Below are 144,179 nucleotides of genomic sequence, written 5' to 3'. Positions count from 1 at the left end.
TTGGTACCTTGTAGGGTCCCTAGGTATCAACATGAATAAGATGAAAAATTAAACTTGTGTTGATATTGCCTGAATGAAAAGGTAATTTTGTCTGCCTAGCTTGAGAACATATATCACAAGGAACATTAAACTTGGTTAGAGAAGGAAACTGAAAACTGGATATATTTTGCATACTAGATAGAGGCATATGCCCCAACCTTTTGTGCCATAGGCTTACATTAGAACTGACTCTAGCAGAACAAGAAACTAAATGAGAGACAAAATCTTTCCTAAGGTTATTACAAGCTGGATAAGACTGAAAAACTGACAGGCTTCTATAAGCTAGTCCAGAACTTAGAGAAGCTGGATTAAGTAGATATAGGCCTTCCTTCACTTCACCAATTACCACTGGCCTCTTCAGTGAAGGGCCCTACAAGAATGTACCAAAAGAGGAGAAAAGCAAGGTACATATGAGTTGTTGAGTGAGTTTGTGAACTGAAATTAGATTAAATTTGAAATCTGGAACATATAACACATTGTGTAGGGTTAAATCTGGCAGAACATGCATACTACCAACTTGACTGACCTTAACTTTGTATGAATTTGGGAGATTAACATACAGAGATTTGGTTAGAGATTTCACATTGAATAAAATGGAATATTCAAAAGTCATATATTCTGAAGCCCCTGAATCTTTTATCCAGGAGGTAGAATTCATGTAAGGGAAACAGGAAAGACAATATAGGTTAGGAGCCGTGATTGTTTTACCAGCACAATTGGCACTAGCATTTGCATCAGAAATGTGCTCACCCTGTTGGCCAACCTTCACATGTTGAAGAAGTTGGTAGATCTGATTTAGCTGCTCTTGAGTGTTGACTTTGTCTACTGCATGCCCCTCCAATATGTTGACTGATTGGGTTGTGTTTTCTTTATTCATGATTACTGCATTGCTGTGAGGACCTGCTTGATACCTTTTGGATTTGGTGAACTTAAAAGTTGAGGGAAAACCAATGATTCTATAGCATTTGTCAATGGAATGTCCAGGTTTCTTGCAATAGTTACATATCAGGTTATGCTTCTTTCCTTCAAGAGTTGTTTTGAACTTTCCTTCTCCAGAAGCATATTTCTGAAAAGTGGTTTGCTGATTTTGTACCAGGAAAATAGTCTCGACTGGGTGTTGTGCAACATGAATTCCCTTTACTTTTCATCTTTAATGAGAAGAGAGTAGGGTTGATTGACACTAGGAAGAGGAGTAATCATCAGAATGTTACTCCTCACAGCTGAGTAGGCATCGTTAAGCCCCATGAGAAATTGGATGAGCCTACCATCTTGAAGGGATTTGAAAGTTCTGGACTTGCCTCCACAATCACACTCACAGGTGCAGTGCACACAAGTATTCAAGGTATCTAACTCATCCCAAATCCTTTTTACCTTTGTATAATATCCTGCCACATCAGAGGTGCCTTGCACTAGATCACTCAACTCCTTTTGTAACTGGTAAAGTTGAGCACCGTTGCATTGTCCAAATCTGACCTCAAGCTCTTTCCAAATGTCATTTGCAGTTTTAGAATAAAGGACACTTTTAGCTATGTCCTTAGACAGAGAGTTCAAAAGCCATGATATAACCATATCATTGCAACGATTCCACTGCTTGAAGTCAGTGGAAGAGGCATCAAGTACAAAATAAATTCCTTCGATAAAACTAAGTTTATTCTTGGCAGAGAGTGCAATGACTATGGCTCTACGCCATCCTCCATATCCCTTTCCATCAAAAGGTGAGTTGACAAGAACCATGCCTGGTGAGTCAGAGGGATGAAGATAGTAGGGATGAGAGGAATCGATAAGCACAGCAGTATGCTGAGAGACTGTGTGAGCTGCAGAAATATTAGAAGAGTCATCTGTGGAATTTGTTGCCATTTGAAAAGAGAAAGAAAAAAATGGTAACTGGAAAAAAATACAGATTAAGATTTCAGATAGCTACTGCTCTGATACGATGTAGGAATTAGAAGAAAGTTAGAATGATTCTTTCTTCTTGATATTACTAATGTTATGTACAATGTGTATGTTTATACAAGTATTTGAAAGACAAGAAAGAACAACTACAACTATATTTAAATAGAAGTCCCTAATTCTTATATGTTTGCCCATAATCACATGTATTTGCCCATAACTCTAGTTGTAACTTGCATTTGGATAACAAAGTTCTGGAAGGTTTGAGTATCTTTCAGCTATATCCAATATGCTATATTGAAATGGACCGGATTTGGGCTGCAGTAATAGGCCCAGTTCTTTATTTGTGTTGGGCTGCTGATTTATGTTTTGTGTGTTTGGCCCAAATGTGTGTTGTGTCTGATAGGCCCATGTATGATAGGGTATAATCTTTTATTTTCTAGATCATTCGACAGACTACTTGGTGCTTTCTCTTTCTTCGTCTTCGACTGTATCGCTTCCTTCTTCCCCACTTCGGAGTTTAGGTTGTGTGAAGAAGATTCTGGTCCAACAATATCTTTTTCATCTCAAAATCTGAAAACACAAAAAATATTAGGCGGTAGTTTAATTTAGTGGAATAATCGTGAGGTTCGCCGATGTTAATTAGGACATTTCTATTATATAGATACAAAAGAAACTTAGCTAGAGTGATTAGAAACCTATTGAAGTTACATCTTATGATACAATGTTTACAATGCAACTAAAAGCGCGAATAATCTTCTGTGATCTAATGTAATGTGGACGAGTCGAGTAATAGGCGATTATATCAGAATTATATTTGTGCCGAAAGCTCAGGTTCAAATCTTATCAAATGTCTTTTTTTCCAAGGGGAGAATATGGCACAAGCATTGAGTTCCCTACATTCTAATTCTTTTTTTGCAGGCTAAAAAAAAGTGACACGCCTTCACGCGTGTGTAATGATATCTGAATCATTTTGAAATCTTGAAGTTCTGCCTTTGGATTATTAATCGTTGGTGCTAATAGTTGATTTGTCTTTGTACCTGCCTGTTTATTCTACCCAAAATTTCTGATTAAATCCTTAAGTTTCTTAAACATACATTGATTTGGACTTTGCAGCAACTACGCTTAGCAACAGCACAAGGTTCTTGATCTTTTGAACAAACTAATCGTCATTTTGTCGTTAGTGTTTGGGATGTAAAAGCTGTTCATAAAAGATGAAAGCTCTAAATATGAAAACTATAAATAACGGGAATAGAAATAGGTGTGCCAAGCTGGGATACAAGTTCATTTTATGGTCTGGTCAACAATGAAATTACCAGAATACATCAAATCTGTACCATCTTATAATGAATATTTTTGCAGAGTATTAGGAATTCAAGGTAATCTGGAGATTAGTTGATGAGATGATTGAGAAAATATAGCCTACAACTGCAAGGACATTTAATTTAATTTGTGGATATGTACTTGTGGAGAGAAAGGTTTGGCTAGAAAATTAGTAGATACGTTTATTAAATCAAAGTTATTCAATTATAGATTTTAGGCATTCATTTACTGCAATTTTACATTCCCTTCTGGGTGTCATGAATGGCTGTATTAGCCAATGTTGGTTTAACATCATCTTGCTGATATTTTTTCCACTTCTATTAGTTAGCTGATTTGTATGTTTTATGGTTTACAGACTTTATTTGTCCTGCTACTATCAGAGGGGATGCTTTTGGAAAAGAAAAGGCAACACAACCTTTAACATACATAACAAATCGTCAAAATTTCACACGATTACATTATACACCTTTAAAGAGTTGTGGACACGCTTTATCGTTTCAATCTCAGGCACGATATCCAAATTTACCTCAAGAGAAACATTTGCAATTTGGTTTGTCAACTTCAAATGTGCCGAGAAATTATCTTCTACCGGATTTAAATGAGCTACCCCTATTGCAAAGTTCTTATTATAAATAAATTTATTTATATAACATGAATAGTTTATATATACTAACGGCTTTTTATTATAACTTATTATTAGAACTTGAGGATGTCAATATTGATGGTGATGTACCAGGTATGTTTTTAATGAATAAAAGTTTTAGCTATTAAATTACACAAATAAACTACATTTATTTTAATATTCAAAATAATGGCAGTTTGATTAAATACTTAACGTAATAATACGTGAAAACAATCGCAGAAAATAATGATGCAACTGAAGATGAAGACGAGTATGAAGGTATGTCTATCTTAACACAAACAATGATTCATTCATGCGTCCACTTTTTCAATTTATATGGCTAATTTAATATGATTTTAATGTTATACTATTTAGAGCCTGATGTTGGATATGCAATTATTGACAATAAAGGTATGGATATTTATTATTTCTATATGTATATACAACAAGTAGGCATAGCATAACATAACACCTTGACATTAATCTTACATTTGCTTCTTTTATTCATAGAGTACTGGGACATAGGCGATCCTACATATGAATATGAACAATGTGGTGCTTAAGAAAGAATCAACAAGAAACTCAAAGTTAAAAAACCAGAGTTCTCTTTGTGTTGTAATCATGGAAAGATACACCTACCAAAGCCAACAGAACCTCCCACAATTTTAAAATACTTATTATTTGGATCAGGTAACAAGAAAATTTATTTTTACCATACTTAAATAATATCGTCAATATATGAATAAATAATGATTCACCAACAAATATTTTTATCTAGGTCCAAAAAGTAACCATTTCAGAGATAATATTAGAAGTTATAACTCAATGTTTTCATTTACATCAATGGGAGGAAAAGTTGATGCTTCTCTCAACGAAACAAAGGGGCCAAGAACATTCAAATTATCTGGACAAAACTATCATCAAATCGGGAGTTTATTGCCTCCCGAAGGATCCACCCCCAAGTTTGCACAATTATATATATACGACACAGAAAACGAAGTTCAAAATAGAATTCATGCACTAGGGTTAGTATTCAATTATTCTTAATTTATATATGCATGAATAATCTAACAAAAACAAACTTAGATCAATTTTATAAAACCTATTTTTATGCAGTCGTGGTGAAAGCATAAAACAACTTCATGCTGAAATTGTTCAAGATCTGAAACAAATGCTTGATGAACAGAATGTTTTGACAAAGTCATTTAGAATGGTCAGAGACAAATTTCAAGAAGATACTCACTCCAATTATAGACTCAGATTGATAGGGAAACGGAACTATGATGGAAGAAGATACAACTTATCAATGGTTTCAGAGGTAGCTGCTTTGGTAGTTGGAGATTTTGATATCTAGATGTGACCTGGACATCATTGTTGAAACCCAATTGGACATCTACAAAGGATAAATGAGTTGAATGCTGCCTATTTAGGTCTTCAGTATCCTTTATTGTTTCCATTTGGTGAAGATGGTTATAGGGAAGATATTCCTTTAAATGGAAATGACGAATCGAGTGGAGTAAGGCATTTTGTTAGCATGCATGCGTGAATATTTCGCATACAAAATTCCATAAAGGAATGGTGAAGTACCAACAATTGTGAACTCAAGAAGATTATTTCAACAATTCTTAGTTGATGGATTTACAATGGTTGAATCGTCTAGGTTGAAGTATATCAGAACTTATCAAAAACAATTGCGAGCTCACATGTATAAAGGATTAGAAGATGCAGTTTTACTTGGAGAGATAAATCCTTCTTCCCAAGGTAAAAGAGTAATTCTTTCATCCAGCTTCAGAGGGGTGCAAGATACATGATTCAAAATTATCAAGATGCTATGGCAATCTGCAAATAGGCTGGATATCCATATCTCTTCATCACATTTACTTGCAACCTAAAATGGCCTGAGATTAGTATATTTGTAAAGAGTAGGGGCTTACAACCAGAAAATCGCCCAGACATTTTATCTAGGGTGTTCAAAATCAAATTGGATCGTTTAATAAAGGATTTGAAAGAGAAATAAATTTTTGGAGCAGTTAAATCAGGTATAGAATTCATGTTTTATAATAAATTATTATCACATTTACAATCTGATTTAATAAGGCATTTTGTTTTACATATAAATTAAAACCACTTACCCCAATCATAAATTATTATTTTTTGCAGTGATATATACTATAGAATTTCAAAAGCGAGGGTTGCATCATGCACACATATTGCTCTTTTTTCATAATAAATATCCAAATGTTGGAGACATAGATCAAATAATTTCAGCATAAATACCAGATGAATTGGTCGATCTGTATTATTATAAGGCCGTGAAGAAATTCATGATGCATGGCCCGTGTGGCTCTACTAGAAAATCGTCTCCTTACATGCGTAATGGTAGATGTACAAAACACTTTCCAAAGAAGTTTGTAGAAAATACCACAATAGATGAAGATGGATATCCTATTTATAAAAGAAGGGACACTGGTAGAACTATCCAGAAAGAAGGTATTGAGTTGGATAACAGGTATGTGGTGCCACATAATAGATTTTTATTGTTGAAGTATAGTGCACATATAAATATTGAATGGTGCAATCAATCTCGATCAATCAAGTACTTATTTAAATACGTTAATAAGGGTCATGATCGTGTGACAACATCTTTTTCTCAAAGTGTGCATGAGGAAGACTCATTGGTTGTTGATGAAATAAAAATGTATTATGATTGTCGATATATATCACCATGTGAAGCTGCTTGGAGAATTTTTAAATTTTCAATTCACCATAGAGAACCTTCGGTAGAAAGACTTTCCTTTCATCTACCAAATGAACAAACAGTTATTTTCTCTGATGATGATCCAATTGATGATGTTGCCAATAGACCAAGTGTAAAGGAATCATAGTTTTTAAGCTGGTTTGAGGCAAATAAGACATATGAAGAAGCAAGAGAATTAACTTATGCAGAATTTCCTCTTAAGTTTGTGTGGAATAAAAAACAAAAAAAATGAGAAAAAAGAAGAAATTCTGCATTTTCAATAGGGAGAATATTCTTTGTACCAACTGGAAGTGGAGAGCAATATTACCTTCGAATGTTGTTGAATGTCATTAAAGGACCTAAGTGTTATAATGATTTACGCAAAATCAATAATCACGAACATCTAACTTTTAGAGATGCATGCTAAGCACTGGATTTATTAGATGATGACAAAGAATATGTGAATGTCATAAAGGAGGCAAGTAACTGGGGAATACCATCATATCTTAGACAGTTATTTGCTATGTTACTATTATCAAATTTAATGTCACGACCAGAATGTGTTTGGGAGGCAATATGGATTTTATTATCAGATGATATCCTACATGAAGAAAGAAGAATATTGGATAATCCAAGTACACAGTTCGACCTTCTATTTCAAATTTTAATATTATATATTTGTTAAAATAGTTTTTGCATTATTGGTATATACAAATTAAATCTTAGTCTACTGTACGATGCTAGATTTAAGCTTGCAAAGTATGAGTGATTAATTATTTATATATTTTTTTGGAGAGATACTCGATGTAGCCTTCCAATGTAGTAAAGTAACATTAATTTGCTTTTACAATTTCTGAAGAAAGTTATTTTACTCTTATCTTTATATGATTCATGACAACTTTATAATTTTATGATTAATTATTTAATTATATATTTTTGTTATTTCAGAGGTTGAGCTAACAAACGATGAACTAAAGAATCGTTCTCTACAAAAGTTGGAAAATTTATTAAAAGGTTGCGGAACAACGTTTCATGATTTTCCGACTATGCCAACACCGGTTTTCAATGAAGAGGAAGTTGACAACACCAATAGACTCATTTGTGATGAATTGCATTATAATAGGCGTTGTTTGTCTAAGGAACATGAAGAATTATTGGTTAAATTGACAGTGGAGCAAAAGTTAGTTTATGATAGAATTATCACAGCAGTGCATGAGGACAAAGGTGGATTCTTCTTCTTATATGGTCATAGAGGAACTGGGAAGACATTTATTTGGAGGACTTTATCTTCGGCCATAAGATCTAAAGGAGATATTGTGTTAACAGTTGCGTCCAGCGGAATTGCATCTCTTTTGTTACCAGGAGGATGAACAGCTCATTCGAGATTTGCAATCCCACTCAATGCAACTGAAGATTCAACATGTAATATAAAATAGGTATTTCTCTATCAAAATTGATTGTCAAGACAAAGTTAATTATTTGGGATGAAGCACCAATGATGCATAGATATTGTTCTGAAGCTCTAGATAGAACTCTAAGAGATATTCTTAGATTTAAAGATGCATCCAATTTGGATCGACCATTTGGAAGAAAAATAGTTGTTCTTGGTGGTGACTTCAGATAAATGCTTCCTGTCATTCCAAATGGTACGAGACAAGATATTGTTAATGTTGCTCTTAATTATTCATATTTGTGGAATCACTGTCATGTCTTAAAGCTAGCAAAAAATATGAGGTTCGAAGGACATCAGGTGGATTCACATTTGAATGATCTAAGATAATTTTCTGATTGGATTTTAGCAATTGGTGATAGTATGATTGGAAATTTAGTCGATGGTATTGAAAATGTTCATATCCGTAATGATCTTATCATAAATAATTGTGGTGATCTAATTTCTGCAATTATGGAAAGTACATATCCAAATTTTTTAAGACATTGCAGTAATATAACATACCTACAACAAAGAGAAATTCTTGCTCCCACTCTCGACATGGTTGAATCAATCAACGAATACATGGTTTCACTAAACCAAAGTCAACCAAAAATATTTTTTGAGTTCCGATACAATTTGCATGTCAGACGATACTTTTACAGGTTTGGAACACATACATATATCTGAATTCTTAAACACTATTAAGTGTTTTGAAATTTTAAATCATGTTGTCACTTTGAAAGTGGGTGTCCCAGTGATGTTATTGAGAAATATAAACCAATCTTCAGGGTTATGTAACGGAACAAGATTAATCATCACTAGACTTGAAAATCGGGTTATCGAAGCAAAAGTTTTATCGAGAAATATGGCTGGATAAAAGGTGTTCATTCCAAGAATATAATTGACTCCATCTGATGGAAGAATACCTTTTAAGTTTCAACGAAGGCAATTTTCAATAGTTGTATCTTTTGCCATGACTATAAACAAAAGTCAAGGACAATCTTTATCTCATGTTGTGTTATATTTGAAGAAATCGGTCTTCACACATGGGCAACTTTATGTTGCTCTATCACGGGTTTCAAACAGAAAGGAATTAAAAATTTTAGTTTATGACGATGATGGAGAAATTTTAAATGAAGCAACAAATGTAGTTTACAAAGAAGTTTTCCGTAATTTACTTTGAGAATGAAAGCAAATCTGATCTGAAAGTTCATAACTTATGTGCTTCTTGTAACGACTCGGCCGGTCGTTTTGACTATTGCAATCCCGTTACCCCATTTACTGCTCAAATTATTATTTACGGTTGTTATTTGGATTGCCAAGGTAATTAGTTCGGGTCCGGTGAGATTTTAGAATGATTTGGAACACTTAGTTTCAAGATTAAGAATTTAAGTTGAAAAGGTTGACCGGATGTTGACGTATGTGTAGTGACCCCGGAGAATTTTTTCTAAGGAAATTAAGGTTTTGTGGTACCGAGGTAGATCAATTAGTACAAAGATTATAAAAAAATTTCTGACGCAGTTATGCGATCGCATAACAGGTAGGCGATCCGCATATCGGTCGCATAATTTGGCCTCCAAAACTGGGTGTGACTGACCCGGTCTGCGGTCATTATACGGCCCGCATACCTATTCTGTAGTCGCATAATGCACCGTAGAACAGCTATGCGGTCGCATAACGCACCACAGATTTTTCTCAAATCTTGCCCCTCTCCTGATCCACTCTGCGATCATTATGTGGTCCGCAGAGTGAGTTTGCGATCGCATAGTGGTTGGCTAGAATTTATATTTATGAGATTGTTCACCTACACGGTGTGCCATTGTCCATCATTTCAGATCGGGGTACACAGTTTACATCACAGTTTTGGAGAGCAGTGCAACGAGAATTGGGCACACAGGTTCAGTTTAGTACAATATTTCACCCTCAGACGGACGGACAATCCGAGCGCACTTTTTAGATATTGGAGGATATGCTACGCGCTTGTGTCATTGATTTTGGGGGTTCTTGGGGATCAATTTCTGCCACTCGCAGATTTTTCTTACAATAATAGCTGCCAGTCAAGCATCCAGATAGCTCCGTATGAAGCTTTATATGGGAGACGGTGCCGGTCTTCGGTGGGTTGGTTTGAGCCGGGTGAGGTTAGAATATTGGGTACTGACTTAGTTCAGGATGCTTTAGAGAAGGTCAAAGTGATACAAGAACGGCTTCGCACGGCGTAGTCTAGACAAAAGAGTTATGCCGATAGGAAGGTTCGTGATGTTAATTACATGGTTGGGGAGAAAGTTTTGCTCAAGATTTCACCCATGAAGGGTGTGTTGAGGTTCGGGAAGAAAGGCAAGTTGAGCCCTAGGCATATTGGGCCTTTTGAGATACTTAAAAAAATTGGAGAGGTGGTTTATGAACTTGCTTTGCCACCTAGTCTATCAGGTGTTCATCCAGTGTTTCATGTATCCATGCTCCGAAAGTATGTCGGGGATCTGTCTCATATTCTGGATTTCAGTACAGTACAACTGAACGGTAATTTGACTTATGATATAGAGCCGGTGGCTATTTTAGACCGGCAGGTTCGAAAGCTGAGGTCAAAGAACATAGCATCAGTGAAGGTACATGGGAGAGGTCAGCCATCCGGAGAAGCTACTTGGGAGATTGAGCAGGAGATGCGGAGTAAATATCCACACTTATTTGAGACTCCAGGTATTGCTCTAAACCCGTTCGAGGATGAACGTTTGTTTAAGAGGGGGAGAATGTAACGACCCGGCCGGTCGTTTTGAGTATTATAACCCTGTTCCCCCATTTACTACTCAAATTGTGACTTACGGTTGTTATTTGGATTGCCGGGGTAATTAGTTCGGGTCCGGTAAGGTTTTGGAATGATTTAGAATACTTAGTTCAAATGTTTATAATTTAAGTTGAAAAGGTTGACTAGATGTTGACGTATGTGTAGTAACCCCGAACTTTTTTGGGTTGAACAATGTACCGATGTATAAAGGAAAATTTTGCCGAAAAAAGGGTCATTTCTGCGACCACTATGCGGTCGCAGAATCACTCTACGGACCACATAATGGTCGCAGAGTGGATCGGGAGAGGGGCATGATTTGAGGAAACTCTGCGGTGCGTTATGCGACCGCAAACCTGTTCTGCAGTGCATTATGCGATCGCAGAATAGGTATGCGGGCCGCATAATGACCGCAGACTGGGTCAGTCACTCTCAGTTTTGGAGGCAAAATTATACGGCCGATATGCGGAACGCATACCTGTTATGCGATCGCATAACTGCGTCGGAGCTTCCATTCTTTCTAATTTTTGACCCGACCTAACTTCGATTTATAGCCCTTGAAACTCATTTTTTAGCCAAAATTTGACATTTTAGAGAGAGGTGAGAGCATTTTAGAGAGAGAAAGTGAAGACTTAGTCATTTATCCATTAATTCTTGTTCAAGGTGTGAAGATTTCACAGGATCTTGCTAGGGATTTAAAGAGGTAAGATTTTCTTTCCCCAATTCTTCAATTTCGGGTTGGAGTAAAGATGGGTAATTAAAAGTATGGTTCTTGAGTGTTAGAGTATTATTTATACATACACATACCAATAAGGTTTATGGAAAGATTATTGAGTTCAAATGGGTAAATATTGGGTTGAAAATGGTAGAAATCTTCAAAGACTTTAATTAAAGATTTGAGGGTCGAGTTGATGTCGGAATTTGGTGAAATTTGTATGGTTGGACTCGTAGTTGGATGGACGTTCATATTTACAAATTTTGTCGTGTTGCGAGACATGGGCCCTACAGGCGATTTTTGAGTGAATTTCGGTTTTTTATTAGAAAATTAGTATTTCCTTATGGAATTAATTACAATAATTGGTATTGACTGAATGGAATTAATTGTGGCTAGATACGAGGCTTTCGGAGGCCAATTCTCAGGGAAAGGGCATAGCGGAATAAAGAATTACACGGTTTGAGGTAAGTAATAGTTCTAAATTTGGTCCTGAGGGTATGAAACCTCGGATTATGTGTTATGTGATTGGTTTTGAGGTGACACACATGCTAGGTGACGGGCGTGTGGGCGTGCACCGTAGGAATTGTGACTTGGTCAAATTCTATGGGACTGTATAGTTGAATAATCTGTTGATATCTGTACATTCTCTACGTGTTAGAGAAAATTGAGCTGAGACTCATATTAAAAATTATGCTTTGGCATATGCTGTTATTGTTGGTACCCATTGGGGTCATTTTTATGGTTGAATAATATGTTCAATTTGTAATTTTTCACTCAGTCATGTTTATTCTTTTTATATCATACCTCAGTCTCTCTTATTTATTATTTGATGCATCATATCACTATTTTTGGGCTGCTTATCATGATTTCTGAGAACCCGAGAGACTGGAGAGGTTGATGACTGAGTAAGGCCGATGGCCTAATTGTGAGGATATTTATGGAACGGGCTGCATGCCACAGCATGTTTATTGATTTATGCCACGATTGGCTTGATATAGCGCTTGAGCTGAAGGAACCCCTCCGGAGTCTGTACACACCCCTAGTGAGCGCAGGTACCTACTGAGTGCGAGTGCCGAGTGATGAGTGACTGTGAGGAATGAATGACTGTGAGGAAAGAGTGACTGTGAGGTTAGAGTGAATGGGAGGACTGAATGACTGTTACTCTGAGAGGATGCATTGATTTTCTATTTTGGTCAAACTTGATATGAAATTTCAGTGAAAATCTTAAATGTTGAACATGAGAGGATGACTACTCGTTTATATTGGAAAGTATTGTATTTGGACTTATCTGAGAAGCTCATCACTACTTTCAGTTCTTTATTTATTATTGTTACTTACTGAGTTAGTTGTACTCATACTACACCCTACACTTCGTGTGCAGATCCACGTGATCCCGGATACAGTGGGTGTTAATTCTTTCACACAGTCGATTTTTTGGAGATTCAGAGGTAGCTGCCATGTTTCGCAGACCTTGTCTCTCCTTCCCTATCATTTTGTTTATTGTATTTGGTCTCAGATTATTATAGCCTGTATTCTCCAGACTTGTAATATATAGATGCTCCATGCACTCAATGGGAGTGTTGTATCGAAATTTGCTAGATTTTTGGTATTGTATTAAACTTTATGTTTTCAAACTTAAAGGAAATCGTGGGTTATTGATGTTGTCGGCTTGCCTAGTACTGAGATAGGCGCCATCACGACAGGTTAGGATTTTGGATCATGACAAGTTGGTATCAGAGCCTAGGTTACATAGGTCTTACGAGTCATGAGCAGGTTTAGTAGAGTCTTGCGGATCGGTACAGAGATGTCTGTACTTATCTTCGAGAGGCTACCGAACCCTTAGGAAAATATCTCTTTCTTGTATTCTATCGTGCGAACTTGTTGATTCCGGAAAACTAAAAATTCTGTTATTCTATTCTCTCACAGATGGTGAGTACACTTACTACCAGATCGGATGATCAACCACCAGTTAGGGCAATGAGAGGCCGGGGCCGAGGTTGAGGTCGAGGTGTCGCTCGTACAGCAGTTGGAGCAGCACCTGTAGCACCACTAGTTGCTCCAGCTCAGGAGCAGATTCCGGATGTAGTCGAGCCGGCGGGACTAGCTCAGGCACCAGCTATGCCCATTGAGATTCCAGGCCTACGGGAGGCTTTGACTCAGATATTGACAGTTTGCACTGGCCTTGCTCAGTTTGCTTCGGCTCAGGCCGCACCAGTCACTTCTCAGGCAGGGGGAGGTACTCATACCCTGTTGCCCGTGCTCCAGAGCAGGTAGTATAGGGACTTCCGGTACCGGGGGCACTACCAGCCCAACCGGCTGCAGCTGCTCAAGCCGCAGTAGTACCCGTTATGGCAGATGATGAGAAGGGGAGACTTGAGAGGTTTGGGAGGCTACGACCTCCATCATTTAGCGGTGCTGAGTCAGAGGATGCTCAGGGTTTTCTAGATAAGTGCCAGCGGATGCTTCAGATAGCGGGTATTTTGGAGACTAGTGGGGTCTCGTTCACTACTTTTCAGTTTTCTGGAGCTGCCTTCAGCTGGTGGGAAACTTATGAGAGGCGTAGGACGGTCGATGCAGTACCACTTACATGGCAGGAGTTCTCTGTTCTCTTTTTGGAGAAGTTCGTGCCACAGTCTCGTAGGGAGAAGCTGCGTAGACAGTTTGAGCAGCTTCGATAGGATGGCATGTCTGTGACCCAGTACGAGATGAGGTTTTTGGAGTTGGCTCGTCACGCAGTTTGGTTGGTTCCCACTGATAGGAAGAGGATTAGGAGGTTCATTGATGGCCTCACATACCAGTTACAGTTACTTATGACTCGAGAGAGAGTATCTGGTGCTACTTTTGATGAGGTAGTTGACATTGCTCGGTATATAGAGATGGTACGTAGCCAAAAGCGTGGAGAGAGGAAGGCTTAGAGGCTTCGTGGTCTAGGTGATTTTAGCGGTGTTCCTTTCGGGGGTCAGTTTTACCGCGGTAGGGGTCGTCCTTCCAGACAAACTCAGACGAGTCATCTAGTTCACCTTGGTGCATCATCCAGCCAGGGTTCATATAGTTCTCATTAGGGTCAGCCATCCCTCGGCGCCCTTCCAGCCCAGAGTTCGTCCCGTGCCCCTTCGATTCAAGGTTCGTTTGCATCGGGTGCTTCTAGCAGTTATACTTTAGCACCAGTTGCTTCACCACCCACCCAGCCAGTATGGGATGGGGGTCAATCAGCTAGGGGTTGCCCAAGAGGGGGAGGTCGATCAGGTGGCGGTCAGGCCCGATTCTATGCTTTTCCTACCAGGCCAGATGATGTTGTCTCAGATACAGTGATCACATGTATTGTCTCAGTGTGCCATAGTGAGGCTTCTATATTATTTGACCCTAGTTCTACTTATTCGTATGTATCATCGTACGTTACTCATTATTTGGATATGCCCTGTGAGTCCTTAGTTTCACCTCTTCGTGTATCTACGCCGGTGGGCGATACTATTATTGTGAACTGTGTGTATCGGTCATGTGTGATAACTATTGGGAGATTGGAGACTAGAGTTGATCTTTTATTGCTCAATATAGTTGATTGCGATGTAATTCTGAGTATGGATTGGTTGTCTCCATGTCATACTATTCTGGACTGTCACGCAAAAACCGTGATATTGACAATATCGGGGTTGCCAAAGGTTGAATGGAGAGGTTCTCTAGATTATGTTCCTAGCAGGGTAATTTCTTATTTGAAATCCCAGCGTATGGTTGGGAAGGGGTGTTTGTCATACTTGGCTTTTGTGAGAGATGTTGATGCAGATACTCCTACTATTGATTCAGTATCGGTAGTGAGAGACTTTCCTAGTGTATTTCCTACAGACCTGCCGGGTATGCCGCCCGACAGGGATATTGATTTCGGTATTGACTTGGTGCAGGGCACTCATCCTATTTCTATTCCTCTGTATCGTATGGTACCAGCTGAGTTAAAGGAATTGAAAGAGCAACTTCAGGAATTTCTTGATAAGGGGTTTATTAGGCCTAGTGTGTTGCTTTGGGGTGCACCGGTTCTGTTTGTGAAAAAGAAAGATGGTACTATGCAGATGTGTATCGATTACAAGCAGTTGAACAAAGTTACAATCAAGAATAAGTATCCTTTGCTCCGTATTGATGATTTATTTGACCAACTTCAGGGAGCGAGGGTATTCTCCAAAATTGATTTGAGATCTGCGTACCACCAGTTGAAAACTCGGGATTCGGATATTCTAAAGACAGCATTCAGGACTTGTTATGGTCACTATGAATTTCTTGTGATGTCATTTGGGCTAACAAATGCCCCAACAACATTCATGCACTTGATGAATAGTGTATTCTAACCATATCTTAACTCATTTGTCGTAACATTTATTGATGATATCCGGGTGTACTCACGTAGCCAGGAGGAGCATGCACGACACTTGAGTATTGTACTACAGAGGCTGAGAGAGGAGAAACTTTATGCCAAATTCTCTAAGTGTGAGTTCTGGCTTAGTTCAGCAGCATTTTTGGGACACATAGTGTCCAGTGAAGGGATTAAAGTGGATCCGAAGAAAAGAGAGGCAGTTCAGAGTTGGCCCAAGCCATCTTCAGTTACTGAAATTCGAAGTTTTCTCGGATTGGCCGATTATTAACGTCGTTTCGTGGAGGGTTTCTCATTTATTGCATCGCCTATGATTAAATTGACCCAGAAAGGTTCTCCGTTCAGGTGGTCGGATGAATGTGAAGAGAGCTTTCAGAAGCTCAAGACAGCTTTGACTACAGCTCCAGTATTGGTGTTGCCTACGGGTTCAGGGTCTTATACTGTTTATTGTGACGCATCGCATATTGGTCCCGGCACAGTGCTTATGCAAGATGGTAGAGTGATTGCCTATGTATCCAGAAAGTTAAAGGTACACGAGAAGAGTTATCCGGTCCACAATCTTGAGTTAGCAGCTATTGTTCATGCCTTGAAAATTTGGCGACATTATTTGTACGGGTTCCATTGTGAGATTTACACTGATCATCGGAGTCTACAGAATTTGTTTAAACAGAAGGATCTCAATTTGCGGCAGAGAAGGTGGTTGGAGTTGCTTAAGGATTATGATATCACAATTCTCTATCATCCAAGAAAGGCCAATGTGGTGGCCGATGCCTTGAGTCGTAAAGAGGATAGTTTGGGTAGCTTAGCATATTTACTGATAGCAGAGAGGCCTTTAGTCTTGGATGTTCTTGCCTTGGCTAACTAGTTTGTTAGATTGAATGTTTCGAAGCCGAGTCAAGTTTTGGCTTGTGTGGTTTCTCGGCCTTCTTTATATGTTCGCATTAGGGAGGGCCAGTATGATGATCCCCATCTTCTCGTCCTTAAGGACACGGTTCAGCACGGTGATGCCAGGGAGGTCACTATTAGGGATGACGGTGCATTACGGATGCAGGGCATGCTATGTGTGCCTGACTTAGATGGTTTGCGTGAGTTGATTCTCCAGGAAGCTCACAGTTTGTGGTACTCTATTCATCCAGGTGCCGCGAAGATGTATCAGGATTTGAGGCAGCACTATTGGTGGAGGCGAATGAAGAAATATATAGTTGGGTTTGTAGCTCGGTATTTAAATTGTCAATAGGTAAAGTACGAGCATCACATACCGGGAGGATTACTTCAGAGACTTGAAATTCCAGAGTGGAAATGGGAGCGTATTACCATGGATTTCGTAGTTGGACTTCCACGGACTTTGAGGAAGGTTGATGTTGTTTGGGTGATTGTGGATCGGTTAACTAAGTCCGCACATTTTATTCCAGTGGGTACTACTTATTCTTCGGAACGGTTGGCTGAAATTTATATCCGTGAGACTGTTCGCCTACACGGTGTGCCGGTGTCCATCATTTTAGATCGAGGCACGCAGTTTACATCATAGTTTTGGAGAGCAGTGCAACGAGAATTAGGCACACAGGTTCAGTTGAGTACATCATTTCACCCTCAGACAGACGGGCAGTCCGAGCGCACTATTCAGATATTGGAGGATATGCTACGCGCTTGTGTCATTGATTTTGGAGGTTCTTTTGATACATTTCTGCCACTTGCGGAGTTTGCTTACAATAATAGCTACCAGTGGAGTATTCAGATGGCTACGTATGAGGCATTATATGGGAGATGGCTTTGGTTGGTTGGTATGAGCCGGGTGAGGCTAGGCTAGGCTATTAGGTACTGACTTGGTTTAGGATGCTCTAGAGAAGGTTAAAGTGATTCAGGATCGGTTTCACACGGCGCAGTTTGGACAGAAGAGTTATGCCGATAGGAAGGTCCGTGATGTTACTTACATGGTTGGGGAGAAGGTTCTGCTCAAAGATTCACCAATGAAGGGTGTGTTGAGATTCGGGAAGAAGGGCAAGTTGAGCCCTCGGCATATTAGGCCTTTTGAGATACATAAGAAAATTGGAGAAGTGGCTTATGAACTTCGTTTGCCACCCAGTCTACTAGGTGTTCATCCAATATTCCATGTATCCATGCTCCGAAAGTATGTCGGGGATCCGTCTCATATTTTGGATTTCAGTACAGTATAGCTGGATGGTAATTTGACTTATGATGTGGAGCCGATGGCCATTTTAGACCGGCAGGTTCGAAAGTTGAGATCAAAGAACATAGCTTCAGTGAAGGTGCAGTAGAGAGGCTAGCCAGTCAGAGAAGCTACTTGGGAGATTGAGCAGGAGATGCAGAGCAAAGATCCACACCTATTTGAGACTCCAGGTATGATTCTAATCCCGTTCAAGGACGAACGTTTGTTTAAGAGGGGGAGAATATAACGACCCGGCCGGTCGTTTTGACTATTGCAATTCCGTTCCCCAATTTACTGCTCAAATTATGATTTACGATTGTTATTTGTATTGCCGGGGTAATTGGTTCCGGTCCGGTGAGGTTTTGAAATGATTTGGAACACTTAGTTCCAAGGTTTAGAATTTAAGTTGAAAAGGTTGACCAGATGTTGATGTATGTGTAGTGACCCCGGAGAATTTTTTCTAAGGAAATTAAGGTTTTGTAGTGCCGAAATAGATCAATTAGAACAAAGATTATAGAAATTTCTCCAACGCAGTTATGCGATTGCATAACAGGTATGTGGTCCGCATATCGGCCGCATAATTTGGCCTCCAAAACTGGGCATGACTGACCCGGTCGGCGGCCATTATGTGGCCCGCATACCTATTTTGCGGTCGCATAATGCACCGCAAAACAGGTCTGCGGTTGCATAACGCACCGCAGATTTTCCTCAAATCTTGCCCCTCTCCTGATCCATTCTGCGACCATTATGCGGTCCGTAGAGTGATTCTGCGACCGCATAGTGGTCGCAGAAATGACCCTTTTTCCGGCAAAATTTTCCTTTACACATCGGTTCATTGTTCAACCCAAAATTCTCCGGGGTCACTACACATACATCAACATCTGGTCAACCTTTTCAACTTAAATTCTAAACCTTGGAACTAAGTGTTCCAAATCATTTCAAAACCTCACCGGACCGGAACCAATTACCCCGGCAATCCAAATAACAACCGTAAATCATAATTTGAGCAGTAAATGGGAGAACGGGGCTATAATACTCAAAACGACCAGTCGGTCGTTATATTCTCCCCTTCTTAAACAAATGTTCATCCTCGAACGGGTTTAGAGCAATACCTGGAGTCTCAAATAAGTGTGGATATTTGCTCTGCATCTCCTGCTCAATCTACCAAGTAGCTTCTCCGGATGGCTGACCTCTCCACTGTACCTTCACTGATGCTATGTTCTTTGACCTCAGCTTTTGAACCTGTCGGTCTAAAATACCCACCGACTCCACATCATAAGTCAAATTACCGTTCAGCTGTACTGTACTGAAATCCAAAATATGAGACGAATCCCCGACATACTTTCGGAGCATGAATACATGGAACACTGGATGAACACCTGATAGACTAGGTGGCAAAGAAAGTTCATAAGCCACCTCTCCAATTTTCTTAAGTATCTCAAAAGGCCCAATATACCGAGGGCTCAACTTGCCTTTCTTTCCGAACCTCAACACACCCTTCATGGGTAAAATCTTGAGTAGAACCTTCTCCCCAACCATGTAAGTAACATCACGGACCTTCCTGTCGACATAACTCTTCTGTCTAGACTGCGCCATGCGAAGCCGTTCCTGAATCACTTTGACCTTCTTTAAAGCATCCTGAACCAAGTCAGTACCCAATATTCTAACCTCACCCGGCTCAAACCAACCCACAGGAGACCGACACCGTCTCCCATATAAAGCTTCATACGGAGCCATCTGGATGCTTGACCGATAGCTATTATTGTAAGCAAACTCATTGATCCCAAGAACCCCCAAAATCAATGACACAAGCGTGTAGCATATCCTCCAATATTTGAATAGTACGCTCAGACTATCCGTCCGTCTGAGGGTGAAATGTTGTACTCAATTGAACCTGTGTGCCAAATTCTCACTGCATTGTTCTCCAAAACTGTGATGTAAACTGTGTATCCCGATCTGAAATAGTGGACAATGGCACACCGTGTAGGCGAACAATCTTGTAAATATAAATCCCAGCCAACCGCTCCAAAAAATAATTAGTACCAACTGGAATAAAATGTGCAGATTTTGTCAACCGATCTACTATCACCCAAACAACATCAAACTTTCTCAAAGTCTATGGAAGCCCAACTACGAAATCCAGGGTAATACGCTCCCATTTCCACTCCGGAATTTCAAGTCTCTGAATCAATCCTCCCGGCCTCCGATGTTCATACTTTACCTGTTGACAATTTAGACACTGAGCTACAAACCCAACTATATCTTTCTTCATCCGCCTCCACCAATAGTGCTGCCTCAAATCCTGATACTTCTTCGCGGCACCTGGATGAATGGAGTACCGTGAACTGTGAGCTTCCTGGAGAATCAGCTCACGCAAATCATCTACATTAGGCATACATAACCTGTCCTGCATCCGTAATACACCGTCATCTCCAATAATGACTTCCTTGGCATCACCGTGTTGAACCGTGTCCTTAAGGACAAGAAGATGTGGATCATCATACTGGCGCTCTCTGATACGATCATATAAAGAAGACCAAGAAACCACATAAGCCAAAACTCGATACGGCTCGGAAACATCCAATCTAACAAACTGGTTGGCCAAGGCCTGAACATCCAAGGCTAACGGCCTCTCCGTTACCGATAAGTATGCTAAGCTGCCCAAACTTTCTGCCTTATGCATCAAGGCATCGGCCACTACATTGGCCTTTCCGGGATGATAGAGAATGGTGATATGTTAATCCTTAAGACACTCTAACCACCTTCGCTGCCGCAAATTAAGATCCTTCTGTTTAAACAAATATTGTAGACTCCGATGATCGGTATATACCTCACACTGGACACCGTACAAGTAATGCCGCCAAATTTTCAAGGCATGAAGAATAACTGCTAACTCAAGATTGTGGACTGGATAATTCTTCTCGTGTACTTTTAACTGCCTGGATGCATAGGCAATAACCCTACCGTCTTGCATCAGCACTGCGCCGAGACCAATACGCGATGTGTCATAATACACAGTATAAGACTCTGAACCTGTAGGTAACACTAATACTGGAGTTGTAGTCAAAGCTGTCTTGAGCTTCTGAAAGCTCTCTTCACATTCATCCGACCACATGAACGGAGCACCTTTCTGGGTCAATTTAGATATAGGCAATGCAATAGACGAGAAACCCTCCACGAAGCAACGATAATAACCGGCCAAGCGGAGAAAACTCCGAATCTCTGTAACTGAAGATGGTCTGGGCCAACTCTGAACTGCCTCTATTTTCTTCGGATCCACCTTAATTCCTTCACTGGACACTATATGTCCCAAGAATGCCACTGAACTAAGCCAGAACTCACACTTAGAGAATTTGGTATAAAGTCTCTCCTCTCTCAGCCTCTATAATACAATTTCCAAGTGTTGTGCATGCTCTTCCTGGCTACGTAACTACACCAGAATATCATCAATAAATACTACGACAAATAAATCAAGATATTGCTGGAACAAACTGTTCATCAAATGCATAAATGTTGTTGGGGCATTGGTTAGCCCAAAAGACATCACAAGAAATTCATAGTGTCCATAACGAGTTCTGAATGCCGTCTTAAGAATATCCGAATCCCAAATTTTCAAATATCCGAATCCCAAATCAATTTTGGAAAACACCCTCGCTCCCTGAAGCTGGTCACATAAGTCATCAATACGCGATAAATGATATTTATTCTTGATAGTCACTTTGTTTAACTGCCAATAATCAATGCGCATCCGCATCCGTATCTGCATAGTACCATCTTTCTTTTTCACAAACAGAATCGGTGCACCCCAAGGTGACACACTAGGCCTAATAAACCCCTTTTTAAGGAGTTCCTGAAGTTGTTCTTTCAATTATTTTAACTCAGCTGGTGCCATACGATACGGAGGAATAGAAATGGGCTGAATGTCCTACACCAAGTCAATACCGAAATCAATATCCCTGTCGGGTGGCATACCCGGCAGGTCTGCAGGAAATACATCTGAAAATTCTCGCACGACCGGTACTGAATCAATAATAAGAGTATCAGCATCAACATCTCTCACAAAGGCCAAATATGACAGACATCCCTTTTTAACCATACGTTGGTCCTTTAAATAAGAAATCACCCTGCTAGGAACAAAACCTAAAGAACCTCTAAATTCAACCTTTGGCAGCCCCGGCATCGTCAACGTCACAATTTTTTGCATGACAGTCCAGAATAGCATAACATGGAGACAACCAATCCATACCCTGGATTATATCGAAATCAACCATACCGAGTAATAAGAGATCAACTCTAGTCTCCAGTACTCCAATAGTTACCACACACGACCTATACACATGGTCCACAGTAATAATATCACCCACCGGAGTAGATACACAAACAGGTAAAACTAAGGACGCACAGGGCATATCCAGATAATGAGCAAAATACGATGATACATATGAATTAAGTGGAACCAGGGTCAAATAATAAAGAAGCTTCCCTGTGGCATACTGAAAGAATACCTGTGATCATTGCATCTGAAGCAACAGTATCTAGCCTAGCAGGAAAAGCATAGAATCGGGCCTGATCGCCACCTGATCGGCCTCCCCCTCTTGGGCAACCCCTAGCTGCCTGACCCCCACCCCGAGCTGGCTGGGCGGGTGGTGTAACTGTTGGTCCTGGTGCCATCAGTCGATAACTCTACTGTAGAGCCCCATTCAATAGCCCAGGACAATCTCTCTTGAAATGACGCAATTCTCCGCACTCGAAACAACCCCTCCTCTGACGGAACTGCTGCTCCTGATAACCCGAAGAATCACCTGTAGAAGACTGAGCGGAAGAGGGATGATGAGAACTCTGCGCTGGTAGTGCACTGAATGAAGACTGGCCTGAGTGAGCACTGTAAGAACCGTGGCTAGCTGATGCACCACGATGAGCTGGACGACCCGCCAGAGCATGTCTGTAAGATCGACCCCTACCGTGGTAAAACTGACCCCCTGAAGGAACACCGCTGAAATAACCTAAACCACGAGGCCTCTTAGCCTCCCTCTGAACCCGCTCCTAGCTGCGAACCATCTCAATATGGCGAGCAATATCGACAACCTCGTCGAAAGTAGCACCAGACACTCTCTCTAGTCATGAGTAATCGCAGCTGAAAAGTGAGGCCATCTATGAACCTCCTGATCCTCTCCTAGTCTGTGGGAATCAACCAGATAGCATGATGGGCCAATTCTGAAAATCTCATCTCACACTGTGTCATAGACATATCACCTTGACAAAGCTGCTCAAACTGCATGCGCAGCTCCTCTCTGCGGGACTGAGGCACGAACTTCTCCAGGAATAGACTGGAGAACTACTGCCAGGTAATGGGTGCTGCACCGACTGGCCTACACCTCTCGTAAGCCTCCCACCATCTGAAGGCAACCCCAGAAAACTGAAAAGTAGTGAATGAGACCCCACTGGTCTCTAAAATACCCGTTGTCTGAAGCATCCGTTGACACTTATCCAGAAAACTTTGAGCATCCTCTGACTCAGCACCGCTAAAAGGTGGAGGTCGAAGCCTCTCAAATCTCTCAAGTCTCCTCTGCTCATTATCTGCTATAACAGGAACTATCGGGGCCTAAGCAACTACAGCCGGCTGGGCTGGTAGTGGCCCTGGTATCTGAAGTCCCTGTACTACCTGGTCTGGAGTACGGGCAACAGGGGTATGAGTACCTCCCCCGTCCTGAGAAGTGGCAGGTGCGGCGTGAGCTGAAACCACCTGAGCCAGACCAGTGCAAGCTGCCAATATCTGGGCCAAAGTCTCCTGAAGGCCTGGAATCTCAATAGGCACAGCTGGTGCCTGAGCTGATCCTGTCGGCTCAGCTATATTTGGAATCTGCTCCTAAGCTGGAGCAACTGGTGGTACTACAGGTGCTGGTCCAACTGTGGTACGAGCTACACCTCGACCTCTACCTCGACCCTGGCCTCTATCACGGCCCCGGTGTCTCGCGTCCCTAACTGGTGGCTGACTGTCCGATCCGGTAATACGTGTCCTCACCATCTGTGAGAGAATAGAATAACAGAAATTTAGTTTTCGGAATCAACAAATGTGCACGACAGAATACAAGAAAGTGAAGTTTTCCTAAGGGTTCTGCAGCCTCTCGAAGATAAGTACAGACGTCTCCGTACTGATGCACAAGACTCTACTAAAGCTGCTCATGACTCGTGAGACCTATGCAACCTAGGCTCTGATACGTACTTGTCACGACTCAAAAATTTCAACCGTCGTGATGGCGCCTATTTCAATACTAGGCAAGCCGACAATCTCAATAAAACTCCCATATATTTTAAGTTTAAAAACATAATGATTAAATTCAGCGGAAGAAAATTCACAAATACATATATAAACGCTCCCAAAACTCGGTGTCACTGAGTAAATGAGCATCTAATATGAATACAAATCTGGAAAATATGGTCCATAATAGTTTGAGACCAAATGCAGTAAATAAGAAGATAGGGAAGGAGAGGCAAGGTCTGCGAAACACGGCAGTTACCTCAGAATCTCCGAAAAATCAACTGCGTGAAAGAATCAACACCCGCTATGTCCGGAAATACCTGGAACTGCACACGAAGTACAGGGTGTAGTATGAGTACAACCAGCTCAGTAAGTAACAATAATAAATAAGGAACTGAAGATAATGACGAGCTACACAGTTATAGTTCATTTTCAGTAATTCTAACAGAGAGTAAACATGCTTTCAAATCCAGCAGTTTAAGTCAAATTAATTTATACAGTTCAAGTTCATGTAATTCGGATATAAAATCTTTTAGAGAATTTCACAACAATGACAAATAGCAATTAAGTGCAACAAAAATAAAAAGCAAGTACAGCCTCTCAGGGCAACAGTCACTCCACTCGTCACAGCAACTCAACCACTCGGCTCTCAGCCCTCAGCACTCACACTCAATGGGTACCCGAGCTCACTGGGGGTGTACAGACTCCGGAGGGGCTCCTACAGCCCAAGCTCCATAATCTGCACGGACAACTCATATGCTGCACAGACAACTCACGTGCTGCAAGGACAACTCACATGCCATAATATACTTACCTCACTGACAGTCCGTCGGCCTTACTCAATCCTCAACCTCTCTAGTCTCTCGGGCTTTTAGAAATCACAAAGATCAGCCCAAACAAAGATAACATAGTTTATCAACAAATATCAGAAAGACTAAGGTATAATACGCAAGAAAAATCATGACGGAGTACAAGACAACAATTAGCAAATAATTCAACAAGTACGCGACCTCTGCAGGTCCTAACAGTACTATAACATAGCCTAAGCATGATTTACAGTCAAATTTCATCAACACACAGAGAGCATATAACTAACAATAAATTATTCAACTATATAGTTTCCACGGGACGGACCAAGTCACAATTCCCTTGGTGCACGCCCACACGCCCGTCACCTAGCATGTGCGTCACCTCCAAAATAATCACATGACACAAAATTTTGGGGTTTCATATCCTTAGGACCAGATTTAAAACTGTTACTTACATCAAGCCATGAAATTCCTATTCTGCAAAGTCCTTTCCTCGTGAATTGTCCTCCAAACACCTCGAATCTATGCATAAATAATTTGTTTCAGTCAATAAAATTCATTGGAATTAATTCCATAAGAAAATGCTAATTTTCCATAAAAATCCAAAATTTAGCTAAAAAATCGCCCGTGGGGCTCACATCTCGGAACCCGACAAAAGTTAAAAAATCCGGAAGCCCATTCAACCACGAGTCTAGCTATGCCAATTTTATCAAAATCCGACCCCAACTCGACCCTTAAATCTTCAATTTAAATCAAGAGGGTTTTCAAACTTTTCTAACTTAATTCACCAATTAAATGATAAAAGCAACCATGGATTCAGGTAATTTAACTAATATTGAAGTAAGAATACTTACCTCGTTGCTTTCCTTGAAAAACTCCCGAAAATCGCCTCTTCCTGAGCTCCAATCCGTCAAAATCTGAAAATGGGATGAAGTCCCATTTTCAGAACTTAAACTCTCTGCCCAGACATTTGCTCTACGCGATCGCGGACTTTCCCATGCGATCGCGATGTACAATATCACAGACCTACGCGATCGCATCCCTAACCACGCGATCGCGAAGCACAAATGCGTGATTTCCATTTCTACCCCATTTCCTCTACGCGAACGCAACCTTCTTCACGCGTTCGCGAATAACAAACTCACATAGTTACGTGATCGCGTCCCGCTTCACGCGAACGCGAAGCACAAAATATCACTGCCTCAAATTAACCCTATATGATCGCAGATATCCCCAAGCGATCGCGTAGAACAAAAACCTCCAGTGACCAACTAAGCCTACGCGATCGCAGACACATTCACGCGATCGCATAGAAGGAAAATAGCATCAGATATCAGAAAATTCCAGCAGTTGTTCAAGTCTAAATTTTTGATCCGTTAACCATCCAAAACTCACCCGAGCCCCTCGGGACCTCAACCAAATATACCAACAAGTCCTAAAACATCATACGAACTTAGTCGAACCCTCAAATCACCTCAAACAACACTAAAACCATGAATTACACCCCAATTCAAGCCTAATAAACTTTGAAATTTCTAATTTCTACAAATGGCTCCGGAACCTATCAAATCACGTCCGATTGACCTCAAATTTTGCACATAAGTCATAAATGACATAACGGAGGTATTTCAATTTTCAGAATCGGATTTCGAATCCGATATCAAAAAGTCAACCCCCTGGTCAAACTTCCCAAAAATTAAACTTTCGGCATTTCAAACTTAATTCCACTACAGACCTCCAAATAATTTTTCGGATACGCTTCTAAGTCCAGAATCACCATACATAACTGTTGGAATTATCAGAATTCAAATCTGAGGTCTTTTACACATAGGTCCACATTCGGTCAACTTTTCTAACTTAAATTTTTAATTATAAGACTAAGTATCTCATTTCATTCCGAATTTCTTCCTGACCCGAACCAACTAACCCGATAAGTCATAAAATAACTATAAAGTATAGATTAAGAAGTAAATAGGCGAACGGGGTTATAATACTCAAAATGACCGGTCGTGTCGTTATAATATACAAGGATGTTTTGGTTTGCAGAATCACTTTACTACAATCAAGCATGGCATTTTATTGTAGCTACTTCGGAAACACTTGTGTATAGTACAATCCTTGATCTGGATAGGTACCAAAAATATTACCTTTTCATTCTGAAATTATGTTACTTCTAGACTACATTGCAAATTGCGGTCTTATATTATTTGTCCTTTAATCACGTTTTTTGTTGTTCACAAATTGCAGAGTATTTCTTGCAAACAAGTACTATTCTTTTAGAGTTAGTCGATATCCTTGATGAAGAATGGATCGGAAAGACAGTTGTAAATGTTGATGATTTACTGGAATTCATCTTCTCGAGTAAATCACATATATTCTTTGACGTTGGATAGGCTCCATATGCTACTAGCAGCTTTTGTGGTACAAGATTCTAAATAGACTATAGCCTTCAATAGAGCAGACTATAGTGAAATAGTTCTAATCCAATTTAACCCCTAATAATTGAGGTACTTAAAAATTTTATTGATGGTAATTCAAGTAAGTTCATCGATTTATGTGATCAACGAATGTAGAAGCATACTTTAAGTCCTTGTGGATTAGTAGGAGTATTTTTTTAGTCTATCTTTAATTTTTTTTGGTTGTCAGGTAATTTATTAAATGAAAAAGGGTCATTAATGTCCCTAACGTATTGAAAATGGCTCAAAAATGCCCCCAGTTAACCTTTGGGACTAGAAATACCCTCAATATTTTTTTGGGGTTCAAGTCTGCCTATGAGATTTAACAGATTAATCATGCTCAAATTTACACTTTAAATTTTTACGTGGCACGTTATAAGTATGCCACATGTATTAAACAATAAACAAAATTAAAAATCTTCTTAACAAAGATACTCGACCCGACCCGCTGACCCATTTAACTAAAACCTAAAAACAAGCAGTAAGTCAGGATAAACACACATACACATTCCTTCTTCCTGAAAAGTCGAATCAGATTCAACTTGGACATTAGAGTTGGATCAGATTCACACCCAATCTTGTCAACATCATAAAATTGCGTGTTAGCTTCATACTGAAAAGTCGAATCAGATTCAAGTTGACTTGAGTGACTAGAAGACTAATTAGAAGACATATTTAATCGAGGAACCGGAATATTTTGCTGAAGAATAGTCGCTTGTTTTTAGGTTTTAGTTAAATGGGTTATATGTATTATGGGTCAGCGGGTCGGGTCGGGTATCTTTTTAAAGAATTTTGTTTATTGTTTAATACACGTGGCACACTTATAATGTGCCACGTGGAAATTTAAAGTGTAAATTTGAGTATGACTGGTCTGTTAAATTTCATGGGCAGACTTGAGCCCAAAAAAAATGTTGAGGGTATTTTTGATCCCAAAAGTTAACTAATGGCATTTTTCAGCTATTTTCCATACGTTAGGGGCATTGATTGCCATTTTTCATTTATTAAAAGGAAGTGGCAAGCCGTGGATATATTAGCAAACCTAAATGAGTTAGTTAGTTTTTCGCCTAATCAAGAAATTAAAATTTTTGAGGTTAATTTTTCTCCTTCTTCTTCTTCTTCTTCTTCTTCTTCTTCTTCTTCTTCTTCTTCTTCTTCTTCTCCTCCTCCTCTTGGTGCTAAGTTTTTAACTCATAATGAGGAACAAATTTTTTACCGATCAACAAGAAGACCAAATATTTCATGGTCAGACACTTTTTTAACAAGTCACTTGGGATTGGTAGTCCTTGGCAACAATAATCAGAGACAACCTGATGAAATTTTTCACTTTATTTTTTGTTTTAATTGTTTTGATTGCGATCGATAAATTTAATCTGTAATATACATATGTTTTTATTATCTCTCTCCGCTCTTTTTTTCTTTGAATCGATCCGCGAATCGCGCGGGTACGTATACTAGTACCATTAATAAATTGAGACGAAGGGAATCAGGGGCGGAGCTACAGTAGTGGGTGCGAGTTCGGGCGAACCCAATGACTTTTTCCGGAACCCTATATTTGTATTGAAATATTTACTAAATCTATATAAATGTATACTGTCGAACCTAGTAACAAAAGGGGTCTTGGTTCAACGGTAAGAGTTGTGAGTTCGCCGAAAAAGATAGAGGTTCGATTTATACTGAAAGCAATATTTTATTTTAAAATTTAGAACTCACACATTTTAATTCCTAGCTCCGCTAGGGAATAGTACTATTTTGGTCACAACATAGTCAAATGCATGGATATACTCCTAGTAGCCTTGAAAGTAGTTTAGCTGCAGAAACCATATAAACGTTCTTCTCCGTTTCCCTCACAAATCACAATTAGGAATTGTCACGCTCTATGGGCTTCAGCGTATCATAAAACCCCTCTAACTTCTCTTCCCAAATATGTATCAGTTCGACGCCGTAAACAACCGCAGCTCCACCGTCTACAACCATAGTACCACCACCGTCTACAAGCGTAAGCTTGATCAAATAGTTTCCTCTGAATACTTGGCCCCTTCCCCTATCAGAATGCGAAAAGACCAAACTCTCCCTCCCTCTCCTCCTACTCCGATTCAGTTCTTCGTCCGTTTGTTTCCCGGAGTCAAAACGCTAGTTATCCGAGCGCATTCTACGGACACTATGGAATTCATCCCCTATAAAATCATGACGATCACAGGTATCCCCGCAGTCGAGCAACGGCTAATTTACAGGGGAAACATTGGCGGGCTGTGGTATCCAAAAGGACGAGAGCATGCAGTTCGTTGGTCGATTGCGGAGCGTAGATAATCCTCAGGCGCGGCAGCTCATCAATGGCTTAATTTCATTTTAATCTTTGATATTTTGTAAAGCAAAAATCCTTCGATTCCTCCGGACTCGGATCGTATAATAAGGATGCTTATAGGGTTTTTAACAATGACTCCGAAGGATACTATTGAAAAAGCCGGCGAACATATCAAAATATTCATCTCCTCGTCGGCTCCTACAGCTCTGGTAATGCTTTATATGTCTCCTAGTGCTAACAAATTTACTGCTGATAAATCTGTTCGTTCATTTATCAGTTCATTTAAGAGTATGTTGCCTAAGCGCATATACGTTTTATGTACTCCTATAGTGTTGCAATTTTGTAAGCTTCTCAGAGGGGCTGCTGGACTAGATGATTCTTTGTATAAATTTTGTCGGAGTAGTTTAGGGGATATAGTTGAGTCCAGTGGTATCTTGAGGCGCAAGGCTACTACGGGGTTATTAGCATTGAAGGACGAAATTGTTTCCTCTGAATCCTTAGTCCCTTCCCCTGTTAGGATGCTAAAAGACCTAACTCGAGTTCAGTTTTTTGTACGTTTATTTCCCGGAGGCAAAACGTTAGTTATCCAAGCTCATTAATTCTACGGACCTTGTGGAATTCATTCACTATAAAATCATGAGGATCACTGGTATACCCACAGCAGACCAACGGCTAATTTACAAGGGAAAGCAGCTCCACTCAGAGCAAACATTGGCGAACTGTGGTATCCAAAAGGACGAGAGCATGCAACTCGTTGGTCGAATGCGAAGCACAGATCATCCTCAGGCGTGGCAGCTCATCAATGACTTAGTTTCACTAATCTTCGATATTTTGAAAAGCAATTATCCTTCGGTTCCTTCAGATTCGGATCATATAATTAGGACGCTTATACAGTTTTTAACTATGACTCCCGGGGATAATATTGAAAAGGCCTATGAACATATCAAAATATTCGTCTCCTCGTGGGCTCCTGCAGCTCTGGTAATGCTTTATATGTCTCCAGATAATGCTAACAAGTTTACTGCTGATGAATCTGTTCGTTCATTTGTTAATTCATTTACGAGTATGCTGCCTAAGCACATATGTGTTGGATGTGCTCGAATAGTGTTAGAGTTTTGTAAACTACTGAGAAGGGCTGCCGGACTTGATGACCGTTTGTATAATTTTTGTCGGAATAGTTTAGGGGCTATAGTAGACTCCATTGGGATCGCAAGGCACACTAAGGAGTTATTAGCATTGAAGGATGTTTTTATGTTTGTATGTGAGGTAGTAGTACCTGAGTTATCCCATGCTTTAGAATTGAGTAAGGGATCAATTGAGTCTACAGGGGGGTTAGCAGTGAGCATTGTGCGTGATTTTACTGAGTATATGCTTGCACTAAAGAAAGTAATACGGTCGCAAATATTATTTGGCACCAGTGAAGCAGTGTGTGTCAGAGAATGTATTAAATATTTGCATCGTATTTTATATGATTTGCTAGACAAAATGGAGTTGTGTTTAAAGAAATTAGAAGACCAGTTGGGATTGAAAGAGATAGGAAAAGGCAAGCCTATTGTACCCTGGTGGTCTCAGTATCTTGTAATTCTGAAGGAGTTAAATAGCATTTCAAAGCTGTTTAAGGGCTTTGGAGAAGGTCTTTTGGCAGAAGATGAGGCAAAGAAAGGTTTCACTGTGTTTTTTGATAGTGGCATCTGCAAAAAGATCTAACGATTATCGGTGGGTTCTTGAACACAAGGAGGCAACCAATTTTGAGGTAAGGAGACATTTCGCAATGATGATGCTTCTAGAAGTTATCTATGGAAACCAGGCGCTGCATGAGATGCTTATTGGCAGGTCCCAGTTGTTGGAAGAATCATTTGAGTACATTAGACATGCAGATCCTGCATTGCTGCGGGGTAGTCTTTGTCACCGCCCAAAATTACACCACAGACGTCATGATAACACTTAATCTCTTAAAACTAGGTAAGCCGATTATAATAACAATTCAAGCCATTTTTTAAAATAGATAATCGAATTCACATGTCGAAACCAATAGCGGAAATATTCAAACAATCTCCTAAGACTGATAATACTAAGTCACGAACTCTAACGGAATACATGGAATGTCCTCGAGGACCGGATGTACAATATTGTTCGAATAAAAAATTAACAGTACAATAAAAATGGAAAGACTCCAAGGGACTGCGACGCCCAAGCAGCTCTACCTTGAATACTTGCGATTACACTTTAACTCTACCCGAGTCCGATATCTCCAATACCTCGCTCTGCACAAAATAAAAGTGCAGAAGTGTAGTATGAGTATACCACAGTCGGTACCCAGTAAGTATCAAGACTAACCTCAGTGGAGTAGTGACGAGGTACAGTCAAGACACTCACTAGTCTAATAACTTGTACAATATAGTATTCAAAATATAATACTACCTTCGTTCTAATTTATATGAACCTGTTTGACTGGACACGGAGTTACAGTCAAGACACTCACTAGTCCTAAACAAGTTAAAAAGGGTCCCAGAGTATTTGTGTGGTTATAAAAGTTTCTCATTAAGGGTAGAATTATAAGTTTAAGCAAAATTATTTCCAAATTTAGAAAAGGGTCATTCTTTTTGGAACAGACCAAAAAGAAAATAGGTTCACATAAACTGGAAGGGAGTGAGTAGGAAACAAATAACAATGATGACAACACTAATCAACTAGTGATATACACAGCAGGACAACAAGAACACCATTAATATTGCTCAACAAATAATGAATACAAGTACAACAGATTAATCAATTCCTTCAAATATAAATCTTTCGCATATATGCTTTTCAAATTATACTTTCCAATAAATATATCTCGAATATACTCCCTTCAAATAAATATCTTTCAAATATAACTCCTTCAAATAAATCTCTTTCAAATATAATTCCTTCAAATAAATATCTTCGAATATAATTTTTTCAAATAAATCTCTTTCAAATATAATTCCTTCAAATAAATATGTTCAAATATATTTCTTTCAAATAAATCTCTTTCAAATATAATTCCTTCAAATAAATATCTTCAAATATAATTTTTTTCAAATAAATCTCTTTCAAATATAATTCCTTCAAATAAATATCTTCAAATATAATTCTTTCAAATAAAAGTCACCATTTGACACCTCATTTAACTTTCCTGGTGTGAGAAATATATTCAATATATCACATCAAATGGCACGGCAATACCTTCGTGCACTTATCTCATTCTTACCCAATGTATATATGAAGATCAAATCAATTGGCACGGCAACACCCTTCGTGCATTTGTCTCTTTCTCACAGTGCATACATATAACAATACCAACTAGGTGAGAGAAATGGCAATAGCAACAAAAGAAATAAAATGGGAGGCACACATGAAGCAACAACGACTACAAGTCACATAGAAAACGTAGGTGCACAATAACATCTCAAGATAAACGCCTAAATAAATATACAACAAAAAGATATCACAATATAATGTATGTCTCTTATCCTCGCCTACACGGAAACACCCTTCGTGCCATGAACATATGATAATATAAAAATAATAGCACAGCACCACCCTCCGTGCATTACACTCTCAATGGCACGGCATCACCCTTCGTACTTTACACTCTCAAATGGCACAGCATCACCCTTCGTGCTTTACACTCTCAAATGGCACGACATCACCATTCGTGCTTTACACTCCCCCTCACATGATAATATAATTCAAATGGCACGGCATCACCCTTTGTACTTTACGCTCTTAAATGGCACGGCATCACCCTTCGTGCTTTACACTCTTCCTTACCAAGCACATGTATATCGTTAACAAACAAGGTAGGAAGCATAAATAACATCAAGGAGAATGTTTAAACCACAACACAATACAATAATTCATATCACAATTTTCCACTGAACACAACCAAATTCCAAATATGCAGCAGAATCAATAAATTTCTCAACAAATAGCCTAAGGCTCCACACATGTCTCGACTCGAAATTTCCAACGGACGGGACCGTGATGGCGCCTAACATTTCACTTGCTAGGCAAGCCAACGTTATAGAATCATTAACCAATTCCTTATTTTCATTCAGTAATTAATAATAAATAACAAAGATAAAATGTAATAAGTACGGAATATTATAAATCTGTATAAACTACTACCACCCGGATCTGGAGTCGCAATTCATGAGCATTCTAGAATTTACTATAAGTAATAGTCAGAAAGAAATATAACTGTCTGAATGAAAGAAACAGTAGAACAGAAAAGATAGATGGGGACTTCAAGGTCTGTGAACGCCGACAGATCTACCTTGAGTCTCAGAACAGCGGACCAATGGCAGAATCTCGATCAAACTGAGCCGCTATCAAAATCTGCACAGAAAGTGCAGAGTGCAGTATCAATACAACCGACCCCATGTACTTGGTAAGTGTCGAGCCTAACCTCGACGAAGTAGTGACGAGGCTAAGGCAAGGCACCTACAAATTAACATGTACAATTTAACAGTGTATATACAAATAACAGAAATGAAGAACTAAACAGGAAATGTCGGGAGGGGAACATACTGAGGGGAATACAAGATAAAGAACTACAACATAATAATCACCGGAGCAGTCAATATACCATGAATCAACAGGAATAGTGAATACAGTAAGGAAAAATGCACGGCATCACCCTTCATGCTTTTACTCTCAATCTCACCATAAAAATCAATAGAAACGGTATGACTTCACCCTTCGTGCATTAGCATTCATAATATGGCACGGCATCATCCTGCGTGCATTACACTCTTCCTTACCAAGCACATGTATATCGTTAACAAGCAAGGTAGGAAGCATAAATAACATCAAGGAGAGTGTTTAAACCACAACACAATACAATAATTCATATCACAATTTGCCACTGAACACAACCAAATTCCAAATATGTAGTAGAATCAATAAATTTCTCAACAAATAGCCCAAGGCTCCACACATGTCTCGACCCGAAATTTCTCACCGACGGGATCATGATGGCGCCTCACATTTCACTTGCTAGGCAAGTCAACATTAGAGAATCATTAACCAATTCCATATTTCCATTCAGTAATTAGCAATAAATAACTAAGATAAAATATAATAAGTGCGGAATATCATAAATCTATATTAACTACTACCACCCGGATCTGGAGTCGCAATTCATGAGCATTCTAGAATTTACTATAAGTAATAGTCAGAAAGAAATACAACTGTCTGAATGAAAGAAATAGTAGAACAGAAAAGATAGACGGGGACTTCAAGGTCTGTAAACGCCGACAGATCTACCTTGAGTCTCCGAACAGCGGACCAATGGCAGAATCTCGATCAACCTGAGCCGGTATCAAAATCTGCACAGAAAGTGCAGAGTGCAGTATCAATACAACCGACCCCATGTACTGGTAAGTATCGAGCCTAACCTCGATGAAGTAGTGACGAGGCTAAGGCAAGGCACCTACAAATTAATTTGTACAATTTAACAGTGTATATACAAATAACAGAAATGAAGAACAAAACAGGAAATGTTGGGAGGGGAACATACTGAGGGGAATACAAGATAAAGAACTACAACAGAATGATCACCGGAGCAGTCAATATACCATGAATCAACAGGAATAGTGAATACAGTAAGGGAAAATGCACGGCATCACCCTTCATCCTTTTACTCTCAATCTCACCATAAAAATCAATAGAAACGGTACGACTTCACCCTTCGTGCATTAACATTCACAATATGGCACGGCATCACCCTTCGTGCATTACACTCTTCCTTACCAAGCACATGTATATCGTTAACAAGCAAGGTAGGAAGCATAAATAACATCAAGGAGAGTGTTTAAACCACAACACAATATAATAATTCATATCACAATTTGCCACTGAACACAACCAAATTCCAAATATGTAGCAGAATCAATAAATTTCTCAACAAATAGCCCAAGGCTCCACACATGTCTCGACCCGAAATTTCTCACCGACGGGATCATGATGGTGCCTAACATTTCACTTGCTAGGCAAGCCAACGTTAGAGAATCATTAACCAATTCCTTACTTTCATTCAGTAATTAACAAGAAATAACAAAGATAAAATGTAATAAGTGCGGAATATCATAAATCTGTATTAACTACTACCACCCGGATCTGGAGTCGCAATTCATGAGCATTCTAGAATTTACTATAAGTAATAGTCAGAAAGAAATACAACTGTCTGAATGAAAGAAACAGTAGAACAGAAAAGATAGACGGGGACTTCAAGGTCTGTGAACGCCGACAGATCTACCTTGAGTCTCCGAACAGCGGACCAATGGCAGAATCTCGATCAACCTGAGCCGCTATCAAAATCTGCACAGAAAGTGCAGAGTGCAGTATCAATACAACCGACCCCATGTACTTGGTAAGTGTCGAGCCTAACCTCGACGAAGTAGTGACGAGGCTAAGGCAAGGCACCTACAAATTAACCTGTACAATTTAACAGTGTATATACAAATAATAGAAATGAAGAACTAAACAGGAAATGTCGGGAGGGGAACATACTGAGGGGAATACAAGATAAAGAACTACAACATAATAATCACCGGAGCAGTCAATATACCATGAATCAACAGGAATAGTGAATACAGTAAGGGAAAATGCACGGCATCACCCTTCGTGCTTTTACTCTCAATCTCACCATAAAAATCAATAGAAACGGTACGACTTCACCCTTCGTGCATTTACATTCACAATATGGCACGGCATCACCCTTCGTGCATTACACTCTTCCTTACCAAGCACATGTATATCGTTAACAAGCAAGGTAGGAAGCATAAATAACATCAAGGAGAGTGTTTAAACCACAACACAATACAATAATTCATATCACAATTTGCCACTGAACACAACCAAATTCCAAATATGTAGTAGAATCAATAAATTTCTCAACAAATAGCCCAAGGCTCCACACATGTCTCGACCCGAAATTTCTCACCGACGGGATCGTGATGGCGCCTAACATTTCACTTGCTAGGCAAGCCAACATTAGAGAATCATTAACCAATTCCTTATTTTCATTCAGTAATTAACAATAAATAATTAAGATGAAATATAATAAGTGCGGAATATCATAAATCTGTATTAACTACTACCACCCGGATCTGGAGTCGCAATTCATGAGCATTCTAGAATTTACTATAAGTAATAGTCAGAAAGAAATACAACTATCTGAATGAAAGAAACAGTAGAACAGAAAAGATAGACGGGGACTTCAAGGTCTGTGAACGCCGACAGATCTACCTTGAGTCTCAGAACAGCGGACCAATGGCAGAATCTCGATCAACCTGAGCCGGTATCAAAATCTGCACAGAAAGTACAGAGTGCAGTATCAATACAACCGACCCCATGTACTGGTAAGTGTCGAGCCTAACCTCGACGAAGTAGTGACGAGGCTAAGGCAAGGCACCTACAAATTAATTTGTACAATTTAACAGTGTATATACAAATAACAGAAATGAAGAACAAAACAGGAAATGTTGGGAGGGGAACATACTGAGGGGAATACAAGATAAAGAACTACAACAGAATGATCACCGGAGCAGTCAATATACCATGAATCAACAGGAATAGTGAATACAGTAAGGGAAAATGCACGGCATCACCCTTCATCCTTTTACTCTCAATCTCACCATAAAAATCAATAGAAACGGTACGACTTCACCCTTCGTGCATTAACATTCACAATATGGCACGGCATCACCCTTCGTGCATTACACTCTTCCTTACCAAGCACATGTATATCGTTAACAAGCAAGGTAGGAAGCATAAATAACATCACGGAGAGTGTTTAAACCACAACACAATATAATAATTCATATCACAATTTGCCACTGAACACAACCAAATTCCAAATATGTAGCAGAATCAATAAATTTCTCAACAAATAGCCCAAGGCTCCACATATGTCCCGACCCGAAATTTCTCACCGACGGGATCGTGATGGCGCCTAACATTTCACTTGCTAGGCAAGCCAACGTTAGAGAATCATTAACCAATTCCTTATTTTCATTCAGTAATTAACAAGAAATAACAAAGATAAAATGTAATAAGTGCGGAATATCATAAATCTGTATTAACTACTACCACCCGGATCTGGAGTCGCAATTCATGAGCATTCTAGAATTTACTATAAGTAATAGTCAGAAAGAAATACAACTGTCTGAATGAAAGAAACAGTAGAACGGAAAAGATAGACGGGGACTTCAAGGTCTCTGAACGCCGATAGATCTACCTTGAGTCTCCGAACAGCGGACCAATGGCAGAATCTCGATCAACCTGAGCCGCTATCAAAATCTGCACAGAAAGTGCAGATTGCAGTATCAATACAACCGACCCCATGTACTTGGTAAGTGTCGAGCCTAACCTCGACGAAGTAGTGACGAGGCTAAGGCAAGGCACCTACAAATTAACCTGTACAATTTAACAGTGTATATACAAATAATAGAAATGAAGAACTAAACAGGAAATGTCGGGAGGGGAACATACTGAGGGGAATACAAGATAAAGAACTACAACATAATAATCACCGGAGCAGTCAATACGCCATGAATCAACAGGAATAGTGAATACAGTAAGGGAAAATGCACGGCATCACCCTTCGTGCTTTTACTCTCAATCTCACCATAAAAATCAATAGAAACGGTACGACTTCACCCTTCGTGCATTAACATTCACAATATGGCACGGCATCACCCTTCGTGCATTACACTCTTCCTTACCAAGCACATGTATATCGTTAACAAGCAAGGTAGGAAGCATAAATAACATCAAGGAGAGTGTTTAAACCACAACACAATACAATAATTCATATCACAATTTGCCACTGAACACAACCAAATTCCAAATATGTAGTAGAATCAATAAATTTCTCAACAAATAGCCCAAGGCTCCACACATGTCTCGACCCGAAATTTCTCACCGACGGGATCGTGATGGCGCCTCACATTTCACTTGCTAGGCAAGTCAACATTAGAGAATCATTAACCAATTCCTTATTTCCATTCAGTAATTAGCAATAAATAACTAAGATAAAATATACTAAGTGCGGAATATCATAAATCTGTATTAACTACTACCACCCGGATCTGGAGTCGCAATTCATGAGCATTCTAGAATTTACTATAAGTAATAGTCAAAAAGAAATACAACTGTCTGAATGAAAGAAACAGTAGAACAGAAAAGATAGACGGGGACTTCAAGGTCTGTGAATGCCGACAGATCTACCTTGAGTCTCCGAACAGCGAACCAATGGCAGAATCTCGATCAACCTGAGCCGGTATCAAAATCTGCACAGAAAGTGCAGAGTGCAGTATCAATACAACCGACCCCATGTACTGGTAAGTGTCGAGCCTAACTTCGACGAAGTAATGACGAGGCTAAGGCAAGGCACCTACAAATTAACCTATACAATTTAACAGTGTATATACAAATAATAGAAATGAAGAACTAAACAGGAAATGTCGGGAGGGGAACATACTGAGGGGAATACAAGATAAAGAACTACAACATAATAATCACCGGAGCAGTCAATACGCCATGAATCAACAGGAATAGTGAATACAGTAAGGGAAAATGCACGGCATCACCCTTCGTGCTTTTACTCTCAATCTCACCATAAAAATCAATAGAAACGGTACGACTTCACCCTTCGTGCATTAACATTCACAATATGGCACGGCATCACCCTTCGTGCATTACACTCTTCCTTACCAAGCACATGTATATCGTTAACAAGCAAGGTAAGAAGCATAAATTACATCAAGGAGAGTGTTTAAACCACAACACAATACAATAATTCATATCACAATTTGCCACTGAACACAACCAAATTCCAAATATGTAGTAGAATCAATAAATTTCTCAACAAATAGCCCAAGGCTCCACACATGTCTCGACCCGAAATTTCTCACCGACGGGATCGTGATGGCGCCTAACATTTCACTTGCTAGGCAAGCCAACATTAGAGAATCATTAACCAATTCCTTATTTTCATTCAGTAATTAATAATAAATAATTAAGATGAAATATAATAAGTGCGGAATATCATAAATCTGTATTAACTACTACCACCCGGATCTGGAGTCGCAATTCATGAGCATTCTAGAATTTACTATAAGTAATAGTCAGAAAGAAATACAACTATCTGAATGAAAGAAACAGTAGAACAGAAAAGATAGACGGGGACTTCAAGGTCTGTGAACGCCGACAGATCTACCTTGAGTCTCCGAACAGCGGACCAATGGCAGAATCTCGATCAACCTGAGCCGGTATCAAAATTTGCACAGAAAGTACAGAGTGCAGTATCAATACAACCGACCCCATGTACTGGTAAGTGTCGAGCCTAACCTCGACGAAGTAGTGACGAGGCTAAGGCAAGGCACCTACAAATTAACCTGTACAATTTAACAGTGTATATACAAATAAAAGAAATAAAGAACTAAACAAGAAATGTCGGGAGGGGAACATACTGAGAGGAATACAAGGTAAAGAACTACAACAGAATGATCACCGGAGCAGTCAATATACCATGAATCAACAGGAATAGTGAATATAGTAAGGAAAAATGCACGGCATCACCCTTCGTGCTTTTACTCTCAATCTCACCATAAAAATCAATAGAAACGGCACGACTTCACCCTTGGTGCATTAACATTCACAATATGGCACGACATCACCCTTCGTGCATTAACATTCACAATATGGCACGACATCACCCTTCGTGCATTAACATTCACAATATGGCACGACATCACCCTTCGTGCATTAACACTCACAATATGGCACGGCATCACCCTTCGTGCATTAACACTCACAATATGACACGGCATCACCCTTCGTGCATTAACGCTCTCCCTTACCATAATGCAATGCATAAATATCAATAGGGAGATAGAATAACAAGTACAAACCTTACATCAACATTTGGTTCCATAACATCAATCTTAACTTTGAAATAATTTTTTTTTTAATTATTACCAGAAAATCCGTAAACATGATAAGAACGATAAATTGAACAACATTAGTATAACACATCGCAATTAGGCATAGGAATGAGACAATATAAGAAAAACTGAGAAACATGGAAAATAGGTAAATTGGCGGCGCATAAGTACTCGTCACCTCACATATACGCCGCTCACATGAATTTCACTTAGCAAGTAATCTAAGGTTCCTAATTCCCTCAAGTCAGAGTTAGACACAACACTTACCTCGCTCCGAAGACCACTAAATTCTCATTCACAGCTTTTCCTCTAGAATTCACCTCCAAACCACTCGTATATATTCAAAAATAACACAATAATATCAAATATTGCTAAAGGAATCAATTACATTGCATAAATTTAGATTTTTCAAATTTTCCTCCAAAAGGTCAAAAATCAACCCCGGGCCCGCTTGGTCAAAACCCGAGGTTCGGACCAAAATCCATTTACCCATTCACCCCCGAGCCCGAATATATAATTGGTTTTGGAATCCGACCTCAAACTGAGGTCTAAATCCCCAAATTTTTGAAATCCCTAGTTTCTACCCAAAATCCCTAATTCTACCATGAAAACTTTAGATTTTTTGTTGAAATCTTGTAAAATATAGTGAAAGATTGAAAGAAACCAGTTTAAATCACTTACCTATGATTTGGCGAAGAGATGGTCTTTGAAAAATTACCTCTTGTGTTTTAGGTCTTGAAAACTTGAGAAATAAATGATAATTCCCGTCCAAAAGTCATTTTGTTCAGCTGCAGACGTCGCATTTGCGACCTGAGTTTCGCAAATACGAAGCTCGCAATTGCGAAGGGGCTATCGCAATTGCGAAGCCTTCACAATCCTGCTGCCCTTTGCAAATACGAGGAAAGTGCCGCAATTGCGATCACTGACCTCGCAAATGCGGACAAAAGATCGCATTTGCGATCCATACCCCTCCCAGACTCCCTTCGCAAATGCGAAGAAAAGTTCGCATTTGCGAACACAGGCTGGCGCAGCTTCTCTTTGCATTTGCGATGAGAAGTTCGCAAATGCGACTTCAACAGTGATCGCAAATGCCAACCCTGACCTCGCATTTGCGAGGTCTGAGGCCTGCAACACAGCTGAAGCATACAAGCTATTTTTCTAAGTCCAAATCACTCCGTAGCCTATCTAAAACTCACTCGAGCCCTCGGGCTCCAAACCAAACATGCACACAAGTCTAAAAATATCATACAAACTTGCTCGCACGATCAAATCACCAAAATAACACCTAGAACTACGAATTTAGTACCAAATCAAATGAAATTCTCAAGAACACTTTAAAATTTCTATTTTCTCAACTGGACGTCCGAATCACGTCAAATCAACTCCGTTTCTCACCAAATTTCACAGACAAGTCTTAAATATCATAATAAACCTGTACCAGGCTCCAAAACCAAAATACGGACCCGATACTGACAATGCCAATTATCAATCAATTCTTAAAAACAAATAAAGTCCAAACTTTTAATTTTCATCAAAAAATCATAACTCAAGCTAGGGACCTCCGAATTCAATTCCGGGCATACGCCCAGGTCCCATAATTCGACCTGGAATCCAACTTTTGTAACCACAAGGATGAGAAAATAACTCATCACAGGACAACGCCTTCTGTAATCCAACTTTTTGATAAATATATAAACTCCTAAATTTAAACTTATTTAATTAATTATTTGCTGATAAAAAATTCATAATGTGATTATTTCCAAGAAATATCAAATCAACAACACACGGAATTCACATAAAAATCCAAGCGACAATAAGACCAAATTATCATATAAATACAAATTCGACAAACGAGGAATGAGACATGACAAATCAAGAATTTATTAAGTTCCAACGATTTTCCAATTTAATACATAAGGGCGTCTACGAATTTCAACCGATATAATTTGCACATCTAAACCAAGTACGTACTCGTCACTTCGCGTACATGGTTTTCAATTACATAATTTTCACATAAGACTCAATGCCTAAGGGGTAATTACCTCACTCAAGGTTAGGAAAGATACTTACCTTTTTGACGTTAGGCCGATATTCTAAAATAGCTTTCTCACGTGAATTGACCTCTAGACAACTCCAATCTTTCTTGAGCCTTCCTTACATTACTACGAGGTTCCGAAAATCCTAGTAACTTCAATCTATTTAGAAACATAACAAAAGTGAACCATAATTAGGAATATTTTTATGGTTTCAGCTCATTTGAGCATTTTATCAAACACTAGGTGTGCAAATTTGGTTATAAGGTTCTTCTACAAGATTTTCTTCACTCCACAACCAAATCCTTATTTATTTGAGCTCAACAATCTCCCCACAAACCTTATTGGTACAAGCATATATACATAATACTCTTACACCCAAGAATTATACTCCCAATCACCCATCTTTTGCCACAAACTCGAAATTGAAGACTAGGGGTTTGAATTTTACCTCTTAGATGAAGATCTTGAGAGATTTCCTTATTGGATTTCAAAGCTTGGACAAGATCGTGATGAATAAAATACTTCATCTACTTTCTCTCTCTAGAACACTCTCACTTCTCTCTAAAAAACCTCAGATAATTGCCCCAAAATAAGCCCCAAAGCCTATTTATCAAAATGGGGTCGGGTTATGAAAATAGAAAAATTAACCCTCCGAAATCAGGTATGTGGTCGCATAATGTACCGCAGAATGGGTATGCGGGCCGTACAATTGATCGCAAAATCGATGCCTAGAACTAGGCTGTTCTGGTCCATTCTGCGACTAGTTTGCGGTCGCAGAAGCAGTTTCGCGATCGCATAACTATTCTGGGATCGCAGAATTGGTCGCAGAATTCTATTTTTCCAGCCTTTGGTAATTTGGTCATAACTTCTTATAGGAATGTCCAAATGACAAACAGTTTGAAGCGTTAGAAACTAGACTCAAAGATCTTTCATGTGATAGGTAATACACTATATAACACTTTGTATCATGAGAGTTATGCTCATTTGAAGTTAGGTCTTGTGCGAACTCACTTGAAACTTTAGTTTATTATGAAATTTCCAACTTGACTTGGACTTAATTAGGGCTCTCCTTAGACCATAAACCATTCTTTGTGCACCTCATACATATATTATCATGATCAATTGACATCATTCACATAATAGTCTTTGTCTGCACCCAAAATAATATAATTAACGCACATCAACTTTCTTAATAGCGCTTAAGTACTTCGAAATTTTTTCGGGGTGTTACAGTCTTTTTATGGAATTCAAACATGAAGAAGCTACTGGGCCGGGTGTGTTGAGGGAGTGGTTTTTCTTGGTATGTCGAGCGATCTTCAATTCTCAGAATGCTCTCTTTGTAGCTTGCCCAAATGACCGTAGAAGGTTTTTCCCAAATCCAGGTAAGCTTTTATTGCCTTTTTGCACATGCTTATGTGACCTTTTGTGCTCACTTGAAATCATATTTCTCCAGATTTTACTCTGCACTAGATCTGGCAACAACATCTTACTCCTTACTCTTCTAAGTAATTAGATTATCTCCAATCATAACATCGTATTTAGAAGTATATCGTATATCTGAGGGAGAATCTGTCCTGTCTGCATCAGCATATTCAACAATTTATGGATGACCCTTGTCCTTTTTATATACACTAGAGTGCGGATTACTGCATCCCAAAGGCCAATGCATGGAGCTTGAAGAATCTAACGGATCACAGTCACTACAAATGAAATATCAATAATTTAATTTGGTATTCATATCTGTCAGGATCTCCCTGTGGCTCCTTGTCTTGGAACAAATTTGATGTTTGGATCCATAGGAGTATTCGATGTTGCTTGGATACAGGTGCAAATGTGTATGTCTTGTCAGTGGCGGATCCAGAATTTTCATCAAGGGGTGTCAAAATATAAATAATTAGATATATCGAAAAATCAAAAAGAGTCGACGTATAGTAAATATACATAAAATAAAAAAAATTACCAAGCAAAATAGTGTAATTTTCCGGCGAAGGGGTGTCGCTTGACACCCCTTGCTTCAATGTGGCTTCGCCACTGGATATAAGTGCGGATCTGGATGTTGGATTTGTCATCACATAAATTTTAGGATTCAAGGGTGCGGCTGATATATATATATATATATATATATATATATATATATATATATATATATATATATTATCTCTATACTATATTAAAAGCACAAAGGCCCTTAGCGAAATGTCTTTCGCATTTTTTACCCCTTTAAAATATAATTCACATTACAAAATAGTCATTTGATTATCCTAACATTTAGGACCTAAAATTCATTGAAATTTGGTTATTAAATCTTTACTTATTTAAACTAGGTACCTAAAATATAGGACTTTAAAATTGATTAAAATTCTATCTTAAATAAATAATTAAGAAGTCAATTATTTGGATCATTAATATAAAATTTGTAGCCGTTCTTTTGAAGTAATTTTTATATGGCAATTGGAAAATGACGGTACTTTATCATGATGAACAAAATAGTTTTTTTAACATCAACGAGTAATTTTTTAGAAGAATTGTTTTTACTCCACTTAGTATTTGCAACAAAGCATATTAATTTATAGTAATTACGTGGTAAATAAAAATTAAAAACTCTTAAATATATAGGAAAATAACGTTTCACTTAATTTTGTCTTCTTCAATCAATCCATACTATTATAAAAGTACGAAACTTAAATGCAAAATTGGTCGGCCTTTTTATCATATAAAATAAATTTTACATTGGATAAAATTAATGTTTAATTAATATTTTTAATATTTGGGACGTTAAAATTAACTAAAATTTTGATTATTAATTTTTTTCTTATTTGAACTATATAAGAACTCCTAATAATTAGGAATGTAATCCCAATAAAATTACTTATATAAGTTGATTAAGTTAATTTTCATAAGAATAGATAAGGAATTGTTATTTCACCTGGAATAACAATAATTAAGGTTACATTATAAGTTTTTCACTTCAAGATACCATGAGATGAAAACTTAAAGCAAAACTCAGGAGCTCACAATTATTTTCAAATTAGCTAAAATTTTAAAGATTTAAGGTGAATAATGTTAAAAATGTTAGCTTTTCAAAATATTCTTTTTAAAAAAATGTTAATAAAACACTTTCCAAAAGTGTTGTCATAGAGTTTCATAATTTTTCATAGTGCTGATAAGTCTATCAGTTGATAGATATTGCATGTAATCACAAATAAATATCAAATTAGGGCTCGTGGCTAACTGATATACCCATCTTTATTGACCTAAGGGAAGTAACGATATTTATTAGCATGTATAATCTCTTTATCATGATAATGATTGAATCAATCTCTTTATTAGGATAAATCTATCCCTAAAAAAAGTTCAAATAATAGGGTATTTTGTAGAGCAGAGATGTTCTTTTATTGAGTTAGATAAATGTGATTAATGTTCATCATTTTTTCATCGATTTGAACTTTTTAAATTTTTATTTAATAATTCAGACACTTTTGTAAACAATATCTATGTAATTTTTATAAAATTTGTATTTATTGATATAAAATACACGCGCAACACGCGTACTCTAAGACTAGAAACAGAGTTGTGGTCAAGGCAGACTTGAGCTTCTAAAAGCTCTCCTCACACTCATCATACCACCTGAATGGGGAACCCTTCTGGGTCAATCTAGTCAAATGTGCAACAATGGACGAGAAACCCTCCACAAAACGGCGATAGCATCCGGCCAAGCGAAGAAAAATCCGAATCTCAGTAGCTGAAAACGGTCTGGGCCAACTTTTAACTGCCTCAATCTTCTTCGGATCTACCTTGATCCCCTCACTGGACACCACGTGCCCCAAGAACGCCACGGAATCGAGCCAAAACTCATACCTGTTATTGAACGTTCGCCTTTTTTACCCTTTAAAACATGTAGTTCGCCTTGGGCAACATAGTAATTTGAGTATTTCATTAATATTTAGGTATAGTAATTTAATTAATTCCCCGAAGCTTTCACTACACGCTAGGAAAGTTTGTCTTTCTAATTCCATTTATATTTTGGAGTACTAAATTACTCCATTCTCCTTCTTAGGTTTAGGAAACTTCTTTTTGTAGTTAATAAAATTTTGCTTACTATATCTATCTATATATTATTATAAAAGCATGAATAATTTATGCTAAATGTTGAACGACTAAAATATTCTCGAAATGTTGATAGACTTTTATAACCTAAAATATTTATATAACTTGAGGATACAATTGTAAATCACCAAAGGCTGAAATTCTTTTCCCATTTAAATTACACTTCACAAGCCTACAAAGTAGCTTTTGGGTCAAACTAACCTGGAATTTATTTGAATATGTGCTTCAACGTGGATATTGAGCACAATTATGGAAGAATAAGAAAAACTGAACATAAATTGAGAATTCACTATTATGACCACTTTGAGAATATTCTGGTCACGAATATTCAAGTGTTGCTGGCTACCCTTTTTTTAAAATTGTTATTAAATTTTATACATAGTGAGTAACAATTTAGAATATCTATTCAACTGAAATTTTATAACTTTCGATACGTACTTCGTAATATTTCACACCTCTTCACTTTAATTTTCTTTTATGTCAATGGAATTTAACAACTCATACATATATACATATGTGGAATCGTCTTGCGCCATATGTAATGAGATTGTTCGGGAGACATGGTCTAAGCCCGGTGAAAAAAAAGGGCTCGGGTCGATAGTAGCCGTGGTAATAATGCCCCGGTCGAGAGGGCACCTAAAAATAGCTTTAGAAGACAGATTAGGAAAGTCGGATGATACCGAGAACCGAAAGATGTCTATCAAAGAGCGAGAGAGACCTTTTGTGGTGGATCGACGAGAGTGCGCCTAGCCAGGAGTGTGGTTGGTGTCACCTCCCGTGCGCTAGCTCTTCCTTTGCCGCTTAACTCCTTGTTCCGTAAACCGGTCACTTTCACAAAACATGTTCCACAGGACATCTGTTCAATAAATCAGGACAAAGCGATTGACACAGTTGTAATTTCGATCTAAACCCGGAAACCCTAATCTCTAAGATATTTCATAAAACTCTATCTGGATCCTCAATCACCAATCCTTATTCCATTTCTTCTGCGTCTGTTGATGATGCTGAAGTGGATTTCAATCCTTACTCTTTATCCCCATCTTCGCCCAGGCTAACGGGGCCTTACTTATTCAGGGGGGAGCCTCGAAAAGCACTGTTGAGAAGAGGATCCTTGGCCCCTCTTCATTATCTACAGGGTTCCAAACCTTTCTTCAACATAGGTGACAACGAGCCAGGCAGAGATGAAAAAGATCAAACACGGGAATAAGAAGCAACGGGTACTGGTAGATTTTCACTAGCACATCGGCACTTCTGGATAGGTGGATTAATGAATGACTGCTTTAGCTCTGTCGACAGAGGCCCGGTGGGAAGGATGCAGCCCTAGCCTCTGTCCGGCCGATCATTCTGCTGGCATCTCGCATTCACGCCCCCATTTGACTACCGCTCGGGGACTTTTTTTTAACTCGAATTGTGGTACACTGCCTCCTTTTACTAGAAAGAGGGAACGCCTCTTGTAGGGTCTTCCATGTCTGAATGGTATGTCTTTAGACACCCCACATGGGAGCCTGGGAGCAGCTCAAACAAATAAGAGTCTGGTCTGGTCTGAATTCAAGCACGTCATTGACTGATAGTTTATCTTCCGAACCGGTTAAATACCTATAACAAAAAAAGGCCAAAGCACGCTGAAGCACTGCTCAAACCTTTATGATTTCGTGCTGAACCTGGTCTCCATCTTCGAACTTCTCGTTCGATGAGACCCCAGGTCTCGCTGTTTCCGTTTTCTAGGTCACGCCTTAACCTCGTTAGAAAGCAAAAGAATATTATATTGAAACATATTTCAGTGAAGATAACGATTTCTTAATATCAGATTTCAAAAAACGAAGTGAACGTATGATGCTCGACTCTCTGTGAAGGAGTGGGCGAATAAAGATCCGGCAAAGGCAGAGCTAGCGCACGGGAGGTGACGAGGAAGGTGTTAGTGCTTTATCATTGGGTCAATAATGCTAATCCCTCTTTTCTGCTACTCCTAGGGCAGAAATAATTAGTTTCAGAGTCCACAAGCTCTCTAGAAAGTCGATTTTCAACTTGAATGTTTACACAAGAATCTCTATACAAACCAAAAGAAAACACCAAGAAATAAAAAAAAAACGTAAAAAATCTCCCTCTCTATCTAGAGTTGTTTGCCTACTTAATGTTTCTTGGACAACAAATGCTTCGTACAATAGCCTTTTTCTTGGATGACAATATGCTTCGTCCAGTTATTCTTTCCCAATTTGTGTGAGATTTAAATTCATTAGTTATAAAAAAAAAAGGTTAGAGATTCTTGGAACGTTAGAGTCACAAAGTCATAGTTTACTTGAAATCCTCATTATCAGTTAATCATCATTTCATCCAAATTAAAATATTTTTTAAAGGTTTAAAGAGTTGATCAATATCTCAATACAATTACACTTGATTTTTAATTATGTGAATTACTCATATAAAAGAAACTAAATTAAAAAAAATCCGCAGTTGCTACCATTATAAAAAAAATAGCGATACACATAAAAAAAGTTAAAATATAAAGTTGTGTTCTTAGTACCTAACTAAGAGAAGATGAGAGGAATAGTATGAGCAACTAGATAGTTGTTATATAATCATTTATAATGAGATCGAAAAATTATGAGATCTCATCTTTGATGAGTATAATTCTTTTCCTTTATAATTTATGTGGAACTTGATGGACCAATAAGTTATCACGCGTGCCTTTTCTCATCAAAAGTTACTTCTCAAGCCAAAAAATGACTAGTAGTTTTAAAATTATATTTATTAAATATTTTCAATATGTTTATATTTATAATGAAAATCAATAAATTATGTGATCGATCAATCCTAATGTTAAATTATTTGTCATGATATACTTTTCCAAATGGGTAGGAAGAATAAAGAAATATACCAAGTCATCACCTTTGAAGAGGTATTAACTATTAAGTGGTTGTGATCTAATAACATTTTTGTACCTCAAAAAATAAATTTAATGAAATTAAAAATAATATACATAATATCGTTGTTTGTGATGATTGTCTAAGAATAACGTGCAAAGCACGTTCATAGAGACTAGTTATATTAAAAGCACGAAGGTTGTAATGACCCAATCGGTCATTTTGAATTTTAGAACCTCGTTCCCTAAAATAAAACTTTCTGTATGTGTTTTTAATGATTTATAACTTGCGGGGATGGTTGGTTCGGGATTTGAAAGTGTTTGGGTTGAAATCGGAACACTTGGTTCCTTAAGTTGGCTTTAAAAGGCCAAGTTTGACTTCGGTCAACATTTTGAGAAAACGAATCCGGAATAGAATTTTGACGATTCCAACAGCTCCGTATGGTGATTTTGAACTTAGGAGTGTGTTCGAAATTTTATTTGGAAGCCCGTAGTTAAATTAGGCTTGAAATAGCTAAAATAGAAATTTAAGTTTGGAAGTTTGACCGGGGAGTTGACTTTTTGATATCAGAGTCAGAATCCAGTTTCAAAATTTTTCATAGCTCCGTTACGTCATTTATGACTTGTGTACAAAATTTGAGGTCAATCGGACTTGATTTGGTAGGTTTCAATATTGAATGTAGAAGTTAAAAATTTTAAGTTTCATTAAGCTTGAATTGGAGTATAATTCATAATTTTAGCATCGTTTTATGTGATTTAAGGTTTCAAATAAGTTCGTATGATATTTTAGGACTTGTTGGTATATTTGGTTGAGGTCCCGAAGGTCTCGGGTGAGTTTCGGATGGTTAACGGATCAAAAGTTGGACTTAAACAACTGCTGCAATTTTCTCTTCTGCTGGATATTCTGGGCTGTGATCGAGCCCATATACCAAACCCAGGCTCGAGGGCCATGATCGAGGCCAGGCTCGATAGCCATGATTGAGGCCAGGCTCGAGGGCTATGACCGAAGCCATGATCGAAGGCCCAGCTCGAAGGGCCATGATCGAAGGCAAGGCTCGAGGGCCAAGATCGAGACCCAAGATCGAGGATCACAATCGAAGGCCCAGCCTCGATGCCATGATCGAGGCCATGACCGAGGCCCAGGCTCGATACCATAACCGAGGCCCAGCCCGAAGGCCATGATCGAGGCCACGATCGAGGCCCGGGCTCAAGGGCCATGATCGAAGCCACGATCGAGGCCCAGTTCCGAAGGCTGCCTAGGCAGATTTATAAAAAAGGGCATTAGTCCCATTTTCCATTTTTGACGAACCTGAGCTTGAGCAGAGGCGATTTTGATATATTTTCAAGGAAAAACATTGGGGTAAGTGATTCTAACTCGGATTTGGTCAATATACAAATATATCATTGTTTTCACCATTTAATTAGTGTTTTGAGATTTGAAATTTGGAAAATTTTTAGAAATCTCATAGAAATGAATTTTTGAGATTTCGGTATCGATTCGGAGTTGGATTTGAGTAAAACTGGTATGGTTGGACTCGTAATTGAATGGGTTATCGGATTTCATAACTTTCGCCGATTCCGAGACGTGGTTCCCACATGCGAATTTTTAATTAATTTCTAGATTTTTATTGAAAATGTAGTATTTTCTTATAGAATTGATTCCTATAAATTTAATGATTGTATCGAATTATTTTTGATTAGATTCGAGCCAATCAAAGTTGGATAATCGAGGAAAGGACCTTCTAGTGGATTAAATTGGAGCAAATTGAGGTAAGTCTCTTGTCTAATCTTGTGAGGAAGAAATTACCCCATAGGTGATTAAATTAAATAATTGTTGCTAATTGTGGGGGCTACGTACGCATGAGGTGACGAGAGTCCGTGCATAGCTACTATTAATGCTAAAGTCCTTGTAGTTTAGGACTCAAAAGCATGAATTATATATATACTGTGAATTGTTAGAGAAGATATTAAAGGATGGAAATCTCATATGCTTAATTTTCTGTTTTAATTAATTAATTATTAAGAGAAATTGTTCTTCCTCTCCAATTTATCTTATAATAAATATACTCTCCTTCCGGAGGTACATAAGAAAATGTCCTCCTTTCTTGTGGAGCGGGCCGAACGCCTCGGCAGGATAGATGCATCTATGGATCATGCCGCACGTCCCTCGGCAGTGTACACGACACTCTGGATCGGGTCGTACGACCTCGGCAGAAATCATGCTTAATAATAATAATAATTACACGATACTTGGACAGTTTATTGCAGCTTGTAAAGCTATTTGGTAAATTGAAAATTTATTGAAATTGAATTGTAGCTTGTAAAGTTATTTGATAAATTGGAAATTTTATTGAAATTGAAGGATTTAATTAATAGATTGGAAATTGTTGCATTATAAGGATTTTTATTATTTCTGATAATTGAATAAAATTATTGTTAACTCTGTGAATCATGATGATTTGAAGAATTATAATTTATTCCGTTTATTATTGTTGATCCTTAGTGAGTGTCAAAGTCGACCATCTCGTCTCTACCACTTCGAGATTAGGCTTGATACTTACTAGGTACACGTTGTTTACGTACTCATGCTACACTTGTTGCACTTTTTGTGCAGGATCTGAGACAGATACTAGTGGAGAACCTATTATCGCACATCCTCGTTATCCAGGGGCGTAGTGGTGAGCTGCCTTTCTGAGCCGTCCCGCAGCTACTAGTGCCTCTTCTTGTATTTTTAATTCTGTCTATTTTCATTTCAGACAGTATTTGGAGTTTTATATAATCTACTAGATGCTCATACACCTGTGACACCAGGTCTTGGCACACACATTGGTAGAATTTGGAATTGTATTATTTTCTTGGATTTAAGTTAATCGGTTTATTTTCTAATTTTTTTAATATTGCTAGTAAAATAATATAATTTCTTAGAAAATTATTCTGAAAATAATTGATATATGTTTAATTTATTTTTTGGCTTGCCTAGCTGTAGTATTGAGCGCCATCACGACCTATAGGTAAAATTGGGTCGTGACAACATGGTATCAGAGCAGTAGGTTCACATAGGTCTCACAAGTTATGAGCAGACCTAATAGAGTCTTGCGGATCGGTACGGAGACGTCTGTACTTATCTTCGAGAGGCTATAGGGTGTTAGGAAACTACCTTTCTTCATATTCCATCGTGCAATTAATGTAGTATTAAATATCCTTCTCTTATTCTCTCACAGATGGTGAGAACGCACTCTAATGAGGTTCCAGGCCAGGGAAGAGATACTCCCCTAGTTGCTAGAGGCCGAGGGAGGACTCCAGCCTGTGGTAGGGGGTGAGGACGTCCCAGGACTGTTCTAGTTATGCCGCCAATGGGTCCAGTAGAGAACCTCATTGTTGAGGAATAGGCTGAGGTGCCTGTGGCAGAGCCAGATCCAGTGGATTTCACATCTGCACCGGGATTCCAGGATATTCAGGCCGATTTATTTCCGGCAGACCCAGCCATATCCCAGGCGGGCGGGGGAGCACACACCTTTACCGCGCAGGCTCATGGGCAGGCAGCTGCTGTATATCAGACCTAGGGTGCACTACCTGTGGGTAGAGCCTAGCCAGTGGCAGCAGCTACACCTGAGCCCAGGCCAGCTGCAACCGCTGATCCGCAGAAACTATTGGACAGATGGACTAGACTACATCCTCCTGTCTTTGGGGGTGAGCGACATGAGGATCCCCAGGATTCCATTGATCGGTGCAAGGATAGACTGTACAACATGAGGATATTGGAGTCTCATGGGGTAGACTTTGCTACTTTTCAGCTAGAGGGCAGAGCCCGTAGATGGTGGCAGTCTTATGTTCTTGGCAGACCGGCAGATTCTCCTCCCATGACTTGGGATAGGTTCACCCGTATCTTCCTGGACAGGTATATTCCACCCCCCCCCCCCCCCCCCCCAGAGGGAAGAGTTGCGGTTTCAGTTTGAGCAGCTCCAGCAGGGTCAGATGTTAGTGACCGATCATGAGGCGAGATTCTCTGAGTTATCTCGCCATGCACTTATGATACTCTATATTGAGGCGGAGAGAATGCGGAGGTTTTTTGCGGGTTTACATACTGGCATTCAGGTCACTATGGCTCGAGAGGTTGAAATGGATACTTTTTATGAGCTAGTCGTGGAGATAGCCCGCAGGATTGAGGGTGTACATCAGCGGAGCCGAGAGCAGGTTATGAGAGATAAGTGGTTCAGGTATTCTGGAGAGTTTAGAGGTGCTCCGTCTGGGGCAGAGGTCAGTTCGTGAGAGGGCAGTCCAGTAGGCCTCTATATCCAACACCACCACCTCCTCGAGGTGCTCCTGTGCGACCCTATCTCAATGTTATACCAGAGAGTTCTTATCGCCCACCAGCTATTCAGGGTCCTCCCAGTGGGTATTCAGTTCTCCAGGGCTAGACTCTTAGTCAGCAGCCCATCGCACCGAAGAGTTGTTATGAGTACGGGGATCCCAGTCATATACGGAGATTTTTCCCCAAGCTTGGGGGTAAACTAGTGCAACAGGGTCAGCAGCCTATGATTACCGGACCAGTTGCTCCACCAGTAGTCCGACCACCAAGAGGTAGAGGACAGGTGGGTAGAGGCCGTCCTAGAGGTGGAGGTCAGCCAGGTGGAGGCCAGCCAGGTGGCACTCTAGCTCGATTCTATGCTTTTCCGGCCAGACCAGATGCAGAGGCCTTAGATGCCATGATTACAAGTATTATTTCTGTTTGCGGCAAAGATGCTTTAGTATTATTTGATCCAGGATCTGCGTATTCATATGTGTCATCTCTATTTTCTCCATCCCTGGGTGTTTCTCGTGAGTCCTTAAGTACTCCTATTTATGTGTCCACTCTTGTGGGCGATTCTGTTATTGTGAACCGGATATACCGGTCCTGTATTATTATATTCTGTTGTCATGAAACTAGAGGAGATCTCCTATTGCTTGAGATGACCGATTTTGAAATTATTCTGGGCATTGACTGGTTATCTCCATATCATGTTATTCTAGATTATCATGCCAAGACTGTTACATTGGCTATTCCAGCATTTCCTAAGCTGGAGTGGAAGGGTTCGTCTATTAGTTCGTTTAATCGAGTTATTTCTTTTATAAAGGCTCAACACATGGTTGAGAAGGGTTGTTTAGCTTATCTAGCTTATATTCGGGATACTACTACAGAAACTCCGGCTATTGATTTAGTGCATGTAGTTCGGGAGTTCTCCGATGTATTTCCTTCAGATCTTCAAGGTATGCCACTTGATCGTGATATTGATTTCTCTATTGACTTGGCTCCAGATACCCAGCCTATATCTATTCCACCGTATCGCATGGCTCCGAAAGAATTGAAAGAATAGCTTGAAGAGTTACTAGCCAAAGGGTTCGTCAGACCGAGTGTATCGCCTTGGGGTGCACCGGTGTTATTTGTGAAGAAAGAATATGGAACGATGCGAATGTGTATTGATTATCTCTAATTGAACAAAGTCGCTATTAAGAACAAGTACCTATTGCCGCGTATTGATGATCTATTTGACCAGTTGCAGGGTGCTAGGGCGTTCTCTAAGATCGACTTGAGGTCGGGGTACCATCAGTTGAAGATTTGGGATTCGGATGTTCCGAAGACTGCTTTCAGAACTAGATATGATCATTATGAGTTTCTGGTAATGTCCTTCGGTTTGACTAACGCCTCAGCATCGTTTATGGATCTGATGAACAGAGTATTCAAGCTATATATTGATTCGTTTGTCATTGTCTTCATTGATGACATTTTGATCTACTCGCGCAGTAAGGAGGAGCATGAGCAACATATGAGAGTAGTGCTTCAGACATTGCGGGAACAAAAGTTATATGCTAAGTTCTCTAAATGTGAGTTCTGGCTTGACTCTGTAGCATTTTAGGGGCATATTGTATCGAGCGAGGGTATTAAATTTGATCCCAAAAAGATTGAGGCAGTTCAGAATTGGCATCGTCCCACTTCGACAACTGAGATCAGGAGTTTTCTGGGTTTAGCAGGTTATTATCGTCGGTTTGTGGAGGGTGTTTCGTCTATTGCAGCACCTTTGACCAAATTAACCCAGAAGGGTGCTCCGTTTCGATGGTCCGATGATTGTGAGATGAGCTCTCAGAAGCTCAAGACAACATTGACTACAGCACCAGTGTTAGTGTTGCTTTCCGGTTCGGGTATGTATGCAGTGTATTGTGACGCTTCACGCGTTGGCTTGGGTTGTGTATTGATGCAGGAAGGGCAAGTTATTGCATATGCTTCCCGCCAGCTGAAGCCCCACGAGAAGAATTATCTAGTACATGATTTGGAGTTAGCTGCGATTGTTCACGCTCTAAAGATTTGAAGGCATTATCTTTATGGGGTGTCCTGTGAAGTTTACACTAATCATCGCAGTTTGCAGCATTTGTTCAAGCAGAGGGACCTAAATTTGAGGCAGCGCATATGGCTGGAGTTACTGAAAGATTATAATATTACTATCCTATATCATCCGGGCAAGGCAAATATGGTTGCAGACGCCTTGAGTAGAAAGGCGGAGAGTATGGGTAGTTTGGCTTTCATTTTAGCAGAGGAGAGGCTATTAGCTTTGGATATTCAGTCCTTGGCCAACAGACTTGTGCGGCTGGATATTTTAGAGCCCAGCCGAGTTCTTGCATGTGTTGTAGCTGAGTCTTCACTATTTGAGCAAATCAAGGCTCGCCAGTATGATGATCCACACTTAATGGTTCTTCGAGAAATGGTACTACGGGGTGGTGCCAAGGAAGTTACTATTGGCGCGGATGGTGTTCTGCGACTCCAAGATCATCTATGTGTTCCTAATGTGGATGGACTGAGGAAGAAGATCCTAGAGGAAGCACATAGTTCTCGGTATTCTATTCATTCAGGTGCTACGAAGATGTATCGTGACCTGAGACAACATTATTGGTGGCGACGAATGAAAAAAGACATTGTTGAGCATGTAGCTAGGTGTCTAAATTGCCAGCAAGTTAAATATGAGCACCAGAGGCCAGGTGGCCTACTTCAGCAGATGACTATACTAGAGTGGAAATGGGAACGCATCACTATGGACTTTGTAGTTGGGTTACCGCGGACCTTGCAGAAGTTTGATGCAGTTTGGGTCATTGTTGACAGGTTGACCAAGTTGGCACACTTTATTCCTGTTGTGACTAAATATACTTCAGAGAGGTTGGCCCAGATTTATATTTAGGATATAGTTCGGTTGCACGGTGTGCCAATTTCCATCATATCAGATAGAGGCCCTCAGTTTACTTCACATTTCTGAAGAGCAGTACAGAGTGAATTGGGGACTCGTATATAGCTCAACACAGCTTTTCATCCGCAGACCAACGGGCAGTCATAGCAGACAATTCAGATTTTGGAGGATATGCTCAGGGCATGTGTGATTGACTTTGGAGATCAGTGGGATCGTTTCTTGCCTTTGGCCGAGTTTGCTTATAATAACAGTTACCAATCTAGCATCGAGATGGCTCCATTTGAGGCTTTGTATGGTCGGCGATGTCGTTCGCCCATCGGATGGTTTGAGCCCGGTGAGTCTAAGTTATATGGTACTGATTTGGTGAAGGATGCCTTAGAAAAGGTAAAGTTGATTCAGGAGCGGCTTCGTGCAGCGCAGTCCAGACAAAAGAGTTATGCAGATCAGAAAGCGTGTGATTTATCCTTTATGATGGGTGAAAAAGTTCTCTTGAAGGTTTCGCCGATGAAGGGAATCATGAAATTCGGGAAGAAGGTCAAGTTGAGCCCAAGGTTTATAGGCCCATTTGAGGTGTTGAAATGAGTTGAGGAGGTTGCTTATGAGCTTGCATTGCCACCTAGTCTATTGGGAGTTTATCCGGTTTTCCATGTATCTATGCTCCGGAAGTATCATGCCGACCTATCACATGTGTTTGACTTCAGCACAGTTCAACTAAATAATAGCTTGGGTTATGAAGAGGCGCCAGTTGCCATTGTTGATAAACAGGTTCGCCAGTTGATGTCCAAGAAGTTTTTGCACTAAAAGTCCAGTGGAGGGGCCAACCAGTCAAGGAAGCGATTTGGGAGGCCGAGGAAAACATGCGGAGCAGATATCCACACTTATTCAGCACTTCAGGTATAATTCTAAACTCGTTCGAGGACGAATATTTTTTTAAGAGGTGGAGAATGTAATGACCCATCCGGTAATTTTGACTTTTAGAACCCCGTTCCCTAAAATAAAACTTCACGTATGTACTTTTAATGATTTATGACTTGCGGGAATGGTTGGTTCGGGATTTGGAAGTGTTTGGGTTGAAATCGAAACACTCGGTTTCTTAAGTTGGCTTTAAAAGGCCAAGTTTGACTTCGGTCAATATTTTGAGTAAACGAACCTGGAATAGAATTTTGACGATTCCACCAGCTCCGTATGGTAATTTTGGACTTAGGAGCGTGTTCGGAATTTTATTTGGAAGTCCATAGTTAAATTAGGCTTGAAATGGCTAAAATAGGAATTTAAGTTTGGAAGTTTGACCAGGGAGTTGACTTTTTGATATCGGAGTCGGAATCTAGTTCCGAAAGTTTTCATAGCTCCAGTATGTCATTTATGACTTGTGTCCAAAATTTGAGGTCAATCGGACTTGATTTGGTTGGTTTCAACATTAAATGTAGAAGTTGGAAATTTTAAGTTTCATTAAGCTTGAATTGAAGTATAATTCATGGTTTTAGCATCGTTTTATATGATTTGAGGTATCAATTAAGTTCGTATGATGTTTTAGAACTTGTTGGTATATTTGGTTGAGGTCCCGAGGGTCTCGGGTGAGTTTCAGATGGTTAACTATTCAAAAGTTGGACTTAAAAAGCTGCTGCAATTTTCTCTTCTGCTGGATATTCTGGGCTGTGATCGAGCCCATATATCGAGCCCAGGCTCGAGGGCCATGATCGAGGCCACGATCGAGGCCAGGCTCGATGGCCATGATCGAAGGCCCAGCTCGAGGGGCCATGATCGAAGGCACAGCTCGAGGGGCCATGATCGAAGGCAAGGCTCGAGGGCCAGGATCGAGACCCAAGATCGAGGGTCACAATCGAAGGCCCAGCCTCGATGCCATGACTGAGGCCCAGGCTCGATGCCATAACCGAGGCCTAGCTCGAAGGCCATGATCAAGGCCCAGTTCCGAAGGTTGCTTGGGTAGATTTATAAAAAAGGGCATTCGTCCCATTTACCATTTTTGACGAACTTGAGCTTGAGCAGAGGCGATTTTGATATATTTTCAAGGATAAACATTGGTGGTAAGTGATTCTAACTCGGATTTGGTCAATATATACAAATATATCATTGTTTTCACCATTTAATTAATGTTTTGAGATTTGAAATTTGGAAATTTTTTAGAAATCTCAGAGAAATGAATTTTTGAGATTTCGGTATCGATTCGAAGTCGGATTCCGAGGCGTGGGCCCCACAGATGAATTTTTAATAAATTTCGGGATTTTTATTGAAAATATAGTATTTTCTTATAGAATTGATTCCTATAAATTTTAGTGATTGTATCGAATTATTTTTGGTTAGATTCGAGCCAATCAAAGTTGGATAATCGAGGAAAGGACCTTCTAGTGGATTAAATTGGAGCAAATTGAGGTAAGTCTCTTGTCTAATCTTGTGAGGGGGAAATTACCCCATAGGGATTAAATTAAATAATTGTTGCTAATTGCGGGGGCTACGTACGCACGAGGTGACGAGAGTCCGTGCGTAGCTACTATTAATGCTAAAGTCCGGGTAGTTTAGGACTCAAAGCATGTGAATTGTTAGGGAAGATATTAAAGGATGGAAATCTCATATGCTTAATATTTTGTTTAAATTAATTAATTATTAAGAGAAATTGTTCTTCCTCCCAAATTTATCTTATAATAAATATACTCTCTTTCCGGAGGTACATAAGAAAATGTCCTCTTTTCTTGTGGAGCGGGCCGAACGCCTCGGCAGGATAGATGCATCTATGGATCATGCCGCACGTCCCTCGGCAGTGTACACGACACTCTGGATCGGGCCGTACGACCTCGGCAGAAATCGTGCTTAATAATAATAATAATTACACGATACTTGGACAGTTTATTGCAGCTTGTAAAGCTGTTGGTAAATTGAAAATTTATTGAAATTGAATTGCAGCTTGTAAAGCTATTTGATAAATTGGAAATTTTATTGAAATTGAAGGATTTAATTAATAGATTGGAAATTGTTGCATTTGAAGGATTTTTATTATTTCTGCTAATTGAATAAATTATTGTTAACTCTGTTAATCATGTTGATTTGAAGAATTATAATTTATTTTGTTTATTATTGTTGACCCTTAGTGAGTGTCAAAGTCGGCCATCTCGTCTCTACCACTTTCAGATTAGGCTTGATACTTACTGGGTACACGTTGTTTACGTACTCATACTACACTTGCTGCACTTTTTGTGCAGGATCTGAGACAGATACTAGTGGAGGACCTATCATCGCACATCCTCGTTATCCATGGGCGTAGTGGTGAGCTGCCTTTCCGAGCCGTCCCGCAGCTACCAATGCCTCTTCTTGTATTTTTAATTCTGTCTATTTTCATTTCAGACAGTATTTGGAGTTTTGTATAATCTACTATATGCTCATACACTTGTGACACCAGGTCTTGGCATACACATTGGTAGAATTTGAAATTGTATTATTTTCTTGGATTTAAGTTAATCGGTATATTTTCTAATTTCTTTAATATTTCTAGTAAAATAATAAAATTTCTTAGAAAATTATTCTGAAAATAATTGATATATGTTTAATTTATTTGTTGGCTTGCCTAGCTGTAGTGTTGGGCGCCATCACGACCTATAGGTAAAATTGGGTCGTGACAACATGGTATCAGAGCACTTGGTTCACGTAGGTCTCACAAGTTATGAGCAGACCTAATAGAGTCTTGCGGATCAGTTTGGTTTTCGGATGATTCAAAATTTAATTGAAAGAACAATTATTGTTTTGGAAGCTTAAGTTAAAATAATTGATCGGATGATGAATTATGTGTAAACGATCCCGAAATGGATGATTCCAATAGTTCCGTATGGTAATTTTGGACTTAAGAGCGTGTCTGAAAATATTTTTGGAAGTCCCTAGTGAAAATTTGCTTGAAATGGCAAAAGTTAAATTTTTGGGAAGTTTGACCGGAGAGTTGACTTTTTTATATCGGAGTCAGAATCCGGTTTTGAAAATTTTTATATATCCGTTATGTCATTTATAACTTGTGTGCAAAATTTGAGGTCAGTCGGAATTGATTTGATAGGTTTCGGCATCGAATGTAGAAGTGGTCAATTAACAGGCATCGAATGATCCAAAGGTCCATTTTTAGTTCTAGAGATCGAAATTCGATTTCGAGACTTCCGTGATTTTGATAATAAATTATAGGACTGATCCGGAAAGTTTGGTCTAATTTCATCAAGTCGCGATTGGGTTTTTAGCGCGAAACATGAGTTAATTGTTTAACGAGCGAAATTAGTATCGCATTGAGCAAATGAGCTCTGAATTGAGTTTTGATTGCACGACTAGGTTCGTATTATTATTTGTGACTCATAGGAATAAGAATCGTCGAATTTCGAGTTCGTATGATGGAGTTAGAGCCTTTTTAGTGAAAAAATAACTGCTGGTGCAAGCAAGTTCTGGTGTGGACTTTTTAGTGACGAAAAATGGACTTTTAGTGACGGAAAATAGACTTTTAGTGACGGATGGGCAAAAACTTAAGGACCAAAAATGGTCATTTCCTTCATTTCGTTTTGAATTTTTGGAGCACGGTTCTTGGGCGATTTTGAGGATTTCTTCACGACTTCAACTTGGGTAAGTGTCCTATATCCAAAAGTGATTATATTTCATAAATTCATAGTTATATTCATCATTTGTATTGTGTAAAATATCATAGAGGAGTGTAAAATATTGTATTGTTGGTGCTGGAGGATGAATCCAAAATCAATTTGGATAGGAGTATTTCACCTTCACGCTTTTTCCTTTTTGCTTGGTATGTGCAATTTAAATCGGAAAAGAATTCCAGCGTTATGTGATTTACAATTATATTCTTAAATTAAACATATATTTAATATTATAAAAGTCAATCAATGTTTCGATGATATTTTAGTCGTTCGACATTTAGCCTAAAGTATTCGTGTTTTTATAATAATATAGATATAGGTTATTCTCTATGTTCTTGCGACACACGAATATCTTTAGTGGCGGTGCAAGGTTAAAGAATGAGGACTAAAGTAAATCTCCTTCGTTTGAAAATTATATTTACAAATAGAGCAAAACTACCTTATCACTCCGTATAATAGCCACTCTTATCACTCCGCTCAGACAATATCCCAACATACATAACCACGGTGAAATGTCGCCATTATACCCACATAATATCAACAGTGAAATGCCACCCTTATATCCTCATAATAATAACTCAAATCACACAATAATTTATACGGAATATTATCATGACAACACAACACAATCAATTCCTATCACAATTTGCCCAACAACCACAACCAATTCCAATGATATAGTAAAAATCAATAAATTTCTCAAAAATAGCCCAAGACTCCACACAATGTGTATAAAACCTCAAAACAACAACAAGGAAGAAAAATTAACTCAGCGTGACACAACACCTTATTTAGTCCAAATATTTGAAATATATATTAGTACCTCAATTTAAACTTATTTAATAAATTATTTGCATGCGAAAAAATCCATAATATAATTATTTTCAGGAAATATCAAATCAACAAACACACGAAATTCTCATAAAATTCCAAGTCGCAATCACACCAAATTATCACATAAATACAAACTAAACAAACAAAGAATGAGGCATGACAAATCAAGGATTTACTAAATTTCCATAATTTTTTAATTTAATACATAAGGGTGTCTACAAATTTTTAATCGATATAGTTTGCATTAAACCAAGTATGTACTCATCACCTCGCGTACATGGTTTTTCAATCACACAATTTTCACATAAGACTCAATGCCTAGGGGAAATTCCTCCATATAAGGTTAGGCAAGACACTTACCTTTTTGAAGTTAGGATAATATTTCAAAATTGCCTTCTTGCTTGAATTGACCTCCGGACAACTCAAATCTATCCAAATTAATTTAATTCAGTCAATACTAATTATAAAAATTAATTTCATATGAAAATACTAATTTTTCAACAAAATTCAAAATTTAACTCAAAAATCGACGTCTCGGAATCCGATGAAACTCACAAAATCCGACAACTCATTCAATTACGAGTCCACCCATACCAATTTTATCAAATTTCGATAACAACTCGACCTCCAAATCTAAAGTTTTCGTTCTTGAAAAGTTTTGCAAAAATCTTGATTTCTTCCATTTAAATCTGAAGGCAATAGGAGCGATAAGGATGGCTATTGATATTGTCAGGGCGGAGGGATAAGGGAGGACATTATAGGAGTGATAAGGGTGGCTGTAGGAGAGATAAAAGTGGCTATTGTCAGGGATGATATGTGATGATGTGGAGTTATTGTGTTGGTAATTTTTATGTGATGATGTGGGGTTATTGCGTTGGTAATTTTCATGCGATGTTGTAATTTTCCTTGTGTTTATTTTTATATCTTGTACAACTTGTCTTGTTGTTTTGGTAAACTTGATATTCAGGCGGATTATGTTATATGGGATCGGGTTGCACGCCGCAACAGGTATGATTAATGTTATATGGGATCGGGTTGCATGCTGCAACAGGTATGATTAAGTTTTACCGATATGAAATGTGAGCACGAGGTGCCGGGGAAAATATGATGATGATATTGGCACGTGAGTTGTCTGTGCGATTGTGATAGAGATATTGGCACGAGGTGCCATGAAAATATGAAAGTGGATTGAGACCCGTAATTTATGATTATGAAATGAGGTGTCACAGGGTGACTTTTATTTGATAGAATTATATTCGAAAGATATTTATTTTAAAGAATTATATTCGAAAGATATTTATTTGGAAGAATTATATTCGAAAGATATTTATTCGAAAGAATTATATTGGAAAGATATTTATTTGAAGGAAGTATATTCAAAATATATTTATTGGAAAGGATTATATTCTAAAGATTTTTATTTGAAAAACTTATAGGTGAAAGATGTATATTTTGAAGGACTTGATTATTGGTTGTACTTGTGTTCATTACCTGTTTGAGCAATATTTATGGAGTTCTTGCTGCCTTGTTGTTTACATCATTAGTTGATTATTATTGCTATCAATGCTATTTGTTTTTCTATTATTTTGTATACTATATTGCACAGGTTATTAGATTAGTGAGTGTCTTGACTGTACCTCGTCACTACTCCACCGAGGTTAGTCTTGATACTTACTGGGTACCGACTGTGGTGTACTCATACTATACTTTTGCACATTTTTGTGAAGAGCCAGGTATTTGAGATATCGGACTCGGACAGAGTTAGAGTGGGAACACAAGAATTTCAAGGTAGAGTTGCTTGGTCACCGCAGTCCCTTGGAGTCTTTCTATTTTATTGTATTGTTAATCATTATTCAAACAGTATTGAGTATTCGATCCCTGAGATAATTTCATGTATTCAGTTAGAGTTCGTGACTCAGTATTACCAGTCTTGGGAGATTTTTTTATTTGTTTCCGCTTTTGGTTTCGACACTTGTATAAAATTATGTGTTTCAAAAACAAATGGCCTGAATTTTAATTATAATCAGCTTACCTAGTCTTAGAGACTAAGTGCCATCACGACGCCTGTGGTGGGATTTTGAGTCGTGACAGAAGGCCCTTAGTAAAATGTCGTTCGCTTTTTTTACCCTCTAAAAATTAATTTTTGCACTAGACAAAATAGTCATTTAAATCATTTTCCTAATATTTAGGACTTCAAAATTAATTACTAGATTTTATGTATTAAATCCTTCCTTATTTAAGCTAGATATACAATCCTAATATTTAGTACTTTAAAATCAATTAAACTTTTACCTTATATCATCACTTAATAAAAACCTACCAACGTAACATACTTTTACCACGTTTTCTCCCATATCCTTTCATTAACAAGGGATACATTACCTATTATATATTTCCTTAATTCTATAGTACTAATTAAATACTAGTATCAATGGATTAATATTTTCCTAGAATAGAAGATTGTAAAACTAACGGGTTTTTTCTCATTTATTAATAAACAAAAACTGCCGTATAAATACCACGACCGAAACACCCACTCTGAGAATACCTTATTTGAGTCTAAGGCCGTTTCATTCACTTTCATGATACCAAAATATAAAATCCATAATGAAATACAAAAATACCACAAGTCTCGACACCATCCAACTTAAATCTCAGATTTTAGCCATAAACAAATCCGTCAAAAATTCTCAATTGTTACATATAAATCACGAATCCATTAGAACTTTCTCGAGAATCACCCCCTTTGTTCAAGTCCACATTACACCGCCCAAATGGGCCAAAAGACACGTGCCCCATTAGCACCACAACACTCAAAGAAGTAACTCTACTTTAACACCACATATCAACTTCATACTCCGTGCGCACTACGTCATTCACCAATAACAACTCACTCATCCCACGAATTTCATATACTCATACGTGCAATATAATCCTTAACCATGAATTTCCTTATTTGAGTCATCCTCGTTCTCAACTTCTGCAAGTCATAGCTAACCCACAAGTATACCTCAGAGCAAAATTAAAATTTAACACCTAACCATGAAATCAAATTGCCAATAGCAGACTCCCCCACTTGGCTCAAAGCCATAGATTAAAACATTCCATAACTCACAATACCAATACTCTCTTACTGCCATAATGCCACAGTCAGTCCAACGAAACTTCTTCCCAAGTTCATACAACGCCAACCATAAAAATACCTCAATCATCTGCTAAGCTCGTATTCATCCTCTTAACACACAAGTCAACTTTCTCAACCAGATTCAGATTCGAATCTCCACCCATACACCCCGTCGGCAAAAAAGAAACTCTTTACTCACATCATAAGGAATACTCCTACGTAGATTACTCCGCAGGGGATAATCCACCTACTTAGCCTCAATCTGGTATCTTATTATACCCTTTCGCATTCACAATTACTATGCAATCACTTAGTCTATCTGAGTCCAAACTCATTAACCAGACATGAGATTTTAGTTTTACCCAAAAATTTAACAATGTGAAAGATCCTTCAAAACATTCATACTGGAGACTGTACGCCACATCAATTCAAAAATCAAGCACCCAATGGGCTTTCCTTTACATTTCAAAGAAACACTTCTCGTCATATTCAAATCGTCTTAACACATCCCGCATTTACATCATACTCGTCACAAAGCCATTCCACCGCTCATTGAGCCACAACTTCCACTCATAGGGATATTACCGAACATATGAGTCCAAATGTATAGGTTACAACTGAAGCTACCGAGCCTAAGCTGTGGTATAAACCTGGCCTCAAGTCCTCCAGACTAGCCCATCACCAAAACACAGAATACACATCTTGAACCTCGTTCATAAAATCACAAGCCGGCGATGCACAGCTGATACCGAGCGCTCATGTGCGCATACGAATACATGGAAGGAATTCAAAGAGTTATGTCTCAACCTGAATCAATCTCGCACGATAAGGAAAGAAAGATGGGAAGTATATATCCTAAATGCCTTGTAGCCTCTCGAAGATAAGTATGGACGTCATCATACCGATCCGCAAGACTCTACTAGATACTTGCTCATGATTTGTAGAACCTATGAACCTAGTGCTCCGATACCACCTTGTCAGGACCCAAAATCCAACTAATCGTGATGGCACCTAACCCAACCCGCTAGGTAAATAACTTTCAACTATCCAATTCCAATAATAATTATTAAATAAATTTAAGTAAACAATTATCTTAACCTTATACATTCCCCAAGAACTGGTAGTACAAATCATGAGCTTCTAAGAATAGAGTATACAAAGCGGAAATGAAATAAATACATAGTCTATTTGAATAGAACATAAACAGAGCTTTTATAAATCTAAGACTACCATGAACAAGAGGCAGCTACAACAGGAACGCAAGTACATCTTCAAAACCGACAACCATCGAACACAGCAACAACGGCATCCATTATATGCACGCAATATGCAGAAGTATAGTATCAGTACAACCGACCCCATGTACTGAGTAAGTAACAAACCTAGCCTTAGGTTGAAAGTAGTGACGAGCTTGTACCAAGGTCAGAGTCCAACTTCCATAACCAACAATAGTTCATAACAATATTAAACAAGTAATACCAGAAGTAACTCAAAGAATAAATGCTCAGCTAAATCATGACTTCAGAAAATAGTTCTGCCTTTCAAGTACATCAATGAAAACCCAAATCGTTTACCGAAGTTACCAAAAATATGAATAAGTTTGGAAACAATAATTTTTCCAAAATCCTTTCAATAATAAATAAAATATCTCATTTTCTTTCCAGATAACCAGTGTAAAACAAATGCATCACTATGCCCATCTGTCAACATGTGTGAGAAATCATGAATAATATGATACCGTACAGCATGAGGAAAACACATCTCTATGCATATATGTCATGTGTGCATGTCAATGCAATGTATCTCAGAGATTGTACTCATGTACTCACACTCTCAGAGTACTCAATCTCACTGTCTCGCATTCTCTCTCACCATGCTCAGCACACTCAATCACTCAGCGTTATACAATACCTGCTGCGGCGAGCAGCCCGATCCATGTTTATAGTCGACTGCGCTCACTGGGGGTGTGTACAGACTCATGAGGGTCTCCTACAGCCCAAGCGCTATAAGCACGGACAACTCACGTGCTATAATATCATATCTGGATCATCACGAACAACTCACGTGCTGCACGGACAACTCACATGCTATAATAATATCTGGATCCGCACGGCCAAGTCACGTGCAATAGTATAATATATAGATCCGCACGGCCAACTCACGTGCTGCACGAAAAACTCACGTGCAATAGTATAATATATATAAAGCCAACATGGCCTGCTGCGGCGAACAATTCGATCCCAAAATATCTTCACACGCAGACCCTCGGCCTCCCTCAGTCATCAATCTCTCCAGTCTCTCTCTCATGGGCTCACAATGTCATGAGAATAGCCCAAAATGATGATATGATGTATCAATAAATAATAGCAGAGACTGAGATATGATATGTAATGACATGAATATGACTGAGTAAAATTTTCAATTTAAAACAAATAATTTACAGCAATATGACCTCTGTGGGTCCCAATAATACTGGCACATAGCCTCAACATGATATTTAATATGCTTTTCAGCTCAATTTCTTTAACACATAAAACCACATGAAAAATGCCAAGATTATTTAACTAAAAAATTCTACATAAACAATTATGTCACAATTTCTATAGTGCACGCCCATACGTCTGTCACCTAGCATGTGCGTCACCTCCCAACAATTCACATAATACATAATTTTTCGGATATGCTCCTAAGTCCAAAATCACCATACGGAGGTATTGGAATCAGTCGTTTACACATAAGTCGACACCCGATCACTATTTTAACTTAAGCTTTAAACCTTGGAACTAAGTGTTCTAATTCATTCCAAAACCTTACTGGACCCGAACCAATTGCCCCGGCAAGTCACACAACAACTGTAGAGCCCAATTTGAGCAGTAAATGGGAAAACGGGGTTGTAATACTCAAAATGACCGATCGGGTCGTTACAATAATACTTTCTAAGTAAAAATCCTTCCAAATAAATATTTTGAATATAATTCTTTCAATAAATCTTTTCAAATATAATTTTCTCAAATAAATATCTTTCAAATACAATTCTTTCATATAATACTTTTTAAGTAAAAATCCTTTCAAATAAATCTTTTGAATATAATTCTTTCAATTAAAAAGTCACCATGTGACACCTCATTTCATAATCATAAAAATACGGGTCTCGGCCTTTTTTTCATATTTTCACGGCACCTCGTGCCCATAATTAAATCATCATATTTCCCCGGCACCTCGTGCCCTCATTTCATATCACAACTACACGGACAATTCACGTGCCAATTATTATTATCATTTCATCACAGCACCTCGTGCCCACATTTCATATCACAACTGCACGGACAATTCACATGCCAAATATCCTCATTATTTACTCACGGCACCTCGTGCCCACATTTCATTTTATAAACCACCTGGCAATAGCCACAAGCTCTTAATTTCAACATAAATCAGATTGTTATCAATTTACCAACAACAAGACAAATTGCACAAGGTATAAAAGTAAACACAAGAAAATTACAACATCGCATGAAAATTATCAACACCACAACCCCACATCATCACATATCGTCCCTGACAATAGCCACACTTATCGCTCCTATTGCCACTCTTATCACTCCTATAGCCACCCTTATCGCTCCGCCCAGACAATATCAATAGCCACTTTTATCGCTCCTATTGTCACCATTATCGCTCCTATAGCCACCCTTATCGCTCCGCCCAGACAATATTCCAACAAATATAACAATAATGAAATGCCACCCTTATACCCACATAATATCAATGGTGAAATGCCACCCTTATCTTCTCAAAATAAGAACTCACACAACACAATAATTTACACGGAAAATTAACATGACAATATAATAAAATCAATTCATATCACAATTTGCCCAATGGCCACAACCAAATTCCAAAGACATAACAAAATTAATTAATTTTACAACAAATAGCCCAAGGCTCCACACAATGTATATAATACCCAAAAACAATCAATAGAGATAGAAATTACTCAGCATAAAGCAAAACCTTCATTAATGCAAATTTAGATAATTATATTAACACTTATTCTTAAGCTCACTTAAATTAATTATTTGCATAAGAAAATTCATATTGGAATCAATTTCCAAGAAATATTAAACCAACAATACTCACGAAATTTCATAAATATTTCAAGTAACAATCACATCAAATTATCATATAAAAACAAATTCAACAATAAGGATTTAGGCATGGCAAAAAGATGATTTAATAATTTTTCACTTTACTACACAATAATGCCTAAGACTTTAATTCAATAAATTTTGCACGTATAAGTCCGAGTACGTACTCGTCTCCTCGCGTATACAGCTTTTCATATTTCACAAATGGCACATAAGACTCAATGCCTAAGGGGTAATTCCCCCACTCGAGTTTAAGCAAGACACTTATCTTTTTGAAGTTAGGCCGATATTCCAAAATAGCCTTCTTGCTTGAATTGACATCCAGATAGCTCAAATCTATCCAAATTAATTGTACAACTTCATTAAAATTCATCGAAAATAATTCCGGATAATAATACGTCGACTTAAAATTTTATTCCAAAAAGTCAACAAAAGTCAACGCGGGACTCGCCTTTCGGAACCCGACAAAATTTTCATGAAATCCGAACACCCATTCCGATACGAGTTCAACCATACCAATTTTATCGAATTCCAATAACAAATCGACCTCCAAATCTTAAATTTAAACCAAAAGGTTTTTCTAAATTTTTCAACCTAATTCACTAATTTAGTGATAAAAACAACAATAGATTCATGTGATTTCACCAAAATCAAGTTAGGAATTCTTACCCCAATGTTTTTCTTGAAAAACTCTCGAAAAATCGCTTCACCCGAGCTTCCTTGGTCCAAAAATGGAAGAATGACACGAATCTGGACTTTATTCTGCTGCCCAGGGGTTTGTTCTTCGCGTTCGCGAGACTCCCCTTGCATTCGCGATGAACAAATTTTTCAAATGTCATTTTCAAACTCTTCTCAGATAGCCTCTAGTATAATGGTCATAATATTTTGTACAAAACTTCAAATGATGAATAGTTTGACTTTCTGAAAACTAGACTCCAAGGACTATAATTTTCATTTGTTTCTTATCTTTCAATTCCTTATAAATTATGAGATATAAGTTTCCAAAGTCAGCCCTGTACAACAGAGATTTCCAAACTCTTCCCGGATAGCCTATAGTTTATCCATCATAACTTTTTGTATGTAACTCTAAATACCAAATGGTTTACCTTTTTGAAAACTAGACACAAAGGGCTACAACTTTTATTTTTGAATCATCCCCAAATTCCTTAGAGATTGCGAGATATGAGCCTCTAAAGTCAGACGACGAACAGCAAAATTTCCTTCTTCGCGAACGCGAAGAACAAAGTCCCAACTGCAAAATCCTTCTTCGCGAACGCGAGAGGCTCCTCACGAACGTGAAGAACAACACCAAAACCAGCAACCAACAACATCAAAACACCCAAACTTGGTCTAGAACCACCCCGAATCAAACCCGAGGCCCCCCTAGACCAGGTCCAATCGTACCAACCAGTCCCAATACATAACACGAACCTGATCGATGCCTCAAATCACATCAAACAACATCAAAGCCACGAATCATACCCCAACTCAAGCCTAATGAACTTTGAAATTTCAAATTCTATATCTTGTGCCGAAACACATCAAATCAATCTGGAATGACTTTAAATTTTGCACACAAGTCATAATTGACATAACGAAACTATTCCAATTTCCAGAATTGGATTCTGGACCCGATATCAAAAAGTCAACCCCCCCCGGTCAAACTTCCCAAAAATTCATCTTTCTCCATATCAAGCCAAATTCCTCTACAGACCTCCAAATAATTTTTCGGACACGCTCCTAAGTCCATAATCACCATACGGAGCTATTGACATCATCAAAATTCCATTCCGGAGTCGTCTTCACACAGTTCCGCCTACGGTAAAAATCCTAAGACTTAAGCTTCCGTTTTGGGGACCAAGTGTCCCAAATCACTCCAAATCATCTGGTAACTGAATTCAACCACGCACGCAAGTCAATACACATAATAAGAAGCTGCTCATGGCCTTATGCCGCCAGACGAGGCTTAAATTCTTAAAACGATAAGTCGGGTCGTTACATATATATATATATATATATATATATATATATATATATATATATATATATATATATATATATATATATATATATATATATATATATATATATATATATATATATATATATATATATATATATATATATATATATAATGTAAGTTAACTTGATTCCTATTTAATAAATTTAAATGATTATTGTGTAATTTTGACCTAATTTTTTATTTTTAGTTAATTAATTATTCGGGTCGTGGGATACGACTTGCATTTTAGGAGAATCTGGCACGGTGCATTTGATGACCCAAAATGTCATCTTTAAATTTAATAAGTAATTTTGTGGTTTAAGACCTCAAAAAGCACCATTTAATATTCTTCGACTTGCGTGCGTAGTCCGTAAAATGTTTTAGAAAGTTTTCATGTGAAAAATGGATTAAAATGTGAAATGGTGCTTTAAAACTCAACTGAGTTGACTTTGGTCAATATTTTTAGTAAACAGACCCAGATCAGTATTTTGATAGTTCCGGTAGCTCCGTATCGTGATTTGGGACTTGGGCGTATACCCGAAATTTAAATTAGAGGTTCCTAGCTAAAGTTATGACCATTTAACGGAACTAGCAATTTAAAGGCTAAAGACTTCCAAGTTTGACCACAGGGTTGACTTTATGATATCGGAGCCGGAATCCGATTCTGGAAATTTGAATAGCTCCGTTATGTCATTTAGGACTTGTTTGCCAAATTTGAAGTCATTCCGGATTCATTTAATATATTTTGGCATGAGATTTACAAATGGAAAAGTTTAAAACTCAAAGTTCGAATCGGGATGTGAATTGTAATTTCAGCGTTGTATGAAGTGATTTTTGACCCCGAGTAAATCCGTATTATGTTACGGGACTTGTTGGTATATTCATACGGGGTCCCAAGTACCCCGAGTGTGACTCGAATCGAAATCGGAACAAGAATTGGACTTAAGCAAAAATCTAAAATTTTGCCTTCTGTTGTAATCGCACCTGCGGATTTTTGACCGCAGGTGCGATCTCGCAAAAGCGAGCCTTCCATCGCAGAAATGGCCTGGGCAAAGGTCCGCAGGTACAGAAACTTGCACGCACCCGCGCGTCCGCAGAAGCGGACTTGGCAATCGCAGAAGCGGAAGGCAGCGCAGGTGCGCATTTTTCCTCCGCATGTGCGGGCCATCGCCTGGCAGCCCCATTTCGCAGATGCGAGCTCGCATGTGTGAGTCCAGGCACCGCAGGTGCAAAAATGCCTGGGCAGTATATATATCGAAGAGTCCGATATTTTTACTCATTTTGGTCATTTTGAGCTCGGTTAAGGCGAAATTTTGGGCGATTTTCACGGGAAATATTGGGGTAAGTATTCCTTATCCTATATTGATTATATTTCATGATTCCATACTTGTTTATATCATGAATCCATGAATTTATGGAAGAAAAATCAATTTTTTCTAAAATCTTCCAAAAATAAAAAATTTAGATTTGAAGGTCCATTTGACATCGGAATTGGATAATTTTTGTATGGTTGAACTCGTAGCGGAACGGGCGTTCGGATTTCTCGAGTTTTTCTGAAATTTGAGATGTGGGTCCCAGTATCGAATATTTTAATGAATTTCGAATTTTTATCCGAAAAATTAGTAAATTCATTTGGAATTAATTCCTATGATTAGTATTGAATATATCGAATTGTTTGTGAATAGATTTGAACCTTTTGGAGACAAATTTAAAAGGAAAATTTGTGGTTGAGTAATTGATTGGAATTTGCAAAGCGTGGTAAGTATCGTAGTTAACCTTGACTTTAGGAAATAGAACCCTTAAATTATTTGTTATGTGAATTGCATGTGAACGACGTATAGGCGAGGTGACGATTGTCTATACGTCGTCAAGTTAATTGTTTGCCTGCTTACTTAAAAAATCATAAATTATTTTAAATCATGAATTAATTATTATAATAATTGTTTCTCTCTTATTCCTTGTCAAATATTAATTCTTGAATTCCTGCATTAATTGTTATATTCTATTTGAATTATGTACCTTAATTGTTATTTGACATTTAGCATATTAAATATTAAATTGCATATCTTCTCTCTGATTTCCATAATAATTTTCTATTTGCCTTTGTTTGTTTCATAATTAAATCATAATTATTGTATGCTTGTTGTCTTATAATTTTATATTAATTGTTGCATTTATTGGGGAAATTTCTTCTATAAGAATTGGTAAATGAACATGTTGGAGGAGCGGGTTGCACGCCGCAACAGAATTAATTATAATGAACATATTGGAGGATCGGGTTGCACGCCGCAACAGACTTATTAAAAAGTCCATATTGGAGGATCGGGTTGCACACTGCCAGACTTGATTAAAATGAATATATTGTGAGAGCGGGTTGCACGCTGCAACAGAATTGAATGTGAATATAATGTGAGAGCGGGTTGCACGCTGCAAGGGAATTGATGGAAATGATAATTGGTTATGACTGCTGAGTTGGCTTCAATTATTATAAACGAGTTACCTGATTTATTTCTATTATTGTTGTTGTTACTAATATTGCGTATAGGTAATGTAAGTGACCTGCCTTAGCCTCGTCACTACTTCGTCGAGGTTAGGCTCAGCACTTACCAGTACATGGGGTCGGTTGTACTGATACTACACTCTGCACTTCTTGTACAAATTTTGGAGTTGATCCCAGCGGCGTACCATAGACTTGCTCGGATTTCAGCTACTCAGAGGAGACTTGAGGTATAACTGCACGACGTTCGCAGTTCTCAAGTCCTCGTCTACTTTACTTTAGATGTATGTTTGTTTCCAGACAACTTTATTTTATTCAGACTTTTATTTGTATTTATTCTAAAAATCCGTGTACTTGTGATACCAATTCTGGGATGGTATTTAGATACTGTTGTTTTCATGAATTATTTACTATATTTTAGACTTTACTTCCGCATTTGTTATTTGTTATTAACAAATTCAAAAATTATTTTAAAAATGGATAATATTATTCTAACATTGATTTATCTAGCAAGTGAAATATTAGGCGTTATCACGGTCTGAAGATGGGAATTTCGGATCATGACAGTGCAGCATCATTTTTTAATGATCCGAACAACATTGGGAGTATCAACGTTTTTGAAATCTAAGCCTATCTCCACCAGTATGTCCAAGATGTACTTCGTTTATGGGATAATAACACTTGTCTTGGATTGTATTGCCTCGATCCTTTAAAAACACTTCAATTTTTCTAGATATTTGGTCTGAAAATGACTGAACGAGTGTTTTTTGAGTAAAAAAAAGCCTTCCTGGTCATTGCTTATAATGACAATTTCATCCAAATAGACTACCAATAGATATCAATTATCATGACCATCCCTTCTCAAATCAATTATCATGATCATCATGTCTACAGTGGAAATATAAGCTTTCACTTCGAGACGGCGCGGATCTACGTAGGGGATTGGAGGTACTACCTCACTCGATCGCTCTGGTAAAATTGTATACATATACTAGTATTTTTCTCAAAATATTAAATATATATAACGAGTGACACCCCAAGTTCGGGTGCCACGGTTAAAGCACTAAAACTCCACATAAAATGGCAAGGATTCCGACTTTGTTGTGGTCCTAGTTGTTTTGTTGTTATCTTTTTCCCTTCCATTTCTTTTCTTTATGCTTCTTCTTTTAATTTCTTCACCATTGTTATTTACTCTATTTGTACAATCTCCTTTTTATTATTTATTTAAATTGTATATTTTCTTTCTTTTTCTTTTTTTAGATCTTCAATTTATTTGAATGTGATTTTAATCATTTCCTCTTTTTATCCATCTAATATTATTTTATTAATTTTAAAAATTAGAGTGATGCATGAAATACATAATATTAATCGAGCTATATGTAGATTTAAGTGGTGTATTTCCTAATTTAAAATTTTATTTTTCTTTATATTTTGTAATCATATTAATCGAATTTGAACCTAGAGAATTAGACCAAATTGGACAGAACTTATTCGAGTTTGTGATCACATATTCATTTATGCATAAAATAATTTTAAATTGAATTGAATTGAATTAATTTAAAACGGACCGAACCGAACCGAATTAATCAAAAACGGATCGAACAGACTAAATGTATACCCAAGTTCAATCTCTTCACTATGGTCGGTTTGCATTAAAAGCAGTGGCACCGGAGGCATTCATAGAACTTTTGTAAGTGGTGTCAAAATTTATAGAAGAACGGGAATAATAACTTTAATTACTATACTTCTACACAAGAAATAGCTTTAGTCTATTAGTTTTGTTGAGTCTTAAGTCAGAAAAAATCCTGAATTAAATTCTAACCAATATCAAGCACATAACCAATATGCCAAGAGACAAATTACGTCAAGTGGTGTCATTTGTTCCTACTTATCCGCTTCCTCACAGTATTAATACATATATTTAGCAAAAACATTCGACGAAGCGGTATCGCATGATACTGCTTCGATAAATGTGCATCCCTGAGTGGCACCCGTAACCATCAAATCCTGGATCTGCCGCCTCTGCTTAGAGATATCCCGACTTGTTGGAGCACATAACTGAACCTTTCAAACCATGTTATCCGGAATTGTTTCAAACTCGTGACCTTCACAGACGCATACCAAGCTTGGCTGCCTAATATGAAAAACCTTGGTAGTTAATCTTCTTCCCCAATCTGCACGAACTCGTCTTTATACTAGACAAGCAGATAAAGATGTGGAATAACAATCTAGAGGAGTTAGTCTGATTTATAACCATATTGTTTCTACAAGAAAAGAGAGTGAAAGATTGGTCCCCACAAGGGAATTTTTCAGATGAACAACCATAAAACCCCAATTGTGGTGTCCCTTCTCTCTTACTCGCACTCACAGTGCTCACCCTGCATGTAAAGATATATTCGCTTTCACATCTTCTTGACCCAAAATGACATTTAATTTTAGAGGACATCCAAAAGACAATAATAGATCTCGTCTTTAATATTAATAAAGAAATATCGATGCTTATGATTCAGTAGTTGGCTGCAAACCTTACACTAAAGAAGAAAGGCCGCATTAAGAATACTTTGATTGCACTGCATATGCAGTACTTCTGAGTGATGTTATCATTTTTCTCCCCGTCAAGATATTAGGTTAGATCACTGGGGATTTCCTGATCAGAGGGTTATTTGCAGCTGAACTTTATTTTTAAGTTAATTGCTAGCTGTTTGAGACAATCATTTAATGCATCACAAAAAGTAATGTTACTCTCACTGTTAGAATGTAAATAATGCTCATCTACAAGTTGTGCTTGCAGCATCTAAGGTGGACCCATTGCACCTCGAGTATTTCTGCTTCTCGGGTAGTATGACAAGAGTGGGTTGCTCTAGTGGTGAGCACCCTCCACTTCCAATCAAGAAGTTGTGAGTTCGAGTCACCCCAAGAGCAAAGTGGGGAGTTCTTGGAGGGAGGGAACAGAGTTTCTATCGGAAACAGTCTCTCTACCCAGGTTAGGGGTAAGTTGTTGTTTTTGTTGTTGGGTAGGATGATTGCATTGGCTTTAATGCATAAAATACAAATTGGCGTAGTGTTCGATCGTGTGTTCATTTTGCAATTGGCTGGAGAGGAAATTTCATTGGAAGACATTAGGGATGCAGATCCATACTTGTACAGTAGCTGCAAACAAGATACTGGAGATAGATCCTGAGACGGTGGATCAAGATATACTAGGCTTGACATTTGTTTGTGAAGTTGAAGAGTTAGGGTCCAGGAAAGTGGTCGAGCTTTGTCTCGACGGGAAAGATACTGTTGTGAACAGTAAGAATAGGAAGAAGTATGTTAATCTACTTATTCAACATTTGTTTGTCACATCAATTGCTCAGCAGGTAGCCCATTTTTCTCAAGGTTTTGCTGATATAACTACCTCAAGGCTCCAAACATCCTTTTTTCGGAGTTTAGATCTTGAAGATCTTGACTGGACGCTTGATGGGAATGGAAGTGCGGTTTCTGTGGAAGACTGGAAAGCACATACAGATTACAAAGGCTACAAAGAAAGTGATCCCCAAATATCCTGGTTCTGGAAGGTACATGAAGTCAGTATATTCTCGCAATATTTAGACTTTAAACTTTCACCCTTCTTTTCTTCATTATTTTTAAAAGCAGAAACTTTCTGACACTGAAAATTCATTTTATTCAAAGTTGCACTGGCAGCATTTGTTTTGGGGAGTTGGGAAAGTACATACTGATTTTTTTTATTTACCAGCTTTTCTACTGGTAGCAGATGTTTTTGCCTTAATAACGCTTGATAAAAACGACACGGTTGAAGCATGAACATCACGGAATGGATATGGATCCCAAATAAATTGATTATTGTAAGCTGGAATAAGTTGTTGTCACTCTGAATATTGTGAAGACAAACCTCAAGTGTTAGGACATCTATGATTCATACCAATAATGTTTGTTTTCTTTCATTGCGTGCAGATAGTTGGGCGTATGTCTGCTGAGCAGAGAAAGGTCCTCCTTTTCTTCTGGACTTCAATTAAGTATCTACCTCTAGAGGGTTTTGGTGGTTTGGCTTCTAGACTTTACATTTAAAGAAACCTCGAAGTCTTATGATCACTTACCTTCTGCACAAACATGCTTCTACCGCATACGCTTTCCTCCCTATCAATCCATGGCTGTAATGCAAGATCGACTCCAGGTAATCACCCAAGAGCATGTTGGTTGCAGCTTTGGTACCTGGTAACATCTACCAATTTTGGGATTGAACTTGCACATAATCAGCTTGTACATGAAGTAGGATATACTTACCTATTTAAAGTTTGATGTTTATGGTCTAGTTTTGTTTCCCCTCTCTACATTGCTGAAGCTCATACTTTCAACTCAATGACAAGTTAGAAGAACTAACTGAACTTTGCTTACTTCTTGCTGAATGCAAGCCCTTTCTTTTTCCTTATCAACTTTTATAGAATATAGAGGTATCGGATCTATTGATAAAGAAAGAAGTTCCAGTCCATCTTGTTTTCTCTATGCATTGTCAGTTTCATTTTTTTATTTTTTTTTCCCCTATTAGTTTGTGTTTACATGGTTGATTGTACTTTCCAGCCTCTCTTTTTTTCATCAATGGTGTATGGAGGTATATTTTCCACGCGTGAGTAAGTCTCATTCTCACTTGAATTCAAGTACAAAAACACTAGAGTTGTAAATTTGTTGGTTGGCATCTGTATTACTTATTCCGTATCTGGATATCATTCTCTCCGTCATCTTCCTCTTCTCCAATCTGCATTTACTCGTCTTCTACCAGAGAAGCAGATAAAGATGTGGAATAACGATCTACAGGAGCTAATCTGATTTATGACCATATTTCAAGGTGTTTCTATTTGTACAGCATTTTGCTAAACCATTGTTATGTATGTATTTATGCAGCTAGCAGTGCTTCATACTTATTTAACTTTTCTATTGTACATATTGAACCTTTTCCTTTTTGATTAGGCATCTAATGTAATTCTTGTATTCCAGTCCAAAATTTCTGAGTATTGCAAACTTGCAAGTTTGCATCTATATTTTCACTTGTGCTGTGTCTGCATATCATTCTTCTATGTGATATCTCACCTCTTCAAAATGGCATTTTTTCCTGAAGTTCATTCAATCAGTTAAAGGCCAAACAAGTCAACTAGTCGGGATTGTCCCGCACTCGTCGTTTACAAAAATCCACACTAATTTAAACATGGTTAACTAATAAACTAAAGTAAAATGTCATTAATTAACTATGGACCAGTGATAACAGTGTATATAAAGACGTGTCAAGTATTCATTGAGTTGGTATAAAGAACAGATACGTTTTTACCTGTCCCATATCTTATACATCTAAAAGCTTTCTGAAATGAAATGCTATTCAATTATTCAATATGTACACAACAAAATAAACATTACCATAACTCGCATATTACACACCGATGACATCAGTTTTTGGTTAAACACAGCAAATTTCTAAACCAAACAGGCTCTTTCGACCAAGACATTCTTCTATGAAATAGGTGAATTCCCTCTTTGGACAAAATCAAAAGGGCCTAAACAACATGTCAAACATGCAAAAGAAAAGCAAAAACCACAATGTTGAAAGAATGAAATAAATGGACAGTAGCAAAAAATTACAATAAATTTCTGACAAAATTGTAAACTAGCTATTTTAAGAATCAAGCTTGGCCAATGAGACGATGCCTTGTCATTGTGATAAAGTTGGAGGTGACTCATCGTTTTTTGATAAAGTGTTGTCCAGTTTAACTTCGCGAATCCCGGCTATACCACTACTACCCGCTGTCTTGCACCAGTACAGGGACCGAATAACTCTGTCCACCAAAACTTAAGCAGATGGAAAGAAGTCACCTAGTTGGAGGGGACTCATCGTCTGGAGGCACAGACGACCCAAAATCAATATTTGGATACACACCACGAGGTTGTTCTCGAGGTTGTATAGAGAACAACTGGCTTGAATCACCTACCACATCTGCCCACCCATAGTGAGGTTCATCCCTTAAATAACAAGTACGTCATTTTACTTAGATGTATCTCGTGACATAAAGGAAAACAGGAAAACATAGCTTCATAATTCACAAAATTCGCTCATGAGGGAAGCCTTACTGTATATGAGCGAGTCTCACTTACTCATAATATGTTGCTTCATCTACAACCATGTCCCAGCTTTCGCCTGTTGTGCTCTTGCCAAATTTGTGCACTTTGCTGATTCATTAAAAAAAATAGGCTTAACTTGAGTCATTTTTATATTAAATCATTTGTTTTTAAATTAGGAAAACATATCGAGGAAGTGAACATGCAACCTGCAAGATATCATAGAACATAACGAAATATTAGATTTATAGTCATGAAATACCCATTTCCAAAGTGCTCCTCTCCCCATGTCCTTGACCACCCTGGATAATTAGAAGGAAAAAGTATTAGGTTAAGTGTCACATTAATTTTTCAAGAAATGAATAATTTGCCCCTAAATCTGAATATAGTTAGCATCTTTAAAATAATAAATTCAGGAAATCCTTGACATCAGAACTTACAGACGTAGAAACTGATATATTTTGGATGGATTCCCTTCTAGCTTGAACAATCACTTATTGTAGGAAATTAAGTTGTGCAAGACCATTTCATAAAATGTTAGCATGTTTAAAAGAAAATGAGTATACGACAATTACAAGCTGCTGTATGTTGATTTTCCCCCTATATTGCCAATATATACATACCCTTACCTCCACAAGTAATTCTGGTTAGCTTTTCAATCATTTTCTTGTTCTGATTAGACTTTTCAATCTTTTCTTACATCTACTTGAACTGCAGTACACATTCTTGTGAAATAGATAACTATCACGTTCTTTTTATTTTCTTATGAGGTGGGTGGATTCCATTTTGTAGCTGAAGTTTCATTTTAACAAAAGCTTCTGATTATTGGGTTTTCGTTTCAACACCATAGTCCGTTCCGATAAGTCAAAGGTAAATGTCAACACCCTAGTACTTTAAGGAGACAAAAAATGTGCAATCCAAGTTGACAACCAAGAAAAAACAAGATAGGACCTACTTTCACTGCTGGGTGATGCATGCCAAGTCTCCCCTTGTCGTGAACCAATGCCGCCAAAAAATTTCTCCTCCCATTTATCTCCCCATTTCGTTCCCAGTTCAGTTTCTGCCCACTTGTCCGTCCTGAGAAAAGGAGTAAGAAAATTCTGTAAGCAACCAAAACCCCTTTTTTCAGTGCCTCGGAACATGGAGCAAGCTTGAAGAAAGTTCTCAACCATTTCACAAGGTGAATAGGTCATAAAACAAGCAGTTAAGCACGTTATCATCTTATAATGCCATATCATTAACCTAATTGTACTATTACTGAAGGTTAATATCTCAGCTTTCACATTCAAATATTGTCGAACAAAGTTATAAAATAAGTTGAACTTCCTATTCAGGATGGTGGTTTATTAAAAAAGTTAAAATTTTTAGAAGTTTTGTATTTAGATGTTGCCTCTTAAAAAGATTACCCAATGAAGGGTATCTTGAAAGTACCTAAAATACAGATATTTACTTGACCCATTAAATAGAGTATCGTATAATCTATTAGATTCAAAAACCCGGAAGAAAAAATGTTTGATGACAAAATGAAGTGAAAAAATACAGGTGTTTTTTCCCAAACACAAGTCAAAAGTTTCAATTGCATGTAGATCCTACTTGAGAGGGGCCCCCTCAGTTGAGAAGATACCAGCAGCACGACCAATTTTTATTTCATCCCCCCATCAAATTCTGGAACTTGAGTTTGTTTTCCCCATTAACACATATAGCATAAGAGATATTCATCATACAAAGTATACATGTGACATAGGATGTAAGTTGTTCAAGGCAAAAACAGACTCTAGGATTTTCAACCAAATGTGCAAATGGTTAGCACTTAGCAATGCTTACATGAAAAGTCAACTTTTACCAATCGAGGAGTCTGGAACCCAAAATGAGTAATGGCAAAGGAAAAATAAGATACCATTTAAGGACAGATCCTCTTCCATCATATTGCTCTCCCCATTTCTCCCACCATGACTGTTCATTTAGTCTACCATATTTGTGTGCCCCTTTCTCTGTCCAACCCTTTGCGTCATATTTTTCCGACCTGCATTGAAGTAATGTGCTCTAACAACATAATTGCAGGTAGTTTCATTGTTCATAACAGCATGATTATGAATCTTCCATTTCTCAAGTCTTACCAATTCTCATACCACCCGGCATTCTCCGTGCCTGATTTTGCTTGTTTTTGTGCACTCCTTTCTATCCTAGCTAGATTGCTGCAGTAAAAACATTCAGCATTATATATTTATAATGGCTTTGTCAAAGCATAAAATCCAGTTATGTTACACCACAACATAACCAGGAGAATTCAGCAGCTTATAAGATCACAGAAAGTTGGATAACATATATACAACCTCCACTCATCTTGGTGAAGAACTTCCTGCCATGTTTCCAACCACGAATCTCCTTCAGCATTTTTTCCAGATTTTTCTGCACCTGCCAATCGTCAAACAAAATAAATCATGATTTCCCAGAAGAATAAACTGAAAATTGTTTGACTTCAAAATAATACTCAAATCAATGCTTAAAATGGATATGACATAGAGAACTTGGCCAAGTGAAGTAAACTGATACAACAACAAAAATTAGCATTACCTAGTTCTTTGTAACCAGTCCAGTCGCTTTTTTCCCACCACTGTCAAGGAGATCAAGAAATCCAATTAAATGCATCCACCTGGGATGATACTAGATAAGGTTATAAAATAATGTCAACAAAATACTATTGCAATCAGCAATGATCTAGCATCATAGTATAGGCTTACAAACTTGTGAATAGGACAAACTAGAAAAGCCGCAAAGGATATTCCTAGATGCAGATCACTAGCTTTTCTCCAAGTACCCATTAGTTCCTTAACTCTGAGGGGAAACCTTAACAGAAAAGCTCAATAATGTGCAAGCATCCCCAGGCTCTAACCAGAATATGCACTGCTTTCAAATAGAGGACAGAAGTATGTTCTGAGATAGAAAGACCGTCCACAGATTCCCTTGTTAAGAAAATTATTCACAGGTACCCAGAAATCCATCCTAACCAGTACTGAAAATTAATGTTCTCTAAATGCTAAACGTGAAAACTTCCTAGAGTTCTTGACTAGCAAAACCTTGACTTATGTTTCTTCTGGTATCAATATAATTAAGTGTCCCCAATCCTCATTGTAAGGGTATCAGCATGAGTTGAATGTACTTAAGTACCTTTATCTCCAGAGTTAATATTTTTTATTCTTGACTAATAACTAAACAGAAGTGTAGAGGGGACGTAGTGCAATGAGGATAAAACTATTTACAGTTACATAGTACATTAACAATATATTGTGAACATAAAAAATGGCATAATTTGATGCCAAAGATGTAAAGTTGATGCCTTAATTACTAGTAGCGTTATCAGCTTCCCAAGTTCAATTGTTCAAACGTTTTGGTCTCTCATGTGTACGTATATCTAGTTTTGCCGCAAAAGGTAATTTTTAAACAGTCATTGAGGCACTAGTTTTTTTTATTTTTAAAAAAATGGATCTTTGATGATGGACTCGAGAATTTACATAGTTGAACACTCAGTCAATTTAAAATGTGCTACATGTAAGTGCTTGGCAAAGTGTTTCCATGAAACATGTTGGCTGACTATAGTTCTTCAACACAATCTTATAGCAACATGACTATAAGGACATATGTACCGTTTCTTTCCATTCTGAGGTACCATCATGGCTCTGCCCACCCATCCTTGTCCATCGGCATCGGTATCCATTGTCACCAATATCTTCTCCACTCTTCCTATACCAAGTACTGCCATCTTCATTAGTCCCAGATTCATTGACATTCTCGTTCTGCAGATTGATGCCCCAATCTTTCTCGTTAGCAATACCGGTGTCTGGAGAAGGAAGCAAAAGTTAGAAAATTATGATCAAGTACCACTAAGACCCTTGCATAACTAGAGTAGGCGACTGAATCTGGAAACAACCATGAATCTTATGAAAGCCAAGAACTAAGAAGGTTAGAATAACTAATACCTCGTTTTGGTGGAGAGTCATGAGACTGAGGGCCTGAATTTCTTGGGGTGCAGCGTGGAAAGAATTGTTCTTGCTTTGAAGCAGATCGCGATCTACGGAGTAAAAGTCTATTATGAACGGACAAAAAAACCAAGCAAACATTGGTTTGCAATCAATCATAGCAAGACGAGTCAATTTGAGGCTAAAAAATTGAAAACATTTGTTGATAAATATATTTAATTATTTAGAATGTAATACAACCTTAGTTTATTCTATTTTGCAGGCTAAATGACCCCACAGCAATTTGACATTTGACTTGACTTAGGTTGCTTTCTATCACGCGAGCTTGGTTGAAAAGATTGTAGCAAAGTGTGGGAGCAGAGGCATTGTCAAGCTACAAACCTAAGCTGAGCTCGACTTAGATATTAATTTATTAAACGATCCACCAAGCCTGATCTCGTTGAATAGTTTAGATAACATGATTTTCAGTTTGCACTATTTATCAAAAGCAAAAAATGATGAATACAACTCATATGCTACATTGATAGTAGATCATTAACAATGATAAACAAGTAGAATGTTTTGCTCCTACAGGAGTGATCTAGCAGTTGAATCCCTAAGAGAAGATACTACTGTAAATCTTTACCATCTGCCCACGTCTTATTGAGAGAATTACTCAATAACTATGCGAGTGAGCTAGTAGGTATCTGGTGTACAAATCGAGATGGGCACAAGCTGACATGGATGACAACATTACAGAAAATAAAAAGTCTGAATTTCAACTAAACTACGTTCTTGACCAATTTAATTGACTGACTCCTTTACATCCTCATATGAGGAAGGTTGTAACTCCTTTAAAATGCATTGCCATAGTGCACTGTTAATGAAATACTTTTACTATGCCTATAAAAGAAAAAAGAGCCTATGCACTAGTAAGCTTTAAATGACTGGAAAGCGCAACAACCCAGCTCAAGCTGAATAGAATAACAAAATTTTAGGTTATTTCATTCACTAATCTTTTTTAAAGTTTATTTAAATGAAAATTACACTTTACAAAATTCAACAGATAAATCTTCTTTTTTCCTTCAAAATTCCTCGAACATGGCAAAGTCTAAAACAGCTTATTATCTTAGTAAAACTAGGCTTAATTATTCCACTCATTCCCAGGTTAGCAAAAATCAAATCAAATTGATGACCAATCTACAACCATTATAAGAATTTTAAAAGCAAAATAAGGTTTAGTTTGCAATGTCCCAAATTGAAAACCTAAACGTTTGTTCTAATATATCTCCGCAGTTAGTTTTTTTTCCCTTGACCCCTAATTGAGCTTCAACCTAAGGGTAAAGTTGGGACCTTTTTATCGAAAAATTTGGGTAGAGTTCACCATTTCAATAGTAAACGTAAATACAAGATAACAGTATCAATGGACTTAAAGTTCGAAAAATTGCAAAATTGACCAATTTCGGATAGTACACTGACAAATTTGGACCTTTTCTAAAGTAAAAGAGTAAACGTTGAAGGAAAAACTCACTGCGGAGACGCAAAGGGCATAGTAGAAGAAGAAGCCTGGACTTTTACACCATAACTATGACTAATCTTCTTCCTCTGCAACTTTACAACTCCAATTCTTTCATCGACCCTTTTGAGGTTAAGACCCAACGGCGCCGTTAATCTGTGGGAAGGCGCCGCCATTGCAATTTCTCTTTACGAAAATGCCATCGATAAACGTAGAATGAAGGTGAAAGAGGAAGTTTAGGGAGTGAAGTGTATGAAGTTCAAAGTTTAGGGGGGAAGAGTGAAAATGGGAAGAATGAGATTTTGAGGAGAGAAATTCGGGGAGAGAATCTTTGAGTGACTGCACTTTCACAGCCAAAAAAAAAAAGGATTGATCTGAAAATTGTTGACGGTGAGCCTGTAAAATGGCCTTATGGATTGCTGCTAAAAGAAGTACAGTATTTAATTTAATTTATATAATATATATTCGGAAACACGAGGCCAAGAGTGGGTCCATAGGCTTTGGCTTTGTTTCCATTTTGCCACATTAGATTTGTCACGTGTCACTTGAGGGAATCAGCGTGGGCCCCTTTTCTCGAAGTACTTCCAAATGGCAAATCTTTTAATTAATCTCAATTGAATGTCATAGGCGTATTATTCTGAATTATAACAATAGTCAACCTCCATTTTAGTGCCACTAGGAGCTACTCACAAAAATTATTCATTTCTGTAGCAAGAAATAGGAAAATAATGAGATTGAATTAGATTCTTTAAAATGAAACTTGTCACAAATATACTCCCTTTGTTCCTATTTAGTTGTCAGAGTAAGTTTTTATATCCCTTTAAGAAAATATTACTAATAAAAAGAGTAATTTGACTACTTTATTTCTTATTAATTTTTAAGTTTTGATCATATTAATCTATTCAATAAAGAAGTGAACTTTATTTATCTGCCTCTTAATTCTAGATCAATTAATGCTAAGGATAAATCTAAAAAAAGTATAATTCATTCTTAATTTTTAAAAATAATATATATTTAGGAATAACTATTTTAATAAACAGAACAACTAAATGAGAATGAAAGAAAATAATATTTAGGAAGAAAGAGCGATTTCGTTCTTGATGTAGCTACAGGGATGGAGCTAAGTGGGAAGAAGGGCCGAAGAAATTATATAGATATTGAATTCTTTTAATTTTTAGCGTATTTAATATTTTTTATTTTCTTAGTAAAAATTTTGTTTTCGCTACTACATAGCTGTTGCCGTTTGTCTGGTGTAAGTTGCCGACTTGTGAGGTCAATAGTACATTAGTTCGAATCCACAACAACAAAGTGTTGCCATGATGTGGCAAAAGAAACATGCTGACGATGAAACCCCAAACCCGCACATGACTGCTGACACATTTTTCATGGTGAAAGCAAGGCCACAGCCCACATGTATGTACATATAAAAAGAGGACAAAGAATAAAAAGTTTTCACAAAACAACACACTTTTGAACTACAAGTAGTAGATAATCAAATCAAATATGGTATGTCGTATGTGTCTGGATAAGGTCAAAATGATTCGTTTGCAAAACATTCGGCAGAGTTAAGGGGCGAACAAATTTTCAAACCCCACAAGCCTAGATTTAAGTCTAAATCGTGGAGGTGGCGATACACTCGCACAAAATCATATGGTTGCCGACTTGGCATTGCCAAATCTAAGAATTGGCCCTTACAAACTTCTCGGAACCAACCATATCAGTCATTCAGCCTTACGCCACTAATCAGGTCTGGTAAAAGACTCTTGGTAAAAATTAAAGTCCGAATATATAACACTTACTAACTACTATTATTAATATTAATATTAATATATGTATAAAAGACGATATGTTACATTTATTGATTTTGATATAAATATAAAAAATAACTATTTACCAAGAACGTCATGCTTTGATGTTTGAATATTTTAACACAGTCCCACACACTTGTCTCTCTAGGTTAACAGCCTTCGGATCCAGAAACTTTTCGTGTAGCTCCGAGCTGTATTTCTTTTGCGTTTGGATTAAAAAATATTATCAAACTCAAATCCAAAACTATTAGAGTGATATCGGGTTTCAAAACTAATCCAGTTAGTTTCGACTTTCGAGTTTGGTAGCTTGGGTTGATGAATGTGCGAACATACAAGATTAGACAAAATTAAAAATGATAATATTTGATTTTGTGGCTCTTTACAAACTTATTTTTAGTTTTATGACCCTACCCCATTTTTTTACACATGGGAGATTTACTTTTACACGTAAGAGATCTGTATTTTACACATAAAAGATCTATTTTACACATAAAAGATCTAAAAATGTCACTGTCAGTGATTTAAAAACAAAGCCAATTTACATCTATATTTTATACTAAGACCTCACTTTAACTTTGGAAATTAGAATTTTTAAGAAATGTATGTGACTAGAGTCATGATCATCATCCATACGCCAATGAAAGTGATAAGTACATAAGTAAGACTAAACAGAACTCAAACTCAAACCTGTGGATCAAAGAAAGATAAACTCACTACTGTTCCTTTTTATCGAAGAACAATTAAAAGATGGTTATATTTTAACTCTCTCTCTCTCTCCCTCTCTCCATATCTCTCTCCTACGCTCGCAACAAATCTTTATGCAACTGAGTTAGTAAGTCAATTAGCAATTAACATTCTCGTCTATGTATACAGACTCTGTTTGAAGTACAACTTTGAACACTATGCCGGTAAAAATGTTGTGTGGGAGCTCCATCTCGGTGGCTGGAGTTTCTTCACGAGTTTAAGCATCATCAGTCTTAGGCCTCCAAAGCTACTACAATTTCAAGCTCCTGGCCGTGAATAAGCTCATCAATATCCTTTAACTCTTAAACAGAATATTTCAAATAAAGTCCATCTGCATTACTGTGTCATCAAGGCTTCAGCCACAGAATTTGTTCAGACCAAAAAGGCATTCAAAATTGAACACGTCGAAGATAGGTTAATGCCCAAAGGACTCTATTATAGCAGGGTGTCTTATATACAAGCAAAACGTCTTGAACAGCAATCTTTGATCCTTTCTCAATCTGAAAGCAACTCATCTAACTCAGTCTCCTCAGACGTGAAAGGGTCATAGTCAGTACTTGTTTCATTGGACAAAGCTTCAACTTGGGATCTACTAAGTGAAACTTCGCCTGGAGGGCTATCCACATCATCTTCATACTCGGGATCAGACATTTCAGGCTCATAGTCTACATTTTCGTCGTGAACTGCCTCAACATCTTTCTTTGCATCATTATTGTCTTTCTTCTTAGCTACATTGCCTTTACCAATTCTTTTACGACCCCAGTCCATTTTTGATTCAGCCTCAGAATCCGCACATATGCACGCTGATGGATTTTCATGAAACTCACCCCTCCCTGGCCTCACCTCCTTGGGCTCCCCCAGGAATCCTCTTTGAAATGTATGAACTTTAGATGCAAATTCCTCCCATGTCATGTTATTTCTGTTTAGGAACACACGATATAGTTTCTTAGCGTTTGGGCGAATGGTAGGTTTATGACCGAAATATCTCCTGCATCCAAAAGAGATGATATATTAGCCAGATTCTAAATATAATTTGAAAATAAGTTGAAATACCAGAAAGGGAATCAGCATACCTTCGTCCTGCTAAAATTTTTGCCATGTTTCCATTGTTATTGGTGACAAATACATCACTTTCATCACAAACTATGAAGTCAAGAGCAGCCATTCTAGAAGAAAATGCAGAAAATGGTTCCAACTCTTCCTTGCTGGCAATAGTGTCCTTGGAATAGAAGTTTGGAAACATGGCCTTTAATGGAGCCAATGTCTCTTCACCTCCATATACTTCACCAGATGCCACATAAATATGAACATCTTTGCCATATCCAAGTGCTCTTAGCATCAAGCCCACTTCTTCAGGAGTAAGAGGGCATCTTCCTTGCCTCCTTGCCCTATCCGGATTGCTGTTCTGCACATGTATCAAAAAAGAGTTTTACACACACTTCAGTCTTTTGAGTAGTCTATCATAATAGTGTGGAAGAAGGGCAAATTGCATCCATTAACCCAAAAACATCCTCATAAAGCAATTCTGTCTCTCTTTTGGTTTGTGTGTGTGTATTCACATTTCTTTACTGCTTCTCTGAAGCTCTCACACACACACACACACATAAGAGAGAGAGAGAGAGAGAGAGAGAGAGAGAGAGAGAGAGAGAGAGAGAGAGAGAGAGAGAGAGAGAGAGAGAGAGAGATCTAGGCCTCACAAGGATGACAATAATCCAGTTTATTTCCCAGATTATCTAGTGTTACTCTGATTCTCTTTTTGATAGATCATTCACCTTGTTTTATACAAAATCAAAAAACTGAATAAATACAGAAAACTTCAACACATAAGTGGAACAAACAATCAAATCTGTAAAGTACATGTCATGATGATTCAATATGAGAAAATGACCAAAAAGCTGAATACTCTTGGGTCTCACATGTAAAGTTTTCCACCTCCGCCGTATCTTTCCCAGTTCTGTCCTCTCCTTATCCCCTCCACCATAATAGCATCCCGAGAATGCAAGCATATCAGGTTCAAACCTGTTAACAATACACTATAAGAAAACTTTTCCAACTCTAGAATTCCCAAACTGCAGCAAATCATTTCCTCCCATCATCCAAATTTATTGTGTCACCAAAAAAAGAGAATACATCAGGCAAACAATAAGCTTCTCATAAAAAATGACATACAGCTTGTCATCATGGTAATTCTTAGCCAGTCATCTCATACGTGATAGAAAAATTGTTCAAGGACCAAATTCTTCCTACAAAATCATCATAAGTTACAATCCAAACATAAATTCATTTCAGCCAAGGAGCATCTGCGAACATTGATTATTATTAGGCAAACTCTTTAGCTTGCTGAAGGGTGATAGCTACAAATAGCATAGCACTATGAGAAACACATGAAATACAACACACTATGAGTAATGCTCAGGATGTTATATCAATTCTGCACTTGAAGGAGATAACTAGTGGTAGCCATAAGGAAATGGAGGACAACATGAAAAGACAAACAGAAAATCATAAAATCATGACGGATCATATGACTAACCTTAGGTGAAGGGCAATATAATGCTTACTACTCCGCCTCATTCGCTGGACCAATTTCTCACCCATTTCGAGTATAGGGTCAGAAAACTTCAGGGCATGATAATTAACTCTGCATCTAAGCTTTTGCAAATCTGTATCCAGCTTATTTGCAAGTCGATAGTCAAACTTGCTGATCTGTACAGCCTGTAACAAGAAGCAAACTGCTTATACAGGTCTGAGATATCAACAATAAACAACACTAATAGACAGCATAGAGAAAAGAACAATCCCCTGTCCTCTGCAACCAATACTAAGCTAGATAATTTCTAATTTTTGCAATTGAGGATTGGTTTTCCTACTGACTGTACAGGCAATTGTAATTCTTTTGGGTTAAGACCCTTAAATAAACGTATTAGAGTTATTGAAGCCTTGGGGCCTAGTTCTCTTGACAAACAATATTCAACCATCTAAGACTGATAAACTTGACTGAACATAGCAACAACAATTTCCTCGACCTCCCACCTAAAAAGTTATAACAAAATTTGGATACCTAAAAGATGTTTGATGGAAAGCTTTCCTCATGCATCCAGTGGGTAAAAACCCCTCTTAGCATCCCAACCAGTTACCAGCTGTACAAAGTATTAAACTTGGACATAACATAACATAGCAATCCTTCTCTTAAGTTATGAGCTTCAATGAGCTATACTACTCATAATCAAGCTAATTCATGATTCATCAAAAGTTTTAACAAATTTACTTTCATGTGAATCAGTGATCACTTTCGCAAAGTATCAGTAAAAACTTAAACTTTGCAAGAAGTTTCAAGCAGTACACAAGTATCTAGTGCCTCAACTCCTTAGTCCAGTAAGTTTTAGAAATTCAGTTGCAACAACAGAAAAGGATGCGCAGATTTTCAAAATCTTAAGGGTTTCATAGCCAGACTACTGAGATTGAATGTAAATACTCCAAAATAGCCAGACTGCTGAGATTGAATGTAAATACTCCAAAAAAGGAACAAGCAATGACTCAAAGTACGCTAGAGAATTAACAAAAGTGCGCTTCTCAGATGTGTTTTTATTCATCCACAAATTACTAAGAAATATAAGTGATTTGAAAACTCACATGTTTTTTCATGAGTACAGGCAGTACACGATTTATATAGCATTTCTCACTGCACTTTCTAGGAACACGCATTCTATATGGCGTCCATATCTGCCCTCTTCTAAGCGGAAGGTCTTTTAAAATTGAAACATCTGTTGTTAGATGTTTTATAAACCAATCAACATCAAATATGTCAGAGAAGTCACTGCAAGAGAAAAGTAGAGCATTTCACGTTCAAAGTTATATGCAAGATCATTAGCATATTAAATATACATATACAGTAAGTTCAGTGATGGTTAGAGAAACCGATATGCAAGAAAATACTGAATCTTTCTTCTAATACTCACCTAGAATCTTTCCAAAAAGATGTCTTGTCCAATTTTGGAACAACAAGAGTAGCATTTAAAATGCGAGCAGCAACAACGGCATCAGTTATCTGCCATAAAGATGGTTTAACTATTGAAGGTTCCACACTTTTCACATTTTGTAGTTTGGTTCCAGCAGAAAGCTAAAGTACACAGGTGGTAATAGAAAAGAGTGCTAATTCAAAGGGCCATATATTAGAAAAGGCATAGATGTGTGTCACTGTTCAGTGAGTTATCATAATCATGTTACATAGAGAGGAACCGATTGCTCAATTTATAAGTATCTCGAACCTTAGACTCATAAGGCATGAATACAGATAATTTAGAGAGTATTTGACAACCCATAGTTAGCATGAACTGGTAAATCATAAGTGTATCTTCTGTAGCCAATTTAACATAAAAGTGCAAATACCTATAGCTCACTTATCAGATTCCAAATCATGATTGTACAGACATATTTGCTATCATGGTATATGAAAATTGTACCAGTAATTCATAATCATCACTTCTCTGTCACATCAAATTAGGTGCATCTTGAGGTGTAAAGAATCAATGATCAATCAATCAATAAACTACGCCTTAATCCAATATTAATTGCAGTCGGTTTTATAAATCAAGGATATCTTGCAAAAAGTAAACATTTACAACAATAATGATACGACAGAAAGTTGAAAATTGCATACGTAATTCAGCAAAACTTGAGAAATCATTAGATATTGTGTCCCATCAGCTGCACAAAGCTTCTCCACCTACTGGTATAGAGTACCTCATAATACATGGGCATCGTTCACTGTGAAATGCAATGCCTTAAATTGTCGCTGAGTTGCATGTGCTGAAAACAATACCAACAACTAAGCCTCAATACTTAACTAGTTTGGTTGGCTACATAAATCTTCTATACCTCCACCTTCATTTGGGCCTCTTTATTCCAATACTCAGTAATTTGTTCTTTTAAGACAATTAGGGATGCCGATGTTTCAACCCAGGTTCTGATGTAGCGGGCGTCTCCAAAAGCACTCCAAGGCATTCATTAGATGATATTCATCATGAATTGGCTAGTTTTACAATCGCGAAGATAACGAAATATTATTCCTTTATTTAAGCTTGCATGTACATTAACTATGTAAAAACAAAGACTAAGTTCATTTGAACTGCACTATGAAACATGACAACCACTGTAACAATTATCTCAATCAAACTAATGCTGGAACAAAAACAACAACCAAAAAAAAGAGTTCTTTGATCAAAATTTCATTCCTTGTTAGTCAACAAAATAAAGCAGCAATCATATTCAATTCGAAAAGCCAGTCCGGAATCATTTTCTTACCCCAGTTCTTTGTTGGTTAAGACCTCCACTGGTCACAATCAACAAGTATCGATTTGGACGTGTGATGGCTTGGGCTTCTGCAATTTGAAATAGTACAAACACATAATGAGATTTCGATTATCAAAATTAACTTCATACAATAATTCCTTTAGATTTAAGTTACATACACACACAGTGCATTGAAGCTTTTACACCATCAGTGTATTTCAACCTATTATAACAGGACCGCTTATTCTAAGTTATCAATATGCCATTAAATTGAGTTACCTGCGATAACTTTTTAACTGACATAATTGTTCAAATACTTTTTATACTATAAGTGCATAAAAACTTGAATTCATTCCTTTATTGCTACGTAAACATACTATAACAGGCTGATTACTTTTTTCCAGAAAATGAAAGCTATAAACAAACAAAAGTTACGAACTTGCAAATTTACTGCTGGCATTACTGCATCCATAGAAGAACTTCGAATTTCTCGAACTCCAGAGATCACGATTATTAACTCCTCCACTGATCTAGATCTCAACAACCAATAAACAACATTTAGAAACCTTAGATCCAATCAAATAAAAACTTTACAAATAAACACAATAAAATTGGGATTAAATCCTAACCTTAACACGAAATGGAGAAACTGCAATCTCATTACCACTACCTTTGCCTCCCTACAAACTCCAATCTCATTAAATTAATACTGGCCGTACTTTATCTTATTTGAATCAATCAACTAACTAAGCCTCAATCCAAAACTAGTAGGAATCAGCTACATAATTTGACATTTAACATTATAAAATTAATATGCAGCTATTAATTAGATAAATAAATAGCATTTGATCGTGAGCATGATTTGATAATGTACCAAGGAAAGATCAGCATAACGACGGGGGTGGCGGAGGTGATTATCATCATTAGGAGACGGCGCGAGGATTAAGATGAAGAGGAATAGGACGAGGAGAAAGGTGGAAGCAGCGTAAATGACGGGGATTAGAAACCGCCGCGCACGGCTGTGATGCTGGTGGCGCCGCCGTGGGATCGCCATACGGCGGCGGTTGTGATAGAAGCTTTGAGTTGACTCCTCGTCCTGCAATGGCCCCGTTAGCGGAGCAAGAGGAGAGGGTTTAGGGGTAGGGTGGTAGAGGGGGGGGGGTAGGGGTATTATAGGGAATACAGATTTGTTATTCTTTCTTCTTTGAGGAGAGGATTTTTTTGTTGGGGTTTTAGCCCATAACGATTAACGACAAGGATTGCATCGTAGGAAACACTGATATTGTCTGTTTTTTAGCTTTTGGACTGATGAATTATTTAAATAACACCGTTTGTAGACAATTGAAAATGGCAAAACACAGCAAAAGAAACAGGAAAAAGCGAAAAGAAAATGAAAAAGAGAGGATTGTGTTTCTGATTTAGATCTTTGAATTGTTCGTTACTTGAGAAGGTACACTTGGGGTTGAAATAATGACCTTCGCCATTTGAGATATAGAATCTTGTTTCTTTCATTAAAAAAAGCCATAATTTAACTTTCCATAAAATAAAATAAAAAATATAATTGTGGACAAGATTTAACTGAAAAACATAAAAGATCTATTTCATTGGTCAGAAAAGCAAAATAATAAGAACTGCGATAATTAATCGCCTAGAGGTTTTTTCTTCTATTCTTACTCGCACTGAATGTTTAAATTAATTAAATTTAACATGGTTAATTGATTTAATAAAGTAAAAATGCTACATTAAATAATCATGGTTATGTGATAGAAGTGCATATGCAACCACAATATCATATTTTTATTGGTTTCGTATAAATATTCTGTGCGAGTAAGTTTTTAAGCCCTTCTCACGGTAATTCTTCAATGTCTCGAGCTCATGGTTAAAAGCGGAGGAACTCGACTATTACAACAACTCTAACTTGTTTTGGGAAGTTTTTTTGATATCCAAATTCAAATTAGAGAGACCTAATAATAAAATAGAAGAGAACTGTTGAATTTTAATTTGTAGATTGGATCTGTGAATAAATTATGAAAGCTCATCAGCTATTGTTTTCCACTTGAAGTCATTTTGTTATAATAAATTCAAGATCTCTTTGCATATTAAATTACAATTTGCACAAGTAAATGTTTGTTGATGCAGACTAACAGATGGAGCTGTGATGAAGTAACTGACTGTTACGCGGTGCCTTCCGGATGTCCATATCAAACTTTTAGAGCTACGAGCCGATGTCAAGAAAACAGCGTGCACGAGGGAATTGAACGAAAACTTGATTGAATTAAAAGAGCAAAGGCTGTTTTCTTCTGAACCATGGTTTCACATCAGTGATTAATATGCAAACAAAAGAATTTGCCAAAAGTGTAGACACAAGATGAGGTAAATATATCAGAGATAAGGATCTAAACAGCTTTTAGATTCACAAAATAGTAGCAACAATTTGTAAAAGTACTTGGGATCTTGGTATAGTAGCAACAAAAACAGATTTCATTATCCACTGAAACTAAAATCTAATCCGACTTGCCAGAGGCAACTTATGTTGCTCAGTTGCTCTCCACTCCAAAAACATTCCGTCAGCAGTTGCAAGTAACATCATGTGCTAAAAGCATGCCTCTAAAAGAAAAGAAGCAGGTGGGCATTTTGCAACAAATCCATATTTAGAGATGCTATACTTTCTGTATACACCAGTAAGCTTCCCAATTGCAGCCTTCTGATGGAAAGAAACCATCAGTCTTGAGCACTCCCTGTTATATAGAAAAGAAAACGGACCACAACACTCAGAGGGCTCTCTCTGTCTATTCAATAAAAACAATTCATCTTTGCAAACAAAGAATGGTAGATACTTACAAAAGCTGATCTTGAGTGTAGTGGCTATACTTCTCACAAGTTTTACTCAACTCGTTAGGCGCACTTAGAGCACATTGGGCAGTAAATATTGCCGCAGCAGCTAGCATTGAAGGTGGGAACCTAAGCATTTCATACTCAACGAGGCATAGTTCAGTCATAAAGAAAGACAGGAGCTCCACCTGATCCAAGAAATGTCAGTATTAAGTCATGATTCAGAAATTTTTTTCATTATTTAAGCAATTTTCTAGTCCTGCATAAGTTCATTTAATCAAATTTCTGACTAACCTTCTTATCAGACTGAGCAGCTTTAAGAAATCGCATCATAAACACATATGCTGTAGGCACTGATAGGTTGAACTGTAAGGTATTGATCATCAACTTCTCCTGCAGAAAGCATTCAATCAAAGTCATAAGGCACGCTAGAAAAACATTAGCAAGACATCATTAAGTTTTACTTGAATTGGAGCGGCAGAAACATAAATTAAGGTAAAGCATTTAATTTTGTTCTGTAACGTACCATCTCAAGCACTTCTTTTCTGGTGTAAGCCTTATCAGAGATCAAAATAAGATCCTCAACGACAGGAACTGAAACTTCTTCATACTTGCAGGCTAGAAGCATAGCTGTTACCCCAACAAGCTGGAGTTTTTTCCTAATCACTTGTTGGACTGCCAAGAATCTATCGATAAGATTTACGGTCAAATACAAAGTCTCTTCCATCAGATCAAACTTGTAATGTACCTACATATTTGATTGGACATTAGTGAGGCCGGAAATCATTGTGTTACTTCATGGAATTCAGAGAAACTGTGGATCATTGTTTTTATACCTCAATCAGCCAGTCAATGAGAATAGCTCTCATCCTCTCATTAATATCAAATTGTTGTTCCATGTAATTTGGAGGGGCACAGCTAGAACTCTGAAACGAAATACGAATTCATAAAGGTGACTCCATCAAACAAAAAGCTAGAAATTATACAACTTTTATCTCATTCAGTGATGCTTAAAGGAGATACAAATTTTATCAAATGTTCTTTTTTTTTTAAAAAGGAGATACTTGACAAAATACATTAGGGTAAAAAAGAAAAAAAAAAGAACATTCTCAAGTAGAAGGTTAACTTAAGTAGGACCACTCAAGGCTTAGCATAGTTCACTCAAGTGCAAAATTTAGCCACATCTCATGATCGTCATTTCATTTCACATGGTTAACTGGTTCAGTCAGGTTTTGATTTAAAGCCTAATCTTAATCCCATTTTTTTGTAATAATCTGAGAATCAATAATCTGAATGACGGTAGATCAGATGGAGAACCTATATTATAACTTAGATAAAAAGTCCATATCCATACAAATTAAATAAATCCATTAAGCTCCTATGAAAGGTGCAGGGGGCGTGTAAATAATTGCTGACCTCGGTCTTCTTGTAGTAAGCATGCATGTCATCAATGTACTCCACAACTGCAAGTGGGTTCTTTTTATCAGCACTGTCTATGTCCACAATTAGTGTCTCCTCTACATCTTCCATCTCCGTCTCTGCGTCCTACATAAGAATATAGAATAAATTGCGACACCAGAGATCATCCAAGACTAAAATATACGGATCGAATTAATTACCATCCTATCAATTTCCTCCATCATTGCTTCTGTATGTTGCACAAACATTGGCACAGGATCATAGTCACTTGTGGCCTTGTAATCTTCTACATCAATAATGATGCGGTCTTCTGATTCATTTCTATCAGTTGCTGTTTGGACTGGCTGCTTTGTTACCTGTGAAAGATAACACCATTAACATCTCCACTATAATATAACCTAAGATGACACTTGTTGAAAACTGTAACTCAACCGTTGGTTGCTGCAGCTTGGTAGCCATTTGTGCAGCAAATTTCCTGAAGCAGCAAGAATCCCCCATACTATTAAAAAAGAAACCAGACCAAATGATAAAGTACTTAACAGTAAGAACTATCTCAACCAAGAGAATTAATAATGTCAGACCTCGTTACCGGTCGATGAATTGGAATGGGAGGATTCTTAACACCATTCGCGCTCTTGCTAGAAAGAATTGGAAAGGTCAAAATGGTTAATGAAATTGAGAGAAAACAGACATCTTGGAACTCAAAATATTAAAGAGTTTAATCAGTTCTTACTCAGTGATGCCATTTCTCTTGTGTACTTTGCAAGGGTATGCTGGAGCTTCAACTATATTCCCATTTATTGTACTTAGAGCCCTTCTATTATGCCCCATTGTCACTTTTCCTCCTCCAGCCCCTAATAACAAAACCATAGTTTTCCCATTTCATAAATTTGGATTCATAAAATAATCAAGCTAGGATATATATATACACACATTAAACTAATAATGATTTTAACTATACAATCAATCAATCAACTAGACCTCAATCAAAAACCAGATTAAATCGACTATATATGATTCTAACTATTCAAAACCATAGATTTTCCATTCCATAAATTTGGATTGATAATAATCAAGAAAGGATACGTACATTCACTACTCATGATTTTAACTATGCAATCAATCAATCAACTAAGACCTCAATCGACAAATCAGATGAAATCGGCTATATATGATTTCGACTAATCAAAATTCAAAAATTTTACCTTGAACATTTGAAGCCATGATAACACCTTGGCAATTCTCGTCTGATCCTACCATCTTGAACCTAATTGAAGATTGAACAAACCACATTAAAACCCCCAAATATTATTTTTTTTAAAAGGTCAAAATTTAAAGGGTCAATCAAGAATCAAGCTAAGGAAAAGATCCAGATCATAAACCCAAAACACCAACCTGCAAAATCAAAGACCCTTTACACTGATTCTCAAAAAGATCCAATCTTTGGTGAAAATAACCCTAATGTTCCAAGAAAAGAGAGAGAGACTATTAACAAAACCCCATGAAATAATTCAATGGAGTGAAAAATAAATCTTGGAAAAAAAGTCTCTCTCTTTCTTTTTTTCTTTACAGATTATTTTTGGGGTTACTTCTCTGAGTCATTTGAAGATATAGAATCAGATGGGAAATTATGTCTGCAAAGGGCGGCCTTCTATTTTTGTTTTAATATTTTGAAAATAACGGCTAGTAGATTTATTATAGCATGAAAGGTCGTGTATTTTCCCAGCTTGGACTTAACGGTTACCCTTGATTCCTCATTCAAAATTCTTATTAAAGGCATTTTTTGATGCGCTGGCTTGGTTTCTTCTTTTTTTTTTTCCATTTAAAAATTTCTCTCTCGAGATCTCTCGAACAGCCAACGCTTGTAGACATATTACTACAGTGATTTCACTCTTCTTTAGGCAAAAAATTATCTTTTCTCTCATTTTAGTTTCTTTTTAACTTTTGAAGATTAGGGAGTGCTTACTCTTTTTTTTTTATAAAGGGCATTGGTTATTATGAAAACGTGATCTGAAGTTAGAAACCTAGCCAATGAATGTGATCATAACTAGATAATTATCTAAAGTATACGACGATATGAACAGTGTATCAAAGAGAAGCTCAATATTTAGCGGGCGTTTGGACATAAGAATTGTAAAATTTTGAAAAAAGTAAAATATTTTTTCAATTGAAAATGATATTTGAAAACTAGAGTTGTGTTTGGACATTAATATAATTTTGGGTTATTTTTGAAGTTTTGTGAGTGATCTGAGTGAAAAAATTCGAAAAACAGTTTTTTGGAGTTTTTCAAATTTTTTAAAAATTCCAAAATCCATCTTTAAGTGAAAATTTGAAAATTTATGATCAACCACTGATTTCAGAAAAAAGTAAAAAAAAATTCGAAAAAAGTAAAAATTTTCTTATGTCCAAACGGGCTATTAATTACATTACTAACTTGCTAGCATTTACATAGTAATGTCATCTATTTGTTTGTGTTTATGTTTAGAAAAGTAATCTAAATTTAAATTATATTATATATGTGTACTATATATGCTTCCTTTTTAAAGTAGGAAACAATGAGATCCTCTACTTTTAAAGAAAAAGAACTTAACAAGTCGTCATGGCAGGCTAATAAAAGCCGCTACTCTTTGACCCGTAACAATTCAAAAAATGTAGTAACAATTTTACCATGTTACAGCTTTCATCTTTCTCATGTTAGAAAATTGTTTTTCTGACTTCCTTTTCTATTTTCAGAAAATTTTAGTTTATTTAAATGCTAGTACTACTTTATTTTACATTTTTCAGAAGTACCTTGGCAATAGTCGGAGTTTGTTCCAACAAATATATCAGCAAAGAAACTATGTAAAGAACTACTTTTATCAGTGAAATATTATATCTGTTTTTTGGAATAAATACAGTTTGAATATGGTCTTCAATGGAATAAACAAAATTATATAAAAAGCCGACAATACTGGGGACCTGCGAACCCAATTAAGAAATTCTGCGTAACTGCATATGACATAGACCAGAGATCATATTCACTCTTTTGTTCATTTGTCATATCCCACTTGTGGGCCAGGGCAGTGCACATGTGAAATCAGGATTTCAAGCTTATGAGTTCAAAATTCTAATTGTTAAAGGTTATTAGGTTCTAAATTAATCATTTATACTGGGTTCGATCGAACTCGGTCCCAACACTCTACTTTTGTCACTGTGTACGTAGACCTTATCATATCTTAAAGATAAAGAGGTTGTTTCTGAAAGATCACCCGCCTCACAATCTCTCACATTATTTATTATATTATGATGCGGTGATAACCTCATTTTAAATAAGAGCATTTTAATTCGTGGGAAATAAATGACAAAGCTGACATTAAAATATGGCGTGAAATGGTTCTTTTCTTCTTCAAATATTCTTTTGATGGATATTATTTTCCCTATTATGTTATTTGATTTAAAGTAGATTCATCTTACATATATGCAACCATCATGCTTTGGCAGGGAGCGTTGCACATTGCACATCTCATATATATATATATATATATATATATATATATATATATATATATATATATATATATATATATATATATATATATATATAAAATTAGTAATTTACAAAGAAAACCGATAAACCGTACCAAACCGATAATCCGAGTTAAACCGGAAAAAAAATCCGATCATAATTAGTTTGGTTTGGTTTTAACTAAAAAAGTCAAACCGAAATAAAACCAACCCGATAGTACATTTATAAAAATTTTAAAAATATTTTATACATATAAGTATTTATTGTAATGTAATTTATAAATATTTTTTTAACTTTTTTATAATTTTATCTTTTAACGTATTATTTCAAGTTTGGACTTAACATTCTTGAATGGTAAATTTTTTTATAGCCCATAAATGTAATAACTCTAACAAAGTTCAAATCAATACTAATGCTAACAAAAGAAACTCAATTCAGCACTAGGAATGATGATAGTGTTGGATATCTAATTTTTAGTTTTACATTGGTTTATAATGAAAATGCTAAACTTAGTTTATCTTTTTCTTTATTGCTTAATTATGTAATTAATAGTACTTATTAGCTATACTTAGTTTAGCATGACATATATAGTATATTTAGATTATGTTAATTTTTATTATACTTATTAATTAGCAATATTTGCTTTATTCAATTTTATTATCTTTGTTATTAAATATTTTAGGATAATGCTATGACTTATTTCATATTATTATATTATTTTTTTTGAAAAATACATTATATAGTTATATCTTAATAGGGCTAAAAAAATATTTGGTGCACAAATTACATATTTTGTGCTATGAAGACTTTACCGGAAAAAAATTCCGAAAATCAAGAAAATCCGAAAAAAAACGAGATTGAAAAATCCGAGTTTGTTGGTTTGATTTGGTTTATAGATTAAAAAATCCGACACCATTAATTTTGTTTGGTAATTAAAAATTCCGAACTAAGCCGACCCACGTACACCCTATATATGATCTAGCTTTCATCGGCAATTTCTTGAAGAGCAATTCGATTCTATAATTGCCTCTTTTTTTTTGGTTCAAAAAATGCATAGTGCGAAGGGACCAAGGGAGCAATGTTAGTCGGTCCGCAAAATTGTAGCCCAAAAAAGAAAATTCAAAAGTAGTTTCTCACTTATTTTACAAGGGGTTCAGTGAATGCTCGTATAAACAGTTGTTGAAATTCAAAAATAGCCATATTTACAAGTGGTAAGTAAAATATAGCCATAATTTTAAAAATAATCGAAATTTAGTCATTTTTTATGTAAAGATAAATTTGAACAAATACACTGTTCAAAATCCGAAAAATATTCCAGCATAATATGCTGGAGTTCGAAATTTTTACATGTGAACTTCCAGCATAACATGTTGGAATTTCATAATGTGCTGGAGTTCCAACATAATATGCTGGAAGTTCAAACACAAATGCTCCAATCTCCAGTGTATTATGCTGGAACTTTCCGTGTGTTGGAGTTCCAACATAATATGCTGGAAGTTCATACACAAGTGCTCCAATCTCCAGTATATTATGCCGGAACTTTCCGTGTGCTGGAGTTCCAGCATAATATGCTAGAAGTTCATACACATGTACTCCAATCTCCAGTATATTATGCTGGAACTTTTCGGTCGCACTAAAATAGTGGCTATTTTTTAATGACTTTTCAAACGCTGGCTATTTTTCAATTATCAGTGTGAAAACTAGCTAGCTCGTACTATTTTAACATAAATAATCGGGGCTAAACCCATTATTGAAGGGGGTTGGTTGCTTCGCCATATGCATATTTTTCTAGGGATAGAATTTGCTCTCCATACATTGCAGCGTCACAACTCTATATTTATTGAGTTTATCTCCTATGTATTGACGACATAAAAATATTTATAAATTCAGATCATTTAAAGTTAAATTAAAAGTATATTTTTTAATGAACATTAATTAAATGGTAACTAATTAGCTATCATATATTTACATTTATTAATAGGGTATAAAAAGTATTATACCGTCATATATATAATTTAAATACATACCATTAGTTTTTTCCTTTGGAGAACAAAGACTAAAAGCGCGCTTAGGGGACTTATGGACTACCAAATGTAATGTAACGAACTTTCAAAACCTTAGCACTTCCAAACCGCAAAAAGCGTTTAGTCTCCAACTTTGAACCGAAAATCCCACTGCAACTTTTTTTCTTCAGACAGAACATTAATTGAGCAGAAGAGAAACCAAAACCTTAACTTCATAGAAAGGTTAGGGTTAGGGCTTTGATTTCGTTATTTCAAACAGATCAACACTAATTAGTTTTGGACCACTCGGGGCAGATCTACCATGTAGCTTATAGGTTCACATGCCCTGTAAATGTATTAAGAAATTAACTTATTTATCTATAAATGTTTGTCCGTAAACCCAGTTATTATTGCATAATATTAACTTGAGATGTTGTAGAAACTTATAAACTTTAAATTCTGGATTTGGAGGCATTATTAAATGACGAAGGCTTGGGAGAACGAGCATGAAGAAGCGGTTACAGTGGAGGAAGAATTTGGATCGAGCTGCCAAACAAGTCCTCAAGACAAAAGAGAATTGGTTCGCGAGCTTATTAGTGTGATTCAAACTGTAGGATCCTATGAAGAGTATAGGAAGTCACAGAGAGAGGAGTGTCATAACCTTGTTCAAAGACTAAAGCTTTTATTGCCCCTTTTAGAAGAGATTAGAGATTTTGATGGACAGATCCCTGAATCGGGTATCGAATGTTTGATGAAATTGAAGAAGGCATTTTCTTCTGCCAAAAAATTGTTAAAAACTTGCTATTGTGGCAGCAAAATTTACCTGGTAATAGTTAACCCCTTTTTTTCAATTAATTATGTCATCATTATATTATAATCAACTCCGATTTTGCGAGTGATAATACACATTGAGTCAATTTATTTGTTTTATTAACAAATATGCAGGCCTTAGAAAGTGAGGCTGTTATGGGAAGATTCTATTCAGTGTATGAAAGATTAAGTCAGGCTCTGGAGGGCATGCCTTATGATGAACTTGGAATTTCAGATGAAGAGAAAGAACAGGTAATATATAACTGATAAATACTTCAATTTATTTCTTGAATAAATTTTGCACTGCTGATAGATACTTGAGCTTAGGGGAGCAAAGCTGAGGTATTGTTGTTAAAGAGTGTATATGGAGACCAGAGTCTTGTCCTCTCTAATTAGATATTTTACATATTCTTTTCAATCAATAACGTTTTGCCCCAAAAAAACAGAACGCAAATTCTGTCTAACATTGCACAAAGTGAGGATGTAATATTGGCTTGATATGAGCTTAAATGGAGCGACATGCTCAATAAAAATTCATATATCCGAGTGGATTATAGCATAATAGTTTTATTGCGCTCATATATTTTCTTGGTATAGTAAGAATTTTACAAGTTGATGTCTGTCACCGAAATGGCTGAGCTTTGGTTTTAGTTTGACATACATTTTTGCAAAGGTTGGGAAACCTTGAAGCAACGATAAAGTTGTCTCCGTGTGACTTTACGAATTTGAACCGTAGAAGCAGCAGTTAATGCTTGCATCAGGTAGGTTGTCGGCTCTTCCACGGACCCTACGTAAATACGAAAAGCTTTGTGCATCGGGATGCCCTTTTATTTAATTACATTTTTGCAAAGAGGAAACCAAAAGTAGCGTCTAACATTTTCGAGGAAATAAACAATTTAGTGCAATGCTGCTATATATAATGTGCTCAGATGTTAAAAAAAGAACATGTTTTGCAGTACAACAACTTGTGGTTGAATATAGATTTCTGACGTCAAATCATTTACTGTTTTCAACTGCAGTTTAGAAGAGCTAAGAAGCGAAATGATACTCAAGACATGGAACTCGCCATGGATCTGTTGGTTGCACTGTCCAGTAATAATGACCGGAATGCAGATAGCGCTAGCATAGACAGACTAGGACACAAGCTAGGTTTACATACTGTTAAGGAACTAAAGGCAGAAACAATATCAGTACGAAAAGTGGTTAGAGAAAGAAAAGGTCGCCATGCACAAGGAACGCAAAAAATCACAGTGTATACGGTCGAAATAGATTTCGGCCTTCGTACGTCTGATCGAGTTCGAAAGATAAGCGATCGAAGTGAGACTTCGAGATGGGTTCCGAAGATGGTACAAACAAGCTTCGAACCCGAGGGCCGATCAATGTCGAGTTTGAAATCATTATCAAGTTCGAATCCAAATCGAACTATGATGCAAAGTAAAGCTATCAAGTTTATGATCCGGAGACCGACCAACATTGACTCCAAATCAATTCAAGAGTCCGAGTCAGAATCGAGCTTAAGCCAAGATCGAGAGCTCGAGTCAAGATCAAGCTCACAGACAAAAACCATTGCAATCCCACTAGAGGACAGAATCTTGGCAGGAATTATGAAAAAGCTGATTTATCATAGACTTCCCACTGAGTATCTTTAATTATATTTGAAGTAAGATCCCTCTACTATAAAAGTGGAGGGTTATCATTTCTGTAAGGCAGTTTTGGATAGAGCTCACATTGTAATTCAAGTACTATATCCTCTTATATTCAAGAGTTACTCTTTTAAGCCTAAAAAACTGATCCATCTTGCTTAGTCCTAAAAATTGTCTGCTTTACAACTTTGTCTATTTTACATTCTTTGTAGTCCATATTTAATATTTTCTTTTTTCTTACGATTTGTATTAAGCTTTATCACATATCCTTAGAACTACGTATAAATTCAACTCTATCCGTTTTTCGGGTAAACATTTTGGCGTCCACCGTGGGGCTAAGGATAACAGTGGTTATTTGATACGAATCTAAAAAAACACGCCAATATGTTTTGTGCTTGTTTCCGAAAATATCTTGAATTTCGGATTAGCTACGACTAACCATCAATCAAATGGCTTCACCAATCGATAACGGGGCCGGTCTTCAGGACGAAAACAACAAATTGACACCCAGTATTGAAAGACCACTTGTAAACGTCGTTGGCGCTCGAATCAGAGCGCCAATAGATATCAATTCGTATATAGCCATTGAGGCGAACCTACATGCTGAACCCGAGAATAGCATCCATGGTGGCACTCGGTCTGCAACTCAAGATACCCATAACGTCGAGGAAAATGACGTTAGTTTGCGTGTGATTTTCGAAATGTTGCAAGCCCAACATGCAGCAATAGCTCAGTTGCAGAGCCAAACCCAGCTACAAAGCAGGCCGAAGCCCAATCCACCTCGAGAAATCACCCACAGAACGGAGCCAGCCATAGTGAAGTCAAATGAGAAATAATCGGGGACTACTCCCGAAATTACTAAATTGCTCGAGGAACTCACAAAGCGAGTCGAAGCCAACGATAAAAAAGTAGAAACTTATAAATCTAGGGTCGATCAGATCCCGAGAGTTCCACTAATGATAAAAGGGTTGGATTCGAAAACATTCGTGCAAAAACCTTTTCCCTCGAGCGCAGCCCCGAAATCAATCCCCAAATAATTCTGTATGCCCGAAATTCCCAAATATAACGGAACGACTGATCCCAACGAGCACGTCACTTCTTACACATGCGCCATTAAGGGAAATGATTTAGAAGACGATGAAATCAAATCTGTGTTGTTAAAAACATTCAGAGAGACCCTCTCGAAGGGGGAAATGATTTGGTATCACAACCTACCACCAAATTCCATCTACTCATTCGCCATGCTAGCAGATTCTTTTGTGAAAGCACATGCATGCGCCATAAAATCCGTAACAAGGAAATCAAACTTCTTCAAGGTAAGACAAAAGGATAATGAGATATTGAGAGAGTTCGTATCTCGTTTTCAAATGGAAAGAATGGACTTGCCACCAGTCACAGACGATTGGGCTGTTCAGGCTTTCACTCAAGGTTTGAACGAACGAAGTTCGACGGCTTCACGATGATTAAAGCATAACCTGATCGAATACCCAGCCATCACGTGGGCCGACGTGCACAATCAGTACCAATCAAACATTAGGGTCTAAGATGATCAATTGGGGTCTGAACTCGCTGTTCGAAGGGATACTAATCGAGAACGAGGTCTGATCGGGGATCGATACCAACCGTACAACGGAAGCCACAGAGTCAGTGAATCGAGACATAACCTCAGGCAAAATAACAAAAGAAGTGATCGATGTCAAGGGTCCCGAGGGTTGATGAACAGAAGTAGGTTCGATAGGCCTGCCGGATCTAAGGAAGCACCTCGGTTATCAAAATATAACTTCAGCATTGATGCATCCGCCATCGTATCGGCTATCGGACGCATCAAAGACACTAAATGGACTCGACCCATGCAAATCGATCTTGCCCAGAGGAATCCCATTCAAATATACGAATAGCATGGCACCTATGGCCACAGAACGGAAGATTGCAGGCAACTAAGAGAGGAAGTAGCCCGGTTATTCAACAAAGGGCACCTTCGAGAATTTTTGAGCGATATGGCAAAGAACCATTTTAAAAACAGGTATTTTGGCAAGCAAAACGAACAAGAAGAACCACAACATGTCATTCACATGATCATCGGTGATGTCGATACCCCTCAGGGACCAGTGCTTAAACGCACTAAGACATCGATTGTGAGAGAAAAGCGATCTCGAACTCAAGATTACACACCCATAGGAACTTTGTCCTTCAGTGATGAAGATGCAGAAGGAGTCATACAACCTTATAAAGACGTACTGGTAATATCCGTACTCATGAATAAAACTAAAGTTAAGCGTGTGTTGATTGATCCAGGTAGCTCGGCTAACATCATCAGATTGAAGGTCGTAGAACAGCTCGGCCTGCAGGACCAGATCGTACCCGCAAACCTGGTTCTAAATGGATTCAATATGGTATGTGAAACCACCAAAGGCGAGATAATTCTACCAATAAACATGGCCGGAATCATCCAGGAAGTGAAGTTTCACGTAATCGAAGGTGACATGAGATACAACACCCTTTTCGGAAGGCCATGGATCCACAACATGAGAGCTGTACCTTCGACCCTACACCAGGTCCTCAAATTTCCAACATCGAGATGAGTCAAAACAGTGTACGGAGAACAACCAGCCGCAAGAGAAATGTTCGTCGTCGAGGAAGCAAAACCAATATCCTCGCCTTCGCCAGTAAAGGGATCGGGCTCAGAAGGGGAACGAGATACCAAATAGCAATCACAGAAATCGGCTTTGACCCAACTAGATAACCGGAAGATCGAAGAAGATGATGATTAAAGGATCCCTCGATCCTTCATGATTCCCGATGACTCCGACGCCGCCAAATAAATGATTGAGGAATTGGAGCAAGTCACACTAATCGAACATTGGTCTGAACGGAAGGTATACCTGGGAATGGGGTTGAGCCCCGAACTCAGGAAGAAACTTATTCAGTTTCTTATCGATAACATTGATTGCTTTGCCTGGTCCCATTTAGATATAACAGGGATCCCACCGGACATAATGACGCATCGGCTAAGCTTGGACCCTAGGTTCAGACCGGTAAAGCAAAAGAGAAGACCCCAGTCCGAGGTAAAGTACACATTCATAAAGGATGAGGTAACCAAACTTCTCAAGATGGGGTCCATTCGGGAGGTGAAATATCATGAATGGTTAGCCAATGTAGTTGTAGTGCCTTAAAAAAAGGAACAAACTTAGAATGTGTGTGGACTATAAGGATTTGAACAAAGCATGTCCCAAAATTCTTTTTCCGTTGCCCAACATCGATCGCATGATCAATTCTACGGTCGGCCATGAGATCCTCACTTTTCTCGATGCCTATTCCGGGTATATGCAAATCCAGATGAGCCCGGAAGACCAGGAAAAGACTTCATTTGTCACCAAATATGGAACATATTGTTATAATGTGATGCCCTTCGAGCTAAAAAATGCAGGGGCTACTTACCAACGCCTAGTAAATAAAATGTTCGAAGAACAAATAGGTAAAATCAATAAAAGTTTATATTGATGACATGCTAGTTAAGTTCCTGTGTGCAGAGGACCATTTGACCCATTTGCAGGAAACGTTCGAGATTTTGAGAAAATACAACATGAAGCTCAACCCCCAAAAATGTGCTTTCGAGGTCGGTTCGGGAAAGTTCCTTGGCTTCATGGTGTCTAATTGGGGAATCGAGATTAACCCCGATAAAATCAAGGCCATCGAAGACATCGCCATCGTGAAAGCTGTACAAAGGCTAACGGGACGGATTGCAGCTTTAGGCCGATTCATTTCGAGATCATCAGATCGAAGTGACAAATTTTTCTCTGTACTCAAAAAGAAGAACGATTTCGCTTGGACCCCGGAATGCCAATATGCAGATAGCCCACCACTACTTCACACTCAAAAAACAGACGAAAAACTTTGCTTGTACTTGGAAGTATCAAAAATCGCGGTAAGCGGTGTCCTAGTTTGGGAAGAGTAAGGTACACAATTTTCCATTTATTATATAAGTCGGACCTTAGGAGAAGCAGAAACTAGATATCCGCACCTAGAAAAACTGGCACTTGCACTGATAAGCGCCTCTAGAAAATTAAGACCGCACTTTCAATGTCACCCCATATGCGTATTAACCACTTACCCGCTTCGTAATATTTTGCACAAGCCCGAACTATCAGGCCGATTGGCTAAATGGGCCGTCGAACTCAGTGGATACGATATCGAATATCAACCCCATGAGGCCATCAAGTCTCAAATTTTAGCAGACTTTGTGACCGATTTCATGCTAACCCTCGAACCCGAAGTTGAAAAAGAACTCATGTTGAAATCGGGTACGTCATCGGGGGTATGAACCCTTTTTACGGACGGGGCTTCGAACGTGAAGGGGTCAGGGCTAGGCATCGTTTTAAAGCCACCCACGGGTAACACTATTAGGAAATCTATCAAAATTACTAGGTTGACTAACAACGACGCCGAGTATTCGTCCATGATTGCAGGTATCGAGCTAGCTAGAAGCTTGGGAGCAGAAGTCATTGAAGCCAATTGTGACTCTTTGCCGGTGGTAAATCAAGTGAACAAAACCTTTGAAGTTCGAGAAGATAGAATACAAAGGTATTTAGACAAACTGCAGGTCAATCTGCACCATTTCAAAGAATGGACTTAACAGCACGTTCCACGAGAGCAAAACAGTGAGGCTGATGCACTTGCAAATTTGGGATCATCGGACGAGGAAGGAGAGATAAGCTCGGGGACTATCGTTCAACTCTCGAGATCTGTGATCGAAAAAGGTGATGCCGAGATAAATTCTACGAGCTTAACCTAGGATTGGAGGAATAAGTATACTGAATACTTAAAGAATGGAAAGCTCCCATCGGACCCTAAAAATGCGAGGGCCTTACGAACCAAAGCTGCTCGATTCACATTAACTGCGGATCGAACGCTATACCGAAGGACATTCGATGGACCATTGGCAGTATGCTTAGGTCCAGGAGACACCGATTACATCCTACGTGAGGTGCACAAGGGCACTTGTGAAAATCACTCCGGTGCCAATTCATTAGTCCGAAAACTTATCAGGGCAGGGTAATATTGGATCGATAAGGGCAAAGATGCAAATTAGTTTGTTCGCAAATGTGACAAATATCAAAGGTTTGCACCAATGATCCATCATCTCGGAGAGCAACTTCACTCAGTCCTATCCCCATGGACATTCATGAAATGGGGAATGAATATCGTCGGCCCTCTGCCATCGGCCCCAGGTAAAGCTAAATTCATTTTATTTATGACTGACTATTTCTCTAAATGGGTTGAAGCACAGGCGTTCGTGAAAGTAAGAGAGAAAGAGGTTATAGACTTTATCTAGGATCATATCGTATGTCGATTCGGGATACCCACCCAAATAGTGTGTGACAATGGGAAACAATTTGTCGGCAGCAAAGTGACAAAATTCTTCGAAGACCATAAAATAAAAAGGATATTATCAACACCATATCACCCAAGTGGGAAAGGATAGGCCGAATCAACGAACAAAACTATCATTCAAAACCTAAAAAAGAGGCTGAACGACGCTAAGGGAAAATGGAGAGAAATCCTACCCGAAGTCCTTTGGGCATATCGAACAACATCAAAATCTAGTACGGGGGCAACCCCATTCTCCTTAGTATATGGCTCCGAAGCCTTGATTCCAGTCGAAGTCGGGGAGCCCAGTGCCAGGTTTCGATATACTACAGAAGAGTCAAATAACGAGGCTATGAACTCTAGCCTCGAATTATCGAATGAGAAACGAGAAGCTGCTCTCGTCCAATTGGCCGCCCAAAAGCAGCGAATCGAAAGATACTATATTCAAAGAACCAATCTTCGCCATTTGAAACTCGGGGATTTAGTGCTAAGGAAAGTCACCCTCAGCACCCGAAATCCATACGAAGGAAAACTAGGACCGAACTTGGAAGGATCGTATCAGGTTCTCGAAAACGTCGGAAAAGGATCATAAAAGTTCGGTATTATAAACGGAAAACAACTATCAAGCAATTGGAATGTGTCGCACCTAAAATGATACTACTGTTAAGGTATGACCCTCCCATATTCATTTACATTTCGAAACTAACCCCTTCAGGAATTCGATCAGGAGCTAGAATGGATCCTTCAATACGAAGCCCTAGGTCTGGAAGCACGCGTTGCACTCTTTTTCCCTTAGACCGGTTTTATCCCAAATGGGTTTTTCGTTAACGTTTTTAATAAGGCAACCAATGATCGTGCTATAGTTAGAGACAATTCGACAGTATCCGAGGCCTCTTTACAATCGACCTCGAATACTAGGGGGGCATTAGCCCTCAAATATATCAAGTTCTGATGCAATAATGTTATTTCGTAACAACAAGGTTCCAATAGGAAAAGATGTAAGATCCAAGTGGTCAAAACGAACCATGCTCATGTAGTTGGCCCGAGCCCTGACCCAAATCGTGAATACATGTATAATGACTTGCAAAGAAAGTTCTCTTCTTTACTGATATCATATATCCAAGAAATATTCCTCAATGTCGAGATTCATTATGCAAACAGGATTGAGATAAATCTCCGAGTTTGAGCAAGCACTCACTCGACCATTCAGCCTACGGGCTACATTACTTCGAGTTCGCAATATTCACTCGACTAATAAGCCTACGGGCTACTTTTATTCTGAGTTCGAGCATGCACTCACTCGACCATTAAGACTACGGGCTACATTACATCCAGTTCAAAATATTCACTCGACTAATAAGACTACGGGCTACTCTTTTCCGAGTTCGAGCAAGCACTCACTCGACCATTAAGCCTACGGGCTACATTACTTCGAGTTCAAAATATTCACTAGACTAATAAGCCTACGGGCTACTTTTATTCCGAGTTTGAGCAAGCACTCACTCGACCATTAAGCCTACGGGCTACATTACTTCGAGCTCGAAATATTCGCTCGACTAATAAGCCTACGGGCTACTCTTATTCTGAGTTCGAGCAAGCACTCACTCGACCATTAAGCCTACAGGCTACATTTCTTCGAGTTCGAAATATTAACTCGACTAATAAGCCTACAGGCTACTCTTATTCCGAGTTCGAGCAAGCACTCACTCGACCGTTAATCCTACGGGATACATTACTTCGAGTTCGAAATATTCACTCGACTAATAAGCTTACGGGCTACTCTTATTCCGAGTTCGAGCAAGCACTCACTCGACCGTTAAGCCTACGGGCTACATTACTTCGAGTTCGAAATATTCACTTGACTAATAAGCCTATGGGCTACTCTTATTCCGAGATCGAGCAAGAACTCACTCGACCATTAAGCCTACGGTCTACATTACTTCGAGTTCAAAATATTCACTCGACTAATAAGCTTACGGGCTACTCTTATTCCGAGTTCGAGCAAGCACTCACTCGACCGTTAAGCCTACGGGCTACATTACTTCGAGTTCGAAATATTCACTCGACTAATAAGCCTACGGGCTACTCTTATTCCGAGTTCGAGAAAGCACTCACTCGACCATTAAGCCTACAGGCTACATTACTTCGAGTTTGAAATATTCACTCGACTAATAAGCCTACAGGCTACTCTTTTCTAAGTTCGAGCAAGCACTCACTCGACCATTAAGCCTACGGGCTACATTACTTCGAGTTTGAAATATTCACTCGACTAATAAGCCTACGGGCTACTCTTATTCCGAGTTCGAGCAAGCACTCACACGATCATTAAGCCTACGGGTTACATTATTTCGAGTTCTAAATATTCACTCGACTAATAAGCCTACGGGCTACTCTTATTCCGAGTTCGATCAAGCACTCACTCGACCATTAAGCTTACGGGATATATTACTTCGAGTTCAAAATATTCACTCGACTAATAAGCCTACGGGTTTCTCTTATTCCGAGTTCGAGCAAGCACTCACTCGACCATTAAGCCTACGGGCTACATTAATTCGTGTTCCAAATATTCACTCGACAAATAATCCTACGGGCTACTCTTATTCCGAGTTCGAGCAAGCACTCACTCGACCATTAATCATACAGGATGCATTACTTCGAATTCGAAATATACACTCGACTAATTAGCCTACGGGTTACGCTTATTCCGAGTTCGAGCATGCACTCACTCGATCGTTAAGCCTATGGGCTGCATTACTTCGAGTTCAAAATATTTACTCGACTAATTACTCTACGGGCTACTATTATTCCGAGTTCGAGCAAGCACTCACTCGACCATTCAGCCTACGGGCTACATTACTTCGAGTTCGCAATATTCACTCGACTAATAAGCCTACGGGCTACTTTTATTCCGAGTTCGAGCATGCACTCACTCGACCATTAAGACTACGGGCTACATTACATCGAGTTCAAAATATTCACTCGACTAATAAGACTACGGGCTACTTTTTTCCGAGTTCGAGCAAGCACTCACTCGACCATTAAGTCTATGGGCTACATTTCTTCTAGTTCGAAATATTCACTCGACTAATAAGCCTACGAGCTACTCTTATTCCGAGTTCGAGCAAGCACTCACTCGATCATTAAGCATTCGGGCTATATTACTTCGAGTTCTAAATATTCACTCGACTAATTAGCCTACGGGCTACTCTTATTCCGAGTTAGAGCAAGCACTCACTCGACCATTAAGCCTACATGCTATTTTTATTTCAAGTTCGAGCAAGCACTCACTCAACTATTACGCCTACGAGCCATATTACTTCGAGTTCGAATCACTCACTTGACTAATAATCCTAAGGGCTACATTATACTTCAAGTTCAAACAGTCACTCAACTCGATTACTAAGCCTATGGGCTACCTTATTTCAAGCTTGAATAAGTGCTCACTCTGTTATAAAGGCTACGGAGTCCACATTTGATCAAATTGCCTAAATCCTTATGAAAATATTCATAAGGTATGAATAAAATTTTCACAAAGTGGGAAACAAAATAGAAACATGTCGGCAAAAGTTAAAGATATTTTTATATATACAAGATTGTTTACATGATTGATTACAACATGGAATCTAAGGGCTAAGCTTCTTGGTTATCCCCAGGAGAGATCTCTTCTCTATCGGGTTCCCTCCCATTCTCGGATCCGTTCTTGCTCCCATTATCATCATCATCATCATTATCATCATCAAAAACCAAGACTTCAACATCGGCTTCGAGTTCTTTAGCCCTTTTTATCTTTTCAGCTAGATCGAAACCTCGAGCATGGATCTCTTCGAGGGTTTCCCTCCGAGATTGGCACCTAGCAAGTTCAGCAACCCAATGTGCTCGAGTATCGGCGGTCTCGGCTACTTCTCTTGCTTGGACCAGGGCAACTTCAGTGTCGGCCTGATAGACGGCCACGAGTGCATCCACATCAGCCTTTACCTTTTCGGCGTTAGATTCGGACTTGACAAGTTCAGAGGCCAACAAAGCCTCGAGCTCCTCTATTCTTCTCGCTTAGACCGAGCTTTTCTCCTTCATACTGTGAAGTTGGTTTTCGGCCGATGATAATTGGGCTCGAGCTGCTTCTTTCTCTGTAGCAAAGCGATCCATACCTTCTTTCCACTTCTAAGACTCCGCTTTTATCTCATCGACCTCCTCAAGGAGTTTCCCGATCATCTCAATTTTCTGCTGCAACTGTGAGACCGAAAAATTAGCCATCGTTCCGGTATCGAGCCCATAGGCTTTTAAAACTATCATTACCTGCTCGGACAGATTGATCTGATCTTGGTAAGCCTTGTCCAACTCAGCTCGGAGATCTTTTATTTCCTCTCCCCTTTGCCCTAAGAGGAGCTTAAGAGAGTTCCTCTCCTCCGTAACCCATTGGAAATCGGCCTCATATCGACGTAGCTCGGTTCGGGACCGAGAACATGATTCTAGATGAACTACCGCGACCTGCAAAGAAAGAAGAATCAAAGTTAGAAAAGAAAAGCAAACATAAAGGTAATGCCATATAATTTAAGGCTTACCCAATTCAAAGCCTGCTGCACTCCGTGAAAAATATCTGATGCGTCACTTATACCAGTAGCGTCCTCGACACAGATAAACAAGTCACGAAAAGGATCCTCTCCATCACGAGGCCTGTCTAATTCGAGGATCCCCCAAAGCTTGGGCTTCTCGAATCACCCCTGCAGAAAAAGCATGGAAGGTGGGCGAGTCTTCTATTGCTACTGCCCCAAGTGAATCACCTGGAGCATTCTCTTCGGCTCGAAGAGATTCGGGGAGAGCCCCTTCAGACATATCCCCCATCCGTTGGCTTCGATGGGGAGCATCTTCGATCTCCAACAACTCGGGGACTTAGCCCGAATCTTTCTCCGATATATCCTCAGTTCGAGGAGGAGCCTTATGAACCACCATCGATCCAGCTGCTTGTGGAATGTCGGTGGTCTTTTTCGTTCGGGCCGCTAGCACGGACCCGTCATTCTCTTCTTCTTCATCCCTCAGACGTAGAATTGATTCTACAGTTAAAGGAATGATATTCTTGTTCGGCTTACGAGCCGTCCTCTTCTTCGGTTTTTGGTCTTCGAGGACTGGGGCTCTTTTTCTCTTATTATCTTTCACCCGCTTTGGGACAGAGGCCGAAGCCTCTTCCTCGATGGACGAGGGCCTCAAAACCGTATATTTGCTCACACCTACATATGGGAAATTTTATTGTGTGGAAAACATCTTGTTCGAACTACCAAAAGATACGAGAAAGGTGCTTACCGTGATTTTTGGCCTCCCATCAGGCCTTTGACAAGTCACGCCATGAGCGCTTGGCGTATGAGGAGGTCAAAACCAGATCACGTACCCATTTCTTGAGATCGGGCACTGCACCGGGTATCCAGGGAACCGCTGTATCATAAAAAAGGAATATCGGTGAGAAAGGAAATAAAATGACAAAATAGTAGGAGATAACAACAGAATTACACTTACGCTTCATGTTTCACTCCTCGGAAAAAGGCATCTTTTCGGCCGGAATCCGGTCCGAAGTCCTTACTCGAACAAACCTGCCCATCCAGCCTCGATCCTTACCTCGAGAACAAAGCCTTGGTAGCTCGAAGTTGAAGTTTTATTAACCCTCATCGAAAAAGGCGAGGACGGTATAATCGGACAAGATGATCGAAGGTGAAAGGTATCCCCTCGATTTTATTCACAAAATATCGGATCAAAATAATGATCCGCCAAAAGGAAGGATGGATCTGACCTAGGGTTATTAGGTATTTACGACAAAAATCTAGGATAACAGGGTCGAGGGGACCTAACGTGAAAGGGTAAGTATACACGCTTAAAAACCCTCTCACGTTAGTGGTAATATCCTTTTCGGGAGAAGACACTACCACTTCTTTGTTCTCTTAGTAAAAATCTTTTTTATCCGCTCGATATGCCCCGGGTTATCCAAAAAATATATTTCGATACAGGCTCACATCGGCCAGGAATCGGTGAACCTTTATCGAGTTTGAAATCAGAGGTAAGAACACACGCCGCCGGAACACACTCCTTAGGCCGCGGATCCATCGGTGTTTTGTCTGCGGCAGATTGGGAAAAAGAAGCTTTTTCTTTTTGGGGGACGATTTTTGATGTATTCACCATTTTTGGATTTAAAGAAGGTAACAAAGATTTGGTGGTTTACAAGAAGAATTTTGCAGAAAAGAGTCAAAGATCAGCGAATAAACTCAGAAGAGATGAAAAAGAACTTGAAAGATTTTCTGAAGATTGGAGAAGTAAAAGTGATGAATGTTGAACGGAAAGGCAATTTATAGTTGAAACAATGACGGTTCAATATCAGCGGTGGCCGACCATTGCCTGACATGCATTAAATGCCTTGAAAAACTAAATCGACGGGACAACTATCATGTGAGTCATGATCGAGCCCAATGTGAACGTCAACTTATAGTCCAATCGAGCCATTGAGAAATCATATCGTCTCTCACCACATTCTTCCCGAGAAACGAGGGGACTATCTGTATACAGTCGAAATAGATTTCGGCATTCGTACGATTGTTCGAGGTCGAAACGCAATGGATCAAAGAAAAGACTTCGTAATATCGAGACGGGTTGCGAAGTTGGTACAAACAAGCTTCAGGTTTCGGGTATGGGTCAAACATCGAGTTCGAAGTCATTATCGAGCTCAGGTCCGAATCGAACTATGGTGAGATGATCTCGAGCTTAAAGGGCAAAGGCCAACCGGAACCGAGTCCGAATTATCACCTGATCCCGAGTCCATATCGAGTTCTAGAAGCGATACCGACTTGCGCCGAGGCCAATCGAGCTCGAGCCCATAGACAAGAGCCGTTGCAAATACACTAAGGGAGAGAATCTCGGCGGAAATTAGGGAAAAACTGATTTATCATGGGTTCTCCACTATGTATTTTTAATTATATTTAAAGTAGGATCCTCCACTATAAAGGGGATGACTACATTTCTGTAGAAGACACTCTTTTTCTTATATTGTAATTCAAGCACCATATTCTCCTACATTCATGGACTATTCTTTGAGACTTTATTAATTGATTCATTATGCTTAGTCTAAACAATCATCTTTTTTCCAACCCTGCTTATTTTGCATCATTTGTAATCCATATTTGATATTTTTATTTGTTCTTATGATTTGTATCAAGGTATATCACATATCCTTAGAACTACGTACAAATTCAATTATATCCGTTTTTCGGATAAACATTAAGTCATGGGGAAAGACTACATCAACAAAAACTTCAATATAACACTATGCAAATAAGAAAATGGCTTATAATTAGCAGAACTATAACATACGAAATCGTTGCACACAGCTGAATATTGATACAATGATACCTACACAGCTACACTGTAGCTTGAAAATCAACAGAATTTATAGTAAGATTTAACGTGCCCATCATCTCTATTTAATTTGGTCGTTATGTTTTTGTTGTTTTCTTCCAATCTTGGAAATTGAAATACAAAGAGGTACGTAACTGACTAATTAGTATAGCACATTTAACATAATTAAGAAAGTTAAATGAGTGACTTTGATTTTTAATAATATAGTAAAAAAAAAAGGGGAGTGGCAGAGAGCCAGAGACGGAGCCAGGATTTTAACCTTATATATTCTAGATTTTGGAACCACAACTTCAAGTATTAATAACTGGATTCTAGACTTAATATGTTATACATATTTCATGAATTCAAAACACCAAATATACTATTTGAACAAAAACTAATGGATTCGACCGAACTCGTAGGTTGACTTGTGCCTCTACCTTGGGGGGAGGGGGGGGGGGTGAAAAATGCCTAAAAAAGGAGAAAAAAGATCAATAGAATCCTTGACCAAAGAGACGTGCCAAGTCACCTTGTCTATGCCCTTTTATATATATATACACACACATACACACACTAAATGTTGAACGACTAAAAGCACGAATAGTTTATACTAAATGTTGAATGGCTAAATTATCCCCGAAATATTAATTGATTTTTATGCCTTGAACTATTTATATAATTGATATTGGGTACACATATCAATTATATAGGGTAGGTTGACTTGTTCCAATTTAAGCTACACATATGCCACCACTACGAAATTGATATTGGGTACAATTCTTTTCGGACTTGATGGAGTGCTACTAATCGCCATTATGCGTGGATAGAGATAGTAGCTCTTTCTTTTTTTGACAACAATATACATGGTTCATATATTTGGTTCTCCAGTTTGTATGAGATGTAGATTCTTTATATTTTGGGCAAAATATATGAGATTTAGATTTATTCCATATAAACTAATATTAGCCTATAACCAACCAATTAAAAAAAGATAGCGAATCATTCTCCTCAGGTATGTTACAACTAAGCTGACTTAAAATTAATAATTTGAAATATCACATATTTCATTAGATTTTTGTATGCAGGTCATTAAATAATTTTTTCTTATAACTACATCAAACAGAGAACATAAACGCACATTGGTGTAATATACAAGATTTACGGACATATATTTTTTTCAAAATATCATGAAGCAAAAAACATCTGACATAAAACAATAATTTGATAATCAAAGGGGTAAATTGTAAGTACCTTTCTAAAACACTGCTTAATTGACATATATCGAAACAAGATGTAAGAAATGCCCATAACCTAGAGTTGGATGTGAACGTATTTTATTTTCATTCATGTAATTCTCACAAATAAATCATATGAATATGATGTACAATACGTTCTAAAAAGATTTTTCTTTTGGTGCAAACGTTCTAAAAAGATGAGACGATAGTGGACAATTGAACCTTTAGATGAGGCTGGAATTTGTAGGAAAACTTTTACATTGTTGTATTAAGAAATTTGGTCGCAAAGTTTAGGAAAAATAAAGAACATACTTTAAGGACCAAGGGAAAAATAATATAATGGAAAAACAAATTTAAGAATAAAGCGCTAAATTAGTACATTATTTGTAGGATTTAACTATATGTTTCATATAGGATAAAATTATAATCACCATCACTATTTAAAGTCTACTATGAATAAGCTAAAGAGACTTATCAGGTTTACTTCGAAGACTAAAATCTTTCTATAGCAAACTAAACACTCAAATATTTGTTCACTCAAAACATGTACATACAAAGATGATGAGGAACAGTGACATAATTATGCGATGTACAAATTACAAACTTACGTCATAAAGTAAAAAAGAAAAAAAAAGATATGGAAGAATAACATGATAATCGAAAGGGTACACTAATGTTGTCTTAATTTCTAAAATTGTAACTTGATTGACTTTGACATTGTCTTTCTAAAATCGACGGTTATATGATATATTTTGAGAAATAACCTAAAAAGGTATCTACAGTTTAGAGTTAGATAAAACTTTGATTTTCAATATAAGGAAGAAAATGCTTTTCATCTTTATGTTAATGACTTGCGAGAGATATATACGTGCAACGCACGTACATAGAGACTAGTCTATATTATTATAAAAGCACGAATGTTAAAACGCTAAATGTTGAACGACTAAAATATCCCTAAAATATTGATAGACTTTTATACCCTTTGAAAAGAGAATTAAGCTCCATTCTATGCTAGATAAAATTGTAATCTCTATTAGTATTTTAATATTAGATGAACTAATATTTAAGATTTTCAAGTTGCTAAGAATTCGTTACTTTCAGTCTCCTACCAAAACTTTATTTTTGAGTTTCAATAATAAATACTTAACCTACTTTAGAAAAACTATTATCATTAAGTTTTCCGTCCTATTTCAACTAGATTACTTATTAATAGGGGAGATGCCTCATGTTTCGCTTAGAATTTAAGGTGACGTACTGCACCAATTCTATTTGAATTGCAAACGGGAAAGATTTGGTTTGCTTCGATTTGTAGTGACATTGTAACTCTTCCATCTTGGGAGTTTGAATCAACTTTGGGACAACCTGTTGTAACTTGATTCCAAGTCAAAACGTCAAGTGCCCCAATATTTTTATAAAGAGACTCTTTTCACCGATTACATGCCATGAAATTTAAGTGCCTATTTTTTTGAATTGATAATGATAATCAACCGTGGTCGAAAAACAAATCTTAGGTGATAAACTTCATATATTTTTTAAATCTATAACCATATTCTTATAGCGTAAGAAGAAGTTTGTCGGTGATTTTATTCTCAACGCCCAGTTCGAAATTTTTTACTTCATTGTTTCATAACTATTTTATGTGTTCTAATCTAATATTATTAAAAAGAAAAATAAATATTATTTCCCCTACATCTCTTTTTTCTTTTCCTCTTTTGGCTGTTGCTTATTTGGTTTATATATATCACGATTAATCGTTCAAAATAAATTAAAAAACAAATCTGGTTGAGAAGAATTTTCACATGCCCAATTAAGATTTATATTTGGAATGTTCCAGTTTTACCTTTTGTTCGTGCAATTTTATTATTTATCATACCAGTCTATCACTTTGTTTGGTGTAAATCCTTGTATTAATTTTTATAAGATGAAGACAAAACATAATATCGCTTTAGGAACATATATTCTACCAATTATCATGGGGTATATCGTGCAACGCACGTACATAAGTCGCAACTTCACCTTATAAAGAGTCGACTATGGTATAGCGGGATTATCCTTTGTAGATGTCTTTGGCGGAATCGAAATAATATTCCTATGTCATTACTTATAAATGTCAGATCAAGAGGCATGGTATTGTTAGTAATAATAATAAGTGGTGTACCGACAACGATTTTATTATGAGGTCGTACAATTCACTTTAGATTTGATATACCTCTTCAAAAAATTAAAATAACCATCACAAATATATCAAAGTAGAGCAATAAAGCTAAATTTATAAAGAAAACCAAATTAATAATATGGGATGAAGCACTTATGGCTAAGCGTCAAAGAATCGAAACAATTGCCTAGAATTCTAGAGATATATTGGATATCAATGAATCGTTTGGTAGAAAAGTAATAGTTGTGAGGTGGTTTCTGTCAAGTACTATCAGTAGTTCCAAAATCGATAAAAGCAAAGACCATATAAGCTAGCTTGCTAAATTATACTTATAGCCTCAAATGAAAAAAATTCAAATGACAAGAAATATAAAAGTAAGAATAGTCTAACATTCAGTGACTTCTTGCTTCCGGTCGAAAACGAAAAAGATGATTTGGTTCTTCTAGAACACTTGGTTATCAACCACAATGGTAATAGTAGTGCATTTAATAAGAAAAAATATCATCATCATTAGATTAAATACAATTTGTGCAAATTACATGATAAAAATTAAAGAGCTATCTTAGCTAGCAGAAATAAATTGATCAACTAAATAAAAGGTTGATTGCTAAGTCTTATGGTAAAAATAAAATATTTTTCAGTTTTGATTCAGTAAAAGATGATACCAACAATTACTACCAAAAAGAATACTCAAATACTTTAATATCAAATGGCCTTCTACCATCTAAGTTTGTTGTCAAGTTCATTATTTTTTTTATGTATGTTAGTGTCACCATATATATAATAGACTAAGGTAAAATTGATCTTCCATTGCATATAGGTTAATTTTGAAGAAAACTATGCCCGTCATACTACTGAAAAACTTAAATCCGCCGAATAGCATATGTAATAGTACATATATAATATATAGAAATTTTGAAAATAACGTCATATACATGTAGAAATTATGATACTAGTCAATGTTGTGATGACCCAAAAGGTCATCTTACGTTTTAGAACTCGAATCTACGCTCTTAAGCCTTAAGAATCTCATTTTTACCCTCCTCGATTTACTGTGTAGTTCGGGCATGTTTCCGGAAAAGTTTTATGTTAAACATTTATAAAAATAAGAATATTTGCCTTAAAAGTTGATTTTAGTTGACTTCGATAAATATTTTTGATAAACGGGCCCGGCTCCGTATTTTGACGATCTCGGTGGGTCCGTATCGAATCATGGGACCTGGGCGTATACCCGGAATCGAATTCGGAGGTCCTTAGCTCAAGTTATGATTTTTTGATGAAAATTAAAAGTCTGAAAAATTAATTATTTCTAAGAATTGATTGATGTTTGGCATTGTGAGTACCGGGTCCATATTTTGGTTTCGGAGCCCGGTACAGGTTCATTATGATATTTAAGACTTGTCTGTGAAATTAGGTGAGAAACAGAGTTGATTTGACGTGATTCAGACGTCCAGTTGAGAAAATAGAAATTTTAAAGTGTTCCTGAGAATTTCATTTGATTTGGTGCTAAATTTGGAGTTCTAGGTGTTATTTTAGCGATTTGATCTTGCGAGTAGGTCCGTATGATATTTTTAGACTTGTGTGCATGTTTGGTTTGGAGCCCCGAGGGCTCGGGTGAGGTTTGGATAGGCCACGGGATATTTTGGACTTGGGAAAAATCTGATTTTCTGCAGATTCTGGTGTCTGGCATATCCTTCTTCGCATTTGCGAAGGTCCTCTCGCGAAGAGTAAACTGGTGAGGCTGAGACTTCTTCTTCGCGAACGCGAAGTGATGGGGGATTTACCCTTCGCGAATGCGACCGGCTTATCGCGAACGCAAAGCACTTGGGGACCTGGGGGAGGGCTCGTCGTTCCTTCTTCGCGAACGCGAGCAATGTCTCGCGAAGGCGAAGGTTTCACGACCCAAAATCTCACCCGTCGTGATGGCGCCTATCTCAATACTAGGCAAGTCGAAAATCTCAACAAACCATAATTTCTCTTAAGATTGAAAATATAATATTTAAATACAATACAAAAACTTTCCAAAACCTGGTGTCACTTAGTACATGAGCATCTAATATGAATACAAGTCTGGAAAATACTCACACTATAATAGTCTGAGACCAAATACGGTAAACAAAGAGATAGAGAAGGAGATACAAGGGCTGCAGAATACGGCAGCTACCTCAAAATCTCCTAAAAATCAACCGCGCGAAATGATCAACACCCGCTATGTACGGGAACACCTGGATCTGCACATGAAGTGTAGGGTCTAGTATGAGTACAACCAACTCAGCAAGTAACAATAATAAATAAGGAACTGAAGATAGTAACGAGCTACATAGTTATGGTTCATTTCCAGTAATCCCAATAAAGAATAGACATGCTATCAAATCTGGCAGTTTAATGTCAAATCAATTTATATACAGTTCCTGTTCATGTAATCCGTATATCAACAATCTTTCAGAAATTTTACAACAATGACAGATAGCAACTAAGTGCAATAATAAATGAAAATCAAGTACAACCTTTAAGGACAACAATCACTCACTTGGCTCCCAACCTTCATCACTCACTGGGCTCCCAGCCCTCATCACTCACTCAATGGGTACCCGCACTCACTGGAGGTGTACAAACTCCGGAGGGGCTCCTACATCCCAAGTACTATAATCTGCACGGACAACTCACGTGCTGCACGGACAACTCACGTGCCATATTATAAATATCTGGATCCGCACGGCCAACTCACGTGCCATAATATAAATATCTGGATCCGCACGGCCAACTCACGTGCTGCACGGCCAACTCACGTGCTATAGTATAATATAAGGATACGCACGGCCAACTCACGTGCTATAGTATAATATAAGAATCTGCACGACCAACTCATGTGCTATATAATATCAATATCTCACAATCAGGCCCTCGGCCTCACTCAGTCATAAATCTCTCCAGTCTCTCGGGCTCTCAATAATCATGAAATTAGCCCAAACAACAATGATATTATGTATCAATAATAATAACAGAGACTGAGATAAAATGTGCAAGTAAAAACTGAGACTAAGTACATATAGCATTTAGTAGGCAATTCAACAAGTACGCGACCTCTGTGAGTCCAACAGTACTATCACATAGCCTAAGCATGATTTCTAATATGATTTATAGTCAAATTTTATCAACACATAGAGAGCATATAACTAACAACAAATTATTCAACTTTACAAATTCCCGAGACGGACCAAGTTACAATCCCCTCGGTGCATGCCCACACGCCCGTCACCTAACATGTACGTCACCTCCAAAATAATCACATGATAACAAAATCTGGGGTTTAATACCCTCAGGACCAGATTTAAAACTGTTACTTACTTCAAGCCGTGAAAATTCTTATTCCGCAATTCCCTTTCCTCGTGAATTGGTCTCCAAACGCCTCGAATCTGGTCATAAATAATTTGTTTCAGTCAATAAAATTCATTGAAATTAATTCCATAAGAAAATAATGATTTTCCATAAAAATCCGAAAAATAGCTCAAAATTCGCTCGTAGGGCCCACGTCTCGGAACTCGACAAAAGTTACAAAATACGGAAGCCCATTCAACCACGAGTCTAACCATACCAATTTTACCAAAATCTGACCCCAACTCAACCCTCAAATCTTCAATTTAAACCAAGTGGGTTTTCAAATTTTCCCAACTCAATTCACCAATTAAATGATAAAAACAACCATGGATTCGGGTAATTTAACAAATATTGAGTTAAGAACACTTAACCCCGTTGTTTTCTCTGAAAATCATCAAAAATCGCTCAAATCCGAGCTCCAAATCGTCAAAATTTCAGAACTTAAACTCACTGCCCATGCTTTTCTTCTTCGCAAACACGGTCAGTGCCTTGCGTTCGCGAAGCACAAAATATCTCCCGTCCAAATTCCTCCTTCGCGAACGCGACATCACCCTCGCGTTCGCGAAGCACAAAATGCCTCTGCCTCAATGCCTTTAATGCGAATGCGTTCAACCCATCGCGAACTCTATGCTTCATTCCCCCTCACTACGCGAATGTGACACCCCCTACGCGAATGCATAGACCAATTTCCTGGGGTCCTCAGGTGCTTCCTCTCTTCTTCGCGAACGCGTAACACCTCTCGCGTTCGTGAGGCACACCCAGTCCACCCTTTGCGAATGCGTGCTTCTCGTCGCGAATGCAAAGAGCAAATATTTCCAGCCTCTCAGTTCCTCTTTGCGAACGCGAGGCTCCACTCGCGAACGCGATGAAGGAAACCAAATGGTGCATCAGAAAAATTCCAGCAGAGTTCCAAGTCCAAATCCAACCAGTTAACCATCCGAAACTCACCCGAGGTGCATCAGAAAAATTCCAGCAGAGTTCCAAGTCCAAATCCAACCAGTTAACCATCCGAAACTCACCCGAGCCCCTCGGGACCTCGACCAAATATATCAACAAGTCCTAAAATATCATACGGACTTAGTCGAATCCTCAAATCACCTCAAACAACGCTAAAACCATGAATTACACCCCAATTCAAGCCTAATGAACTTTGAAATTTTTAATTTCTACAAATGACTCCGGAACCTATCAAATCACGTCCGATTGACCTCAAATTTTGTACACAAGTCATAAATGACATAATAGAGATTCCAATTTTCAGAATCAGATTCCGACCCCGATATCAAAAAGTCAACCCCCGGTCAAACTTCTCAAAAATAAAACTTTCGGCATTTCAAGCCTAATTCCTCTACGGACTTCCAAATAATATTCCGGACACGCTCCTAAGCCCAAAATCACCATACGGAGCTATTGGAATCATCAAAATTCAAATCCGAGGTCGTTTACACATAGGTCCATATCCGGTCCACTTTTCTAACTTAAAATTTTCAATTATGAGACTAAGTGTCTCATTTTACTCCGAGTTCCTTTCGGACCCGAACCAACTAACACGATAAGTCATAAATCAATTGCAAGACATACATTAAACAGTAAATGGGGGAATGGGATTATAATATTCAAAACGACTGGCCGGGTCGTTACATTCTCCCCCTCTTAAACAAACGTTCGTCCTCGAACGGGTTTAGAATAATATGTGGAGTCTCAAATAAGTGTGGATATTTGTTCCGTATCTCCTGCTCCATCTCCCAAGTAGCTTCTCCGACTGGCTGGCCTCTCCACTGCACCTTCACTGATGCTATGTTCTTTGACCTCAGCTTTTGAACCTGTCGGTCTAAAATAGCCATCGGCTCCACATCATAAGTCAAATTACCATTCAGTTGTACTGTACTGAAATCCAGAATGTGAGACAGATCCCCAACATTCTTTCGGAGCATGGATACATGGAACACTAGATGAACACCTGATAGACTACGTGGCAAAGAAAGTTCATAAGCCACCTCTCCAATTTTTTTAAGTATCTCAAAAGGCCCAATATACCGAGGGCTCAACTTGCCCTTTTTCCCGAACCTCAACACACCCTTCATGGGTGAAATCTCGAGCAGAACCTTCTCCCTAACCATGTGAACAACATCATGAACCTTCATGTCGGCATAAATCTTCTGTCTAGACTGTGCTATGCAAAGCCGTTCCTGAATCACTTTGACCTTCTCTAAAGCATCCTGAACCAAGTCAGTACCCAATAGCCTAACCTCACCTGGCTCAAACCAACCCATAGGAGATCGACACCGTCTCCTATATAAAGCTTCATACGGAGCCATCTGAATGCTTGACTGGTAGCTATTATTGTAAGCAAACTCTGCGAGTGGCAGAAATTGATCCCAAAAACCCCTAAAATCAATGACACAAGCACGTAGCATATCCTCCAATATCTGAATAGTGCACTCGGACTATCCGTCCATCTGAGGGTGAAATTCTGTACTCAATTGAACCTGTGTGCCCAATTCTCACTGCACTGCCCTCCAAAACTGTGAGGTAAACTGCGTACCCCGATCTGAAATAATGGACACCGACACACCGTGTAGGCAAAAAATCTCGCGAATATAAATCCCAGCCAACCGCTCTGAAGAATAATTAGTACCGACTGGAATAAATGCACAGATTTGGTCAACCGATCTACTATCACCCAAACAACATCAAACTTTCTCAAAGTCCGTGGGAGTCCAACTACGAAGTCCATGGTAATTCGCTCCCACTTCAACTCCGGAATTTCAAGTCTCTGTAGAAATCCGCCCGGTCTCTAGTGCTCGTACTTTACCTGTTGATAATTTAAACACCGAGATACAAACCCAACTATATCTTTCTTCATCTGCCTCCACCAATAGTGCTGCCTCAAATCCTGATACATCTTTGCGGCACCTGGATGAATAAAGTACCGTGAACTGTGAGCTTCCTGGAGGATCAGCTCACGCAAACCACCTACATTAGGCACACGTAGCCTGCCTTGCATCCGTAATACACTGTTGTCTCCAATAGTGACTTCCTTGGCATCACTGTGCTGAACCGTGCCCTTAAGAACAAACAGATGTGGATCATCACACTGATGCTCTTTGATGCGATCATATAAGGAAGACCGAGAAACCACATCGGCCAAAACCCGATCTGGCTCAGAAATGTCCAATCTAACAAACTGATTAACCAAGGCCTGAACCTCCAAGGTTAAAGGCCTTTCTTCTACCAGTAAGTATGCTAAGCTGCCCAAACTCTCTACCTTACGACTCAAGGCATCGGCCACCACATTGGCCTTTCCGGGATGATAGAGAATGTTGATATCATAATACTTAAGCAACTCCAACCACCTTCGCTGCCGCAAGTTAAGATCTTTCTGTTTAAACAAATGTTATAGACTCCGATGATCGGTATACACCTCACACTGGACACCGTACAAGTAATGCCGCCAAATTTTCAAGGCATGAACAATAGCTGCTAACTCAAGATCGTGGAATGGATAATTCTTCTCATGTACCTTTAGCTGTCTGGACGCATAGGCACTCACCCTATCGTCTTGCATAAGTACTGCACCGAGACCAATCCACGACGCGTCACAATACACAGTATAAGACTCTAAACCTATAGGCAACACAAATACTGGAGTTGTAGTCAAAGCTGTATTGAGCTTCTGAAAGCTTTCTTCACATTCATCCGACCACCTGAATGGAGCACCTTTCTAGGTCAATTTCGTCATAGGCGATGCAATAGACAAGAAACCCTCCACAAAACGACGATAATAACCGGCCAAGCCGAGAAAACTCTGAATCTCAGTAACTGAGGATGGTCTGGGCTAATTCTGAACTGCCTCTATTTTCTTCGGATCCACCTTAATACCTTCACTGGACACTATATGTCCCAAGAATGCCACCGAACTAAGCCAGAACTCACACTTAGAGAATTTGGCATAAAGTTTCTCCTCTCTCAGCCTCTGTGATACAATACCCAAGTGTTGTGCATGCTCCTCCTGTCTACGTGAGTACACCAGAATATCATCGATGAATACCACGACAAATAAATCAAGATATGGTTGAAATACACTATTCATCAAATGCATAAATGCTGTAGGGGCATTGGTTAGCCCAAAAGACATCACAAAAAATATATAGTGGCCATAACGAGTCCTGAATGCCGTCTTTAGAATATCCGAATCTTGAATTTTTAATTGGTGATACCCAGACCTCAAATCAATTTTAGAGAACACCCTCGCTCCCTGAAGCTGGTCAAATAAATCATCAATACGCAGCAATGGATATTTATTCTTGATTGTAACTTTGTTCAACTGCCTATAATCAATGCACATCCGTATAGTACCATCTTTCTTTTTCACAAACAGAACCGGTGCACCCTAAGGTGACACACTAGGCCTAATAAACCCCTTATGAAGGAGTTCCTGAAGTTGCTCTTTTAATTCTTTTAACTCAGATGGTGCCATACGATACAGAGGAATAGAAATGGGCTGAGTGCCCTATACCAAGTCAATATCGAAATCAATATCCCTGTCGGGTAGCATACCTAGCAGGTCTGCAGGAAATATATCCGGAAAGTCTCGCACGACCGGTACTGAATCAATAATAGGAGCATCTGCATCAACATCTCTCACAAAGGCCAATTATGACAAGCATCCCTTTCCAACCATACGTTGGGCCTTCAAATAAGAAATTACCTTGCTAGGAACAAGATCTAGAGAACCCCTCCATTCAACCTTTGGCAACCCCGGCATCGTCAACGTCACGATTTTTGCGTGACAGTCTAAAATAACATGACATGGAGACAACCAATCCATACCCAGGATTAAATCGAAATCAACTATATCGAGTAATAAGAGACTCTAGTCTCCAGTTCCCCAATAGTTACCACACACGACCGATACACACGATCCACAGTAATAATATCGCCCACCGGTGTAGATACACAAACAGGTGAAACTAAGGACTCACAGGGTATATCCAGATAACGAGCAAAATATGATGATACATATGAATAAGTGGAAACGGGGTCAAATAATATAGAAGCCTCCCTATGGCACACTGAAACAATATGTGTGATTACTGCATCTGAGGCAACAACATCTGGCCTGGCAGGAAAAGCATAGAATCGAGGGAACAACAATATGTGTGATCACTGTGAATGCGATGCTTCGTTCCCCCTCACTACGCGAACGCGATACGCCCTACGCGAACGCAGAGACCAATTGCCTGGGGTCCCCAGCTGCTTCCTCTCTTCTTCGCGAACGCGTAACACCTCTCGCGTTCACGATGCACACCCAGTCCACCCTTCGCGAACACGTTCTTCTCGTCACGAATGCAAAGAGAAAATATTGCTAGCCTCTCAGTTCCTCTTCACGAACGCGAGGCTCCACTTGCGAACGCAATGGAGGAAACCAGATGGTGCATCAGAAAAATTCCAGCAGAGTTTCAAGTCCAAAATCCAAACCGTTAACCATCCGAAACTTACCCGAGCCCCTCGAGACCTCGACCAAATATACCAACAAGTCCTAAAATATTATACGGACTTAGTCAAATCCTCAAATCACCTCAAACAACTCTAAAACAATGAATTACACCCCAATTCAAGTCTAATGAATTTTAAAATTTCTAATTTCTACAAACGACTCCGGAACCTATCAAATCATGTCCGATTGACCTCAATTTTTTCACACAAGTCATAAAAAGACATAACAAAGGTATTTCAATTTTCAGAATCGGATTCTGACCCCAATATCAAAAAGTCAGCCCCCCGATCAAACTTCTCAAAAATGAAACTTTCGGCATTTCAAGCCTAATTCCTCTACGGACTTCCAAATAATATTCCGGACATGCTCCTATGCCCAAAATCACCATACGAAGCTATTAGAATCATCAAAATTCTAATCCGAGGTCTTTTACACATAGGTCCATATCCGGTCCATTTTTCTAACTTAATATTTTCAATTATGAGACTAAGTGTCTCATTTCACTCCGAGTTCCTTCCGGACCCGAAGCAACTAACCCGATAAGTCATAAATCAATTGAAAGACATAAATTGAGCAGTAAATGGGGGAAAAGGGTTATAATATTCAAAACGACCGACTGGGTCATTACAGAAGACCAGGGGGAAGTAACCATCGCGAACGCGAGCAGGGTCTCGCGAACGCGAAGGCTTGGCAGCCAGTACCCTTCGTGAACGCGACAGTGGCCTCGCGAATGTGATTCACACTGTCTCCCAGTGCATAAAACAGAATCAAACACGGATTTTAGCCATTTGTTCAACATTTTTCAAGAACCAAACGGGTATAGGCGATTTTCAAGAGTCATCTTCTTCCCCAAAGTGTTGGTAAGTGATTCTAAACCATTTTATTTCAATTACCCATTACATTTCTTGAATTATCAACCTAAAATCTAGACTTTTCATGGTAGAATTAGGGGTTAGGGCAGAAACTAGGTATTTCAAAAATTTGGGGATTTAGGTCGGACTCCAAAACCAATTATATATTCGGGCTCGGGGGTGAATGGGTAAATGTATTTTGGTCTGAACCTCGGGTTTTGACCAAGCGAGCTCGGGGTCGATTTTTTGACTTTTTGGAGGAAAATTTAGGAAATTTAATTTATGCAATATAATTGATTTCTTTTGCAATATTTGGTATTAATGAGTCATTTTTGAATAGATATAAGTGGTTTGGAGGTTAATTCCAAAAGAAAAGTTGTGATTGAGAATTAAGTGGCCTTTGGAGCAAGGTAAGTGTTGTGTCTAACTCTGACTTGAGGTAATTAGGAACCTTAGATTAATTGCTAAGTGAAATTCATGTGAGCGGCGTATATGTGAGGAGACGAGTACTTATGCGCCGCCAATTTACCTGTTTTTCCATGTTTCTTATATTTTCTTATATTGTCTCTTCCTATGCCTAATTGCTACATGTTTATACTAGTGTTGTTAAATTGATCGTCATTACCATGTTTACGGATTTTTTGTTGGTAATCGAGTATTTATTTAAAAGTTGAGATTTATATTGTGGAACCAAATGTTGAAGTAAGGTTTGTACTTGTTATTCTATCAACCACCATCATCAACACAATATTGCCTTGAAAGTTCTAAAACAGCTCTGGCAACTAGGGTTGCATGTTCTGCAAATTCAGTCGCTGCTTGAGAAGCAGAGGTAGCATCTTTAATTTTCATGTTCAATTCTGCCAGCCAATAGAAAATTTACCATCTCCAGGAAATGATTACCCATGTTCCAAACTTTCATCCTTGAAACCTAAGTGGCATGAACCACCATCATCAACACAATATTGCCTTGAAAGTTCTACAACAGCTCTGGCAGCTAGGCTTGCATGTTCTGCAAACTCAGCCGCTGCTTGAGCAGCAGAGGTAGCATCCTTAAATTTCATGTTCCAATTCTGCCTGCCAATAGAAAATTTACCATCTCCAGGAAATGATTGCCCATGTTCCAACCTTTCATCCATGAAACCTAAGTGGCATTAACCACCATCATCAACACCATATTGCTTTGAAAGTTCTATAACAGCTCTGGCAGCTAGGCTTGCATGTTCTGCAAACTCAGCCGCTGCTTGAGTAGCAGAGGTAGCATCCTTAAATTTCATGTTACACGAAGGGTGATGCCGTACCATGATATGAGAGTTAATGCACGAAGGGCGATGCCGTGTTGTTTCTATTGATTTTATGGTGAGATTGAGAGTAAAAGCACAAAGGGTGATGCCGTGCATTTTTTCTTACTGTATTCACTATTCCCGTTGATTCATGTATATTGACTGCTCCGGTGATCATTCTGTTGAAGTTCTTTATCTTGTATTCCCCTCAGTATGTTCCCCTCCCGACATTTCCTATTTAGTTCTTCATTTCTGTTATTTGTATATACACTATTAAATTGTACAGGTTGATTTGTAGGTGCCTTGCCTTAGCCTCATCACTACTTCGTCGAAGTTAGGCTTGACACTTACCAGTACATGGGGTCGGTTGTACTAATACTACACTCTGCACTTTCTATGCAGATTTTGATACCGGCTCAGGTTGAACGAGATTTTGTTATTGGTCCGCTATCCGGAAACTCAGTGTAGATCTGTCGGTGTTCACAGACCTTGAAGTCCCCGTCTATCTTTTTCTGTTCTAATGTTTCTTTCATTCAGACAGTTGTATTTCTTTTAGACTATTACTTGTAGTAAATTCTAGAATGCTCGTGAATTGTGACTCCAGATTCGGGTGGTAGTAATTAATACAGTTTTATAATATTCCGCACTTATTATATTTTATCTTAGTTAATTATTGTTATTTACTGAATGAAAATAAGGAATCGGTTTAATGATTCTCTAACGTTGGCTTACCTAGCAAGTGAAATATTAGGCGCCATCACGGTCCAGTTGGTGGAAATTCCGGGTCGTGACAAATGTGCTTCTAAGTATGTGTTTATCCCTAAAATCAACTTACTTCTTCCGAAACTAAATAATATCCTTTTAAATTTGTGTAATTTTTTTTAGTATGTTTATGTTTTATAATTATAATAAATAAAGCACAAGGACATACATCCTAAATATTGGACTATATTTACAACAATATATTTTCTTGCACGAATAACTATATAAGTACAGACGTCTCCGTACCGATCCTTCAGACTCTACTAAGCTTGCTTGTGACTCGTGAGACCTATGTAACCTAGTGCTTTGATACCAACTATTACGACCCAAAATTCCCACCTTCGGACCGTGATGGAGCCTAACATTTTACTTGCTAGGCAAGCCAACGTTAGAATAATATTTTCCATTTTAAAACAATTTTTAAATTTATTAATAACCAAGGAACAAATGCGGAATTAAGGTATGAAATATAGTGAATAATCCATAAGAACAACAGTGTCTAAATACCATCCCAGAATTGGTGTCACAAGTGCACGAGCTTCTAGAATAATACAAATAAGGGCCTAAATAAAATAAAGTTGTATGGAAATAAACACACAACTAAAGTAAAGTAGACGGGGACTTCAGAACTGCGGACGTCATGTAGTTATACCTCAAGTCTCCTCTGAGTAGCTGAAATCCGAGCAAGTCTATGGTACACCTCTGGGAGCAACTCCATAATCTGCACAAGAAGTGCAGAGTGTAGTATCAGTACAACCGACCATATGTACTGGCTAGTACTGAGCCTAACCGATGAAGTAGTGACGAGGCTAAGGCGGGTCACTTACATTACCTGTACGCAATACAACAACAATAATAGAAATAAATCAGGTAACTCATTTATAATAATTGAAGCCAATTCTGCATTCATAACCAATTATCATTTCCATCAATTCTGTTGCAGCGTGCAACCCTCTCTCACAATATATTCACATTCAATTCTGTTGCAGCGTGCAAACCTCTCTCACAATATATTCACATTCAATTCTGTTGCAACGTGCAACCCGCTCTCACAATATATTCATTTTTAATCCTCTCATATAATTATTTTTAATCAAGTATATATATTGACTTTTAAATAAGTCTATTGCGGCGTGTAATCCGATCCCCCAAATATTGACTTTTAATAAGTCTGTTGCGGCGTGCAACCCGATCCTCCAATATGGACTTTTTAAATAAGTCTGTTGCGGCGTGCAACCCGATCCTCCAATATATCCATTTCAATCAATTCTGTTGCAGCGTGCAACTCGATCCTCCAATATATCCATTTACCAATTGTAACGACCCGGCCGGTCGTTTTGAGAATTAGAGCCCCGATCCCCTAATATCTGCTTTCCCCATATTTGTTTCTACTTTTGGGACTTGCCGGAGTGATTGGTTATGGAATTCAGAGTGTTTTGGGACACTTAGTCCCTAGTTGTGAGTTTAAGCCTTAGAGTTTGGACCGTAGTTGAAACTATGTGAATACGGATCCGGAATGGAATTCCGTCGACTCCGTTAGCTCCGTGAGTGCTTTTGGGGTTAGGAGCGCGTCCAGAATATGTTTTGGAGGTCTATAGCAGATTTAGGCTTGAATTGGCGAAAGTTAGTTTTTCGGCGATTTCAGCCGATAGTGGAAATTTTGATATCGAGCTCGGAATGGAATTCCAAAAGTGGATGTAGGTTCGTAGTGTTATTTGTGACCTGTGTGTAAAATGTGAGGTCATTCGGACTAGATTTGACGTGTTTCGGCGTCGTTTGTAGAATTTGGAAATTGTTTAATTTCTTAGGGTTGAATCCGTGCTATATTCATGATTTTGGTGTTGTTCCATGTGGTTTGAAGACTCGACTAAGTTCGTATGGTATTTTAGGATTGGTTGGTATGTTTGGTTGAGGTCCCGGGGGCCTCGAGTGTGTTTCGGATGCTTAACGGAATGAATTTGGAATTAAGAAATATCTGGGGCCTTTATGGTTCTGGTGTTTCGCACCTGCGGAAGGGAGGCCACAGGTGCGAGAGCCGCAGGTGCGGAAGGAGTGCGCATATGCAGAACTGGTGGGGCTGGTGATGGAGCGCATGTGCGCATGTTTGACCGCACCTGCGAGCTCACAGGTGTGAAGCGTGGGCGCAGGTGCGGAGCCTGGCTGCCTTAGTGAAATGCGCAGATGCGCCGATTTGGACCGCACGTGCGGTATCCACATGTGCGAGGAATTTCCCAAAGATGCGGCCCAAGACCGGATAAGTGACCTTCACAGTTGTGATGATTGTTCCGCAGGTGCGAGAGCCGCAGATTCGACCCCATGAGCGCAGGTGCGGAAATCGCTGGGTTGAAGAGGCAGCTTCGAGGGTTCATCCCTCATTTTTCACCAATTCGATTTAGAGCTCGGTGGGAGACGATTTGTCGAGGGATTTTGTAGGAGAACTATTGGGTAACTAATTCTAAATCTATTTTGATCATAATACATTAATCTATTGTTGTTTTCCCCGTCTAATTAAAAAAATTGAGGGTAGAAGTTTGGAAATGGGGGAAACGGTTCCCCAATTGAAAATCTTAGATTTGAATGGGAATTTGACGTTGGATTTAGATGATTTTTGTTCGAGTGAACTCGTGAGTGAATGGGTGTTCATAATTTATAATTTTTACCCGATTCCGAGACGTGGGCCCGAGGAGACGTTTTGGGCGTTTTTCCTAATTTCACCCTTTAGCTTCAAATTAATTAGGTAAATTAGTTACTTGTAGTTATATTTACATTATGCAATTAATTTGAATAGATTCGGGCCATTTAGAGACGGATACTCGTGGCAAGAACGTGATATTGAGTTGATTTGAGCTGTTCGAGGTAAGTGACTTGCCTAACCTTGTGTTGGGGACTTTTCCCTTAAGATGTTTGATATTAATTGATGTGTGGGTGCCATGTACGTGAGGTGATGAGTACGTACATGGGATATTATTGCAAAAATCCCGTTTTTTCCTTTCTAATTCATAAACTGTTTTCCCTTATTAAATTGCACTAATACGCTTAATTGTTTAGCTTAGATTAGAGGAGCATGCTTACGTGTTTTAACTGCCTATTTGACATTCTGTGCGCCATGCTTAGTTAAGACCCTACTTTCCTTATATGTGTTTAGTATAAACAGTATAACTCGATGCCATACCTGCCATTTCATCTTGCGTTGCATATTTAAATTGGGACTACGGACGTATTCCGAGAGATCCCCCCTGTCTTGCATATTTATTTTTGGACTACGAACGTATTTCGAGAGATCCTCCAGCACTGCATATTTACTTTGGGACTACAGACGTATTCCGGGAGATCCCCCAGCACTGCATATTTACTTTGGGACTACAAACGTTTTCCGGGATATCCCCATGTACTGCATATTCATTTGGAACTACGGGACGGTATCCCGAGAGATTTCCCACTGTGTTTACCTTGTTTTGAGCCGAGGGCTCCCTTAACTGTTAAATGTTCAAGGATTTCTTTAACTGTGTTACCGTAAATTTTACTTATAGCTTTTACTGTCTAATTTATTATATTTACTCCGGTAGGGCCTTGACCTGACCTCGTCACTACTCGATCGAGGTTAGGCTTGACACTTATTGGGTACTATTGTGGTGTACTCATGCCCTTCCCTGCATATGTTTTCATGTGCAGATCCAGGTGCGAGCTATCAGCCTCGGGGTTAGTGCGTGCTGCTGATTTTAGGAGACTTCAAGGTACTATTGCTTGCGTCTGCAGATCTTCAGAGTCCCCTTCTACTCCCTCGCCTAGAGACTTTCTTTATTATCTTCGGACTTTTGTATAGAGCTACATACATTATAGTAACTTGTGACTTAGTGATATTCCGGATCTTGGGAAATTAGTTTGTATATGCCGAGTGGTAGTACTCATGGCTATTCACAATATGCTGTTGATCTTTAAAAATGTGTGTTTTCTTTATATTTTTCATAATATTAGGCTTACCTAGTCGTAAAGACTAGGTGCCATAACGACACCTTACGGAGGGTTAATTTGGGTCGTGACAAGTTGGTTTCAGAGGACTAGGTTCATAGGAGTCATGAGTCACAAGCCGGTTTATTAGAGTCTCGCGGATCAGTGCGGAGATGTTCGTACTTATTTTCGGGAGGCTATGTAACTGTTAAGAACAATCATATTTCTTTAATTTCCTTGTCGTGCGAGTTATTGACACCAAAAATTTTAAGATTCTATGCTATTCTTTCTCACAAATAGTGAGGACCTGTACTGGGATGACCGATGATCAGGCACCCGAGCCCCCTGCCAGAGCCACCATAGGCCGGGGTAGAGGACGACCATGCGGTGCAGCCCAAGCACCTGTGAGAGCTGCGTCAGAGGAGCCCCCAGTAGCTCCAGTTGGAGAGCCAGCACCGGAGATTCCTATTTCTACTCCAGCCCTCCAGGAGACTTTAGCTCAGTTCATGAGCATGTTTAACACTCTAGCTCAGGCTGGACTATTTCCGATAGCTCCCGCTACATCTCAGGCCGGAGGAGGGGCACAGACTCCCGCAGCCCGCACTCCTGAGCAGAGGGTCCAGGTTGATTAGGTCCTAGAGTATATTCCTATGCCCCCAGTGGCTCCAGTTCAGCATGAGATCAGGGTAGCTGCTTCTGAGGCAGAGCAACTCAGACTTGAGAGGTACAAGAAGTACCACCCACCTACTTTCAGTAGAATAGCTTCAGATGATGCTCTGGGTTTTCTTGAGGAGTGTCATCGTATTTTTCGCACTATAGGCATTATGGAGACGAGTGGGGTTTTGTTCACCGCTTTCTAGCTGAGGGGAGCAGCATATCAGTGGTAGCGTGCCTATGAGTTGAGTAGTCTGGACGAGGCAGCGTCACTCACTTGGACTCAGTTTTCAGAGATGTTCTTGCGTGAGTATGTTCCTCAGAGCCTCAAGGATGCTTGGCGCGCAGAGTTTGAGCAGTTGCGTCAGGGTGCTATGACTGTGTCGGAGTATGCAGTCCGTTTCAGTAAGTTAGCTCGCCATGCACCGACTCTGGTTGCTACAGTCAGACAGAGGGTTCGTCACTTCATTGAGGGACTCCACCCAAGTATTCAGACCAGTATGGCCAGGGAGTTGGAGATAGACATCACTTATCAGCAGGCAGTGAGCATTGCTAGGAGAGTGGCCAAGAGGTCTTCAGAGACTGGGCATTAATCAGGAGCTCGTGCACCAGCAGCACGCTATGGTAGGGGTTTTGTGAGTCGCCCTGTTCATTCAGCTCTTCCAGCAGCCAGTGGTGTTCCAGCTCCACCTAGACCTCGAGAGTCCTATTATGCACCGCCAGTATCCAGTATGCCTCCTACTCAAGGTGCTATTACCGACTAGTTTAGCATGTCAGGTCCGAGTCAGCCTCAACCATCGCGTCCTCCGAGAGGTTGTTTTGAGTATAGTGACACTCGTCACATGGTTAGAGATTTCCCCAGAGCCAAGATGGGTACACCTTCACAGACTTATCAGCCTCTACGTGCTCCACCGAGTCCTCCGACCATTCTTCCAGCACCAACTGCCACCCCACCTCCTCAGCCACCTCGAGGTGGAGGTCGGGGAGGTCGAGGTCGCCCTAGAGGGGTAGGCCAGGCCAGGTACTATCCCCTTCCATCCCGTTTAGAGGCCGTTGCTTCAGATTCAGTCATCATAAGTATCGTCCTTATCTATCATAGGGATGCATCAATATTATTTGACCCAGGCTCTACGTATTCATATGTGTCTTCTTATTTTGATCCACATTTGGGGATATCTCAGGATTCTTTGAGTTCCCCTGTTTAAGTATCTACTCTCGTGGGAAATTCTGTCATTGTGGACCGCGTTTATCGGTCGTGTTTGATTGCTCATAGTGGTTTTGAGACCAGAGCCGATTTGTTATTACTCAGTATGGTAGATTTTGATGTTATCTTGGGCATGGACTGGTTGTCGCCCTATTATGCTATCCTTGATTGTCACGCTAAGATCGTGATGCCGACTATGCCAGGCTTGTCGAGATTAGAGTGGAGAGGTACCTTAGAGTATACTCCCCCAGGGTCATTTTATTTCTTAAGGCTCAGCGAATGGTCGAGAAGGGGTATGATACATATTTGGCCTATGTGAGAGATGTTAGTATTAATACCCCTACAGTTGAGTTAGTTCCAGTAGTGAGGGACTTTCTAGGTGTGTTTCCAACTTATCTTCCTGGCATGCCGCCCGACAAAGATATTCATTTTGGCATTGATTTGTTGCCAGGCACTCAGCCCATTTCTATTCCTCCCTACCGTATGGCTCCTCCTGAGTTGAAGGAGTTGAAGGAGCAATTGCAGGAGTTGCTTGATAAGGGTTTTATCAGGACCAGTGTATCACCTTGGGGTGCTCCAGTCTTATTCGGAAGAAGAAAGATAGTTCTATGCGTACGTGTATTGATTATTGGTAGTTGAACAAGGTTACTGTGAAGAAAGGGTACCAGGGTGTTTTCCAAGATTGACTTGCATTCTGGCTATCATCAGTTGAAGATTCGGGAGTCGGACATCTCGAAAACTGCTTTCAGGACCAGATATGGTCACTATGAGTTTCTTGTCATGTCATTTGGGCTGACCAATGCCCCAACAACCTTTATGCATTTGATGCCCAATGTGTTCCGGCCTTATCTTGATTCCTTCGTCATTGTGTTTATTGACGACATCCTGGTGTATTTTCGGTCTCGGGAAGATCATGAGCAGCACCTGAGGACCCTGCTTCAGACTTTGAGGGAGAAGAAATTGTATGCAAAATTTTCTAAATGTGAATTTTGGCTTGATTCAGTGGCATTCTTGGGCCACATAGTGTCTTGTGATGGGATCAAGCTAGATCCAAAAAAGGTGGAGGAAGTGCAGAGTTGGCCCAGACCGTCATCAGCTATGGAGATCCGCAGTTTCCTTGGTTTGGCGGGTGTATTACCGTCGCTTTGTGGGGGGAATTTCATCCATTGCAGTACCTATGACCAGGCTGACCTAGAAGGGTGCTCTATTCAGGTGGACTGAGGAGTGTGAGGAGAGCTTTCAGAAGCTCAAGACAGCTTTGACTACAACCCCAGTATTAGTATTGCCTATATGTTCGGGGTCCTACACTGTCTATTGTTATGCCTCGATGATTGGCCTTGGAGCGGTATTGATGCAGGATGGTAGGGTGATTGACTACGCATCTAGACATTTGAAGGTGCATGAGAAGAATTATCCATTTCATGATCTCGAGTTAGCAGCTATTGTTCACGCCCTGAAGATTTGGCGTCATTATTTGTACGGTGTTCCTTGTGAGATTTACACCGATCACCAGAGTTTGCAGCACTTGTTCAGGAAGAAGGACATTAATTTGCGTCAGCGGAGGTGGTTGGAGCTACTTAAAGACTATGATATCACTATATTATACCACCCGGGGAAGGCCAATGTAGTGGTCGACGACTTGAGTCTCCGGGCAGAGAGTTTGGGGAGTTTGGCATATCTTCCGACAGTAGAGAGACCCTTAGCCTTGGAAGTTCAGGCCTTAGCTAGTCAGTTCGTGAGGTTGGATATTTTAGAGCCTAGCTGAGTATTAGCTTGTGTGGTTGCTCGATCTTCTCTTTATGACCGTATCAGGGAGCTTCAGTATTATGATCCTCATCTTTTAGTTCATCAGGACAGGGTTCGGCGAGGTGATGCCAGAGATTTGACTATTGGTGATGACAGTGTGATGAGGATGCAGGTCCGGATCTGTGTGCCCAATGTAGATGGGCTTCGGGAGTTGATTCTCGATGAGGCCCACAACTCGCGGTACTCCATTCATCCCGGTGCCGCGAAGATGTACCAGGATTTGAGACAACACTACTAGTGGAGGAGGATGAAGAAGGATATAGTTGGGTTTGTGGCCAAGTGTCTCAACTGTCAGTAGGTCAAATATAAGCACCAGAGGATGGGTGGATTACTTTAGAGGTTAGAGATCCTAGAGTGGAAGTGTGAGCGGATCACTATGGACTTTGAAGTTGGACTTCCACGGACTTTGAGAAGGTTCGATGCTATTTGGGTGATCATGGATCGAATGACCAAGTCAGCTCATTTTATTCCAGTGTTGACCACTTATTCTTCTGAGAGGTTGACTGAGATTTATATCAGAGAGATTGTCCGCCTTCATGGTATTCCAGTATCCATCATTTCAGACAGAGGTACACAGTTCACATCACGGTTTTGGAGAGCCGTACAGCAGGAGTTGGGTACTAGGGTGGTGTTGAGAGCAACCTTTTACCCTCAGACGGACGGGCAGTCGGAGCGCACAATTTAGATTTTTGAGGATATGCTCTGTGCCTGTGTGATGGAGTTCAGAGGGTCATGGGACCAATACTTGCCACTTGCAGAGTTCGCTTACAACAACAGTTACCAGTCCAACATTCAGATGGCACCGTATGAGGCTTTGTATGGTAGGCGGTGCCCGTCCCCAGTGGGATGGTTTGAGCAGGGTGAGGCCCGATTATTGGGTACAGATTTGGTCTAGGATGCCCTGGATAAGGTGAAGGTGATTCAGGAGAGACTTCGCACAGCACAGTCCAGACAGAAGAGTTATGCGAATCGGAAGGTTCGTGACTTGGAATTTATGGTTAGTGAGTGGGTCTTGCTTCGGGTATTGCCTATGAAGGGCGTCATGAGATTTGGGAAGAAGGGCAAGCTGATCCCGAGGTTCATTGATCCTTTTGAGATATTGCGGTGAGTTAGGGAGGTTGCTTATGAGCTTGCCTTTCCTCCCAGCCTAGCAGGAGTTCACCCGATAGTCCACGCGTCTATGCTCCGAAAGTATCACGGTGATCCGACTCATGTATTGGATTTCAGCTCAGTCCAGTTGAACAAAGATCTATCTTATGTTGAGGAGCCAGTAGCCATTTTGGACAGGCAGGTCAGGAAGCTTAGGTCAAAGAATATTTCTTCAGTAAAGGTCTAGTGGAGGGGTCATCCGGTCGAGGAGGCGACTTGGGAGACCGAGCAGGATATGCGCAGCCAATACCCTCATCTTTTCACAGTTTCAGGTATATCTTTATTCTCGTTCGAGGATGAATGATTATTTTAAGAGGGGGAGGATGTAACGACCCGGCCAGTCATTTTAAGAATTAGAGTCCTGATCCCTTAATATCTGCTTTCCCCATATTTGTTTCTGCTTTTGGGACTTGCCAGAGTGATTGGTTATGGAATTCAGAGAGTTTTGGGACACTTAGTCCCTAGTTGTGAGTTTAAGCCTTAGAGTTTGGACCGTAGTCAGAACTGTGTGAAGACGGATCCGGAATGGAATTTTGTCAACTCCGTTAGCTCAGTTGAGTGATTTTGGGGTGAGGAGCGCGTCCGAAATGTATTTTGGAGGTCTGTAGTAGATTTAGGCTTGAATTGGCAAAAGTTAGTTTTTCGGCGATTTCGACCGATAGTGGAAATTTTGATATCGAGCTCGGAATGGAATTCTGAAAGTGGATATAGGTTCGTAGTGTCATTTTTGACCTGTGTGTAAAATTTGAGGTTATTCAGACTAGATTTGACGTGTTTCAATGTCGTTTGTAGAATTTGGAATTTTTTTAAATTCTTAGGCTTGAATCCGTGCTTAATTCATGATTTTGGTGTTGTTAGATGTGGTTTGAAGGCTCGACTAAGTTCGTATGGTGTTTTAGGATTGGTTGGTATGTTTAGTTGAGGTCCCGGGGGCCTCGGGTGTGTTTCGGATGCTTAACGGAATAAATTTGGACTTAAGAAAAATCTGGTGCCTTTGCTGGTTCTGGTGTTTCGGACATGCGGAAGGGAGGCCACATGTACGAGAGCCGCAGGTGCGGAGGGAGTGCACAGATGTGGAACTAGTGGGGCTGGTGATGGAGCGCAGGTGTGCAAGTTTAACTGCACCTGCGAGCCCGCAGGTGCGAAGCGTAGGCTCTGCCTTGGTGAAATGCGCAGATGCGCCGATTTGGACCGCAGGTGCGAGGAATATCCCACAGATGCGGCCCCAGCCCGGATAAGTGACCTTCACACCTACGATGAATTTTCCGTAGGTGCGAGAGCCGCAGATGCGACCCCATGAGCGCAAGTGCGAAAATCGCTGGGTTGAAGAGGCAGCTTTGAGGGTTCATCCCTCATTTTTCACCAATTCGATTTAGAGCTATTGGTTAACTAATTCTAACTTTATTTTGATCATAATACATTAATATATTGTTGTTTTCTCCGTCTAATTAAGAAAATTGAAGGTAGAAGTTTGGAAATGGGGGGAAAGGTTCCCCAATTGGAAATCTGAGATTTGAATGGGAATTTGACGTCGGATTTAGAAGATTTTTGTTCGAGTGAACTCGTGAGTGAATGAGTGTTC

At 38.6% G+C, this 144,179-nt stretch overlaps 4 protein-coding genes and 1 pseudogene across 8 annotated transcripts; 2 read left to right on the top strand and 3 right to left on the bottom strand.

Annotated features, from left to right (window-relative positions):
* The first annotated feature begins 30,520 nt into the window (after window positions 1-30,520).
* LOC107822062 (E3 ubiquitin-protein ligase UPL5-like) lies at window positions 30,521-79,283 on the top strand (annotated as a pseudogene).
* Window positions 79,284-79,745: 462 nt separating this feature from the next.
* Window positions 79,746-86,319, bottom strand: LOC107822060 (protein EARLY STARVATION 1, chloroplastic). 4 transcript variants are annotated; one of them, XR_001656297.2, is made up of 11 exons: window positions 85,900-86,319; window positions 84,390-84,496; window positions 84,057-84,250; window positions 82,987-83,026; window positions 82,746-82,827; window positions 82,530-82,607; window positions 82,310-82,435; window positions 81,368-81,489; window positions 80,622-80,714; window positions 80,449-80,523; window positions 79,746-80,316 (listed from the first exon to the last, which is right to left on the bottom strand). XR_001656297.2 is itself a non-coding variant. In XM_016648552.2 (11 exons), exons 1-11 carry the CDS (start codon window positions 86,058-86,060, stop codon window positions 80,166-80,168), a joined length of 1,161 nt encoding a protein of 386 aa, XP_016504038.1. In that variant the 5' UTR covers window positions 86,061-86,307; the 3' UTR covers window positions 79,746-80,165. The 4 variants fall into 4 exon arrangements, 2 of the variants coding, with proteins under 2 accessions (XP_016504038.1, XP_016504037.1); XR_012699362.1 differs by having other exon boundaries at window positions 84,390-84,481; window positions 85,900-86,307; XM_016648552.2 differs by having other exon boundaries at window positions 80,675-80,714; window positions 84,390-84,481; window positions 85,900-86,307.
* Window positions 86,320-88,382: 2,063 nt separating this feature from the next.
* Window positions 88,383-95,229, bottom strand: LOC107822059 (O-fucosyltransferase 16). Its single transcript, XM_016648550.2, has 10 exons — window positions 94,603-95,229; window positions 94,358-94,408; window positions 94,168-94,258; window positions 93,741-93,817; window positions 92,396-92,484; window positions 92,070-92,253; window positions 90,970-91,151; window positions 90,353-90,455; window positions 89,510-89,841; window positions 88,383-89,424 (listed from the first exon to the last, which is right to left on the bottom strand). Exons 1-10 carry the CDS (start codon window positions 94,780-94,782, stop codon window positions 88,932-88,934), a joined length of 1,782 nt encoding a protein of 593 aa, XP_016504036.1. The 5' UTR covers window positions 94,783-95,229; the 3' UTR covers window positions 88,383-88,931.
* A 792-nt stretch (window positions 95,230-96,021) lies between these two features.
* LOC107822058 (G2/mitotic-specific cyclin-2-like) lies at window positions 96,022-99,635 on the bottom strand. Of its 2 annotated transcripts, none has more exons than XM_016648548.2 (12): window positions 99,375-99,635; window positions 99,185-99,246; window positions 98,713-98,833; window positions 98,561-98,617; window positions 98,412-98,478; window positions 98,180-98,335; window positions 97,977-98,105; window positions 97,397-97,486; window positions 97,087-97,308; window positions 96,855-96,953; window positions 96,570-96,748; window positions 96,022-96,466 (listed from the first exon to the last, which is right to left on the bottom strand). In XM_016648548.2, exons 2-12 carry the CDS (start codon window positions 99,237-99,239, stop codon window positions 96,322-96,324), a joined length of 1,320 nt encoding a protein of 439 aa, XP_016504034.1. In that variant the 5' UTR covers window positions 99,240-99,246; window positions 99,375-99,635; the 3' UTR covers window positions 96,022-96,321. The 2 variants fall into 2 exon arrangements, with proteins under 2 accessions (XP_016504034.1, XP_016504035.1); XM_016648549.2 differs by having other exon boundaries at window positions 98,412-98,454; window positions 99,375-99,634.
* Window positions 99,636-103,713: 4,078 nt separating this feature from the next.
* On the top strand, window positions 103,714-106,034 carry LOC107822057 (U-box domain-containing protein 15-like). Its single transcript, XM_016648547.2, has 3 exons — window positions 103,714-104,313; window positions 104,433-104,549; window positions 105,317-106,034. The coding sequence occupies exons 1-3, from the start codon at window positions 103,969-103,971 to the stop codon at window positions 105,944-105,946; spliced, it is 1,092 nt and encodes a 363-aa protein (XP_016504033.2). The 5' UTR covers window positions 103,714-103,968; the 3' UTR covers window positions 105,947-106,034.
* Window positions 106,035-144,179: the final 38,145 nt, after the last annotated feature.

The sequence above is a fragment of the Nicotiana tabacum genome, chromosome 15 (genome assembly GCF_000715075.1).
Source record: "Nicotiana tabacum cultivar K326 chromosome 15, ASM71507v2, whole genome shotgun sequence".
NCBI classification, from domain to species: Eukaryota; Viridiplantae; Streptophyta; class Magnoliopsida; order Solanales; family Solanaceae; genus Nicotiana; species Nicotiana tabacum.
Note: the sequence above shows the minus strand (reverse complement) of the source record. Positions and strands in the feature narration are given on the sequence as shown.

Excerpts from the sequence above, each read along its gene's own strand:
- LOC107822060 (XM_016648551.2), bottom strand. The coding sequence starts at position 86,060 with ATGGCGGCGCCTTCCCACAGATTAACGGCGCCGTTGGGTCTTAACCTC. Across the intron at positions 80,715-81,367 it reads TGCATCACCCAGCAGTGAAA|GGTGGTCAAGGACATGGGGA; the intron begins GTAGGTCCTATC and ends CTAATTATCCAG. Across the intron at positions 80,524-80,674 it reads GAGGAGCACTTTGGAAATGG|CAAAGTGCACAAATTTGGCA; the intron begins GTATTTCATGAC and ends TTAATGAATCAG.
- LOC107822058 (XM_016648548.2), bottom strand. The coding sequence starts at position 99,239 with ATGGTAGGATCAGACGAGAATTGCCAAGGTGTTATCATGGCTTCAAAT. Across the intron at positions 98,618-98,712 it reads AAGAGAAATGGCATCACTGA|CAAGAGCGCGAATGGTGTTA; the intron begins GTAAGAACTGAT and ends AATTCTTTCTAG. Across the intron at positions 98,106-98,179 it reads TGGAGGAAATTGATAGGATG|GACGCAGAGACGGAGATGGA; the intron begins GTAATTAATTCG and ends ATTCTTATGTAG.
- LOC107822057 (XM_016648547.2), top strand. The coding sequence starts at position 103,969 with ATGACGAAGGCTTGGGAGAACGAGCATGAAGAAGCGGTTACAGTGGAG. Across the intron at positions 104,314-104,432 it reads GTGGCAGCAAAATTTACCTG|GCCTTAGAAAGTGAGGCTGT; the intron begins GTAATAGTTAAC and ends ACAAATATGCAG. Across the intron at positions 104,550-105,316 it reads CAGATGAAGAGAAAGAACAG|TTTAGAAGAGCTAAGAAGCG; the intron begins GTAATATATAAC and ends TTTCAACTGCAG.
- LOC107822059 (XM_016648550.2), bottom strand. The coding sequence starts at position 94,782 with ATGGCGATCCCACGGCGGCGCCACCAGCATCACAGCCGTGCGCGGCGG. Across the intron at positions 93,818-94,167 it reads TGCCAGCAGTAAATTTGCAA|AAGCCCAAGCCATCACACGT; the intron begins GTTCGTAACTTT and ends TTCAAATTGCAG. Across the intron at positions 89,842-90,352 it reads GGAGGTGGAAAACTTTACAT|AACAGCAATCCGGATAGGGC; the intron begins GTGAGACCCAAG and ends ATACATGTGCAG.